We start from the raw sequence: 128,162 nt of genomic DNA, 5'->3' as shown, positions 1-128,162 counted from the left end.
ATAGGGACTGAGACTCTATAATGGAAAAAAAATATTGATTATTGATTGAATTTAAATTATTCCCGTTATTGAACCACATTAATTACAATTAATCACATTATATCAATATTTGTTAGGAGAATGCCCAAAAAGAAGATGAGTCAAGCACATTATTGTGGAAGACGAGTAAAGATGAGTAAATTAATGATTAGACATTAACTAGTGGCTCAATATATAGTTTTATTTACGCATAAGTTGAGAGCAGTCCATATTTCAATCAAGGTGTCAATCAGTCTGAGGTAGATTTAGGATCTATTCGCACATAACATATTATCTCTGTGCTATTTCTTACGTTTTCGTCTGTGTATACACGCAGATTTTGTATACATGCAGTTTTGGTCGTTGTATTGCATTTTATATTTTTCAGCATTTCATGCCGTGTTTTTAAGTTGCAGTGTCAAGTTCAATTTTAAAAAGCATGTCTCAAGGCCCCTGTGTTTAGTGCCATTCCGTTCTGCTCCAGCTATTTTTTTTAACACAAAAATGTGAGCAGCTTCTCTGTTTCTGTGCCGTCTGCTCTCATTAAGAGTAGTTTTGCGAGACAAGCAAAAATATAGTGATAAAAATATAGTGATATTATAACACAGCTTGAATTGCTACGATGGTAGGAAAATTTCATAAGGAATTTATGAATGGGGAAATTATAATTGTGTTAATTTGATTATAATAAATTATAATTAATTGTTTTATAATATATTGCTTTTTGAATCTTTTTATACTTTTATCTTTTTATGCTAATCATGCTAAACCTGTTAAATTAACAGACCTGTAGAAAGAATCTGTGAATTGTTTATAATTTTTTAATGCATTGAGAAATGTTGCAATTGTATATATATATATATATATATATATATATATATATATATATATATATATATATATATATATATATATATATATATATATATATATAATGATTAATTGTGTTAATAAAAAAAACTTTTAATACTTTTTAAACAAATTTGTGCTTTAAATAAAAACAAATAAAAAAGGTTTACTATACTAAGTAAGCTGTTCCTTTAAAAGGCCTTTCTTTGACACACACATAATTACATTATCACTGTGACGTTCTATCCCTGGCACACTGAAAGTTCTGGAATCTAACGGACACTCAACTCAAGTTTGGCAAGAGCTGAGGGGTTTTATATAGACTCACATTAATCTTGTGGCCTCCTGAAAAAAAGACTTTATTAGCCCACATAACCAGAAAAAGATAATTACCTTTGTTACTCCTCTTCTGTTTAATTCTCGGGTGTGTGTGTGTGTGTGTGTGTGCGTGTGTGTGCGCGTGTGTGCGCGCAATATGTATAGGAGGGGTACTATAATCTATGAATTATTAATACGTTATTATCTCTTAATTAAGACATCATTTTTGTGACATTTTAATATTGCAGATGCCTATGAAGTGTTGTTTCTTTTTTAAGCCAGTGGGGTGTCACATCAGCAAAAACATAATATAGTCACAATATGCATGAGAAGCAGTTCATCTGCAAGCTGCATGTGAGGAATACAAAGAAGTATATATGTATATGTATGTGTATGTGTATATATATATATATATATATATGTGTGTGTGTGTGTGTGTGTGTGTGTGTGTGTGTGTGTGTGTGTGTGTGTGTGTGTGTGTGTGTGTGTGTGTGTGTATTAAGCTTGGTGTTCAAATGAAATGCAAAGTAGAGAGTGGTAAGGCTCAGCCAATCAATGCAGATTACAGCAGTGAAGGGATGGACTCAAATGATGACATGTATTCTACTTTGGGAGCCACGTGTGAACACGTAACACACATCAAAGTGACTTTGATCACTGCAAACACAAACACTGTTGCAGGTAAATAGGCCAGAGAAAGAGAATAGCTGTTTAGAAGGAAATACTAAGGCTGCTGCTTGCTGCATATTGTGCAGTATATAATGTAAACTGACTGGGTTTTTTTTTTTAAGTGTGTGTGAAACTGTATGCAATATTCAGTGATAAACGTTTCAAATGGCTGTATGCAATTTGCTACTTTATGATACATATAGTTCACCCAAAATTTGCTAAATATTTACTCACCCTCAGGCCATCCAAGATGTAGATGAGTTTGTTTCTTCATCAGAACAGATTTTCTTAAATTTACCATTACATCACTTGCTCACCAATGGATCCTCTGAAAAACATTTTGAAGTGAATGCCATGATGAATTTGTTCATTACAACCATGCAGCTTCCAAAAGATGTTAATTGATGGACTGACTGGAATTGTATGGATTACTTGTGGATTATTATGATGTTTTTATCAATTGTTTTGTTGCAGAGAATCTACTGGTGAGCAAGTGCTGCGATGTTAAAATTTCTCCAAATCTGTTCTGACGAAAAAACACATACAACTTGGATGGGCCTGAATGTGACTGCATTTTTGCAGTCACAAATTTCCTTTAACTATTCCTTTAATTTAGCTAGTGCCGTCTATTTATCTCAGAAATAAATTGGGTTATTTTGTATTTTTAATCCAGGTTTGAGTAAAAATATCACATAATTGTAGCATAGAAGAGTGCCTGAGAGCAAAGATGGCAGGTTGCAGGTTGTGTGTTTCAGGGTCTGAATACAACAGCTGAGCATCTGCTATTGAGATGAATGGTAAAGCTAACATTCTCTCCAGGTATTTAGACCTCCTTGGGTGTAACTTATGTGCTGATCATCAGGTTTGAAATCACATTTAAATGTCAAATTTCGTTACAGTGTTCACTGTATCTTATCCCCATGGACAAACATAATCACAACTGCATTTAAATGATTGGCAGCTGTCAAACATTATCATGTCAGAACATGCACATCACTGGTTTTTTGCCCTTTCAAAAGATACTAATATGTTCCATTTAGGTATTAATATGTACATTTAAGACTTTTAAAAAGGTACCACCCCAGTGACAGCTTTTCTACCTTTTTTCTGAGAGTGTACTTTAGTGCTGAAATCTGTCACTATACTGTACCTTCATTAGACCTTTAATCACTTTATGCTTATGATATGAAAAAGATATGGCACAGCATTTGAAAGGGTAACAAACAATACACAATTCTTCCTCTGTCTTGAGATTCGGCACAGGGTTTGCATCGTTAACAAAAACAAAATATGAAAATTGTCAAGTTTATTGCATATTGGAACAAAATTACAAAGACACTCAACATAATTACTAAAACTTTAAGTTAAAGTTAAAAAACAGAGAAAAAAACTAAAATCTAATTGAAAATATTAATGAAAAGTATATTATATATATTGAGAGCCGTGGAAATCGGTGAACATATAATAATAAAATAATCACAAAATAGCATGAGAGCCTCTCGCAGACGACTGGTGTGCACAAACAGAAACAAAATAAAGCCCAGTCCTGGTCCACTCTTGTCCTTCACTGTCATTACGCCTTTTATCCTTCCGGAGCTCGAAACTGGTGAGTGGTGCAGGTGTCGCTCATTTCCCGCCTCACTCATCACACTTCATTTAAAATGTTTTATTTTTATACTAATGTCTATCCAGCATGTGTATCTTTTAACCCAGCTTATTATGCAGGAGGAAATATAAGTAATCAGTTGATTTCCCTGAATGTTTAGAAACCAGACATTATTTATGGAATTCCAATTGGTGGTACTAGTTGCACAAAAATTTTACTATTCAGCTTTAATATTTGTTTTTTTGTTTGTTTGTTTTCCTGGATTTTTGTCATATCTTACATTTGTCATATATTTTTTTATTCTTTCACCAAAAATAAATAAATAAATAAACAATTAAATCTTCCACTAAAAACATTGAGGGCATTGCAGACATGTTTTCATTTACGCTATTTGAACATGTTTGATATTGTGGCTGTCTTTACCTCCTCACTTCCTGCATTAATTCAACTACAAACCTGATAAAATGACAAAAGACCTTTTAAGAGTCCTGAAAAAATCACCTACTGTATGAAAAATGAATACTGTCTGTTGGGGGAATGCTAAAAATAGCTGCTAAAACCTCTTGTGACATTTTCCTTTCCGTTCTAATTTCCGTTAAATTATATTAGACCCAGACACTAGACAGATGGAAACACAGAGAGGCAGACAGATAAATGGATTGACAGACTAGAGACACTCAACAGTTGTTTATTCTAGAGTATGCTACAGTTTATGCTTAAAACATCATTCAGAGAGACATTTAATCTCATGTTTTTCAAACATCCACTAAAATGATTTTGAGACCAGCTGGTTAAAAGTAATTGTAAAACTCCTTCAGAAAAAAAAAGATAATATCTATCATTAACTGTTTGCAGATTAAAATATTTTTAAGCAGTATGTAAAATACAGTTTAAAATAGTTTTTTCAGGCTAATGTATAGGATTTTGTAACTACACAGTAAAAAACGTTGGGTTGTTTTTTTAACCGAACCATTGAGTTACACATATTGGGTCATTGTATTGGGTTATCTTAAAATTTGTTGGGTCATAGTTATAACCCAACTGTTGGGTTAAATATGTTTCCCGCTTCACTTCAAATTTTAACGGTCCATTCAGTGGCAGCCTGCCTGATTATGAAGGGTAAGTAACTGTTAATATAATCGTATGATGTATATAACTGTTATAACATTAAGTAATGTGTCTGATACGTTAATAATCATTTTTTTATACGTTAAAAAAGTTTGTATTCCTTTTAGTCTGTTTGTTTCCCCCAGAGAATCAGATCAATTGTAAATGAATGCTATTCCTGTTTGTTCGCGAGCATTAATACATTAAAAGATTAGCTGCAAAACTTTTTAGACAAGTATTACTTAAAGTTAATAAAAATGTCTAGTGACATGTGAAAGTTTGACGAAATCATTAGTATTAAGCTAGAAAAGCCGCACGGACCATCTATTGGAATACCCTATAATTACAGCAATTTCTCTTATGAAGCTAGATTGATTGACATGTTTTTTAAATGAATTAAAATTATGAAAAAAGACCAATGAGGTGAAATAAGTCTATTGCCGTATTCCGTCCAACAAAGCTTCCTTTCATTTACAGTGTACTTTTGTTCCTCCCTACAAGTCCAAATCAGTTAAAGTGTAAAGGGTGGTAAAATTTACTCACATTAGCTGCAAATATTGACACAAATTTTCTGGAGGGAGTGAAAACTGGTTTAGTCTGTCTCTTAGTACGAATGATAGTAGATCCCCACAAAGACTGTCAAAATGTAAACTGTAAGCTTAGTTTTTTTCTTTTACTTGTGCTTTCTCTGTACTTTTGTCATTTACCACACAAATGGAAAAATGGTGTGCACATCATACACGGAAATGAAGCGGTCCTTCATTGACATTCAACCTGTAAGTATAAGCAAAACTTAAAATTACAGTGCCCTGTGTAGTCAAGTCACCTTTATTTATTTGGTATAAGACACACGTTGTACAATACAAATCGTTCCAAGAAGATATTTTGAAAAAAAAATAAAATATGACAGAATTTAAATTTTTGGTTGAATTATGACCTTAACCAATTTAAATTCGCTATAGCTTTTAACTAATTTAAATTCACTCATTTCTAAAGTAAGTGTATCAATGAAATATCATCACAATGCTGTTACGGATCACTCGGGAGACTGAGGAGTAACAGACAGAATGGTTTATTGAACAGACACAAGCAGAGGAGCAGGTAGTGTAGGGTGGAGTGAGGGATGGATCCGTGCAGGCTGGGTGAAGACGTCAGAGGAGGAAGGTGAACCACACACACGCACACTGGGGATCTGGATCTTCGGAGAATCGCTGGAGAGAGGTAAGTAGAAGAAGAGTTAGTCCTTAGAGTTAGCATACAGGTAAGACCTTGTCGCGAACGAGACCAGACATCGATTGAGTCCGTGTGTGTGGTTTTTATGGTGCTGAGGTGATTGGGTGGTGATGAGGATCAGGTGGATGTGCTTAGTATTCCGGTGAGGGCGTGCATAGTGATTGCGTGGAGGTGGAACCTGGCGTGTTTGTAACAAATGCATGTTAAATTAATTTTTTTTTAAATTCTTTTAAGGTTGGTACTAATTAGTGCTGTACTTGAATCACGAGACAAGCCAGAATCCACATGTCCTGGTGCTTGGTGACAAGGAAAACTCCTCCCAAGTTTTTATTATTTTAAACGAGGAGGCGATGGAACAGAAGACGATACTACAAGCAGTCGATCTGTGTTTCAAACTTTTCTTTGTATATGACATCTACTACCTAAAGCCCTCTGCTCCCATTTGAGAGTTTTTGGAACACACAGTCTTTAATAGTTTCTTCTGCACACTGTCTCCTCCTTAAAAACTTTGTATTTAGTAATTAGTAAAAAACTTTTTTATTTTATTGATCATCAGTAGGTCCAGCAGTATATTTTTTATTATAATTACTTGATTTTATGATTATTTTTTGTTTTATTATTATATGTTATGTTCATTTATTTGAAAGTCATAATATTTGCCAAGTATGGTAACCCATACTCAGAATCAGTGCTCTGCATTTGACCCATCCAAGTGCACACACACATCAGTGAGAAGTGAACACACCGTGAACACACACAGCAGTGAGCAGCTATAGATCCAGTGCCCGGGGAGCAACTGGGGGTTCAGTGCCTTGCTCAAGGGCACTTCAGCCAAAGGTATTGAGGGTGGAAGAGAACGCTGTTCATTCACTCCCACATTTGTACATCTTGAAAATGTCATTTGTATTTTTACACATTCTTGTACATTTAAATAAAATATTTTAAAATATATATTTGTAAATGTGTTATTTGCATATTAAAATTAAATCTGTAATTTACAATAAAGTAGTTTCAAAATATGGTTGTATAAAGTATTTTTTAATAAAAATACTGATGTTAATTAATATAAATAATTAACTCAACTGTTGGGTAACTTTTAACCCAACAGGATTTTAACCCAATAGGTTGGGTTGAAATAATCCACAGATGGGAAGGTGCTATACCAACCCATAGTTGGGTTACAGGTTGGGTTATTTTTAACCCAACATTTTTTAGTGTGTAGGGTTTTTAGAATAATCCGAATAAATTGTTTAACCAAACTAGATTTAAAACTCATTCCATAAATGTTGCAATATCTCAGGCCATTCAAAGTAAATTATCTTCTTAAGATTGTTTGGGGTATTGCAGCATTCAGAATGAGCTAATTCGTATTTGAAGTTTTGCTAGTTTTGCAAAGATTTTACCCAGTTTTTGGATACTTTCAGCAAATTAATCAGTTATTAAATGAATATTATTTGAATATTTTTGGGGAGAATTTATTGAAACCTTTTCCTTTTTTTTTATTTGTGGTTGACCAGACTCACAGTGAGTTTCCAGTCTGTGGTTTTTTAGTGCACTGTGTGAAGTGAGATTACTGTAAATGTACAGTTCAGATTCAGCCTTACAAGAGATTGAGCTGTATGACATCAGCAGAGTGGGCAGCAGATACTGGAAGTTATAAAAACACGTGGACAGTAACTGCAGGAGAGAACACTCTCCCTTGGGCAGGAGGAATATAAAGAGAAAAAATGTGTGTGGTTTTATATGGATGAGAGAGGGAGAGAGAGGTAAAGAAACAGGCAAAACCAGAAAAAGAGTGTGTGTTTGTGTGTGTTTGTGTTATGAGTGGGCTTTTCTTTTGCTGTGAACCTCCTCATTGTTATGCAACTCACAGAGCAAGAGACTCACCCTGGACAGGACAGCAAAGTGTTTTGGAAAAGACTCTCTCTCTCTCTCTCTCTCTCTCTCTCCCTCAGACACACACACACACACACACACACACACACACCAGTGCACACAACTGGGTCTCAAGGCTTTCTCTTTTCAGAACTCACATATAAAATGCACACACACTATGAAATTAAGGGAATATTACACCTAAAAAATATTTTGTTATAATTTACTCACCTTCATATTGTTCCAAACCTGACATTCATTCTTCTTGTAACATACAAATAGTTGTTGCATAATGTCCTGGTTGCTATTTAACATGCAGTGAATGTTTATTCTTACTTTTTAAGATGCAGTTTTTAGCCCGTTGTAAAGATTTATTGTTATTGTCTCATTTTCTCCTCAAAATTTTCTCTCTTTTTTTGACAGATCATGCCATATATGTTTATTGTTAATGTGATTATATATATATATATAATGTGTGTGTGTGTGTGTGTGTACATATAATTGTTTTCATTATTGTTCTTTTCATTGCTTGAACAGGCTTCCCTAAAAAAGCAAAAAGCACTGTATGTGTATTATATATGACTTCTGGCTATATTACGTTTTCTGAAGTCATGTAACTTTGTGCAGAACAGACTGAAATTGAATTTGCTCTTCACTGAACAGCTTTCCTTCTGCAGTACTTGTCAAATCTCATTTGTATTCATGTGCATTCAGATATGACCAGTGGCTATGTTTACATGTACACCAATAGTCTGATTATTTTTTTTTACATCTCAACATCTTCAGTGCCATTTACATTTTGGATTACTTGAGACATTATTCACTTATTCGCCAACCGAAAACTCAAAATGTTCATTCAAAATGTTCAAAAAGAGTAGGTCTGTTTGTTTCAGCTGTTTATTATTTGCCTGCTTTAAATCCAAAATGCTTGGTATTTGGAAAGAATCATTTTAATTTTAAATTTTTATTTTTTTTGCCTTACACATACCCTGTTTTCATTTTGGTGTCCCTGAGCATCAGTAAAATGAGTCAATGTCACATAATGCTGTAAAAGTAAACTTTTTATTGTTGCCCCCATAAGAGTGGCTTCTCATGGCTGTCAATGAAATTCACGGTGCTTTAGGCAACATTTTTATTAGTGGGCCCCTTTTTCTTGGGCCAGATGAGTAAGCTATACCATAAAGGAACCAAGTGGGGCCCCCTGATCACATGACCCAGGACAACATTCTCAGTTGCTGTCGGCCATGGGTCTTTTTCTATTCTGATATGATTTCAGACCTGTTCATGAGTGTAACACGGCAACACTAGTACATGCACACTTTGGTCAGAGTGGAATAAATGCAATTAAAGCATAAACATGCTTGTGTACTGCACATTTTACTGTGATTAGGGTTACTCTAATTATAAGCATAATCACATTAGCATAATTAGAGTATTCTGTTCCCATGAGGTCCAACTTAACCACAGTATTACTTTAAAGGAATACTAAATGAAAATGTGCTAAAAATTTACTCACCCTCAGGCCATCCAAGATGTAGACAAGTTTGTTTCTTCATCAGAACAGATTTGGATAAATTTAGTATTATATCGCTTGCTTGCCAATGCATCCTCTGCAGTGAATGGGTACCATCAGAATGATAGTCCAAACAGCTGATAAAAACACACAATAATCCACACGACTAGTCCATCAGTTAAAATATTGAATGAATAGTGACAAGCTGCATGTTTGTAATGAATTCATCATAAACTTACAACTGTCTGGCCAAATTATGAGTCGGTAATTCATAATAATGCTCCCTCCAGTAAAAAAGTCCATCCCTTGTTGTGCTTTCACATCAAAATCCATCAACATATCTGCTTGTAAACAGTGCTGTTTATGAGATATGTATATTTCTCTCCTGATTCAGACAAGATGATTGGGGAAAGCAGTATAGATATAGAGGACTGGCGTTTTAGCCAGAAGCAATGGTTTGAAGTAAAAAATATCTGGATGGATTTCTTTATTACAAACACAAAGCACTCCACTTTCACTCCACAAGATGTTAATCGATGAATTGGAGTCATGTTGACTACTTTGATTACTCGGATGGCTTGAGGATCCGTACATTTTCAACAACTTTTCACATTTGGGTTTAACTATTCTTTTAATGACATTATAAAGAGTAAGATTTTCAGTTAATTACAGCATAAACCTCCATCACACATAACTATAATACGACTTCAGGAGCTTTTTGTCCTTTTTGGCTCCTGAAATCTATTGGTCACATAAGGCCACATACTTTAACTGTGGGGAAAAGGCAATAAACATTCTGCCTTTTGCAGAAGAAAGTCATTAAGTTAGAGAACGACGTGATGGTGAGTAAATTATGACAAAATGTTTATTTTGGGAGATGAGCTGTTCCTTTAAATGAAGATGTTCCTAAATACATGCAGCCCACCAGTCGTTGCGCAGGCAGGCTTGGTTTTTTGGGGCGGTCTTTAGGACCATGGAGAGTTCTCCCACAGCAGCGAGTGCACACAGTCCGTCTTGAAGAGGAAACCCCCACAGGAGCTCTTGCTGCCGGATACCTGAGACATCTCAAATCATCCTTCTGACCGACGAGCGCACGGCGCGCAACTGAATGCGCAGGATCGACCGACTGTCCGCTGGACGAGGGCGCGCGGTCAAGCCATGGGTCCTTCTTCAGCACCTTTGAGTTCTTAATGCATTATGACGTTCTAAAGTCATAGAGATCCCTGGAAATCCTTTGAATTCTCCTTAAGGCAGCGTCTGTATTGGAATAAACTATCAGCTGGTGAATTTCTCTGCTCGGATGGATGATTTGGTCAGATTCCTCATTCATCGTGATGCGCGTTCCTTCCGTTTCAAAGTGTCTTATTGACTGACCGCGGATACATTTTTGGACGTGGGCTGAAGGTAAGCTCGCGCTCTGTTTTAGTTACCCATGCAAAGTTTGAAGTGTGTGTTTTTGGAGAGGTTTCATGGTGATGCGGGGGTGGCGAGTTCATTTGCCTCGGCTCGTGAAGATGCCTATGTTGAATATCGAAATCATGTAAATGTGGAGTTTGATGCTTAAATAATGACAACTCATTTTCATCAAGGCTAAATTGTAGAGTGAGACCTGTCAACAATATGTCCTGATCATATTTCACCTAAGTTAAATAAAATAAATAGGAAATTATGTTTTGTGATAGAAGATATATAATTTGGATCTGACTGTATTGTGACATTATTTTCATGACTATTTCACGACTATTTAGCATTAACCCCCATCCCCATCGTGTATGGCTGTAATTACATTAAAGTAAAGTGTGTTTTATACTGCTTATTTTTCCAAATCAGTGTGTCTGGACAGGATGTTTTTTTATTACGCTACTGAATTACATTAATGCGACTCTAAGAATCTTCACTGACATTAATGAAAATTATAAACTAATTAGTAATACATTCGAATTGAGGGGCTGACATATGCCTCACTGACATAAATGTAAGGTCAATAATGACACAAGAAACGTCTTAATGGTTCTACAAGTACGCAAATATATGTATATGTTTATTTATTTATTTTTATTTTTCCTTTTTGTATTTTATGGCAAAATATAACCTTTTTAAAATTTGTTCTTCGGATTTACCCACACCCAAGGCAGCATTATAGGTGGGAATCAGTCAAGATCTCAATGAGAGTCGCGGACTTTTCATACGCGCAAAAATAAGACATGGTTTTAATCGTGATGTTTTCATTACTGATAAAACGAAGGTTTAACGTTTTATTCCAGTTGTGCAGTCTGTTGGCAAACGACTGTTATGCATAATCTCGTTTTGGTTTTGTTTGACTCTAAACAAATTTAGGAAACGCGACGTGATGTGGGGCAGCGTCTGAGATGGCTTGTTTAAAGACGGTGTTTGCGGGAGTATTGCACCCTCCTGCGATGGTACGGACGGAAGACAGGCGCGCGCACACACACACACACACAAACACACGAACACACACACAAACACACGAACACACTCTCTCTCACACACTGCAGTGGCGTCTGATCACAGTCTGCAAGAGAGTGAGCGAGGGAAAGAGTGCGCATGAGAACCTGTGCTTACACTAGCTGGTACACATTAAACCTCTCGTGGGCTTTTCACACTTGAAATTGTAAACCCAGGGTCATTTTTATTCCTAGGTTAACAACAGAATCCATACTGGGTTATCTGGTCTACTGTTTCGCACTGCTCCTTCACCGTTCTGGGTTAGTAATTAATCCTGGGTAGTCAGGTTACAAAATTTCACTCTTCACATTTGTGAACAACAGGTTATCGTTTTCTTTGCATATTTATGTGTAACATTGATTGGACAAATACAGCGTACCCTGTATTAATAAATGCTTGTCCATCTGTGTAAATGTGGCCAATTAGATTCGCTCTGGTCTTGCGCCTACAAACACAGGCCTATAGCAAAAGCAATATTTAAATACTTTCTTATTATCACTGGTTAATGGATTTGTGTCACTTTTCCCCCTTTTTCCCTCACCGTGGAGACTAAATTCTTAACGAGGTATGCATTGTTTTTTTATAATTGGTTCTTTGGTGCTAAACAACTTATTGTAATATTTCAGCACCACATTGTTTCTCGGTTTATACCATTGTATAAAGTGTTAGCACGGCAAAAGTCTAAAGAAGGACTTCATAACCCAGGGTTAAAAGCCTTACGAACCCTCTTTTGAAATTTCTTTGAAAGTTGCTTAACCCAGGGTTAAAAGTGGCCTTAACCCAGTTAAGTTTAGTGTGAAAATCCTTTTGACTGGCCTAGTGTTGCTGTTACTATTCAAGATTCATGTGAGAACACACCCAAGGCATGAGGATTATACTTGTTATGGATGCAGATTCATAAAATCACATTGCCCTCTTTTACCTCATGCCACCTGCAAAAATTCTCAACCTAACGTATAGACATCCTCCATTTGATGCATTATAAATAAGCCAATCTCCTAATGCTAATGATTACTTTAGCCTATTCTTCAAATGTGTGCCTAAAATACACCGATTAAATGTTGGCGAAAATTATCTTTGACAGCGCCATTGACTCCTCTTAAAGAACTGTCACTCTGGTTAGAATGTGGTATGGGGCACAGCCTGGGTTTGTTTGCCCGGTTGTCATTGTGTGTGCGGTTATAAAGAATGCATCGAGTCCCATGGTGGGGCTCCTATTGCCTAGGGTGAGTTTATAGATGAACCCACACACACTTCCCTACTTAAGTTTCCAAAGAGATCTGGCTATAGCGCATGCCATTACCGGCGGCGTTTGGATGGCCTATTAATAAAAAAGGCATGTTCTGTCATGGGTATATACTGAATGGCCAGGGGCATTGGTTAACCAGTTGTCAATAAAATCTGTGAAGTAGAATCTGCAAAGAACTAATATGCGTTAAAATGCACTTTGATGTGATATGGCCATTTGACTGTGAGTGGTGCTGAAAGAACAGCTCCCTTTTTCAGTGAACTACAACACATCTGTCAGAACCTGCTCTGCCTTGATATATCAGCAGGTCGACTCACGTATCACTAAGATGACAAAACCACTATGACTGATGCCCCTGCTCTGTGGGAAGCTAAAAGTCATATCTATGGCATTCTGATAAAAGAATGCATGTGTAATTTAAAGTCTGTATCACAAAATCCACACTCAAATTGAACTCCATATTGCAGTTGAGTTCTGAGTCTTTTTTGCTTTTGAATTTGAGTGGAATTGGTGCTGTTGGCTGTTGTAGAGCCATTCGTTGCTGTTAAAAGGCACAAAATCTTGGATGGGGTTAACTGTGGCAGTTCATAGGTGTCCTGAGTGTTTACATGTATGAAATATAGTTGTATTGTTTTCCCAGCGAATAAAACATACTCATGAGACCCCTCCCAGTTTCTTAGGGACCACTTTACTGGGTACAATATCAATAAGAAGCTTGTCGCTATTTGTGTGTATGTGTGTGTTTGTGTGCATAATAAGGAGAGTATGCTTTGGGAAAGCCCTCATTATAAAACAGTTTGAGCTCTCAGGCCATTAAAGTCAAGTACAGCGAGTCAGGAAGCAAGTACAGGATACTCCGGTGGATTGTTAGATGATCAGTAATGGCTACTATTGGAATCCACTGGGCTGAGGGCACTTGTCAGCTCTCGTTCTGGTGATGGTTGTGACCTGTAGATCATGCTGATTGATTGGGTCTCAAAAGAATAGTAATCGATTAGTAATAAGAAAAGAGAAAGCATCTATTTAGGTTGGTGAAGTTGGTCTTTTGGGAAAGTCCACTGTGGTTTCCTGACCTTGATGGTGTGCTTTATTTGGAGTGCACCTTTGGAGGTGAGGCGTCATGCATCAGAGATCTTGCTTCCCATATTTTCCTAACTCATGTAGGGAGTTTAAATTTGAAGGACATACAAACGACACATACACGCAAATAAATAAATGCAATGAGTTCATTTATTTGTATGTTTGTGTGTAAAGAAAATGCAAGTCAAGTCCCATTGGGGAATGCACATAAACTAATTTCTGCTGGTTTTCCTGTTGCTGATGAAGTCTGACATGTAATCTTTCCTTGTTTTTTTTTCCTCTAGCTCTCTCCCTCTCTATTACTGTCACTTTCTCTCACCCTTAAAACTGTCAAGCTGTTAGAATCCTCACTGATTCTCACCGAATAGTACTGAAACCTGCAGTGTGTGAATCCATATGAGTGTGTGTTTGTGTAGACCCAATTTCATATGTAAGGATGGTATAGCACTTCCTACACTGACTTTACTCATAAAATACCTCTGAATGTTACTGAAACATCAGTGCTTGTTTATTTATTTATTATTGATTTCTGAGAGATGGTGAAAATCGACACTTGATCTCTGTTTATACCCTCAAAATTTAATTTCATTTTATTCATGTGGCTTACAGTCGCCACAGTTTGAGAGAAGCCTCATTTTGATTCTCTCTCAACATATAACCTTGAAGTATAAGCTCATGACAAATTCAATGGATTCTTTGGTGGACAACCTTTGATGGAATTGGGAATCTGCCTCAATCTTCAGTCCTCTCCTTGTAAATGAGATGATGCAGTCATTTACATTGGCGAAACTGCATCAGAAACCTAGACATCAGTTAAAGAAGTAGTTCCATAATGACAATCAAAGTAATTCTGAAAGCATTGGTCAGGATGAAGATTTGGAATGAGCTAGAAAACTAATTTCCCAGAGGAAAACACAGGGAAAAAGACAGATTTAAACACACTGTACAGTGGGGTATAGCATTTTGAGGGGGAAATTTAATTGGAAAATCAATGACAAGCAGAATGTCTTAGTATTTGGTTTGTTATCCTTTAATGAAAGCAGCACTTGAGCTGACATGAAATCCACAAGAAAAACCTGATAATCAGCATGATTTGAGAATGTTCTGAAGAACATCTTATGCTTCAATGAACAATTTTACCTTTGTACAAAGGAATTCACATGATCAGTTTGACAAATTTGCTGAGTAGTGACCTGGACCTCTTGAATATTTATTATTCATTTTTTGTTTCAAAAAGATTTCCAGTGTGGTCTCAAACCCTGCAGTATATATTCATATTTAATTAATCAGTTATACTCTTTAAATAATGATAGGCTGTAATTGCAGTGATTTTTGAACTTTTGAATGAAGCAATTGTTTGAAGTCTCATGTAACAGCACATACTGTAAAACTCAACCACAGTATTCATTAAAATTAGCCAAAATATATTTCACGAGTTCGCCTGCCCATCCAGTCCTGGTGGTTAATGGTAAGCGAATTTGAGCTCCAAGTTCAATCCCCCTCATTGTGGTACTACATAGACGGAGAATAACAGAAACAGAGGAGGAGATGGGGTGGTGGCAGGGATGCAAGAAGAATTGATGCTGGGACGACGCAATGAGTGCTGCTTATATAGGCTCATAATGATGATTGACAGGACTGAATGATTAGGCTCCTCCCAAACATTTGGAACTTCATTACGAACATGTCACACCTTTTACCTGTTGAGATTCTAGTATGTCCTTTTGCAACTGAAATCATTGCAATAGTTTCAAGTCAAAACATGGGCATAGGGTATGATTTGTAGCGGTGGTTTGATAAGTTAAAAATGTAATATACTGTTATTGTTATTTTTGGAATTGGATTGGTTGAGACACTAGAGTATCATTTGCTGAGTAATGACGTTGATAATGCTCTGTACTGCTAGACATTATTGTACTTTTTTGCCTTTGTGAGGTTTTTATGTTAATGATACCCATGTTTGCAAAAGTTATTGTGTCTCCTTCTCTCTCTTCAATTTCATTGTATTCACATGAGATAAATTAAAATAGGCTTTATGAGCATCACTATATTATAAAATGTTACTGCTCAGAAGCAGGTTTTTTTATAGAAACTTAATGTTTTCAGATTTCTTATTTAACATTAAACTTCATCTCAGATTTATCTCCTAAAATTCATGGAAATAAGAACCAGGCAAGGAAGACAATTGTTCACATACAATAATAGTTGAAATATAGTGTTAATATGAATGACATGGCTCAGATAATTTGGAAAGAGTTAGATGAGAAAGTTTGAGTCCATATTGAAATCTCTGTCGTCTCATTGCAGTAACTTAGCAAATCGTACTATTTGTGAAGCCGTTTAGTGCCTCTTCTGAAACTCAAGAGGGAATACTTGTGAGATTACTGGGGTCTTTTTCAGCAGAAAAGCCTGAGAATCAGGAGACTGAAACGGTTCAGCCAGCAAAAGTATTCTCAATTGTATATTAACTCAAACAGTAAACTAGAATATATTGATTGAAACTGATAATTAACATACAAATTGCTATGGCAACTGTGCTTGAAAGAAAATTTCAGTTACAAAACCTCATGTCATGTTTTTGTGATACAACTTGTCTCAGCCCTTTTTTATATGTGCACCAGTTATTAGAAATAGTCCAAGGAATTCAAATAAAAAACAAATGTTTTTTTATCTATGAGACATAAGTCATAATTATTGCAAATTTGTCAAAAGAAGACTGACATAATTGAATACACAAAAAAAATGTTTAGGTCACAAAAGCATCTGTTTCTGGATAAATTCAGCCATCATTCATTTATTATTGATAATTATAATTTAATTTAAAAGCTTAATAGCACAGCCTACTCTACAAGAATGGTATCATTCTTTTATATCATTCTAACAAGTTAAATAATTCTAAACAAGGCTTTGGATAACTGAAGTGAATATATGAATATAAAAATACAACTCAGAAATTAAAAACATTATTTTACTAATCCCTGGCATGTAGATATATTTTTTCTAGTATCATTGATGCAGTGAACTAATATTTTTTTGTATATCGTCCCCTTGGAATTATAAGGTTCTATCTGACATTTTTGTCAAAATTGAGTTATTCCCATATTGTTTTTCTATGACAACTTATTTACATTATGCATTAGATTTCTCTTATGTTGTATACATTATGGGATTTTTATTAAAAAAACAATAAGGTTCTATCTACACAGTCGAATGGAATGCAAAAACTTTGAAGCTCAATATCTCAAAACTACTCGGAATTCAGATAGAGACTTATAATTCCAAGGGGACGATATATCTGTAATTTTTTCATGCATTGGAGGATAGTTTGGTTCTTGCATAAATAGCTAATTTGACTAATTTATCCATTCATAATGTGCCAGTGGCAGGTTTCTCACTCATGGAAAACCAGAGAATTAGAAATTGGTGGTTTCCAAGCCCGTGAAAGTTCTGGAAGTCAGTTAAATCTCAAAAATCATTGAGAGTTCTATAGTGAGCATAAAAATAACTCTATAAATGTCATTATATTCTTCTGTAGCCAATGTGAGAGTAATGGCCTTCAAATCTCACAGCTCTTTTACGAGAATACGCAGAATCAGCAATGTTTTTCAAGCTTCAAAAACAACTGCAGTAGTCAGTAAGAGTAGAAACCCTGCAGATATATAAACCTTTCATCATTGTAAAGTCATGTCAGATGTAATTTAAATGGAAAACCTTAAGTTTCCTGCACATAGCTCTTTTCTTCTCCTCTATTGCTATCCATAATCTTAGCTAGCCCGTTGACCACCTATTACCTTGTCTTTTTTTGACTCCTGACTGAGAGTGAGCATGTCTGGTGAGGGGATTAGTGGTGCTGTGTCTGGAGGTGGTGTTGGAGAGCAGTAATACTCAATAATTAATCACCATCAGCAGCGCAGAGTATGGAAGAGTACTCAGGGGTCTCTTGTTAGCTGGGGCCGATCAGTGAAGTGTGAACAGTCTGCAGGCCTCTTAAAACACATACATGTATACAAACCTGATCAATATTCTGAATTTCATTTCATGTTAAGGACACAGAAAGACTGATACATGTTTTCTGACTTTTTCATGGCTGTGATGTATTGTGAGGGTAGAGCACCTGTATTCAAGGTTACATGTGCACTAACAAGATCATGTCATAAAAAATCATTCAGGAGTCCATATTTGAGTTTATATTTATTGTTTCTCATTTCCTGTTTTCGAATTCAGTCACACACATGCTAAACACACACACTTTATGCCCCCGAGCATGTTCGACTTCTGCTCTGATATTTAGCTGGCACAAGTAATCTGGAACTGCCACAATAAATAACGAGTCCACAAAGACCAGCGTGGTCTTTGTCTTTTTCCCCCTTTTTCTTTTACAAACACTAGCCCACACCTACAATAACATGAATACACACATGCGTACACGTCTATTTGGCTCTCTTGTGAACCGTCATATATGTACTGTCTGAATATAGATGCAGCTCAGGTTGTCCTTGAGTCATTCGTTCTGCTGTCTCGTAAGTGTGTGTGGGGGGGGGGGGGGGGGGGGGGTTAACGTTGTGTGTATCTCTGTTCATAACGCAGCACTCTTCCTCCAGGGGCACTGTTATATTTACCGCATGGTAAATGTGTTGCCTGTCAGGCCTGGAGATGTGGAGAGTTTAAATTGGATTAAATCATAAAATCACCACATCAATCATTCACAGCAGGGCCCCCCACCACACGGCTCTCCTTGTGCATGTATGTGAGAGACCGAACATGTGTTTGAGGATATTAGCTCCAATGAGAAGACCTTCTGTGTACGCCTCTAACTGGACAGTGATTGAATTGGCAATTGTGAGTGGAAAAAAAAGCAGAGCTCAAACAGACAGATTTGTTCTTAAAAATGTTCTGTCTGGCAGATGATTAGGTGACTGTATGATTTAAAAGGTGACTGAATGATTGAGGATGATTAGTGCTATTTGCTAAGTCAACCATCTCTAGCATCACTTTTAAAAAAAGCGTTAACCCTAAGGCTTAAATATAGTACATAACTCATCCCACACTGTTTGTTTTGTACCACACTGAATCATGCAGCTTGTTGAGGAGAGGTGTTGTTACTTTCTAAGCAACTGAACTTGAGAATATATATATATATATATAAAGTACATAATGTATAATTATAATTTTTCTTATTTGCTTATTTACTTTTGGTGCTAAAATGGGTGGGAAAGTCCACTAATTACCAGATAATTACTAGTAACATCAGTCTACACAAATTACACTCAGAGAACCATAGCAACCACACCGCAACACCCTGGCAACCACCCACAACAGTCTAGTGTCATTTGAGCAAGTTTTGCATTGGAAAGCACTACTTACCTTTTCTTCAGAAAATGAAAGACTACATATTTTTGGACTGATGTTTAGCATTGTCATAATGAACAAAATCTCATGGCAGTTCATAACTATTTTACATTTTGAATTGTTATGGTCTTGTTCTTATGTTTTTGTACAATCTAAACAACAACGCACACCCTCACCGGAGTTCTAAATCACATCCACCTGATCCTCATCACCAGCCTATCACCGCAGCACCATAAAAGGCACACACGCACTCAAACATTGTCCGGTCACGTTCTCGACAAGATCATTCCTGTATGCTTACTATAAGGACTAACTCCTCTTCTACTCTCTCCGGCGATTCCCTCCGAAGACCCAGTTCCCCAAGTGTGCGTGTGTGTGGCTCACCGTCCCTCCAAGAAGTCTTCACCCTACCTTCACGGATCCATCCTCATTGTCACTCATCACTACCTGCTCCTCTGCTTGTGTCTGTGAACAATAAACATCTTCATTCTGTTACTCCTCAGCTTCCCGAGTGATCCGTAACATGACCGGACGAGCACCGCCAGACACAAGCATGAGCCTCACGGACCCCTTTCAATATCTGGTTGATGCACTCCGACGAACATTCATGGCTACACCAGCGACCACTTCCGCCGACCCTGTCATCACTTCCTCACCTGCCGTTCACGCCAGTCCCATGGCCATGCTGGCGCCCTACTCTGGTTCGGCAGGAGGAATGCAGCGGATTCCTCCTTCAATGTTCGCTGGTCCTGGAGATGCAACCGCACTTGTACCCCACTGACCGTTCAAAGGTAGCCTTTATTATTTCCCAGCTGCAAGGTAAAGCACTACTGTGGGCAGATTCTCTCTGGACTCAAAATAACCCAGTTATCCAGTCTTATTCTAGCTTCATCGACCATTTCCGTGAAGTTTTCGGCAGACCAGCTTGGGACTCTTCTATTGGTGAGAAGCTGTATAATCTAAAACAAGGAAAACTGTCTATCAATGAAAATGCCCTTCAGTTTAGGACTCTGGCGGCCTCAGGTGGATGGAACGAACAGGCTCTACTGACGACCTACCGTCAAGGATTGGAACCCCGAGTGCGGTTGCATCTCGCTGCATACGAGGATACCATCGGACTCGAGCGATTCATCCAGCTATCCATCCGCTTCGCCACTCGTATGCAGTCGTGCTTAGGAGAGCACCAGGGCCAGTCGCATTCCTCCACACCACTCTGCCGACCAGAAAACGTCAGCCCCCCAGAACCAGCCAGCGAGCCTATAATCCTCGACTCCTACCGCCTCACTATGGCGGAGCGTCAGAGACGGTAGGGAGTTATTATAGGGTGCCCATGGCTGGAGCAGCACAACCCCGTGATTTCCTGGAAGACGGGCGAGATCCTGAAGTGGGGCAAAGCCTGTTTCCAATCAATTATCTCCGTTTGTCCAGTTCCAGTCACACCGTCCCCTGAACCTCTCCCAGTCTACTCCACGTCTATTGAGAGCCCAGTTGAAAATCAGTCCATCACCATTCCTCAATGCTACGCCCCCTTCAGCGACGTCTTCTGCCCTAAACAGGCCTCCAAGCTGCCTCCACACCGGCCGTGGGACTGTGCCATCGATCTGCTGCCGGGTGAACCAGTGCCAAAGGGAAGGATATATCCCCTATCCATTCCCGAGGAGAAGGCCATGGAGGAATACATCAAGGAGGCGCTTGCCCAAGGGTATATTCGTCCATCTACCACCCCTGCTGCTTCGAGCTTTTTCTTCGTAGAGAAGAAGGATGGAGGCTTGAGGCCATGTATTGATTACCGAGCACTCAATAACATCACTGTAAAATTCGGTACCCACTTCCCCTCGTCCCAGCTGCCCTGGAACATCTCCGTGGTGCCACTGTGTTCACCAAGTTGGACCTCCGCAGCGCATACAACCTCATCCGGATACGTGAGGGGGACGAGTGGAAGACCGCCTTCATTACCCCTACTGGTCACTACGAATATTGCGTCATGCCATATGGGCTTGTTAACGCTCCCTCTGTATTCCAGGATTTCATCCATGAGGTGCTCCGGGATTTCCTCCACAAGTCCGTCTTGGTATATATCGATGATATCCTCATCTATTCCCGGAGCCTGGCAGAACATCAACGCCACATTGCGGAGGTCCTGCAACGCCTGAGGGACTACCAGCTCTACCTCAAAGCCGAAAAATATTCCTTCCATCAGCCCTCAGTGCAGTTCCTTGGCTATACCATCAATCGCAGTGGCATCCGGATTGACGAGGGGACGGTGAGCGCAGTCAAGGATTGGCCCACTCCAACCACCATCAAAGAATTGCAGCGGTTCCTTGGCTTCGCCAATTTCTATAGACGGTTTATACGCAACTTCAGTACCATCACCAGTCCTCTTACCAATCTCCTCCGCTAGAAACCTAAGTCTCTCTCCTGGACTCCAACCGCCACAGAAGCCTTCCAAACCCTTAAACAGGCCTTTACGACCGCCCCACTCCTGGTCCATCCTGATCCCGATCGGCCGTTCGTGGTGGAAGTGGACGCCTCAACCACCGGAGTGAGAGCGGTCCTTTCCCAGCAGCAGGGGAATCCCAGCCGCCTCCATCCATGCGCCTTCTTCTCCTGGAAACTCAACCCGGCGTAGGTAAACTACGACATCGGAAATCAGGAATTGCTAGCCATCAAACTAGCTCTGGAGGAATGGAGGCATTGGCTAGAGGGAGCCAAACACCCATTTCAAGTCCTCACTGACCATAAGAACCTAGAATACCTTCGAAAGTGAAAGTGAAAGTGACGTGACATTCAGCCAAGTATGGTGACCCATACTCAGAATTCGTGCTCTGCATTTAACCCATCCGAAGTGCACACACACAGAGCAGTGAACACACACACACTGTGAACACACACCCGGAGCAGTGGGCAGCCATTTATGCTGCGGCGCCCGGGGAGCAGTTGGGGGTTCGGTGCCTTGCTCAAGGGCACCTAAGTCGTGGTATTGAAGGTGGAGAGAGAACTGTACATGCACTCCCCCCACCCACAATTCCTGCCGGCCCGAGACTCGAACTCACAACCCTTCGATTGGGAGTCCAACTCTCTAACCATAAGGCTGAGTAGCCAAGAGACTCAATCCCAGACAGGCCCGCTGGGCATTATTCTTCACCCGCTTCCAATTCACCATCTCGTACCGCCCAGGGGTGAAAAACGTAAAGGTCGATGCCCTATCCAGATGCTACGCTCTCGAAGAGAAATCTGAAACTCCAGAAACCATCCTCCCAGAAAATATCATTGTCTCTCCGATTACTTGGTCTTCTGACACTCTTGCTCCAGCCGAGCCTCCTACCAACACCCCGCCGGGTTGCCCACCGGGACACCTATACATCCCCAGGACACGGCGCACCCCACTCATCCACTCCACTCATACGTCACTTGGCACTGGTCACCCGGGGGTCAATGAAACCCTCTCGCTGCTAAGGGAACGCTTCTGGTGGCCCAACATGGCCTCGGATGTCAGGAGGTATGTGAGTGGATGTACCAGCTGCGCCATGTCCAAAAGTCCTCGCCATCTACCATCTGGTAAGCTCCATCCTCTGCCCATTCCTAATCGCCCGTGGTCACACCTAGGGGTGGACTTCATTACTGACCTCCCGCCTTCAGATAACAATACTTGTATTTTGGTTATAGTGGATAGATTTTCTAAATCCTGTCGTCTTCTTCCTCTAAAGGGCCTACCTACAGCCATAGAAACGGCTGAATTACTGTTCAACCATGTCTTCGGGTACTTCGGCATCCCAGAAGATAGCGTATCGGACCGAGGCCCCCAGTTCATCTCCCGGGTGTGGAAAGCCTTCCATTCCCTCCTAGGTGTTACCATCAGCCTGTCCTACGGGCAGACGGAGAGGAAGGTCCAGGAGATCGGATGCTTCCTCCATACCTTCTGTCACGGCCACCAGAACTCCTGGAACCAATTCCTGGGGTGGGCCGAGTACGCACAGAATTCCCTCTGCCAACCCACCACCGGACTCACTCCCTTCCAGTGCGTACTCGGCTACCAACCACCTCTATTCCCCTGGTCAGGTGAACCCTCGGATGTCCCCGCCATCGACTACTGGTTCTGGGAGAGCGAGAGGGTCTGGGACGCGGTACATCACCAACTTCAGCGGGCACTTCGAAGACGCAGGACAACAACCGACCTTCGCCGATCCAAGGCTCCTAACTACCAACCCGGTCAGAAGGTCTGGCTGTCCACCCGGGACATCCGCCTGCGTCTACCCTGCCGCAAGCTCAGTCCCAGATTCATTGGCCCATTCACCATCACCCAGCAGATCAATCTGCTCACTTACAAACCCCAGCTTCCCCCTGAGTATCGGATTCATCCCACATTCCATGTGTCACTCCTTAAACCTCACCATCCTTCTGTCTCTCCCTCCACAGTACCTGGCGAAGCCGAAGCCCCCCCTCCGCTCCATCTAGGAGGAGAGGAGGGGGGGCTTCGGCTTCGCCACACTCCTAACTACCAACCCGGTCAGAAGGTCTGGCTGTCCACCCGGGACATCCGCCTGCGTCTACCCTGCCGCAAGCTCAGTCCCAGATTCATTGGCCCATTCACCATCACCCAGCAGATCAATCCGGTCACTTACAAACTCCAGCTTCCCCCTAAGTACCGGATTCATCCCACATTTCATGTGTCACTCCTTAAACCTCACCATCCTTCTGTCTCTCCCTCCACAGAACCTGGCGAAGCCGAAGCCCCCACCCCCTCTCCTCCTAGATGACGGCGCGGCCTACACAGTCAAGGACATCCTGGACTCCCGGCGGCGTGGTGGGCAGCTGGAATACCTAGTGGACTGGGAAGGTTACGGTCCAGAGGAACGTTCCTGGGTCCCACGCAACGACATCCTGCATCCCACCTTACTCGATACCTTCCACTCCAATCATCCCAACCGACCAGCTCCCAGGGGAAGAGGATGCCCACCACGTCGTCGGGGTCCCTGGCCCTCAGGAGCAGGCCGTGGGGAGGGGGGTACTGTTACAAACACGCCAGGTTCCACCTCCACACAATCACAACGCACACCCTCACCGGAGTTCTAAATCACATCCACCTGATCCTCATCACCAGCCTATCACCGCAGCACCATAAAAGCCACGCACACGCACTCAAACATTGTCCGGTCACATTCGCGACAAGATCATTCCTGTATGCTTACTATAAGGACTAACTCCTCTTCTACTCTCTCCGGCGATTCCCCAAGTGTGGGTGTGTGTGGCTCACCGTCCCTCCAAGAATTCTTCACCCTACCTTCACGGATCCATCCTCATTGTCACTCATCACTACCTGCTCCTCTGCTTGTGTCTGTGTACAATAAACATCTTCATTCTGTTACTCCTCAGCTTCCCGAGTGATCCGTAACAATTGGTAACGACAGAACTTGTGACCATATTTGTCTTTGAGAAACGCACCCTAGCCAATCCATTAAAGAGATCCAATTTGATAGAATGATTAATTCACAATTTAGACATTGCTGCTTCCTGAATGAAAACATCATGTCAAGATCTTCAGTGAGTAATTTCCTGGGTCTGTTCCAGAAAAGTCCTATAAAATGTACCTTTTGTGTTTCACAGAGGAAAGAAAGTAATTCAGCTCAAATGTTGAAAGAATTTTCATTTTGGGTGAACTATTCCTTTAATTAAAGCCTCAATATGTGATCTCATATGCATTAACTGGTGGCTGTGAATGTGAAATATTTGTATTTTACCTTTTCTAATTTTTTTTTCTCTGTCTCTCTCTCTCCTCTCTCAGAACCCTGAGATTATGTGTGGGAGAGGGATGATAAGCCCTTTAAAGAGATCATAAGAGCACTCGCTCTCTTTCACCCCTTTGCCTTTTTAATGCACACACACATGGACACACAAACACTCCCACACACACACAAAATAAAGTCTATTAACCTCTCAAATGCTACTGTTCCTGATGGGATTTAGGCCTTCCAGTCTCTGAATTTGACATGCAATTCATCATCAATAGAATTTTATTGTAAGATAATTACGGATGAAGAGGAAGGGTTTGCACACACTTATTAAGTTTACATTAATTATTTGAAAAAAAAACATGGGAAGTAGGGAATATAGGTATTATTTGATTAGAAATAAGAAGTCTTGGAGGGAATTCCAAGAATAATGTATAGCTGCAGGGAGTAATTTAGACGTCTGCGTTAAAGTGACAGAAGCAGTGAGTGCATCATTAGGGAGTCACTTATTTATATTAAGTCATTGATTTATATTAATTTCAAGAAGCTAAATGTTTGTTAAAAATGGTGGAAACTGTTACAGCAATTAAAATATACCATTTGCCTTAATGCATTATTTACCTGAAATCTTGATGTTGCTTGTTAATCATCTATGTCTAAAAGCAAAATAATGTTTTTTAAAACGAAGCATGAACACATGTTAGACTGCACCCCATCAAACCTAGAAAAAAACACAGTAAACCACCCCTTTTGAATGTTTCAGTCAAATTTGGGTTTAATAGACTATAGACGCCTGCACATAGCATTCAGATGTCTAGTTGGCCTATGACTCTTATCATTTGTTCTTACACTTTAAAGATAGATGAATACACTAAATCGTTACTGCATATCTTTTTTTTTTTACCTCTTTGTTAATGAGTTTGTAAATTATTTCTCTTAAAATATTACACACCCAGAGTTCTTTTAATAATCGTGCATGTCCTACATTACTCAAACATTTGAGCTTTAGAAACACCCTTGAAAGAAGAAAGAACAGAGAAATAAGTGTGTGCATACTCTGTTATGGAAATGATTTGGATTCTCGCTGAAAACAGGCTTCTATAACCTCTGAGATTGGAGAATTGTGTGGACGTTGTGCACAGACAGCAAACAAAGATTCAAATAGATTTCAAATATGAACACAGAACTCAGGTGATTGAGTGGCTTCGTGGGAAGGCATAGAAATCAGATCAAATATGAAAAAGTCATACTTTAATATGATTTGACCAAGAAAGAAATGCTTAAAGATTGTATCTCTCTTAGCGTTGCATCACACATATACATATGTATGGAGGACGTAAAAAACTGAAATGTCTGAATTGCAGAGAAATTAAATTTTGCAGACACATTTTTGCTAGAATTTTGTATATAGAGGGAGTATACTGATTTTATTATCATTATTATTATTTAGTCTCCCTCAGAGTTCCAGTATAATTGTAATTTTATGTATTTTTTTAAATGTTACATAAGTGTTTGTTTACCACAAAGTAGGCTATATTTTGTTCATCCCATTAAAAATAACTTTCAAACTGGATTATTTTAGAGCTTTAAAGTGCTGGAAATAGTTGTGTGAAATGCTTGAAAGTCATTTAAAAGTGCTTGAATTTCTCTCTCAAAAGGTTGTACAAACCCTGAAATGAATGATATAATGCATTCGACTATTTCTACCACAAAACCATGGTTACAGTTAGTGTTACCACTTCTGGTTTCCTGACGTATGTTAGTGCTGTTTATAACGGAGATTTCTGTGCAGAATCTTAATGATTCTCTTTAGATCTCACAGCAACCTTATAATTGTGCAGCGAATCCAAATACTTCTCACTGGATCTTGCAGCACTGTTGCATCTGTGCAGTAACAGTGTCGCAAAATCAACTTTGGCTCCAAGCTATTCTGAGCTCGGAGAAGTTTTTTGTGTCGCGTTGCGAGCTGATAACCGTTCCGCGCCGTGCAGCAGAAACGTAGCGTGGTTTATTTTCACTTTTGTTTCATTTGCCATTTTAATTTTCTCAAATGCAACAGAAATGGCAGAGCTCATGAGTTGGGCAATGCGGTGGTCACAACAGTGCGACCGCTTATAAAAATTTGTCGCAGTCTGGAGCCCTGTAAAACAAAGTTAGCAATTTTAGCAATGTAACAACACTAGTCAGTATGAAGAACTACAGTAGATTTTTATGTTTCTGCTCCTTAAATGTTTGTACTAGCACTACTTTAAAGAAGAAAATCGAATTTGTATAATTTTCACAACTAATTTCACAGTGAGGAAAAATAGTCATTAATTAGTTGTGTCATTTGTCAATATAAACAGCTCGATTTGTTTGTTTAGTAAATACATTATGTGGGGTGGAGGTTGTTAAGGTATTCTGAGTGATTTTAGTGTTAATACTAATATTAATCAATTCAATCATATTATTAAAGTTTGCTGTGTAGCAGCTAAAGTATTCAGAGTGTTGCTGTGTTGCGTCTGCAGCAGTGCAGCGATCGTTTACGTACCGAGTAGCGGACTGCAAACACGTCCTGTGTGAAAGCACAATGAGTATGAGTCCGTGCTGCTTCTGCACCACATACGTAACGCACACGGACTGCATATGCACTGCAGACGGAGTATGTGTGAAACAGTTCTTGTCGAGGTTTCCATTGGGAAGCTTCTTTAAAAAAAAATTCCCTGAAGCAATCCCGGCGGCATCTTAGCTGCATCCATGTTAGCACGTCATGTTTGATGTGGTAATTTCACAGTAGGCATACACAGGTTTAAAGACTCTTTCTCGCCCCCTACAGATTCGGCTAGGCATACATCCGCACTAAAATATCAAGGTGAAAGTCATCATAGCTCGCGTAGTATAGACCCAGCTCCCAACCCAACTTTGAGAATAGATTAACAGCGATATTTTTTTTGTCGCCCGATAAGAGTCTCACGTTAACACAGCACGTAAACGGCGATAACGGACCACCACTAATATATACATATCTATGGTTTCAGCCACTTATGTTTACATATGTTAGTTAGCATGCTAGCAGCTTTCTACACTCACCCAGTACGTTCAAAACTGAGGCAATTTCACCCCAGCGCTTCTGTTGTCCTTACACCTGAATGTTCTTCATTTTACAGAAAGTTGTGTTATTGCAAAACTTTCACAAGCAGTTTCCTACAGTCTTCACTATACAACAGACCTGTACAGCAGCTTGTTTTGCGTTCACACATTGGCTATTCTTAAAGTAAAGTGCCGTGATCATTATTTCTAATCCTAAATATCAAAAATGTTTGATATGATCAGGGCGGCCCCAGTTTGTGTGCGAGCAGATCGGGAGGTGCAAGATTCGATCTGGAAATGTCTCACATTACCTGATAATCTGTGCGAACATTGGAACCGACCGAGGTCCTCAGCAAGATTTTTGTTTTTCGGGAGGGGAAAATCTGGGTTAAATTGCCCTAAAACTCCTGTAGTCTGAGCCTGACTTAAGGGACGCTGTTAGGTACAAGATGAAGCTGAATATGTTACTACTTATACCTGGTGAGATTGCAGAAAATAAACACAAAGCAACAAATGTTTAAATTTATTGGTAACAAATAACCATTCTTCCACCAAGTATTGTTTAGTAGAATGCACACAGACACAGCGGCACATTAATACAGATGTAATCACAGGTGTTTATGTGTGTTTATAGAGTATTTTACAACATCTCCAATGCAGCTCAGCCAATCATACTTCATCAAGGATCGGAACTATCCATTTAATTTTAAAAACTATCATGATAACCGGATGCTAAGGTATAGTGTTTTTGCTTGTGGCTCTGCTGTTCTGGGTGGGTGCTAAGCATTGTTTGCTTGTCCAAGAAAAAATAGCCCTGCAATTTTCTATAGTATTGTTTAATGTCTATGGGTTTTTTCACCGGTTTTATCTCCCAAAAATTGTCCAGACATTTAAAAAAAATTATAATAAATCAGAATGGTAATGTAAAAATAATGAATTTTTCAAATAGATTTCTCAAACATGCAATCCTATTGTTCCAAAAAAATAGTCCTGCCCCAAATTCACACCACTAGTCAGAAGTTAATGTCACCGTGTTTACCTGCTTCAGGAAGTCTACCGGGTTTTAACATTGACAAAATTACACACTTCACCTTTAAATCTTATGCTTGGCAGAAAAACAAATGCTGGACATAGGTAGCTTGTGGTTGTATGTTGCCTGTATGACGCAAGTTTTTTTTTCTGTGTCTCTGTCAGGCTGGAGAGGAAGATGACAGCTCTCAACCCAGTGCTGTTCCTGCTCTGCGGTGTCTCCATGTCTATGACTCTGAAGGTGGTGTCAAAGAGAGGCTCAGGTATTTCTCTCTCTCTTTTTCTCTCTTTCTCTCTCTCTCCCTCTGTCTCTCTCTTTCTAAGTGCATGCTGGGAGTGAGTGGGTGGAGTTGGCGTGTGTGTGTTGGAGTGAGTTTCACGGTGCGAGTAAGTTTTCTATATTTTTTCCTATATTTTGTGGCTTTGTTGTTAAGTAAAAAAAGTCTGATTAATTTCCGGGAACCGGTTCTTTTCGGACAGATCGGCTCATTAAACTGGTTCAAAAAGCTGATTCATCGGTTCCTGATGTCATCAAGCAATTATGTCTCTACGCATTTCTTTTCTGACAACTCACATTCAAATAAGTAATTTGTGTCAACACATATGAAACATAAAAAATAAAGTTATTTGTGTGAAAGCATATTGCTGAATATTACCATTTATAAAAGGTTAGTTCCATTCCTCAATTCTGATTGGTCAACAGCTGTGGTTTATTCAGGATACAGCATGGTTCTGTTTATCGCTTAGCAATACCCTTAGCAACATAAGCAATAAATGTTATAGCATCAAAAATTATTCTTTTAATATTTATTTTAGCAGAATTAACTAGTGACCCCAGCTGGTGTTATGTCGCATCTTTCATCTTTAATTTTGAAACCCAACCCTTCCCCCTTCTAATAAACACTTCTTATGGGGAGATGTGTTGTTGATGTGTGTGTGCGCATCTGTGTGGAAGCCTACAGTTTCCGAACTGAGGAGGGAATCATTACTATATTTATTAGTTTTCTGTTTCAGGTATGATTCTGTATGTCCATCATTTCATACTATAATGACGCTTGCAAACTCGCGTTGTGCCGGGAATCAGTCTGTTTTAAAACTAAAAGATGGAAAACAGATGTTTTCTCATTCTGAGAGATAAGCAGATGTATTTGTTTGAGAAAATATGATATATATATATGGTGTTACATTACATTACATTACCATTTATTCACTTAGCTGACGCTTTTATCCAAAGCGACTTACAATTGCCACATATGTCAGAGGGCGCACACCGCTGGAGCAACTAGGGGTTAAGTGTCTTGCTCAGGGACACATTGGTGTCTCACAGTGGATTCGAACCCGGGTCTCTCACACCGAAGACATGTGTCTTATCCACTGCGCTAGCACCACCCCAAAAAAATAAATGTTAAAAAAAATAAATGACACAGCATATGATGAGAGCTCCTATTCTCTGTTTTTATTTGAGCTCCATTAGATGAGGCATGTTTGGAACATTCTCTTGCCGTTTGCTGTTGCTGCCAGGAACTGTTTTTGAAAAAAAGTAACATTTCAATACATAAATTTTTGGTTTTGATATTTTATATTGTGTGCTAACCATTTTATAAAAGTGTAAAAAGCTGTATTGTGAATAAATCACGGTTAAAGGGGTTGCAGACACTCCGCTTCATGTCATACCTAACAACTCCCTTTAGCCGTGATTTATTCATGATACAGCCAGGGCAGCGTTATCCTAATGGCCAACATGGGCTGCAGCCCAGGGCCCCGAACACTAGGGGGCCCCCGAGAAAATTCTCTTTTGCATCTTAAATAGGGTTGCCTGCCAAATGTTCCATATAATATGGAATCGTCCCATATTAAAGGCATCAGAGAAGCGTTCCGTATGAAAGCTATACAGAACGCAGTTCATGCCATATTTGCTGGCATACCAACTAGACCATTCAAATAACAAATTAATTATTATTTTTACAAATCATTGTTTGAATTGTGAACCTAGCCGCTACAGGAGGCTAAGACCATTCAGAATCCTCTGCCGCCTGGTCGCTCCTGTTTCACAGCGAGTGGGATTTCTGCAAATCAAATGAATGCAGAGATGTGATGTGATGTGATTGATTGTAAGCACAACATCCAGCAGGGCTCGCAAAATGTCTAAATCCCTGGTAGCATTTCGGGCAGGTACTCTTGAGATTTTGGTAGCCCAAAAATTAATTTTACTAGCCTAAATAATAAAGACCTTTTTTATTTATATAGAAAATCAGATAGAAGTGTAAATGTGAATCAAAAATATGTTTACTACACAAATATTTACAAATATGAAGCAAGGAACTGTATTTAACTATTTATAGGGTGTCTGCACAATAAGTAAAGTAAAATGAACACTGTATGAGTGGTGTTGGACAATGTCTATGGTAACATACAGTAGTGAGACATAAAATTACATGATTTACAGTTCAGATACAGGATTTCACAAAAACAAAAATCTTATACATCAGCATTTCAGCATTTAGACCATTTTTATGAAAAGGGATAAATCAAGCATATAAATTATGTCAATTTAAAACATATAAATATTACTGTCTTAATTATTTAGATTTTTAGAAGGCACATTAACTTCTTTCTCATTTACAACTCTGTGTGTTTGCTGCATAAAAACATGAGTTGATATTTGCATTGATCTGACAATAAACAGCAAGAAAGGCTTGTTGGAAATGCAAATTCACTTTAGGAGCGCTAAAATATTGCCATTTCCCCGGTAACGGCTGTACATAAAGCAGCTCCACGCTCATAGGTGAAATGAAATAAAAATGCCAATGACACGTTTCTGAGGAGAGACGGTTCCCTTCAGATACATTCATTTAAAGACATCCGTGCCGTGTTTTGAATTGAAACGTGCCACACTCATATTTATTCAATGACATCATTGTCATTTGAAGTTTAATCCAGCCATATCGCGACTCTTGTCTTTCCACTGTACTGTAAGACCTCTTGAAATTATAATTAAGACATTTCTTATACTATTTAACATATTTAAATATTTTCATGGCCTTAAGTTTGATACTACTCACTTTAGGAGTTTTAAGGACCCGCGGAAATCTGCATTAGCCCGTTGGGCAGAGTAGAAAACATATAATCTACCTGAGGGAAGACGTCTTTCACTATTGTAAGTTAAGTGAATGTTGTTAAATAGAGAAACAAAATTATAATTTTTAAAAAATGTCACTTCTAGTGTATTAGCTATTAAACTTGGACCTCATTATTGAAAGCCAAATTCAAGCACCAAAAGCAGCCCGCACTCTATATGTTCTCTTTCATTAAAAAAAAAAACACACCTTTTCATGCATTTATTTATTTATTTAATTTTATTTAATAGGGACATGTGTGAACAATAAACCTGTACCACACTACAACATTTATAGCCAAGGCTAATTTGCAATGTCCGTCCCTAGAAGGGCTTTTCACATACATACAAAAAGTACAAAAAAAAATTCATTTACATTTACAATAACATTGCTTAATTCTGACATTACATAAAGAATGTGCAGTTGAGCGCAGACTAAAAATGATTGCACACTTGATCTCGTTTTAAAATACACTTTAGTTCACTTTTAAAAGCCCCCAGATCTAAGTCCTGTTTCAGCTCGGTAGACAAGGAGTTCCAGAGTTTAGCACCCTGGACAGTAAAGGCCGACTGACCGAAGGTCTTTTTTCTAACAGGCACCTTCACATTTCCATCAGCAGCTCCTCGTGTGATGGAGCCCACTGATCGAAGTGGGACAATGAGTCGTCTAAGAACATCAGGGGCTTGATTGTGCAGACATTTATACATTAATTTCAAGTTACAAAATTTAATAAAATTTTCAAAATTTAAAAAGTTTAACCTCTGCAATACTCCACAATGGTGTGTTCTGACAGATGTTTTATCTAATATTTTTAGTGCTCTGTTATAAATCAGTCTTAAAGGCCTGATTGTTGTAGCTGTTGCCTGTGACCAGGAGGTTATACAATAACTAAGGTGGGAGAAAATCATTGCATGCATAAATGTATTTGCCGCATGAAATGGTAAACGTCCCGTATGATTCTAAAACTGTGCAAGTTTGCCCTGGCTGTTCTGGTGATCTTTTTAACATGACTTCCAAATGATAAATGGGAGTCCAGGATTAGACCCAAATATTTTACTTCTTTAACCTGGGCAATATTTTGACCATTAATTGTCAGATGCAGTTCTTCCAAGGGGTGTAATCTGGAAGCAAAACAAACTGACACAGTCTTACTCAGATTTAGGGTTAGTCCTGAGTTTTGAAACCATACTGACATAGAGTTGATGTGTTGCTGCAACTGCGCAGTAATGGCCTCAACACTTTTGCCACTCACATAAACGACTGTATCGTCTGCATACATTTGGAAACCTGCACCCGGACAGATGTTTGGTAAATCATTTATGTACAATGTGAAAAGCAGAGGCCCAAGAATTGATCCCTGGGGGACACCTGTTTTCAGTGTTGTGAAGGATGACTTTTCATTGTTAATTATTACACATTGTTGTCTATGTTTCAAATATGTCTTGAACCACTGTAAAGTTGTTTTGTCAAAGTTCAACTGGGATAATTTCTGTAAAAGTACATTATGATTAAGTGCGTCGAAGGCTTTTTTTATATCCATGAAAACTGCTCCAACTACAACCCGAATTCCGGAAAAGTTGGGACGTTTTTAAATTTTAATAAAATGAAAACTAAAGGAATTTCAAATCACATGAGCCAATATTTTATTCACAATAGAACATAGATAACGTAGCAAATGTTTAAACTGAGAAATTTTACACTTTTATCCACTTAATTAGCTCATTTAAAATTTAATGCCTGCTACAGGTCTCAAAAAAGTTGGCACGGGGGCAACAAATGGCTAAAAAAGCAAGCAGTTTTGAAAAGATTCAGCTGGGAGAACATCTAGTGATTAATTAAGTTAATTGATATCAGGTCTGTAACATGATTAGCTATAAAAGCTTTGTCTTAGAGAAGCAGAGTCTCTCAGAAGTAAAGATGGGCAGAGGCTCTCCAATCTGTGAAAGACTGCGTAAAAAAATTGTGGAAAACTTTAAAAACAATGTTCCTCAACGTCAAATTGCAAAGGCTTTGCAAATCTCATCATCTACAGTGCATAAAATCATCAAAAGATTCAGAGAAACTGGAGAAATCTCTGTGCGTAAGGGACAAGGCCGGAGACCTTTATTGGATGCCCGTGGTCTTCGGGCTCTCAGACGACACTGCATCACTCATCGGCATGATTGTGTCAATGACATTACTAAATGGGCCCAGGAATACTTTCAGAAACCACTGTCGGTAAACACAATCCGCCGTGCCATCAGCAAATGCCAACTAAAGCTCTATCATGCAAAAAGGAAGCCATATGTGAACATGGTCCAGAAGTGCCGTCGTGTCCTGTGGGCAAGGCTCATTTAACATGGACTATTTCAAAGTGGAATAGTGTTTTATGGTCAGACGAGTCCAAATTTGACATTCTTGTTGGAAATCACAGACGCCGTGTCCTCCGGGCTAAAGAGGAGGGAGACCTTCCAGCATGTTATCAGCGTTCAGTTCAAAAGCCAGCATATCTGATGGTATGGGGGTGCATAAGTGCATACGGTATGGGCAGCTTGCATGTTTTGGAAGGCTCTGTGAATGCTGAAAGGTATATAAAGGTTTTAGAGCAACATATGCTTCCCTCCAAACAATGTCTATTTCAGGGAAGGCCTTGTTTATTTCAGCAGGACAATGCAAAACCACATACTGCAGCTATAACAACAGCATGGCTTCGTCGTAGAAGAGTCCGGGTGCTAACCTGGCCTGCCTGCAGTCCAGATCTTTCACCTATAGAGAACATTTGGCGCATCATTAAACGAAAAATACGTCAAAGACGACCACGAACTCTTCAGCAGCTGGAAATCTATATAAGGCAAGAATGGGACCAAATTCCAACAGCAAAACTCCAGCAACTCATAGCCTCAATGCCCTGACGTCTTCAAACTGTTTTGAAAAGAAAAGGAGATGCTACACCATGGTAAACATGCCCCGTCCCAACTATTTTGAGACCTGTAGCAGAAATCAAAATTGAAATGAGCTCATTTTGTGCATAAAATTGTAAACTTTCTCAGTTTAAACATTTGCTATGTTATCTATGTTCTATTGTGAATAAAATATTGGCTCATGTGATTTGAAAGTCTTTTAGTTTTCATTTTATTAAAATTTAAAAAACGTCCCAACTTTTCCGGAATTCGGGTTGTATTTGGCCTTTGTCAATTGCTAGTTTAAGTTGTTCAATAAAATAGCAATTGGCCGTTTGCGTCGAGAATTGGGGCCGGAATCCAAATTGTAGAGGATGCAGTATGTTATTGTACTGTATGAAAGACATAAGCTGATTGGCTACAATTTTTTCCAGTACCTTAGAAAAAATTGGTAAAATGCTAATTGGTCTATAATTACATGCTAGATCTATAGATTTATATATAGGTATAACCCTGGATTGTTTCCAATCATTTGGAAATTCTCCATTTTTAAAAGAGAGATTTACCAATTGAGTTAAAGGTTTTACCAGTATTTCTTTATTTCTTTTTAGAAAGGAAGTGTCAATGTTGAAAAGATCTTTGGCATGACTATTTTTTACTTTTTCAATGACAGCTAGCACCTCTTGCTCAGTTGTTTTTTCAAGGAAAAATGCGTCAATTAAATTATTTGGTTGGTGATGCTCCACCCTGTTGTTCAAATCATAGCAATCCGACACTTCCTGAACCGACGAAATAAAATAATAATTAAGTTCCTGGGCGATACGCTTACTATCATTTACAAACTCATCCCCGATTTTAAGTTCACACAGGTGGGGTTGCTTTCCTTTAGGTTTCAAAATGTTGTTAATTGTTTTCCACATTACGGATGGATTTCCTCTTGCCTCGGTAATTGCTGTGATATAGAAGTTGCTTTTAGCAAGTCTCATATCCTTTATCACGCGATTGTTCTTAGGCTTTTATATAAAACCATATCAGTATTAAGCTTGCTTTTAATTGCTTGTTTTAGAATTTGGTCTCGCTGCTTCATAAGTTTTTTAATAGAGTCATTTATCCAGGTTAGGGATCTCTGTTTACCACTTTTCCTCTTTTTTAGATATTTAGACACAATTCCATCTATTTTATTCATGACTTGCCTACAACTACTGTTCACCTCATCCCACGCCATATTAGTCCAATTAATTTCTTTGAACTCATTGTCCAATTTGGGAACATCATTTTTAGGAATTATTAGTGAGTTGTAGTTAGGCTTTTTGAGTTTTACAAAGCGTTTATTAGATAATTTTCTCACCATCAGGGTCATATTATGATCTGACATTCCAGTCAAAAAGTTATAAGATTTCAGAATTCGTTCTTCTTTGTTTGTAAAAATTAAATCGATTTGCGTCTTACTGGATTTTGTAATTCTTGTAGCCCCTTTCACATGCTGCGTAAAATCAAATTTGGTCATTAACATTTTTAATTTTCTCTTTTTACTTTTGTTAAACCAGTCAATGTTAAAATCGCCCATGACAATAATTTCGGATTTATGTGATATTACTTTCAACAGTTTCTCTAATTCATTACAAAATTGCTCATCATTAGTGGATGGCGGGTTATACATCAGCAGAATAAGAAAATGCATTCTGGGAGAGAGAGAAACGTCAACACATAGGTATTCTATTTGGACATCACAGTCAATTGTTACTTCTATACATTTCAAAGAGTTGCGCACATAGATTAGCACATAGGCTACATGGTTGCAATTAAATTTCAGTTAAAATTTGTGCTTTTATTTAAAAATGCTTTATTGACTGACATTTCATAGACGGTCAGTTGTGCTTTCAAATGTTATGCTATATTGTCTGATGTAATTTCAAAGTATATCCGCCTCCTAAATTATTACACCTACAGTATGTGCAGTCACAATTCCATGACATTTTTGTATGAAGAATGAGGACTTGAAATTCTAATTGAAGAAGAGCAGGAAGAAGCCCTTTTAGTGGCGAGTGATATTTAATACATTTTATTTGCTGGGCTCTTTCTGATTTGTAAGATTATTACTCGATAATACTACTGTTTAATTTATGTAAATTATCTATATGGGATTATGACGTGCACATTGTTTATTTTTATTTCACAAGCATTTATTTCAGAATGTGTGTATCTTTATATGCTGTTTATTCATTGAATATAACATGCTAGGCTATACAAGGGGGTTTTGGGGGGGCCCCACAGCTGCGTTAGCCCAGGGCCCCGCAAAGGCTTAATGCGGCACTGGATACAGCACAGCCTCTTGTACTGTATTGCTTACATAATTCACTTAAGTTAATGGTGTTTGTGGTCAAAGTTTAATTCACAGATCCTTTATGTCAGATACGACTGAGTGACCAATATTGACTAACCTACAACTTGGATAAGATTCCCAACAGTTTCACATCTACAGCACACATTAAAGATATTGATGCACAGATGTGGATATGTTCTACATGTCTACAGTATGAAGAATGAATAAACCAGTCTTATAAACTCCTTGATTTCGCTTAAGCAACTTTAAATATAAAATGCATGCACAATAAACTATCGTAAAATTTATTTACATCACTTGACAGAAAGGTTTTTGCAGATTTTTATAAAATGTTAATTAATAACAGTCATAAAAAGAACGTATTTCCAGTACGTGCCTCAGGCTTGCACAGTATCGTCAACTCACTCATCAGAATCTTCGGTAATCCTCTGCAAACTTCACCATGGCTCAGATGGTTCTTGTTGAGTCCTCTGTAACTCTTGGCAAACTTCAACAGGTGGTAGAACCAGCCAATCTTTTTGAATTGGACTTGCTACTTTGGCTGTGTGTCTTGCATCATCAACCTAGAACTAAAATTAGACTCTTAGGGTACCGGCTCGACCGGTTACTTCCTGAGAACTCAAAAGCACGATTTGTTCAAGAAATGAACATCACTAGTTGTGGTTGCTTGTGAGGAGCATTGTCAGTCAGTGTGCACTGATCACTATGGCAGCATCTCAGCATGCAAATTTGGAAGGTTTAACGTTTTTGCAGGTTGTACTAAAGGCATGACTGGAGTAAGAGAATCATTCACAGCAATCCCACATGCCATGCTGGCAGAGCGTTGTTCAGTTGAGGACTGTGTCCTCAATGTTGCTGCTGTCATGGGTCATGATTGCATTCTATCTGCGGCTAGAATGAATAGCGCAATAGTGATGTTTCTGAACAATGTTGATAAATTAAACAAAGTCATAGAGACTAGGATTGCTGTGAATGATACTCTTACTCCAGTCATGCTTTTAGTACAACCTGCAAAAAGAGTAGCATTGTCAAGTGTACCACCTTTTATTAAGGATGAGGTGATTAAGAGAGAAATGTCGAGAGTTTGTGTAAAAAAGTAAGAAAATTTAACTCGGGTGTAAATTGCCCAAAATTGAAACATTTTGTATAATTTAAGAGGCAGGTGCATATATTTCAAAATAATCAAAATGAAGAGCTAAACTTATCCATGAAGTTTAGGATTGAGGATTTTGATTATGTAATTTTTGCTACCTCAGAGTCAATGAAATGTTTCAGTTGTGGAGAGGAGGGTCACCTGATGCGTGTGTGCCCTGAGAAGAGTGCAGATCAGAATCGCAATGCAGGCGAAGTGCTTAGCAATAGAGATCAAGCACAAACGAGTGACAAAGTATTTTGTGTTGATAAAGATGGACCTGTTGATTGTGGAAGTAATAAAAATGAGAGTGTGGCCACAAATGAAAGGATGCATGAAGTGGGTGTTTCTGAGGTTAGTGAGCAGGCCATATTGGAAGATGCTTTGGATGTTGACATGTCAGAAGATTGAAGTTTATTTAAAATATCTATATTGATAAGGAAAACTAAAGGCAAAGAAAAAGGAAGAAGGGCTAGCAGAAAAGATTCTGGAATAGTTGCTGGTGATGCAATGGAGTTGGTCTCGGAGTTAAGTAATGTTGAGGAGTCGGCTGTGAACATTGATTGTGAGTTGTCAGACTCCATGAGCTCAGCTTCACAGAAGCGATCTGTCCGCAGTGCTTACATATTGGACAAAATTAAAAAGTTTCTTCAAACAATGAAAGGCATGAAGGGTGTGATTTTAGAGGATTACTTCCCAGATCATGAGTTGTTTATAAATTCAACCAGGGCTTTAATGAGAGGAGCTGCAGCCTTCACTGGACAAGACGTTTTTAGGCTGAAGAAAATTGTCCAAAAGTGACAGCTAAATTTACTGAACGATGAATTTGAATCAGTTTAGCTTCTTTTCTCTTTTTTTGAAGTGTTTGTTTTTAGTGTGCTTTATTTACCCTTTTATGAGTAGGATAAAGTTGGGCACACTTCATTTAAATGGTGCACGGGACAGACAGAAAAGATCAATGCTTTATGATTTGACTAAACAAAAAGAAAGTGTTATGTAATGCTGGTACAGCAAAATCATGCTGATGATTTCAATGAGAATGACTGGTTAATGGAATAGGATGGGTTAGCTGTTTTAAGCCACAAAAATCACTGCAGTGCTCCTGTTCTTGGTCCTGAAAGAGTTTTTTGTTGTTGTTGTTGTTGTTGTTTTGGATAAACTAAGCTATATTCTATCAAATTGTAAAGAGGAGGAATTCATGTTCATTGGAGGGGATTTTAATTGTACAGCAAATGAGACAATGGATAGGAACCACAAAGAGCCACATCTAGCTTCTCAATATGCTTTAAGAAAACTCATAGCAGAACATGATTTGTGTGATATATGGAGGACTTCATATAAAGAACAAAGGCACACGTGGGCTCAAAAAAGAGAGAACTTTATTTCCATGGCTTGATTTGGATTGGTTTTATTGTTTTAAATGCCATTTTAATGTTGTAAAAAAATAATAATAATTGCATGGTTGTTTTTTTTGATCACATTCTAGTAATCTGTAGTGTTTTTATTGCTAACATAATGTCTAAGAGTGCTTACTGGCATTATAATACTTTGTTGCTACAATATAATTTTTCTAAGGATGTTTTTCTTTACTTTTTTCTTTTTTTTTTTGGAAGCAGTGTAGTTCTAGGGGAAAAAAAGATTTTAGTTCCTTACAGCAATGGTGGGATCATGGGAAAAAAAGAGATACAGCAACTGTGCTGTCAGTACACTCTTAACGTATCCAAGGACATCTCCTAGTCAATGAGAACCCTAGAGAAACTCTATAATTTGGTAGAGTCCACAGGAAATACACTCGATGCCATAAAAGAACCTTTTTGTCTAAATGGTTCCATAAAGAACCTTTAACATCTGAAGAACCTTTCTGGTTCACAAAAGGTTCTTTGTTGAGAAAGAAGGATCTTCAGATTATAAAAAGGTAAGAAAGAGATGGCTTGACTAAATGGTTCTTTGTGGAACCAAAAATGGTTATTCTATGGCATCGCTGTGAAGAACCTTTTGGAGCACCTTTATTTTTAAGAGAAAAGGGGACATATTGAGCTCCTCAAAGTTAAAAGAAGGGATCTGGATAACCTGTTATAGGCATCAGAGCACAGGGAGCTTTGATCCGCTCATGATTTTAGAGTGCAGTAGAGATGAATGGCCCAACTAAATTCTTCTTCGGTTTGGAAAAAAAGAATGGTCAAACCAGACTTATACATTCTTTATAGTAATGGGATGGAACAGAAATTGTGGAGCCTAAAGAAATTAGAAAAAGAGCTGTACTCTTTTATTCTGAGTTTTACAAGAATGAAAATACAGATGCAGATGAGCTGGCCAGCTCTTTTTATGTGGGTCAGATGAGACCAACACCTGGCTCGACAAACCGTTTTTAGCATCAGACCTGCATGTTGCTCTGCGTAATCAGTGGTTTACCAATTGATTTTTATAAAACATTTTAGTCTGTGCTGGGAGAAGATCTGCTGTCTGTGCTCAACGATAGTCTGCCCAGAGGGCTGTTACCTTTGAGCTGCAGGAGAGCAGTCATTACCCTGTTACCCAAAAAAGGTGACTTAAAAGAAATAAATAACTGGTGCCCTATCTCACTCTTGTGCTCAGATTTAAATCTCATCTCTAAAGCTTTGGCCATTAGGTTGAGGGAGGTGGTTGGGCAGGTTATTCATCGAGATCAAACTTACTGTGTGTCTAACAGGTACATTTTTTATAACATTTATCAAATTCGAGATCTCTAGGCTATTGGATATAGATACTGGTCTCATTTCTTTGGACCAGGAAAAGGCATTTGACCGGATTAAGCACAGCTAAGGAAGAGTTTGGTCTCAGCTCTGGTTTTATTGCCATGATTATGGTTTTGTACCAAGATGTTGAGAGCGTACTGAAAATAAATGCTGGTCTGACTGCTCCTTTCAAAATCTTTAGAGGTATTAGACAAGGTTGTGCTCTTTCTGGAATGTTGTATGCTCTTGTCATTGAACCTTTATTGGTTAAGATCAGAGAAAGCAATGAAGGTTGGACAATACCAAAATGATTTAATGTTAAGTAAAAATTGGGAAGGTTTTTCTAGAAAAAGTAAAAGGGTGGCTACAAAAATGGAAATGGCTTTTGCCAAAAATGTCTTTTATTATAATAATTCAGTTTTGTGGTATTGTTTGGCCTGTGTTGATCCTCCAAATGGACTTTTGAGTAAAATTCTATTCATTCTAGTTGACTTCTTTTGGAGTAATTTTCATTAGATTCCTCAGAGCGAATCTCAAAGGACTTTCTGGACCATTTCTGGACCTGAGGGGGCTAGAAGAGTTAAGTTTGCAAGATGTTCAAAGTAAACTTTTATTTAAATATATTGTAAAAGTTTTAATTAAAGCCACTCTAAAATAATTTAGTGATAAAGTGTGGAGAGAGAAATTAATCTTGTTTGGAGAGTTTTATGACCGGTAATTAAAAAATGCACAGGTGATATACAGTGAGAGTTTTACATGGCACAATTACTGTAAATGCTTTTGTGAGTGTTATAAATCCCTACATAACAAGTGATTGTCCATTTTGTAAAATGAGGGAAATAATTTTTTAATGTTTTTTTAGAATGTTCAAGGTTGTATGATTTGTTTTCTTGATGTTCTTTTCATGAAGTTTGGGGAGTTATTTTCTTATCACTTATTTTTTTTCTTGGCCCTAAGTATAGTGTGGCGCAAAGAATAAAACGTCAGTTGTTTAATATTTTTATTGGTCGAGCTAAACTTTCTTTTTATATAAGCAGGAAAAGCAAAATAGAAGGTAAAGAAGGACAACATGTGGTAATTGTTTTTAAAAATCTTGTAAAATCAAGGGTTTTAAGTTCTATATAATGATGAATTATTTAGAAAGTTTTTTTGTATAAATGGTGTTGTAAAGAAGCTATTACTACAGTTGTAGAAGAAATGTTGATCTTTACTACTATATTACAATCAGTGTTGTGTGTAACGCGTTACTGTAATTACTTATCCACTGAAAAAGTGGGATTACTGCTAATTTTTAGGTAATTTACAGTTAGTTATAAAGTACTTGCATTACATACAGTAAATAATTTCAACAGCTCAAATTCAATCAATATTGAATTTGAAATCTAAATTTACCGTCTAAAGATAAAATTTAAAACAGCGTCTTTAACCTCCTGCGTGCCAGTGCACTTTCAGTTTTTCCTTATTCACAGAGAAACCTTAAATACTCTGATACAGATAAGACTTAATCAATCTAATCTAAAAAGGGACTACGTTTATTTGTGTACACTGACAATAACAACAAAACATTGTGCTTTTGAAAAAGAAATAAAACAATCAGGGTGCACTTTCTGCCATCTAGGTCTCCGTGAACAACTTTCTACACGTCACAAACTCAGCGAATATTTGACACAGAGACATGAGAAATATGTCTATAGAAATCTTGTGTCTAATTTTAAAAGAACGAATTCAAATTGAAAATGAATATTATCTGATTATGTAATCCGTATGAAACTAAAGCGAGGTCATAGGCGGAGGGTGAACCAACTCCAGGGTAAGGCTAAAAGCAGCCAAATGTATTAAACATCATAAAACCGTCTTTTTAGGCAACAGCCAGACACGGGTGTCATGTAGGCTAATAAAATATGTTTAATGGGACTGAATTTGTATTGAATGTGATTACAACTTAATAAAAACATTAGAAAATGTATAATTAGGCTCTATAACGTATCCTTTCTACGGTTATTCAAACAGCGAATAAATTATAGCTAACGTTATAAAGAAATGAACTGACATTATCACTAACTTCAGAGGCATCATGTCCATTCAAAGTGAGGCACATGCCCCCTCAGATTTCTGAGCCAAGTGGATATTTAAATGGAGCTTCCAAAAGACAAAAATAGCATAATAATATTTTTTATATTTGATACAATCACACACAGTGCGGCACAGCATCAGCTGCTAAATTCAAATCTGTGTTTGCACTTTGGCTGGCGCTGAGCCAGAGACAGACTAGTTTGTACAGGGCTACTGCATTATAACAAATCACACTCGATTCTGTTGATCTTATGAATGCAATGGCCATTTATGTAATTTATTCTTACCAACATTAGTTAAAGTGTTATTTTTATGTATTGGAATTGTATTGTTTAACTTTTTTTTGTTATTCAGATATGTTGTTATTCAGAGTATTTCTATTTGTTAACCAAAGAAGGCTACATTTTTTATAAAAATGTTTAAGTATTGTTAAACATTGTTAAGTAATGTTTAAGTTAAGTTTTAAGTTTTAAAGCTAAAAGGCTAAACTATTCTATGTTTGACTCAAATTGAAAGAATAAAGAGTTTAATATCTATTTAGGTTTATAGGGATTTTAAGATGTAGCCTAATTAGCGATTTGAATAATTAAGTTACTTATTGAGTAACTAAGTTACTTTTCAGACAGAGTAATTAGTAAAGTCATTTAAATACAATATTGACGATGTAATTAGTAATAGTAATTAATTACTTTTTGAAAGTAACTTACCCAACACTGTTTACAATAAGCATTGGTCTTTTGCAAACCCTTTTTTGAGTTTTGGAAAAATTGTTTTGTTGTTTTAATGACTGTAATCACTGAATAAAGTATGTTGAAAACTCTCTCTCTCTCTCTTATCTCTCTATCTCTCTCCCATTACTTACAGAGGGCTTGCTCTTCACAGTAAAGTGTAACATCAAATATTATTTCACGGCGTAATGAAAACCGCTATGCTAAAATGCTCTTGCACTCCATGTGACTGTACATATTTAGACATAATTTAATGCAGCATGGATTGTGAAGGTCATTCTAGTGTCCTGAGTGTGTTCATTCTAGTGACAGTGAGCGTGTATGTGTGCTTTCCTTTACGCAGAAGTACAGTAGGCATGTACATAATCACCAAACTGCACACACACATGGGAACACGTGTAAATACACACATACATTTTGCAACAGAGAACAGGTTGAGAAGAGAGCAGTGCCAGCCCATCTGTCAGAGGTGATACTGGAATGTGTGTGTGTGTGTGTGTGTGGGGGGGGGGGGTGTTTAAGGGAGCAATAAAATGTGTGTGTGTGTGTGTGTGTGTGTGTGTGTGTGTGTGTGTGTGTGTGTGTGTGTGAGAGAGAGAGAGAGAGAGAGAGAGAGAGAGAGAGAGAGAGAGATAGAGAATTGTATGACAGGGAAAAAGAGCACAAAATGTGAGCCAATACCACCATGCACTCTAGATAATTAGATGCAGGGAGGTGTTATGAGTTTAGCTGCAGTTTTATTTCCTGATACCCCAGTTTTTTACTGTAGCATAATGACAAAAAAAAGAGTTACTCAATTATTGAAACATAAGGCGTTCACTGAAAATTATCTCAAAATATGAACCCTATCTTAGCGTTGACTTAATGAGCAGTTGTACAGTCTGATGGAAACTGTCAGGAGCTTTTTGAGGAAAACTTCAGTATCTTGCCTTAAAGTCAGCATGAAATGACATTTGCAACCCATTATACTTTCGTAAGTAGCCATATGTTATGTTATGTACCAGACTATAGCCAGACTTGCATGGGTGTTTGCTAAAACAGCTATTTGATTTTTGGTTATCCACTTCAATTCAACATCAAGCAACAAGGAAAGTCAATTCAGAGGTGAAATTATGACAAAAGATGATGATATTTTTTCGATTGACATACTGATGAAACTTGAACAGGCACCCTGTATTTAAAGCTGGCATGAAATGGAAATACATCCTATATTTTCTAAATGCATGTTAATGATCTTATTGTGAACAGTTAATCCATGCTTCTTTTTTTTTTTTTTTTTTTTTTGACCATCGTAATTTTGTAATAAAAATGTCGTAATTTGATCTTTTAGATTAGAATCAACTTTATTGTCATTGCACATGTAAGGTCCAAGGCAACGAAATACAGTTAGCATCCAACCAAAAGTGCAATAATCAGTAAGTACAGGATATACAGTGGCTACAATATGTTACAAATGTACAATAAATATACAGATAAGGTGTATGTCCATGTACTATGGACATAATTTACAGGTTTTTAATTACTATCAGCATGATATACAGACAGGTGCACTATGAACTAGTGATGCGCGGGTCATCTCATAACCCGCAGGCCCCGAGGGTAACCCGTGGGTCGAATCGGGGTGGGTAAAGAAATTGGCCCTTTATTTGCGGGGCGAGTTAAGGCTGGTTAATATTAAGAATCATATGCTTTTTTGTTTGTTTAGATAAATTGTTCAGAAAGGTTTGACCAAACTGTTAAACTACGTTATTTAAAAATCATCCAAACACCTGATTCATTTCTAATACTATTAAATTGTAAAGTAATTAAAGCTCCATCTTTGAAATCTGATTGGTTGATAACTTTTGACAACATTTAATTCAGGTGCGAAAATAATTCATATCTACAGCGCATGAGCCCAGAGAGATTTGAGCGTGCACAGGACATTGTTAGAGCGAGAGGAGAGACATGTTTTAAGTGCGCGCACTGTTTTCGGATGGGAGCAGCGTATATCTGAGCGTGCATATCCGGCTTTGTACAAGTTCAAGAAAACCCACACGCAAGCGGAGAGATTTGCACTCGCACATTGTATTAATGTGCTTCCGTGCTACAATAATGCACTCTCGACATTTGTCAGTAAAATAAATAACGCCATATATTTTCGTATTTTATAAGGTTCTTTGATAAGACTAAAATGAAGATCTATGCAGCAACGTAACTTGCATGATGTCCTCACGGGTCGGGGTGGGTAAAGAAATGTTACTTTATTTGCGAGGCGAGCTGGGGCGGGCCAAATCATTTCAGAAAAGCGGGACCCGTGGGTTGGAAAAAAATCAGACCCGCGCATTACTACTATGAACATACTATTAACATGGATTATGTAATAAGTGTACGTACACTATAAGCAGAAACTATAAACATGTGAACATTATTTACATTATTTTTTATTATATAAAAAAAAGTACATAGAAAAATATTCCAGTGTGCAAATGGATCATTTAGTATTCTGGATGAACAGACAGTAGTGCAAGTAATAACACATGTACAACCCGAATTCCGGAAAAGTTGGGACGTTTTTTAAATTTTAATAAAATGAAAACTAAAAGACTTTCAAATCACATGAGCCAATATTTTATTCACAATAGAACATAGATAACATAGCAAATGTTTAAACTGAGAAAGTTTACAATTTTATGCACAAAATGAGCTCATTTCAATTTTGATTTCTGCTACAGGTCTCAAAATAGTTGGGACGGGGCATGTTTACCATGGTGTAGCATCTCCTTTTCTTTTCAAAACAGTTTGAAGACGTCAGGGCATTGAGGCTATGAGTTGCTGGAGTTTTGCTGTTGGAATTTGGTCCCATTCTTGCCTTATATAGATTTCCAGCTGCTGAAGAGTTCGTGGTCGTCTTTGACGTATTTTTCGTTTAATGATGCGCCAAATGTTCTCTATAGGTGAAAGATCTGGACTGCAGGCAGGCCAGGTTAGCACCCGGACTCTTCTACGACGAAGCCATGCTGTTGTTATAGCTGCAGTATGTGGTTTTGCATTGTCCTGCTGAAATAAACAAGGCCTTCCCTGAAATAGACATTGTTTGGAGGGAAGCATATGTTGCTCTAAAACCTTTATATACCTTTCAGCATTCACAGAGCCTTCCAAAACATGCAAGCTGCCCATACCGTATGCACTTATGCACCCCCATACCATCAGATATGCTGGCTTTTGAACTGAACGCTGATAACATGCTGGAAGGTCTCCCTCCTCTTTAGCCCGGAGGACACGGCGTCTGTGATTTCCAACAAGAATGTCAAATTTGGACTCGTCTGACCATAAAACACTATTCCACTTTGAAATAGTCCATGTTAAATGAGCCTTGCCCACAGGACACGACGGCACTTCTGGACCATGTTCACATATGGCTTCCTTTTTGCATGATAGAGCTTTAGTTGGCATTTGCTGATGGCACGGCGGATTGTGTTTACCGACAGTGGTTTCTGAAAGTATTCCTGGGCCCATTTAGTAATGTCATTGACACAATCATGCCGATGAGTGATGCAGTGTCGTCTGAGAGCCCGAAGACCACGGGCATCCAATAAAGGTCTCCGGCCTTGTCCCTTACGCACAGAGATTTCTCCAGTTTCTCTGAATCTTTTGATGATTTTATGCACTGTAGATGATGAGATTTGCAAAGCCTTTGCAATTTGACGTTGAGGAACATTGTTTTTAAAGTTTTCCACAATTTTTTTACGCAGTCTTTCACAGATTGGAGAGCCTCTGCCCATCTTTACTTCTGAGAGACTCTGCTTCTCTAAGACAAAGCTTTTATAGCTAATCATGTTACAGACCTGATATCAATTAACTTAATTAATCACTAGATGTTCTCCCAGCTGAATCTTTTCAAAACTGCTTGCTTTTTTAGCCATTTGTTGCCCCCGTGCCAACTTTTTTGAGACCTGTAGCAGGCATTAAATTTTAAATGAGCTAATTAAGTGGATAAAAGTGTAATATTTCTCAGTTTAAACATTTGCTACGTTATCTATGTTCTATTGTGAATAAAATATTGGCTCATGTGATTTGAAATTCCTTTAGTTTTCATTTTATTAAAATTTAAAAAACGTCCCAACTTTTCCGGAATTCGGGTTGTATTTGTTTCTGGTATGTTGTACTTTCTCCAGTCATTTAGTCCACTTAAACCTCTATCCATTTTTGCAATGAGCTGCAAGCTCACATTCCATAGTGTCAACTACCAATGCATAGAACCAAATCCCCATCCAGATTTTTTTAGCACTAATTTATGTTGCACTATTTGTCCTAGAATTGGCTCATACTGGCATAGATGTACTGTACCAACATGCAAGTTTTAGGTATTGATTCCATTGTTGAAATGTGCTAATCACAACCAGCCATGATTGATATATTGCATAAACAAAGTTTATCAGATAACAAAATGGTTACAAAGATAATGAGTGGTTTTTAGTTGGTTGTGTGCTCTGACCACCAGATGTAGAATAAAACAGTTTTTATCAGGCGAATGATAACTCACGTTAGTTTCCATGATTTTAAATTAGTTTCTAAATAAGTACTATTCATTTCTGCAGGGGTAAAACTTTTCTAATGAGCACAAGATTACTGAGTGCAAATAGAGTCAATTTTGAATTCATGTTGATTTTAAAAAGCATGTTTCAGAGCACAGTCACGTTATGAGAGCGCACTTCAATGCAGCCTTGAAAAGACACTCAAAATCCACACATTTGAGATCACTTAAAGCACAGCCTTACAGAGACTTTTGACCATGGGGGTGTTGAAGGTACAGTACTTTAAAGGTTTTTTGAAGGCACTCTAAAACTAAAGTTATGCAGGACTGCCACCTGTGTGATGGAAGCATACCAGATGTAATGTCTACTATAAAGATGTACTCAAATTTGTACATGCCGTCTTTCCTCTTATAGTAATGTCTGAGGATACCATCTGTGGCTTGCTGTGGACTTCCACAAACAATATTTTTACTGCAGTCCTCCATCTGTAAAAAAGAAAAAAAAAAGAAAAACAAAGCAAGAAAGAAAGAAAGACAAAAGGAACAACACAACTCATGTAATACAAAATTCATTGAGCAGCTTTAGTAAAAAACACGAGCTTCAAATTTTCCAAATTCTTATGTGCAATTGACAAGGTGTTCTCCAAGACTGAAAGTACATTCGTGGCCAAAAGTTTTGAGAATTACATAAATATTGGAAATTGGAAAAGTTGCTGCTTAAGTTTTTATAATAGCAATTTGCATATACTCCAGAATGTTATGAAGAGTGATCAGATGAATTGCATAGTCCTTCTTTGCCATGAAAATTAACTTAATCCCAAAAAAACCTTTCCACTGCATTTCATTGCTGTCATTACAGGACCTGCTGAGATCATTTCAGTAATCGTCTTGTTAACTCAGGTGAGAATGTTGATGAGCACAAGGCTGGAGATCATTATGTTAGGCTGATTGGGTTAGAATGGCAGACTTGACATGTTAAAAGGAGGGTGATGCTTGAAATCATTGTTCTTCCATTGTTAACCATGGTGACCTGCAAACAAACAAGTGCAGCCATCATTGCGTTGCATAAAAATGGCTTCACAGGCAAGGATATTGTGGCTACTAAGATTGCACCTAAATCAACAATTTATAGGATCATCAAGAACTTCAAGGAAAGAGGTTCAATTCTTGTAAAGAAGGCTTCAGGGCGTCCAAGAAAGTCCAGCAAGCGCCAGGATTGTCTCCTAAAGAGGATTCAGCTGTGGGATCGGAGTGCCACCAGTGCAGAGCTTGCTCAGGAATAGCAGCAGGCAGGTGTGAGCGCATCTGCACACACAATGAGGCGAAGACTTTTGGAAGATGGCCTGGTGTCAAGAAGGGCAGCAAAGAAGCCACTTCTCTCCAAAAAAAACATCAGGGACAGATTGATCTTCTGCAGAAAGTATAGTGAATGGACTGCTGAGAACTGGGGCTAAGTCATATTCTCAGATGAAGCCCCTTTCCGATTGTTTGGGTCATCTGGAAAAAGGCTTGTCCGGAGAAGAAAAGTTGAGCGCTACCATTAGTCCTGTGTCATGCCAACAGTAAAGCATCCTGACACCATTCATGTGTGGGGTTGCTTCTCATCCAAGGGAGTGGGCTCACTCACAATTCTGCCCAAAAACACAGCCATGAATAAAGAATGGTACCAAAACACCCTCCAACAGCAACTTCTTCCAACAATCCAACAACAGTTTGGTGAAGAACAATGCATTTTCCAGCATGATGGAGCACCGTGCCATAAGGCAAAAGTGATAACTATGTGGCTCGGGGACCAGAATGTTGAAATTTTGGGTCCATGGCCTGGAAACTCCCCAGATCGTAATCCCATTGAGAACTTGTGGTCAATCCTCAAGAGGCGGGTGGACAAACAAAAACCCACTAATTCTGACAAACTCCAAGAAGTGATTATGAAAGAATGGGTTGCTATCAGTTAGGATTTGGCCCAGAAGTTGATTAAGAGCATGCCCAGTCGAATTGCAGAGGTCCTGAAAAAGAAGGGCCAACACTGCAAACACTGACTCTTTGCATAAATGTAATTGTCGATAAAAGCCTTTGAAACGTATGAAGTGCTTGTAATTATATTTCAGTACATCACAGAAACAACTGAAACAAAGATCTAAAAGCAGTTTAGCAGCAAACTTTTTGAAAACTAATATTTATGTAATTCTCAAAACTTTTGGCCACAACTGTAGTAACAAGTAATATTAAAGTAATATGAAATGGGAAAGTGTGTTGAAAACCAACAAGAGAGTTTTATTGGACTACTGGTGTGTTCTGCACTATTCAGCTCAGTGACGCTTCTGACTGTATTGCAGAAGAATCAAAGCTTCAAAGAAACTATTAAATGTCAGACCCATCAACATCACTCTCCATGCTCAAGATGAAATAATAACTCTTTCCCTTTCCATCTGATCATCTCAGCAGAGGCCCAAGGCATGGCCCAAACATCAGTATGTGTACATAAATGTGTGCATATTCATGACTGAGTGACGCAGACACAAATCTCATCAGCACAGCATGCATTCCTCTTGATGTGTTGTAAAGGACTTCACAGCTGTAATTGAACAGGGCCATTCTCTGATTGGTTATAAAATATCAAGCTATAATTGTCTTCTGCATTATGGATTATGAAGATGTTGAAATTTGAATGCAGATCCATGAAAAGAGATTTGAGAAACAAGGGCTAAAATGTCAGAAGAAATTAAATGTTTCTGTTCTAAAGAAATTATTTAAGTTGATTTTAAGCTGGTTCGTTGATGCAATCTACAAGATTTTTGCCGATAATATTCATATTAGGCTTGTAAAAAGAACATTTGGTGATTTCAACTAAGGGCAAGACCTTATAAAACAAAATTTACCTTGCAAATGGACTCTAATCAAGGTACAGTAGATACCATGTTTAATTTGATGTGAATGAAACCAAGGCTGTGAGCAGTGGAAGTGCAGTATTTTTAATGGTTTATATATGGTCTTAAAGGGTTAGTTCACCCAAAAAGGAAAATTATGTCATTTATAATCAGAGGTGGGTAGAGTACCCAAAAACTGTACTCAAGTAAAAGTAAAAGCACTTCTAGAAATATTTACTCAAGTAAAAGTAAAAGTACTAGTCTTGAATAGTTACTTGAGTAAGAGTAAAAGAGTATCGGATAAAAAATCTACTCAAGTAGTTAGTCACTAGTTACTTTGGGTCATATATACTGAGCCTATTTTTATTTAGATATATAGATAAAATGTATGTAATGTTTGTGTGCGTGTATAAATGTATATATTTCATCAGCCTTTACTCCAATTTATGTAATTTATTATAAAACCCTGTCTGTTTACTTAAGTAACAGATATAGGTGTCATGCCATAACATATTTTTAATACGACTGACTTTATAGTCAATGTGAATTTAACATTGAAAGTTAATTTGATATAAATATTGTTACTAATCTTTCATTGTTCAGAAAGAGAGCAAATAACATTTACATTATTAAAGATCATTTTCACTGACAGTCTAGATTTCAATCACTCTCAGAAACTCCCATTAAAATCACTGAAACTGTTAACACTGTGAAATCAATATCTTAATTAAAGATTCGTACACACATCTGCACTTTGTTGTTTCTGACGAGAGAATTCGCCAGAAAGAGGTATTCAGTCAGTGAGCGAGAGAAGGAAGCACCGGCATTTTAGCGATGACTCATCTGAACGCCTCTGATTGGCCAATGCTTTAATAAGCTCAAAAGAATCATGTGTGATTGGTTATAATGCGCAGCGCTGTATAAACGCATCTATCTCTGGCTAAGCGCCAGCAAGCGATCACAGATCTGAATTTAGCAGCTGATGACGTACTAGCACCGGTGTGATTGTATTAAAATTAATAAAATCTTAATCTGCTATTTTTTGTCTTTTGGAAGCTGCATTCAACTTGACTCCCCTCTGTTATAAGCCACACATGTACAACAAACTAATGTCACAGTGGTATCGTGTACTGTAATCGAATGTAGCCCAAGTTATTACCTGTTAAACAGTAGACAGCACACGCGGTGTTCATCTAATAAGGATCTCCATCGCTAGCAAATAATAGCCTTTGCAGATTTGCTTTCAATTCAGTGCAGTTCCAGCCACGTTTTCAACGCTGCTGATGTTAAACGTTGCAACTCTGAGTGAACCGCTTCAGTCGCTCAGCGCGTGCGGCAGGGAACTGAACGACTCATTCAAACTGATTCATGAACCAATTCACTCGTTTGCCAATTGGTTTGATCAAGCCTTTGAACAGAATTGACTCAAAAGAATGAATCATTCGCGAATGGGCATCGCTCATTGGCCAGAGAAAAGTGGACGGCGCGTTTAGAATAAACTGAAGCATTTATAACATTTATTGCATTAAGATAAAGTAACGAGAGGAGCGTCGCCCACAGTAACGAAGTAAAAGTACAGATTTTTCCCCAAAAATTTACTCAAGTAAGAGTATAAAGTACCCATCTTTAAATATACTCCGAAAAGTATTAGTTACCCCAAAAAATTACTCAAGTAAATGTAACGAAGTAAATGTAACTCGTTACTACCCACCTCTGTTTATAATTCACCTTCATGTTGTTCCAAACCCGTAAGACCCCCGTTTATCTTTTGAACACAGTTTAAGATATTTTAGATTTAGTCTAAGAGCTTTCTGTCCCTCCATTGAAAGTGTGTGAACCGTCTACTGTCCATGTCCAGAAAGGTAAGAAAAACATAATCAAAGTAGTCCATGTGACATCAGAGGGTCAGTTATAATTTGTTGAAGCATCGAAAATACATTTTGATCCAAAAATAACAAAAACGACGACTTTATTCAGCATTGTCTTCTCTTCCGGGTCTGTTGTGAGCGCGTTCACTGCAGTTTAGTGATATCCAGTTTGGGAATGAATCATTCGATTTAACCGGATCTTCTTGAACCAGTTCACCAAATCGAACTGAATCATTTGAAATGGTTCGCGTCTCCAATAAGCATTAATCCGCAAATGACTTAAGCTGTTAACTTTTTTAATGTGGCTGACACTCCCTCTGAGTTCAAACAAACCAAAATCCCGGAGTAATTCATTTACTCAAATAGTACACTGACTGAACTGCTGTGAAGAGAGAGATGAACACCGAGCTGAGCCAGATAATGAACGAAAGATTGACTGATTCTCAAACTAACCCTTTAATACGGAGCCCCGCACATGACATGTAGGAAAAAATATTAGGCTAAATCGTGTGCACGATTTACTAATTCGTTCTCTCAATTTACTATTTCTTTCACTCGAGTTATAAATTGTGCGCACAATTTCCTAATTCGTTCACTCGATTTGCTAAATCGTGCGCATGATTTAGCAAATCGAGGGAACACAATAGTAATCGTGTGCACGTTTTAGTACATTAAGGGAACGAATTAGTAAATCGTACACACAATTTATTTCATTTTTCTTGCATGTCATGTGCGGGGCTCCGTACTTTAAATTATGTAAAAAAAAAAAAAAAAACTCAACCCATATTTCTTTGTCTAACCGCAATTGTACTGTAAACTGCTAGCCTATATAGCATAAATATGGCATCTGTCATGACTGTGTCTTTGCCATGAAATGCAGTATATTAAATGGTTCATTCAAATCCTCTTGGTTTGTTTTTATGAGTTGGGAAGTCAGATGCATTCAAATCCCTGTTTGGCTGGAGAAAGATGCCGATGTACTTTTATTCAGTTCAAGTTTTTATTCAATTTGTGAAGCTCCTGTAAAAAATTATTGTTGTTGTATATGTGATGCGATCTAGGAAAACTACTTACCTTTTTTAGGTTTTGATGCCATATGAAAGCCCTTTCCAAAACTGTTTTAATTTTGCATATATACGGGGCCCAGGAGAAGACATGGTCGGTTCACTTAGTTTTGTCGTGGCCACAAAATAATAATTCATGGGAACATGATAATATGTTAAAAATAATATGGCCTTGAGATGTTATTTTGAGGAAACGACATGTTTTTCATGTGGCCACAAGTTTAATGCGTAAACAAACAAAATATCTGACAATTAGGCCAATAAAGTTTTGACATAATGTGACTATAAATGAGCGCTGTGTTTTCATTTACAAATGAATCTAATAATAATTTCGTAATTCAAAATAAAATATTAATGAATACATCTTTTATAATCCCGGGTTGCTATGGTCACACAGGTTTGTTTACGCATTAATATCATGGCCACAAGAAAAACATGATGTTCCCTCAACATAACATCTCGAGGCCACGACATAAGGAAGTCATTACCTCGTCTAAATGATCTCGAGACCACGACATAATATGACGTTACCACGAGTTAATATGACGTTCCCAGGAATTAATATTTTGTGGCCACGACATATTATCACATTCCCATGAGTTATTATGTCGTGGCCACGACAAAACTAAGTGAACCGACCATGTCCTCTCCCAGGCATCATACATATAACACACTGCCATTGGACTTCTCCTCTTTAGTAACATCATCATCCGATTCTTCATCTCTGGATGTGAAACAGTCCATTATAACATCTTTCTGCTTGCTGCAATAAATCATTATTTTTCTGCACTAAACAAGTGAATTTTCCAAAATATTTTCAGAGATAATAGACAAGATGTTATAGAATAATAATTGCATGAAATCTAATTTTGGAAAAGATTTACATACAACCTATTTTTGGAGTGTCCTGAAAATGTCCCAGCGCAACATCTGACAGGTTTTCCCAGATCGCATCACATAAATTATATTTCCAACATGACTTATATGCAACCGAAAGCAAATTTTCATAACTTTGATGTCTTTTATTTATGTTGCACAGGTTGTCATCTTTTTATACTGACAGCTAATGGTAGGGCTGCACGATTAATTGTATTTTAATCTCGATAACGATATCCACCTTTCTAGAATAATTAAAAATAATCATCACGATATTGGCCGGTTTGTTATCTTTCCTGAAACGTGTTTTTAATTTGGCATTTGCATTATCTTGCATTGCCCCAAAACAGAGCTTTTCTCCTTTAAGGATACACTTTCTGCCCGGTGTTTTATTTAATTTGTGCAATCTGGCAACCCTGTTTAGCGATCTCTCCACAGCAATATTCTGCTTACATAAAAGTGTCATATAGACTATGTGTGTTTTTCCACAAGCCATTTTTACTGTTTGTGTTAACAAATGTGCCATGATCAAACTTTTACTGAGTTTCAATAATGGGTCTATTGTGTTCGAGAAATAAATGGGCTTTTCCTACCTGTGACAATACAATGGGGAAAAATGTACATAAATTGGAATTGCTGGAATTTATATTAAGAGCTTCTAAAGTTTTTACCTGTTTTCGTGTTGAAAATGGCATGGCAATGTTAGTTTTCAGTGTGTAGTAACTATCCTTGAGCAAATTTACTGTGCGATCTGAGTGTCTTTTTCCATTTGCAAACAAATTGTCACTTAAAAATTGTAATGTGAATACAGATGACAAAACACTAACAAAACCTCTGGTTTTAGAGGGGTTTTGACCACTTCCTTAGCTGGTCAGGCTGGGAGACCAGCTGGAACTACCATCTAAAACCAGCTTGACCAAGCTGGGAGACCAGCTTAAAACAGCTAAGTTTAGGCTGAATTTAGCAGTTGTTGTTTTTTTTAAGCAGGATAGAATAATCGTTATTAGTAATCTTGATTATAATTTTAATCAAAATAATCATGATTATCAGTTTAACCATTATCATGCAGCCCTACCTAGTGGTGTGGACGGAGCATCAGGCAAAATGTAAATGTTGTTAGTTATTGATGTGAGCATATAAATGCATTCAGAATTAGCTTTGATTAATTTATTCAGCAATCAAAAATGTTGAGTATTATAGAGAAAACCTAGACTAAGTTAGTAGCATTCTGCTGGTCATGTGATCTCATTATGACAGCCACCATGAGGCAACCTGTGTCATATAAAATAAAACTGCTTTTATTCAACTACTAATATGACTAGATATGCAAGAAGTATATGTCAAAAGTACTATTTCTTTACATATAAAACATTTTAATGAGGGAAACTTTAAGGGTTAAGGGGTGATACAGCATGTGGGAGCAAGAAATGTTTGTATCTAAATATCTAATGATGGAAATATATGTGTTTATACAGTAAATGTGAAAGTGTGATGGTATAAATTAAAGAAAGTCCAATTAAAACAAAAAATAAAATTCTGACACACACAAACACACGCACGCTCAAAGTGTCAGTTCATCCTGTCTCATTAAGCACACTATAGTTCCTCTTGCTCACTCGCAATCTATGTCTGTTTTTTAAATGCTAATGATGGATTAGCCCGTGCGCTGGCCTCAGGATTTTATCTCTTTATTCCCATGTTTGTTTCAGTTCTCTCTCTCTGGTCTTTTTCTTTTCTCTCGCTGTCATGTAACTGTGACCGCGGACCCTCTCTATTTACGAGAGCCAATGAAAAGCCTCCAACGACAGAAAAGACTTCAATCCCTCTTTTCTCCATCTTAGTCAACTAAAGGAATTTTCCCATTATTCCCTTGTGAGCTGTGAGAAAATTGTTCTCATTGGTTAACAGGCCACCTGCTTGCCCAGAGAACCTGCTTGACCTCCGTCGCCATGGCGTGCCAGAGGCGGAGGTGAGTGGATAAGAGGTATGGGAAAAGATCAGGGATGAACAGTCGTACTATTGTCCAACAGAGACCTGCTTGAGGTTAGCGGAAACTCGGAAAGGTCTGTGTGAGGTCTAGGAAAGGTCAAAACAAGGAGTGGGTAGGAAGACACTCAGGCGGCACAACGTGTCGTCATGGAAATGTCCTCAATTTGCCTGATGCATTCTAACTAAGACAAATTAGTGGCGGACAAAGTGATTTTTGCGATCGCTGATCCGAGAGACTCCATGGGAACAGTAAATAAGAGCCGCAGTGGTTTGTTTTGGAGATTAAAATCACTTATTTTACCCCAAAAACATCAGCTTAGAAATAACAACAAAGAATGGAGAAGCAAAGGAGCCCCCATTCCACCTCTTCCTCTCGATCTCTCTCTTTCTATCTCTACAGAGAGCTGTAGGAAATGGAAATGCACACTTTATGGGTCTGGGTGATTGGATTTGCATGGCATCAAGCCAGCACAAACACACACATGCAAATACACATACACACACATACACTAAGACACAAAGTGTCTGAGAGAGCAGTGGTAACTCAAAGTCAACATGACAGTTTTACAGAGGTGCAGTTGCTCTCAGTGTCTAAAGCAAACAGCCATTTACTGTTGCACTAAACAGACTAACATTTGCCTCAATATCAGAGAGAGAAATTACCGGTGCAAATTCAAGCAGGGAATGGAAAATTAGACACCAACATTTGAGTTCCCTCTTAAAAGAATGGCCGTTGATGCGCGTGTGAGTCAAAGGAGCCAATCGAGATTGTCAAAATGAATTTTAAATTCCTCCAAGCATGATTATATACCATTTCTCTCAATTGCAAGGAACTGTTTCATCTTTGAAACTCTCATTCTCTCATTTAATGGGAAATAGGACTTGCAGTGTGCTCAATCCTCTTGGTTTTTCTGTCCAAACTCTTGTATTTATTTCTGAATGCAGTGAATTGATCATAATTACGGCTGAAAAGCCATTTTTACTCTCTTGTGTTCAGAAGTGCTCACTTTACGTTTTACTGCAACACTTCAAATTGGCTTTAGACACATTTTAGGTTTCTTTTCATTGTGTGTAAAAGCCTCTGGAAACCTGCTCGAGTCTGTCTAGCCCACCTGTGGCAGGATGACAACATTTGGCGTGCTTCTGCTTTATTGCGTTTGATCAGAGGACTTTACCAAGTCTTATTAAGATGTTCCAGTTTAAGTAAGTGCAAGGTATACTCTATATCCTTAAATGGCTCTTTGTTAAGCAGAACATTTGAATTAAATGAGATACAACGGTTAATTTAATATTACTGTAATTGACTCCAGTGGTTGGGCACTCCACGGTAATATCACAGAGGACTGCCTTTTGGTTGAAAGAGGGCAATAGAGACGGGAGGAAAGAGTAAGAGTGACAAAGACAGAGAGTGAATGTTAGGAGACCTCGAGGGATGAGGTGACCTACAATTAGTGACAGTAACATGATAACTCAAGGCCAACAGCAGTCCATTATCATATTTCATAATTGATTACTGAATATCTTCGGAGGACGAATATTTATTCAGACCTAGTTAGGGCCAATTTTAGGGCGAATTAATGAGGAAACGAGGCTTAAGATGAGACCTGTGCTTTCTTTTTCTTCCCTTTTCCATTAGATGATGAAATATGCAATTATGTAAAATCAAGGTTGATGACTGCAGAGGAAAACAAGTTCCATAACAAATATTCATCCCATGTGACCATGACAGAGATCTGTTCAGTCCAGTCAGTGTTCTTATTCTTTACTGGTTAAAAAAAGAAAGAAAAAAAAACATCTTTCTCTCTCTTTTTGTTGCCCTATGATTCTGGAATTTCAGATAATTCATGTAAATTCGATTCTATTAAAGGAATAGTTCTCACAATAGATACAATTATTTGTTAATATGGTTCCTAACCTGTTAAAAAAACAAAACAATCAATCATGTTCGTCACAACATGATGGTGTATAAATGATGACAGAACTCCTGCCAGTTCTCTCAGGGGGGGCAAATGTTTGGTCAATTAATGAGGATAGTTCACCAATTCAATTGATAAATTAACAGCTAGTTAAAGATGCAAAGGGAACTTAACTACTATAGTATTAATTCAAAATAAACTGACATTAGGAATCAATCTCTTGCTCTCATTATGTTTTTATATGCATGTTAACAGCAGCAGCAAATGAAGACTGACGCCAGGACGTGGTTTTCCAAAAAAACATTTTACTTCGATTTCAGTTTAATAAGAAATAATTGAAGTCACATAAATCACTGTTTACACAACTCACTTATATTACTGCTCATTTATATCACATTCTACTTACATTACACTGCTTACTTAAATTACTCACTTATATTATACTTCTCCCTACTATCCATATGCATCTTTGCTCTTTCGTGTTTTTTCACCTTCTCCGAGAGATGATGGATTTCGGTGACACCTGTAGTTGTCCATGCGATGTCTGTCATGCTCTCGCGGTGTAACAAAATGCAGCAGTAAATTAGCAGAATAAAGCTTCAGCTATACTTCGCAGCCTATTAGCCTTTTCTCCGCTCATACCACTTCCTCGAAAATACTTGTTTATACAACTTCCCGCCCTTTGTAGATACTTGTTTGATGTTTAAATTTGGTCTTGGTTGTCCTAATTCTTTAATTGCCAATTTATCCTTATTGCTACAATGAATGAATGGTATTTCTTTCAGTGACACGATAGAATTAATCTACGCTAAGGTAACGTTCGCCATGATGTCGATCAAGTTCAGCTGACAACTGAATTTGCATAGCTGTCCCCGTCTCTCTGTTTTTTTGTTTTTTGTTTTTTCACATTTGATAAAGATATTGAAGTAGTTTTTAATTTTTTCCTTGTTGTTAAAATTAAAAATAGTTTTTAAATATTATTGGATGTCACTGTTCCCACCAGTCATTGCACAAGTTAAGGTTATGCACAATGAAGAAAGGCAAGGAAGAAATGTCAGGGCAAGCCCTCCCGGAACTCATTGAGATTGCATTGCAGTGGCTGCAGTTCGAAAAAAAAAGATCTTTGAATGGAAGTCTATGAGAGCACTCTGGGCGATTCTCAGTTTGACAGAAATCGCCCAAAAAGGGGCGGTACTACACAGAACGCGACTCGACGCTGATTTGACTATTTAGAGGCAGCAAAAACAGTCTAGAATAGTGAAAGCTAGGGTAACACTGTGGTTGAATGTAAAATAAAATAAAAAAAACCCTCCCTTTCCTTTGGTGGTGCATAGCCCAATTGCCCTAATGGAGAAACCGCCACTGCATTTAAGAATACATTTTGTTCATTTTTTTCTACATGTAGCCATTTTATTCCAGGGCGAAATGCCAATCTGATTTCCTAATCATGACCTCACTGCTTGAAAATGTGTGTGTAGTTATGGAAACGCTAGTGAAGCATTTTAACAAGGTTCTTATCTAAGCAACAGAAACCCACTTAAACTAATTCTCCACCTCCATTCACCCAACCACACACAAACACACACACACACAGAGCTCCCTTGAAGATGAGTGATTCCCTCAAACTATAAGAAACAAGTACACAGAGAGAAGATTGCATGATTATCAAGTAAGATTATCTCTCTTTTTATCTACACCTTTATTTTGTTATGCATTTCATTCACTTGCTAAGCAACAATTGAAAAAAATAATAATAGCAATAAGAGCAATAAACCTTGATTTTTCCATCCATGTTGTGAGCATTTGCCAGGGCTACACTATTGCTTAGGTGTTTTAAGTGTTCTTTTGCCTATTGTGATGCAGTTGCTGGGGGGTTCCTAGTGGTTACTATGGTGTTGTTTGGGGGTACCGGGTAAGTAATAAAAATGTCTTTATAATATTCTGGTCTCTAGATATGACTCAGCGCCCTCCTTCCTTGTAATTCTGGGATTTTTTTTCCACATTTATTTGTAATTATAAAATGTCACTTATATACGTTATATATATACGTTAAATATGTTATATACATAATAACACACCTCTACTTAATAATCTGCACAATTTAAATTCAATACTTTGTTTAAAAAAGGTAAATCATTTAGATCAGAGACAGCGTTAAAAAAAACTAGTCAGCATTTTCAGCAATGGCAACATCAACATGTTTTTTTTTGTTTGTTTGTTTTTCTACACATTCACATTGTCGTCCTCTTATCCCTTTAATCTTTCCTCACAGGTAAATGCAGTCATGTATTGTTGTGACTAGTCATTTGGTTCTATATGCGCTTTCAATTGTGTGTGTGTGTGTGTGTGTGTGTGTGTGTGTGTGTGTGTGTGTGCATTATATTTCCCATGAGCAATGTAGAGAGGAGAGAAGGAGAAGGAGTTGTTTGATCTTTAACAGGATTATTCATCCTCTTTCCCTTTTATTTATTTAATATCCTTCCTTTATGTGCAGAGCATCTGGGCAGTATTTAAAACATTAAACCACACACATCTCACTAGAGGCCCGTGCTTTGTTTGTGTGTTGTCCATTTGCGGTGTGTGTGGAGGCGGAATTCCTTGACCTGACAGTCCTGTAGCATGATCGATACTGCGCTGAATTACACACGAGTCTGCAAGCCACACAAATTCCAAATCCTCCTCTTCCTGTAAAATCTCTCGCTTGCCTTCGGACACATGATTTAATTTATTGAAATGTCAGCATTTGGATAAGCAGTTGGATAACACAGAATTTAATTTATTCTAAAACCAAAAAAATAAATAATAATAATAATAATAAATGTGTGCAGTAATGCAGTTAAAATGCATTTCTATGAAAAACTAACCATATAGATAATATGTATTAATACAATTATAATAGGAATCAATATTGAATATACAATATGAATATATATGCTCATAATTAAAAAAATATTTTAAAATATTTTAAAATGAATCATAAAATGTATATTAGAATCATATAATTAATTAATTGTACTTAAATTAATTAATAATTGTGTGTATATGTAATGCAGATTGATTCTTGAGATTGACTCATATCTGAATTAAAAGTGTCCATTTCATTTTTCTTTTTCTTTTTTCTGAGCCATCATTTTTGTTGTTTTCGCTTTAAAATTCTTTGAATCAGTCTTTTTGCCCTGTTTTAGCGGATGAATTTCCAGTTAATTGCTGCTGATGTAAGAGCTTTGGGTGGATTTTTCTATACATATATGCAAACAGTCTCTTTCTTGTATCGTTGGATGTATCCTAACGTGTTTAGTGTTTAATTATTCTACTGTTCTTTAATGCTTTTTTGCGTTTTTTCTGGTGAAATGCCTTGAATATTAGACCTCCATTGTTAGCTTGTTGTTTGCACATGCCGTAATGCCTTGTGTGTGAAAACCTCTACATTTGCCAATGTGTATGTTTTCATCAGTCTTCTGCAAAGCGAGGTGATTGTTGTTGATGTGTATGCATTGAGAGGTTATGCATAGAGAGGTTATTGTTGGTGTGTGTGTTGAGGCGTTGGATCATGGTGGATTAGCAGTAATCTTGGCCAGTGACACTCCCCAGTGGTCGGATCACTAAGCACACAGCCTCTCAGTCTTTCTTCTGAACACATCTCACACAGAAAAAAGCCAAACTACCTTTTTCCAGCAACTACAAGCTTAAACACATTGAGGTTTGGGTGATTGACTCCCATTTGCGTTCACACAGACATGGACTTGTTTAAGACAGTTGGCATCTTAAACAGTCAAGTGATCATTAGTATCTTACTTAGGGGACACACACAAACAAATAAAAACCTCTTTCAGTGAGAGAACACTAATCTCTTTGTATTCAGTTTCATTTTAATAAACCATGCATTTTAATGTGAAAATTCCTCATCACAAATGGCTCATTTTTACTAATGACCCTTCAGGGGAGCAAAATCTCAACTGGACTAAAAATCTAATATCTGTCTCAAGGCCAGAGCTGTGATTCAACCTCCCTAAAATGTTTTCACGGTTTCAAAGCAGCGCTTTACTTTTACTGCCATTAAAGACTGCATGAAATGGTTTAGGAAACACTATTTTCTTTCTTGTTTGACATATTTCCTATTGAAACGGGTAGCCGGGGCAGAACAAATCGAAAGGCTTATGCTTTTTCAAATAACCAACTGCTTTTAAGTAGTACATAACAGCCTGGCAAAACCAGGATTTACTATTAGTCATAGCTAGTTTGTGGCAGGTGGTATTAAAGAGAAACTCCCCCGCAAACAATATCATTTGGTTATTAATATTATGATGAAAATATATTGTTAATCTATCTAAAATGTAGTAGTAGTAGTAATTAAGTCTCTTATACTCATCAAGGCTGTATTTATTTGATCCAAAATATACAGTAAAAACTAAAAAATTAATCAAATGTAATTTATTCCTTTGATGGCAAAGCTGAATTTACAGCAGTCAGTACTCTAGTCTCACATGATCCTTCAGGAATTTGTATCATTTTATATCTAATAAAAGATAATCAAACCTAGATAATTATATTTAAATGTTAGCCTATGTATGTATTAAGTCTGCACTATGAATCGGATTAATTTATCATGTGCATCTCGTCAGTAAACCCAGTTCTGTGACTAGTAGTAAATCTCCAGCACATACTTTCAGATGGAGCAACATTTACTACACAGAGCCATAGTTCACTGACAAGTTACGCAATATAGCATTCATTATTCATGATGTATCGCATCCGCTAATGAAAGCTGTTTGTTTAGCTTGTCACCAAAGCACGTGATGGAGATTTGCTGCTAATCACAGAACCGGCTTTAATGATGAGATGCACATGATGTATGTATGTATAACAGATGTACAGCATGTATCCCACGAAAATTTAATTTTCAGGTTTTTGTTTACAATGTCATCAAGAAAACAAAACAGATGTAAAAACTGTGTCAAATATGAAGGGAAAAATAGGCCCCATTCAGCTGCAATGTGAACACAGCCCTGTCACACGGAGCTTCGGAGAGATGAAAGTGCACAGCTACAGAGACCTGAGATATGATTGTGTGCATGTGCGTGGAGGGATTCAGATGTAATTTGCATGAAATGCATCCAAAATCTTAATGATTTGCAAGCTGGTTGTTTTATCTTACACAATGGGAAGGAAGGGGAGTTCAGAGAGAGAAAGAGGGGCAGTGTTCAATCAACTTCTTGTTCGTTTTCTCAACCTCCTGTTTTTCTGACTATTTTAGTGCAGTAGGTTGTGCAGGATTGAGAACATGTGAATGTTTTATAGGCTTACATAAGGGACCTCACCCCAGAGACAACCGACCTCGTTATCGTTCATTTAGCAGTGAAAAACAAGATAGATAGATGGGGTGGGGGTAGATGAGAGGATGAAAAGAGAATGGGGAATGCAGAGGGAGAGGGGAGAGAAAAGCCTGTACATGCAAAAGAATCGAGCATGATGGGATGTATTTGTGAAGTGAATGTAGGAGAAAGAGACATTGAGGGAAAGAAGCAGGATTCAGGTGTGCAAGTGATCCAAGAGAGAGAAAGGGTAGAAGTTTGATTCCATTTTGTTTCTTTTATATGTTATCCCGAGTGCCTCAGGGAAGCTTGGCTTGTTAGCATCGCTTGGGCAAATGTTTCGTCCCAATTCGCCTACTTAAACTATGCCCTAAAAGTAAATATTCTTTTTTTGTGAAGAAAAAGTACGTACTTTTGAGCATATAGCAGAATAGTAGACAAGCTTTGGGACATACTACTTCGTCATAACTGCATCTTTAACACACCGCTCTGTTGCTCAGTTACATGCATCCTGTAACACTTTAAAATGCTGTGTCAATCAGCTTGTCAAATTTAACATTATCCATATTTCATTTAATTACATTTTCTACTGTATTGGAGAGAAATGAAGAGGCACATTGATCTGCCAGTTGCAACTCTATCATGCCGAGAACTAGGGGTGTGCGATATGACAATTTTTGATCGTGGATGATAAAAAATGTCTCCACCATCTACTTGAAGAAATATCGTAGTATCATGCTACAGCACACATTTTATCAGCTGCAGTTCTGCCGCCTCCATCATATACTGTACAACACCACATGAATTCAGACCAGTGTTAACTCAGCGGTAAAGTTCCTCTCTCAATATTTGCACGTGCTTTTAAATGTTTCATAACCCTTTCACACGTGAGTTTAAAATATTCTAGCTGACACCCTGAATTTTTTTAGATGACCGTTATTTTAGAATGTATCGCCTTATTGTTTCCATGGCGACGCGCCATGCTTGTCATGTGACACAACACAGCCAAATTTGATCTGTATGACACATGGATCGCTTTTATTTAGTTTTTCCTGTTTTATTCAAAATCTTCCCAAACATGCTCACTATATTATAAAATATCTGATATTCTGATTCTGAAATATGTGCAAGTTAGGGGTGTAACGGTACGTGTATTCGTACCGGACCGTTTCGGTACAGGGCTTTCGGTACGGTGCACGTGTGTACCGAATGACCGAATGCAATATTTTGTGTGTGGAACAAAGGTACATTTTCGTGTTTCCAAACGAATATATTAAGTGGCTGAAGTCTCCACGTTCAGCGCAAATCCCGCCCTGCAGCTGATTCTAAGGCCGGTGACACACTGGCTGCGTGGTGTGAGCGTGGCGTTTCTGCTGTGTGTCAGTTGCGTGACGGCTGCTTCGCGTTTTCTGTGTCTTTACACACCAGAATCGTGCCTGACGCTGCACCGCTCTTACTGTAGGTGACATAGAGGGAGGCCGCAGAGGCGCCGACAGACCAGGATCTTGTCTTCACGACAACAATATCTATACTTCATGTTGAGCATAAATATAAAGCCTACTGATAAAGGACACCGTCAACAGTATTGACGGCAAAATAGACTATGTTTGACAGTTGCAATATGCCAGTGTGTCACCGGCCTAAGGTTTTCAAAAGGCATCACGCGAGTGTGAACATAACTACAACTAGGAAAAAAACGATTGTGATTCAAATGCAGCTTCCGTCGGCATTTAAACAGACCTTTGCTCTTAATTCCGATCGGTCCAATGCAATAACGAAATCTGAGCAGGTCTAAAAACTGAAACTGTTGATGCTGCACTTTACACTTTGGAAATGTTATATATATTTTTTTAAATATGAGCAGGCCTACAAGCTGGGATTGGTAATGCTGCACTGTAATCATAGTTATTTATTTATATTTTTCATTATATTTTATTATATGATATTGGTTTGAGACAGAGTATTTTATTTAGTGGAGAACTTTGCAGCAGTATTTTATTTCTTATTCTTTTTTTATTTTATATATATTTTATTAAAAAGTATTTAAAAAAAGTGTAAATAAATTGTAAAAAAATTTTTATAGTAATAAACAACCTGCAGTTTAATGTTTGCATTTCTTTCCCTTACTGTACCGAAAATGAACCGAACCGTGACTTTAAAACCAAGGTACGTACCAAACCGTGATTTTTGCGTACCGTTACACCCCTAGTGCAAGTGAATATATTTGGTAGCTTGAACACTTTTATATCGACCGTGTTATGTAATCTATACCAGGTGATGGGCGCAGCCATGTTAGTTTGCTTTGAATCCAAGCTGTAGGATTTACAACACGCAAATTCATCCTCTCCTCCCGAAACACGTTAAATTAGGAATCCAGTGAACAGGGAGAAGAGCAGAGTAAACTTTAGTTACCTACACAATCTGTATATGATATCAATAAAAACATGTCGTCAGATTATATTTGTAAGGATCATTATTTCTGTTTCCACAGACATCAGCGTATATTTTACAAACTTTAAATGTATGTTTTTGCTAATATTCATGCGTATTTAAATGTCTGAAACTTTAAATAAGCATTAAATGGTTGAAAAAACGGAATATGTGTGATAATATGACAAGCACTCAGCGCGTCCGATCTGGCTCTGTGCCAGTCAAAGCGAGAAAAAGAATTTAAATTCAGCAGTTGATGACGTGACGCACTAAAAGTTCGCTGATCGTACGCTTCAGGGGCCAGCCAAGACTGATCACACCGGTGTGATCGTACGCTTCAGAGGCCAGCCAAGACTGATCACACCGGTGTGATCGTACGCTTCAGGGGCCAGCCAAGACTGATCACACCGGTGTGATCGTACGCTTCAGGGGCCAGCCAAGACTGATCACACCGGTGTGATCGTAGGCTTCAGGGGCCAGCCAAAACTGATCACACCGGTGTGATCATACGTGTTAAAGGGTTAAACATGCAGCCTACTGTCATTGCTGTCAAGGGATAGATCACCCTAAAATGTAATTTCTGTCATTATTTACTCACTGTCACGTTATCCCAAACCTGTATTAATTTCTTTCTTATGCTGAAAACAAAAGAAGATATTTTGAAGAATTTGGGCAAAGTTGCTGGTCCACATTGAATTTGATAGTAGCAAAAAATACTCTGGAAGTCACTGTGGATCAGCCACTGTTTGGTTTTCCTTGTTCTTCAGAATAGCATTTATGTTCAGAATTAGAAAGAAACTCATTCAGAGTAAATGGTGGTATAAAAATAAAGCACTATCACAGAATTGACAGACAGCTGACATAATTTTTATTTTTGGGTGTACAATTTAACGTTAATAAAACAACAAAGCACAAAAACAAAAATCACTCACTGCTCTTGACTGAAGAAATTTAATACAGTTGCTTTAGGAATCAGTTCATATAGTATTTTATTTTTATATTTGTTCATTCAATTTCTTGAATGCTCCTGCTAATTACACCTATTGTACCTGAAAATAAATCACTGTTTGAAAGGCTTTGTCTTTATAATAGGGAAATTAGTTTGGCTATAATGCTCAGACAACTTGCAAAATAATAAAACCAACATGACAAAAAATGTGATAAATACTTGATATTTCTCGTGATATGATATTTTTTCCATATCGGCCACCCCTACCGAGAACTCTGATCATATTTTTGCATAATGATGCATTTAAAAGTTAATGACCAAACATAACATTATAAAGTTCACAGTGTTGCTGCACATGAAATAAAACACGGATAACATTAAATAAATATTTTTCAACTGGTTAGATATTGATTATTTACTACTCAATCCCCTTTCTCTACCTGACCGTCGATCTCACATATCCACTATGCCTGTAGTTTTTTAACACTTTTCATGCATGTTTGTAGTTCTAATCGAATCCTCGCCCACAGCGCAATGTTTTGTGGGCAGTATTAGCCATTAGATTATGCACGGATCTGCACTATCTACCGGAAGCAGTAAACCATCAGGGTACTTTTGGAATACTCATTTCAACATACTACAATTTGGGACATACTAATTCTAATTTTGAATACTATTTAGGAAGAATAGTAGACGAATTGGGATGCAGCAAAAGAAATGTAAGGTTCTTAGCTGGAGGTGTAGATGAAACATCTCTCTTTCTCCTTCCTTCTGTTGCTTTCCCCCTTTTGCTTATATAAAAAGGTCAGAGTTTCCTATAGCGTTGGGAAGCCATTTAAAGCACACCTGGCATTAGAGTGGAAGCTTGTCTCTACATTCCTCAGCCCTCATACATTATGGAAATCATTAATGTCCAAACAACAAAAGCTAACTGTGTGTTTGCATGTGTGCATTTGAAAGCCACAGGCCTGTAGTGTATAGGCATGTACCGATAGTTTATTGGGTCAATGCATTCAGGTTTAATATGTCTATATAATTGCCTCATCTCTCTTTGACTGTGTTATTAGCGTGGTGTTACTTACAGCTCCTTTTAGATTTGACACTCATGTTCTGTTTGGAGTCCCAGAGACCTTAATACCATAAAAAATATACTATAATAATATTTTAATAGCTTAAAAAATACACTTTAATTCAACATGAAATGAAGATGGAGCCTGTTTACTTTTTGAATCTAAGTTCTGGGTCTTATTGTGAACAATTGGGGGCAGTTGTGGCCTAATGGTTAGAGTGTTGGACTTGCAATCCAAGGGTTGCAAGTTCGAGTCTCGGGCTGGCAGGAATTGTTCTCTCCACCCTCAATACCATGACTGAGGTGCCCTTGAGCAAGGCACCGAACCCCTAACTGCTCCCCGGGCGCCGCAGCATAAATGGCTGCCCACTGCTCCGGGTATGTGTTCACAGTGTGTGTGTGTGTGTGTGTGTGTGTGTGCACTTTGGATGGGTTAAAAGCAGAGCACAAATTCCAAGTATGGATCACCATACTTGGCTGTATGTCACGTCACTCACTCAATTCATCAGTGCATGGTATTTCAGAGAAAAAATCTGCTTTTTGTTCTTTGTAATTTTTCATAATTTATCTTCTCGTATCACTTATGCTGCATGTTTTATTGAGTATTGTTAACCAATACCCAAATACTTATTTTAGCAATATTCTGTCTGGTCCCATTCTGGTATGCAATGCTTTTCATGGCCTGCTAAATAACTAAATGAAATAAAAAAGGCTGAAGCCAGCAGCCATTACTCAAGTCACATATCCCTTCAGAAATTATTATAATATGCTGATTTGGTGCTCAAGGAACATTTCTTATTATTATAAATGTTAAAACGGTTGTGCTGCTTCATATTTTTGTGGAAACATGATAAAACAAATTTTTGATTCTTTAATGAATAGAAAGTTCAAAAGATAAGCATTTATTTTAAATAGAAAAAAGCTTTTGTAACATTATAAATGTCACATTTGATCAGTTCTAGCATTCCTACTTTTGTAATGCTTGGATATGCATGATTAGATGATGAGATTGATAGGTTTACACACTGTACCAATACTGTGTATTGTTAAGTGCATAAACAGTATAAAGGTTATGTATATAGGAATATATATATATATATATATATATATATATATATATATAATAGGAATAAATTAAGAATTACATATAAAGGAATCAAAACATTTTTGTATGATTAGATGCAAACTGTTCTAATACAATTGCAGTTGTTTCTGCAGGAAACGTATTAACCATAAACCTAAATAATGTTACTAAAATAGATACTAAAATAGACACTTTTCTTAACTGCATGTCTGCATTGTAGCAAAACAGAGAGATAAAGCTTCAGTAATATGTTTCTGTTGAGATTTAATGTCACGCTGCCTGGTCTCTGTTTCCCTGGGTGTCCACTAGTGGGCTCACTTCCCCTTAGGCACCTCACCGTAGGCACTACAATTCCCACTAGCCTTGTCCCTTCATCACAGTAATTGCACTCCTGTTAATTGCACCAGGTGCCTTCACTCATTAGTCATTAGCCTCCCTATATTTACCAGTCTTTTCCTGTTGTCTGCATGGAGTCCTTTCCTTCCGTTTCCTGCCGTATCCAGTCTTCTCGTCTCCCGAGTTCCTCACATTCCGAGTTCCTGTTCCTCTTTCCGTTCCTGTTCCCTATCTGTACCTTCCTTGTTTGTTTATTTGGATTGTTTTTGGTTTTGACCCCAGCTTGTTTGGACTACGATTTGGATTACCCCAATAAAGAAAAACATACCTGCAATTGGATCTCTCTCTCCCTGTGTTTCACTGGGTCACGATCGTCACAGAAGGACTCCATCCAGAAAACAGGATCCAGCGGTATGTTCTTTGATTTTTCCTCCCTAGCCACCGAGCGGGATAGAAGGAGTGGTTTTGAGGGAACCCGCCTGTTCGTTTTTTGTGGGACCAGGGGAGGTCGCAGAGGAGTTAGTGGTCGAGAAGAAGTCCGGCATCGCTCTCCACCATGGCCCCACTTCGACCCGGGGCTCGTGTGGGACAGATCGGAGCCGCCGTCTCACCATGGCGGACGGAGAGCGGAGAGGAAACGCACGTCTGCCGTGCCAGCGCCACTGCACAAGATGGCCGCCAGCCCAGCGCCGCTGCCCAGGATGGCCGCCAGCCCAGCGCCACTGCCCAAGATGGCCGCAAGCCCAGCGCCACCGCACAAGATGGCCGCCAGCCCAGCACCACGATGCAAGATGGCCGTCAGCCCAGCACCTCAGCACAAGGTAGTCGCCAGCCCAGCGCCACGATGCAAGATGGCCACCAGCCCAGCGCCACGACGCAAGATGGCCACCAGCCCGGCGCAACAGCACAAGATGGCCGCCAGCTCAGCACCATTGCCCAAGATGGCCGCCGGCCCAGCGCCACAGCACAAGATGGCCGCCGGCCCAGCGCCCCTGCCCAAGATGACCGCCGGCCCAGCGCCACTGCCCAAGATGGCCGCCGGTCCAGAGTCATGGCACAAGATGGCTGCTTGTCCAGCGCCTCTGCACAGGATGACAGTCACGGTTGACCCTCCTGAGTCAAATCAGGTTCCCGATGACCTTCCAGAGTTGAGTCAGGTTCCCGTTGACCTTCCTGAGTCGAGTCAGGTTCCCGTTGACCCTCCAGAGTCGAGTCAGGTTGCCGTTGACCCTCCAGAGTCGAGTCAGGTTCCCGTTGACCCTCCAGAGTCAAGTCAGGTTCCTGTTGACCCTCCAGAGTCAGGGCTAGTCACCGTTGATCCTCCAGAGTCAGGGCTAGTCACCGTTGACCCTCCAGAGTCAGGGCTAGTCACCGTTGACCCTCCAGAGTCAGGGCTAGTCACCGGTGACCTTCCAGAGTCAGGGCTAGTCACCGTTGACCCTCCGGAGTCAGGGCTAGTCACCGTTGACCCTCCAGAGTCAGGGCTAGTCACCGGTGACCTTCCAGAGTCAGGGCTAGTCACCGGTGACCTTCCAGAGTCAGGGCTAGTCACCGTTGATCCTCCAGAGTCAGGGCTAGTCACCGTTGACCCTCCAGAGTCAGGGCTAGTCACCGTTGACCCTCCAGAGTCAGGGCTAGTCACCGTTGACCCTACAGAGTCAGGGCTAGTCACCGGTGACCTTCCAGAGTCAGGGCTAGTCACTGTTGACCTTCCAGAGTCAGGGCTAATCAACGTTGACCTTCCAGAGTCAGGGCTAGTCACCGTTGACCTTCCAGAGTCAGGGCTAGTCACCGTTGACCTTCTAGAGTCAGGGCTAGTCACCGTTGACACTCCGGAGTCAAGTCAAGTCACCAATGATCTTCATGGGCAAAGTCCAGTCACCAGAATTCTTCATGAACAAAGTCAAGTCACCAGTGATCTTCATGGGCAAGGTCAAGTCACCAGTGTTCTTCATGGGCAAGGTCAAGTCACCGACTATCTTCATGGGCAAAGGCAAGTCACCATTGATCTTCATGAACAAATGCAAGTCACCAATGATCTTCATTAACAAATGCAAGTCACCAATTTTCTTCATGAACAAATGCAAGTCACCAATGATCTTAATGAGCAGAGTCAGGCCACCAATAATCTTCATGAGTAGAGTCAAGTCAGCCTTGATCTTCTGGAATCCAGTCTTAACACCATAGGGTTACCAGAGTCTCTCCACGTCTCTGTGGAACTAACAGAGCCTTTCCACGCCTCTGCGGAACTACCAGAGCCTCTCCACGTCTCTGCTGAACTACTAGAGCCTCTCCTCGTCTCGACTGAACTACCAGAGTCTTTCTTCGCCTCTGTGGAACTTCCAGAGCCTCGTTACGTCTCAGCCGAACTCTCTGAGCGCCCGACTGATCCTGTCGTGGCCACGGAGGCTACCCTTAACTTGTTCATGTTCTCTGTTTCAGACTTGCCTAACCAGACTTGCTCTCCTGTTAATTCGATCCCACTGTGTTGGTCTTCTGCGCCGCCCTGGTGGGCTTCTGTCCCGACTGCACGGATGCGGTGGTCTTCTGCTCCGCCCTGGGGGGCTTCTGTCTCGACCACACGGATGTGGTGGTCCTTTCCTTCTGTTTCCTGCCGTACCCAGTCTTCTCGTCTCCCGAGTTCCTCACATTCCGAGTTCCTGTTCCCCTTTCCATTCCTGTTCCCTACCTGTACCTTCCTTGTTTGTTTATTTGGATTGTTTCTGGTTTTGACCCCGGCTTGTTTGGACTACGATTTGGATTACCCCAATAAAGAAAAACATACCTGCAAATGGATCTCTCTCTCCCTGTGTTTCACTGGGTCACAATCGTCACATTTAATTAAGATCTGATGAACTGATTTAATCAAATTCAAATAAAAAATAAGATGTTTATATCAAAATAGATTTTCTTATTTTAAGTGAACATCATTCAAGTCTCTGTGACCACAAACATAAAAAACTAAAGTTGATCTCAATAGGACATGAAAATAAATTGAAACAGCTGGACATCAGCACCAGGGACAGTGGCAGAACTGGAGAACAGGGACTAATGGAGAGCAGGGAATGATGACACCTGAAGAGGTTAACAGGGTTTAGTAGAGTCATTTCACACTGTACAGTTACAGCATACTGATGCAAGACAGTTGTAAGACAAAACAGAAAGAAAACGATGAGAGATGTAAAAAAAGGAGAGTGGAGTGGGAGAGAAGGGTGATGTAATTGTCATATTAAATGTAATTGATTTGGCAGAATGCACATGTCATCAAATAATTTTTATTCAATATCATATTCATTTAAAAGATTCAGCAAACTGCCATCTATTGCCTCAGAATTTTCACAAGTGACGAGCGTCTGGATTCAGCATGAAGGAAAACGTCTTGAGTGGTGCATATTGTACATGAGCAGTATGTCACAAAGCATTTCCGCACAGTTTATGTTGTTTATTTTCATACCATTTAGCATCGACAGAAAGCGCAATAATGAGTGGATGTTCTGTCCTCCACACTGGGGAGAAAATGTTCTGTAATGGGTTTCACTTAATTTGAACACAATTCGTTATTACAAAAAAAAAGTTATTACAGAGACGGATTTAGCCATTTGTGAATTTGGTCAAGGGCAATGCAGTCAACCAGGAACACAGAGGACTGTGCTCAATGACAAGAGCTTTTCTTTTCTGGAATAGAATCATAATTTAGGGGATGTTAGATTGTATAATAAGCCTTTGTGTTTTTAATGCTCTCACAAGAAGTAAAATGAGTGTTTTGTGAAGAGCCTGTGATATAAGATTTTCATGAAAACTGTCAAATAATACCCTGGTAATTTTTTTAATCAATGTCAAAAGTAAAAAAAATAAATAAAATAAAAATAGTTTTTTAAAAACATAATGACTAAAAACATAATAGACTATTAAGACTTTTAGCATTGTGCTCCAACTATAACTTTAATGCTAAATAATTTGAATTATGGAGTCATTTATGCATCACACTTTCTAAGTAAATCCAAGTTTATACAATTTTATGTAAAGCTAAAAAGCAAACCTTTATTAATGTATATAAATATATATGAGTTCACTCAACATTCTTTACTTAAAAGTATAAGGCAAATTAATTGCAACTTGTGTTAATTTAACATTCTTTTTATCATGAGCTATTGAATTAAACTGGTCTGTCTGCTCTTCAATAAAGTCTTAAAATAAACACAAAACATACAATGAGCTCAAAATAAAGCATTTTACTTTGGAGAGAGGCTGCCTTTTAACAAAAGGATTTCAGACAATTATACAAAAATAAAGCATTTTGTTTCTTGACAGCGATTGCGTACTACTCTGAAACAAACAAACAAAAACAACTATTTTATGAATATAGTGCTGCTGAAAAAATGTGACAAAAAGAAGTTCTTGTCTCTAAAAGTTTATCCATGATTCCAGTTCCTTAAGGTTACTGTGACTATCCTTAAAGATAAAATTTGAAAACAATTAATTATCAAATGTGAAATTAACACAAATTGTTACAGCCAATGTTTTTGTACTAACAAGATCTAGATTGTTGCACCATAACTGGTCACAATGGAAATATGAGTTGAGGGAAAAACAAAAGTATTAAACAACATTAAATAACTGATTAGGTTAGCTTTTTATATTTTATTGTATATTATTTTGAAACTAGGTGTAAACTTAATGCATACGCATTAGTGCAAACTCAATCCCTTTAACCTAATGCGATGCATACGTGCAAAGGCGATTATGCATGTTCATATAAAAAAATGAAGCATAAATACTCTGACCACTATACATATAAACACTCAACCATATGTTCAGTGGAAGCACATTAATTTATGAGATATAATCACGTGCAAACCTGTTCCCTCGATTCATGTGAAAAAAACTTACAAACTCTATGTATATTTGCAATAGATTAATAAGTAACATGTTTGTAACGATGTGTATTCTAATACAATAAACATTTCTGATTAAATCTGACTAGTTGAGTAACAACAATAAAAGTTATTTTTAAGGATCTGGTTTGGTAGAAAAGGCTTTGTCAGACAAGGTATGACAAAGGTCCAATACAGTTGAGTGATTCCCCTGTATGTTTTACTGCTGAACTATGAATTAATCTCAAAATCAATATACTGTTTGAAATATTTAATACTGGTGCACTCGATATATAAAACGTGTATTGCTTCTAAATTGCTATAGTAATTGTCACAGTTTGATCTTTTTATTTTTGGCTTTGTACTTAGAAAGAAAATCAGTGCATCAACCATCACTGTTCAAGGCCACCAGTACCTCAGATTTTGTTGGGGGCTAATTCAAATTATGTAAAATATGTGGCCTATTTACGTTTATATATATATATATATATATATATATATATATATATATATATATATATAGGATATAAAGGCTACAGTAGATTATTTGACTGTCCTATCAGATTCCAATAGCTCTATATTCTTCAGCTCCAGAGTTTCAAAAAGCAATTAACTGCTTTTATTACAAGCTCTTGCCATCTCCTGTGTACACATACACATGTGCACAGCAATCCCCCAGCACACACACGTACTTGCATATGCAAACATTATAAAACACAGCACTTAATTACAACAATGAAACAAAATTAGTTAGTGTATAATTAGTTGCACGGGTTAACTTCACTATAGCAACTAAGCTTTAAAATGAACTCTGACTCATATTGACTTAACATCTCAATTACGAGATTTTTTCTGAGGGAAAAAATAACTAAATATGCATTTCAATAGCTCAAAATTCGTCTTTGTGTTTGTATCTGAAGCTTTATCTGCAAAAATTGATGGGTTTTTTTCTTTTTTTTCTTTTTTTTTTTTACCTACAGTGTTTGATGTGTGTTTATGGATTCAACAATTTCCCTCAATGAAAATAATGCAACTAAATTAGATATTGCACCTGAAAAAGTCAATTCTGTAATTATTTGCTTATTTTAAATGTTTAATGTTTTGTAGTTTGACCAAATAGTCAATGAATAAAGAAAATTTCTAAAGGTGTGGGGACTAATATTTCTGTCCTCCTGTGTCTCTGCAGTGGACGGCTGCACTGATTGGTCCGTGGACTATCTGAAGTACCAGGTGTTACATGGAGAGCCCGTGAGGATAAAGTGTGCTCTTTTTTACGGTTATATCAGAGCCAACTACACCCAGACACAGAGTATTGGACTAAGTCTGATGTGGTACCGGAGTTCTGGGTTGGGACATGGTGACTTTGAGGAACCCATCTCCTTTGATGGGGTACGCATGAGCAAAGAGGAAGACGCCATCTGGTTTCGGCCTGCCGAGCTGCAGGACGCCGGTCTGTACTCCTGCGTTCTGAGGTGAGAGAGAAAGACGCATCCACATGTGTATGTGTGAACACTCATACACTTAGAAATGCTAATCCACAAAGAGACACACACACACACACTGTCTTTCGGACATTAGCTGGATTGGGGAACATGCTTAACTTTTTCCTTTGATGTATTTTCATTGTCTTTCAAAGCCTTCAAGAAAAGCGCCATGCTGAGAAAATTAGTGTGTGTGTGTGTGTGTGTGTGTATTATTGTCTGCATGTGTTGTGTATGAGATAGTTTCCAAAGCTGTGTTGTGTGTGTCTATATCCAAAGCTTCTCATGGACAGTAAAACTGGAAGTGAAATAAGTGAGCGACAGCAGAGGACAGTGAGACGTTCTGTCATCCATCACTCAAACACTACCACTCCAGCACTCTCCCATAAAGCCGCAGGCCACTGTCACACATATTAAACAGTCAGGCAACTCTCCAGGGTCCTCATTTGCTCAGGTTCCGACTTACTTGAGGTCAAAGCAGATAATCTACTCATCATATTCACTTTTGCATCATAGAATGTCACACTTATTGTGTGTGTGTGTGTGTGTGTGTGTGTGTGTGTGTGTGTGTGTGTGTGTGTGTGTGTGTGTGTGTGTGTGTGTGTGTGTGTTGAAAACAGACAAACAGAAACAGCAAAAGAGTTAATTTTAAATACTGTGCTGCCGTAATTTCTAACATTCATGTACTGTAGGAAAAATATAATATTTCAGAGTACAGTAATTCTTTTTTCATGTGTTGTACTCATGAGAGACCTTTTAGAGAATATTTGAAGGAATTATACACATGCTTCCAATGTGAAAGTGGTTTTAAAAGGAACCTTATTTCTAAGGCAACATCAAATGTATCAAATGCAAAAAAAAACAACATTCCCATCAGAATGCATCTGTGTAAATAATCATCCAAGATGGCCAACAAGTTGTGAGACATTTTAAAGGGATAATTCTTCTAAACTTCTGTGTTTTTTTCTTCTGCAGAACACAAAATAAATTGTGAAGAATATTGGAAGAATATTGTGAAGAATATTCCCTTTAAATACATTTATTTCAATCAATACTTAATGGAATTGGTAAAAAAAGAAAAAAGAAAAATAATGTCATTAGTATTTTTATGCTCTTTATAAAGGCCCGTTCACACCAATAACAGTAACTATATTATTATATACTGTATATTAGTACCCACACCAACAGACAATCAAGTTATGTTTATAAGCATGCACTGCAGTTACGTTGTCTGTCAGTTAAGTTGAATGGATTCTATACATGGTCTATGGTATACATGGTCAGTGGTGTTTTTTTTGTGTGTGTGTCAAACATTCACGTTCATGTAGCTGTTTTTGGCCCAGAGACATCATATTAGATTTTAGATTTTTTTTTTTTACTTTTGTAAACATCACAAAGTAAAAGCGTCATCTGCGTCAGAATGTTATGATTGGCCCAGAGTAGACGTCTTACATCAGCACGTTCTAAACTCATACATGCTTATACCGGTAATATCGTTCTGCATTCACACAGAAAACATTACTGTTAATTGGCTGGTATTGTTACAACTTCTCATACCGGTAAACTGCCAGAAGGAATTTACCAGTATTTAGGTCCTGTTCACACATTATTTCCTTAATGTAATTTACCAGTAATTTACCAGGAAAGACTGTATGTGTGAAAGGGCCTTACATTCACCATTATACTTATTGGTGTGTGTCGGTTCTTGGTATGAACATCCCTAAAGAGTTTTGCATTCTTAGCTTGTATTAATAATGTTGACCTGATTTAGCTCGCAATTTTGACTTTTTCAAGTCAGTGTAATATAATGAAGTTCTGATGATTTATATGTTACTTGCAAAAGCAATATGGTTTAGTCAGTATGCTTAACTCATTTTGAATAGCTGGCAAATGAGTTAACAACCATTTTTGTCAATATATTGTTGAGATTACAACATTTACCAGCAGTGGATTAAAGTCTAAAATAACTGGCCAAACACAGATCCCCTGGAACCAATTAATGTTAAACTGCTAGTTGTAAAATCAGTCACTTATAAGATTCCAGTTCCAGTTAGGATGCTTCCTAAGAAGGAAGCTGTCTATGTAGGCAGCTTACTAGATTTAAAACAGGGCTAAATAGCATGTTTTTTTATTAAGAACACAGTTAGCAACAGGAAATTGGAGTTGTTGTTGTTCTGTTTCCTCTGAGACTGGCTTTGACCTGATTAAACCATAAACAATAGTTTTCAGCAGCACATCGACGGAAGAGAGACGATATTTTTGTTTTCTTTTTAGGTTTATAGGGTGATAAATAAAAGACTGTACTGAAATATGCGGGTGTCTGAAAACAGTGTAAAAATAGACTTTGCTATACATTTAATAGGGCAGAGAGAAAGACAGCATATAGTTTATTTATTTATTTATTTATTATTTTTTTGTTTATGCATTTTACAAGAGACAAGGGCATTGCAGGTTGCCACCCCAAGCACTCTGTAACCACGGTAACCCGGTAGGAGGTGTGAGGTCATTACACTGAAAAGGTCAAATTTGAACAAATCTTATCAGCAGCTATTAAACTCAAAGCCCTTGGATAAAACACTAATGCACTTTAAATGGAGATACTCATCAATGAGAAATTATGTTCTTAAGTAAATAAATAAATGCTCATAATAATATGAAAACACAGTTTTCAGAACTCAGAATTGCAATAACATTTTATTCGGTACTTTCACATCTTTCATAGTCTTATAGGCACAACAGAAAAAAATATATATATATTTCACATTTAATTAAGGGTCATAGAGAGTGAAGGATACTAAATTTGACATGTTTTTTTTTCTGCTGAAAAACATTAACTTACATTATAAGTGGACCTCAGGGAAAATGGAAAGTGATAAAAAATTCATCAAATGACCCTTTAAAGCCTTTGAGAGAGCATTTTGTTCTATTAATTTGCTATTCCTATTCGATCAGTAAAACACTAATTATTTGTAGCCCTACATGAAAATTGCAGACAAATTCTGTTCCATCATGGTCAGATTACATCTATCATGGTTGAATTACAAATAAAATCATGTTTTATTCTCGTATAATTTGTTTAGTGTATAGGCTCTGTGAGATAATAGCAAATTCACGATCAGTGATGTCTCTCATGAGTATGTGTTAATCTGATTATGGATAGTTTATATACTCTGTGTGTGTTACAGGAATTCCACATTTTGTATGAAGGTGTCTATGACTCTGCTGGTTGCTGATAATGACACAGCAGGATGTTATAACTCAAAACTGCGCTACACTGAAAAAGGAGAACTGGGCAAGAGTAAAGACATCTCCTGCCCTGACATCCAGGATTACGTTCAGCCTGGAGAAAAACCACAGATAACGTGGTACAAGGTACAGTGGGAAATACTGTGAGGTGATTTTACTAAGCAGTTGCACTGTTCAGCGCACAAACCAGTGTCTTATTCACAAACCACCTGCGATCCAGTATCACAGCACTTGCCCCCTGAGAATTTAAATGAGGTCATTGTCGTACTTTTCGCATCCCTTTTATGTAAATTAGGGTTCTTACACTTTATGCCAGTAAGTCAGTGCTATTTGCCTGGGGCAATTAACATTGTGCTTTTAATGCGCATACAAACCGTGAACAGAAAATTATTTAAAATAGACAGTTTATGTACATTTTCAATTGATCATGGCAGCTGTCATTTATCAAATAATGATTAAAAAGTGTTCTAAAATACAGTTGAGAGCACTTTCCGCATTTTAAAAAGCCCATTCAGGTGTCTAGATCAGGAACTCCAGCCTGCAAATTGTGTTTAGTGTGTTTAGTGTGTTTAGTGATTTTTTTAGACCATATTTGTGCCATTGCTCAATTTGCATGCTGTCACCAAATGCAATCTATTCTTACTGAATTCCCCTTTGAGTATTATCCTGATGACAGTATATACAAATGTATAGGGTGCAGTTTCATCTCTTCGTTTCTATATAGTTCTTCTCTCTTTCTCTTTGCCTGCGGGTGTGCAGGAGTGTACCGTGCAGCAGTGGAGGAGCAGTGTGCTGCAGACCGCAGACATGCTCTCCATACAGGAAGTGAGGGAGGATGACATCGGCAACTACACCTGTGAGCTGGTTTTTGGAGGCTTCCTGGTGCGGAGGACGACCTATCTGAGCGTGACAGGTAGTACCATGTGACATCTCTTCAGTGTGTGTCTGTGTGTGAAAGCACTTACTCTGATAGTCTCGCTTAGAGGGGTTGGTTGTTTTTTGAAGTGTGTGAGGTATTATTCATTCTGCTTCTTATTTGATTTTAGTTGCATTTACTGTGCCATGCTTTTGTTAACAGTCACTTTACTGCGTGTCATTAATGCACAAGTTTTTCAGTGAATAGCAACTTTTCAGTCTGTTTCTCATAATAAGCCGTCTCATAATAATAACGTATCCTTTTAAATTTACAGAAAAAAGGCAGCTGGGGTGGCCAGAAGTTCACCATAAAATATGCAGTGACTTTTTACAATTTACTGTATAACTGTATATTTCATATCCTTGTTATATATTGTTATATAATGTTGATATCAAAATCAGCTCTTTACCACAAATCATAATAACAATATATCATAACTATAATCCATAACTGTATGCATGATACATTAAAAAAAATATCACATGATGAATCAGATTCATTGTAAGTGGCCTGTCCATAAAATATGGGCAATACTTCTACATAAGTGATGCAGCAAGTCATAAAAGACAAAACACAACAGGATAACAAAAATACTACGGTAATGCAATGAACAGTCACTAAATAACAAAATGTAACACAAAACACCCTAATGTACATTACTAATAACAAAAAGAGAAGAAGCTAAATTATTTATAGAAAATATAATCAAGATTTCAGGCATGTCTTATTTTTCATAATAGATATGGTAATTCATAGTTTTTACTTTACTGTACTGGTATTTATTGTATTTTGCAGTAAAATTGCATATAATATTATGCTAAAACCATTTACAAATTTTCACTGTATGTGGTAAGGCAGGGGTTCTCAAACCTGCCCCCAGCACTGCACGTTTTGTATGTCTCCCTAAATCAGTTCTTGCAGTCTCCACTAATGAGCTGATGAGTTGAGTTAGGTGTGATAATTCAGGGATACATACAAAATAGGGGGTACTCCAGGACAGGTTTGAGAACCACTGTGGTAAGGTAACCTATGTCAGCAAACACACAGGGAGACAGAGGTAAGTGCACAACAACAGGTTTATTAATGGCAGGCTGGCAGAAGAAAGCAGAGCAAGAGGTCCAGGTGAGTTTATTGGGAATATCAAGGGTACTGCTTCTTATCTGAGTGATACAGAGTCCTTGATCCTTTCCAGGGGATCCTGGGTGAACGGAGGAATTATAATAAATAGTGCATTACTTTTCTGCTTTTTTTGCTGTAGGAGAGAGAGTGATCTGTGATCATGGTAAAGGGGTGTTGAGCTCCCTCCAGCCAGTGTCACCACTCTTTCAAAGCCAGCTTAATGGCGAGCAGTTAACGGTTTCCAATATCATAATTTTGCTCCACCGGGGAAAGCTTCCTTGAGTAGTAGGCACAAGGGTGGAGTCAGGGACGCTCTCCATGGAACTCTGTGAGTGAGTAAATGAGTGAGGATGGGAGCAGTGCAGAAGGCTTCCTGGAGCTTCTTAAAGGTGGCCTGAGCTTCGGGGTTCCAGGATAAAGAATTGGGTGATCTACGGAGCATGGAAGTGAGAGAATTCGCATTTCTCTAGCTTCAAGTAGAGGTAGTGCTTTCTGAGCTCCTAAAGGACCTGCGTGAAGTGAAGCTGATGTTCGGCCAGGTTCTGGGAGTATATCAGGATATTGTTGATGTAAACGATGACAAATCGGTGGATAAACTCCTGGAACACCTTGTTCATGAATCCCTGAAAGATGGACAGCGAGTTAGCCAGGCCACAAGGCATAACCCGTTATTCGTAGAGGCCTGAGTTGGTTATGAATGCCGTCTTCCAATCGTCACCTTCCCAGATTCAAACGAGGTTATAAGCACTTCGCAGGTCCAGCTTCGAGAAGATGCAGGCTCCACGGAGTTCCTCAAGGGCGGCTGGGACCAAGGGAAGTGGATAGGAAAGATTGATGGTGTTCTCATTCAGGGTTCGTTAGTTGATACAGGGCTGCAGGCCTCCATCCTTCTTCTCCACGAAAAAGAATCGTGAGGCAGCTGGAACTGAAGTACATGAACTACATGAACTACATGATATCACTGGGTCCCATCATAGAGGCACATAGCTTCTCCTACCATTGCTATGCTGATGACATACAGATCTATCTTTCATTTCAACCAGATGATCCAATAGTAGCTGCACCAATCTCAGGCTGCCTGACGGACATTTCAGCATGGATCATCACCTATAGCTCAACTTGGTAAAGACTGAGCTTCTTGTCTTCCCTGCCACTCCAACTCTACAGCATGATTTCGCCATCCAGCTAGGTTCTTCTCCAATTACCCCATCAACTTCTGTCAGAAATCTTGGTGTAACCTTTGATGATCAGCTGACCTTCAAAGACCACATTGCAAAGACTGCTCGATCTTGCAGGTTTGCATTGCACAACATCAGAAAGATTAGGCCCTTTCTAACTGAGCATGCTGCACAACTTCTTGTCCAGGACCTTTTAATTTTTAGGCTTGACTACTGCAATGCTCTTCTGGCTGGACTTCCATCAAGCACAATCAAACCTCTACAATTGATTCAGAATGCAGTGCCACGACTGGTCTTCAACGAGCCCAAAAGATCAAATGTTACACCTCTCTTTATCTCCTTGTACTGGCTTCTGGTTACGGCTCGAATCAAGTTCAAGACATTGATGCTTGCATGTAGAACAGCCACAGTCTCAGCAACCACCTACTTCCACTCACTACTAAGAATCTGCATCCCCTCCAGAAGTCTGACATCCACTAGTGAGCAACACCTTCTTGGTACCATCACAGAGAGGCTTAAAATCACTTTCCAGAACATTCTTGTTTACCATCTTGATGAGTGGTGACAGGTGGAGGTGATTAGAAATCAGAGGATTGGGATCTGGTGAGCATGGTTAACGGTGACTGCGGTGATTGTGACTCCCTGGCTGCATCTAAAAACTTAGGCAGGTGACTTGCTGCCTCGCTGCCGTGTCAGGCAATGACTTTGCAGGAAGCATTTTTGCATGAAGGCATCTCATGAAACTGATTTTAGACAGGCTTCTGAGGCAGAGTAATGGTTTAATGTTCTTGTGAAGTGAAGTGACATTCAGCCAAGTATGGTGACCCATACTCAGAATTTGTGCTCTGCATTTAACCCATCCGAAATGCACACACACAGAGCAGTGAACACACACACACACTGTGAGCACACACCCGGAGCAGTGGGCAGCCATTTATGCTGCGGCGCCCGGGGAGCAGTTGGGGGTTCGATGCCTTGCTCAAGGGCACTTAAGTCGTGGTATTGAAGGTGGAGAGAGAACTGTACATGCACTCCCCCCACCCACAATTCCTGCCGGCCCGGGACTCGAACTCACAACCTTTCGATTGGGAGTCTGACTCTCTAACCATTAGGCCACGACTCCCCTACAGCAAAATATAGAGCGCTTTGGAGATAACTAAGTGGATATTTAATTACTGCAATGTTAATTTCTCACTAGAAATGACATAAAAAGTGGAAAACGTTGATCAACAGCATATATTTACATACAAACTGACCACCGACTGCAACTTTCAGACGCCGTCTTTATTTTTTGGCTTAACTGTCATGGAATGGAATGCACAGGATTGAGGGATATCAAAGGCAGCGAAGAATACATCTATACTGCCTTCAAAAATCAGCCAGATGAAGGCATCTCAGGAGACAGGAACTGAAGCTAACATTGAACTGGATGTGCCTTGATGCCTTCCTACCTTGAACTGCGTCCTCCGAAGGCAGTAATTTTTTAGTTTTTGGATGCAGCCCCTGAAAACCCACGATTAACCAGTTAATATTTTTTACAGTATCTATACAGAATTTTTCTGTAAAAATTACAAATATTTTACAGTGTAAATGTAAAATAGGCAAAGACTTTTGCCCAGTCTGGCACCATGCACATTTTCTTCAGAAAAGTTGCATTTAGTGCCAGAGAAATTACACATTGCAGATTTAAAACTGTATATTTTAATGTTAAATGTGACCCTGGACCTGGTCTTAAGTCGCTGGGGTATATTTGTAGCAATAGCCAAAAATACATTGCACAAATATAATACAAATACATTGTATGTGTCAAATTATTGATTTTTTTATGCTAAAAATCATTAGGATTTTAAATAAAGATCATGTTCAATGAAGATATTTAGTAAATTTTCTACTGTAAACATTATAAAACTTTTTATTAGTAATATGCATAAGAACTTTATTTGGACAACTTTAAAGTCGATTTTCTCAATATTTATAATCTTTAATATATATATTTTTACACCCTCAGATTCCAGATTTACAAATAGTTGGATCTCTGCCAAATATTGTCCTATCCTAACAAACCATACATCAATGGAAAGCTTATTCAGCTTTCATATGATGTTTAAATCTCAATTTCAAAAAATTTAACCTTATGACTGGTTTTGTGGTCCAGGGTCACAAATGTGGTGATGAAGTGGTTCATGTTAACACAGCCATTTTTTTATATGATTTATAAGCATTTGGCCTTTAGGATAGCCGAGAGAGACAATTGGGGGTATGAGACTGAATTATGACACAAGGCCAGACCTGTGTTCCCGTGAGCACAACTGCTCATATATGTCGTGAGCATGTGCACTACCAACTACACACATTTGACCTCTATTACTGCTCTGCACACACAATAACAAAGATTGAGAGAAAGATAGAGTATGACATTTATACAGACACAACACTAAGCCGGCAGTGGAAAGGTCAATTTCATCTTTATATTTACGTTTAAACATCTTTGTCTACGATTAAACAGATTCTTTTTGGCCCCTTGCAAATTCATTCCTTTCTGCCACTGTAGCAGGTCAATAAAATGGCACATACAGGTGAAAAGAGGTCAGACATTATTCTCTCTCCCTTTGTAAGCCCTCATTCGGTTGAAACCTATTAAAACACTTGCCGGCTCTCTTCCCGTACTCATTTAAACCCTATTTTAGGACGGCATTAGACTCTCAGGGACGATTTCCTGGATGGTACTTATAGTCCAGGATAGCAAATGATTCTCAGCGGAAAAACCACCATTAATAGTCAAATTTAGTCCATATCTCAATTTAACCCTCGTCACGGAGGTACAGTTTTGATGTTAGGAGTCGCTTAGCAGTTACAGCAGAATCATAACACTATAGCTCAGTTTGTTTTGAGCTGGTTACAGCAGTACATCTCTTTAATTGCTACAGAAACTTGCCTCAGTGGTACATGTCTGCAGCGGGTTATCTGGTGGAGCTGCCTGTGTGCCTGTGGGAGGAAGTTAGCGGAAGAACATGGAATCATTTTCTTGATTTTGAGTGCTTACAGACAGTCTATTACTGCAGACATGGTTTTCGACAACAAAGATTGGAGTGGTGGATTTTTTGTGCCTTTTTGTACTCGTGCATGTCTGAAAATTTGAAGCGTGAAACTGACCTACAAAAATACACAGCCGATGATGTGAATCGTTGCTATTGTTCATCCTCTCTCGAGGCATAGGGCCAAAAATGTGTGTTTAAACAGTTAATCATGTGCATTGCACACATCCGCACACACAAACAGTGAAGAAATGATTTCCTGGGTGAGCGTGTTTGCGTGTAGTTGGGTGTAAACTCTAAATATCAGTCACATAAGTTGATTATTATAATAATTGGACAAATTTAGTCATTTAGACACTTTTATCAAAAGTGGCTTTCAAATGAGGACATTGTCCTGCACATTGACCTGGCCAGTCTGCTGCCCTCTCTCTAACCCAGTAATTCATCATGCTATGCCTGTATTTGAAGAAAAACACATATAGTATTATAAAGGCACATTAAAAAAAAGTAGCTGAATGTTTTTTTTGTTGTTGTTTGTTTGTTTGTTTGTTTTTTTAGATAAATGGCAACAGAGAACATTATATCATTAGAAATGGTTGAGGAGTAATGAATATAGAATCAGATGTGTTTTTTTTAAAGAACAATTAATGGGACAAATAATATTTTTTATATCACTTTATTATATTCATTATATAAGGCTATCCAAATAATATGGGGGAAAATGTCTCTGAAATCAGTGATTTGTAAAGGAACATTTATTCATTTTACTGTTTACATATGTGTAACACTACACTTTTGTATAATATAATTTAATTTAATATAATGTTTTTATTTTACATATTACATAAATTAATAATATTATTTATCATCAGGGGTACACATAACTGGTCCGCATGTTTGCATGTGCGACCAAAATAAAAAAATGCACTGTAGAAATAAGTTCTGACCGACATGTTTGTCAGCTGTTAATGCACAATTACTATTTTAGATCGACAAACTGTACTGTATAAGATTTCTATTCAAATTTGAACAAATTTTCATAAAAAAGCACAAATCTAGCCTACTCACAGCCGTTTTCAAAGCACAATGTAAAACATTTAATTTACTGAAGGGCTTCAGTGGACGCTAAACCCGGAAGCGCAAAATATTTTTACGTTTACTATAAAATAACCGTATTTATATGTAATACTCCCATTTTATTTTTAAATATAATAGTATTATCACACTTTATTTTGTTTATTATTAAATTATTAACTAAATAAAGTGCAATAATATTATCACTATTATTCATTTATTTTTATAGTTATATCTAATCGTTCACAAACCAAATCTCTAGGTTGTCTTATGAGAACCAGGCTGAAAAACTTATGTGCAAAAAACGTATATACTGTTTGGCATATAAGAGTTTCAGCTAAAGAAGAATTTAGAGTTTCTGGCACTTTCTGACACATTTTCTATAGCCCTTCAGTTTATTAAAACTACCACATAATTGAATTATTCATTATTCTGGTTATTCATTATTATTTTATTTTACTTCAGGCCTTTACTTTGAGCTTGCCTTGGTAACCACAGGCTTTGTAAAATGCTCTTTTATTCGCTCATGTTTCAGTAAAATAGAAATCCTTGAAACAACAGTAATTTTCCCATATAAAAAATGCAACCACAATTTTTTTATATTTTGATTTGTTCTAGACAGCAATTCGATTTAAATAGTTAGAAATTTGAGACTTAAATTATTTAATTAAGTTAACCTGCATCTGAGAAAAAAAGACCCCTATAATCTCCCATTTATCACTTTTTTCTGCTAAGGAATTTTAGAAGAGGCGTCCAGCTTCCGCATGCAGAGCTGTGTGTTAGTGCGATCTAGTTGAAGTAACAGTTTCCAAAAGTAGCTTGCATTTCCTATTGCTATTTTAGTACAGACAATGTGGTTTCCATGGACACTTGCGTGGTGTCCATGCCAACGGCAGGTTTGGAGCAGTGTGTGTAAGCGTGTGTGCCCGGGAGGGACTTGCAGTGGAGTGATTCAGGGACAGTGCCAACCTTTCTTTACCTCTCCCACCTGTACCAACCTGTACCCTTCCCACTGAATCTCCATGGAAACGGTCAGATGAGAGCAGTCACCCAGATTCGATCCAGTCACCCATAGACAATAGAAGGGTCTGTGGTAACAGCGGTCCACTAGGGAAGCATAGCTGAGTGGCAGGGTAGGTATTAAGTGGTTACAAGATGATACATTTTGTTTGTTTATCCATTGATTCTCCATGTTGATTGGAGCCCCTGTTGTCTTAAAATCCCCTATAGTGCACTGGGGCTGCCATAGCACATCCTTTACAAATGCTCCCAAAACCTTGCATCTGTCAAGTCTAATCAGGACAAGATAAGTGTGTGTGTGTTTTGTGTGTGTGAGTGTCGGTGTGTGTGTGTGTGCACATGTGTCTGTAATCAGTAGAGTTATGTAATCATATTTAATTAAGGATTAATTACAGATGCCGTTAAGTGAGAGTGTAACAACTTAACTCTCTCTTAATCACCCAAACCACGCCCCCCCCCCCAAACACACACATACACATGTTTATTTTCTGTCATGTTGGAGATATTCTGTTGACATAGGACATAGCTATCATGTGACCAGAATCCAGTTTATTTTCTTATACAAATATAAACATAATTATATATATATTTTTACATTTAAAGGTGGCATGACCATGGATTGAAATTTACTATTTGTGGACTAATTATTTTATGACATATTTTGATAAATATTTTTAATACGTAGAATTAATAATAATGGATTTTAAACCAATTTCTATAATAATAATAATAATAATATATAATATAAAATGTAATATTTTTCATTTAGATTCAGGGCACCAATTTATGCTTTCATTATTTTGCCATTGTATGTTAAATGCATTTAATTAATAATTATTTAGGACCCTGGAGTTTATAATATATTAATAATATTAAAATGGATTACTAAATTGAATATTTTTCATTTAGGTGGAAGGGACCTTGGAATGAAATGCATAAATTGTGTATTAATTGTTTTATGGTGTATTTTGATAAACATTTATAATACATTCCGTTAATTATACTGAATCAGTTGTTATAATAATATTAATATATATTATGAGATGTTATTTTTTTTAATTTAGGTATAGGGAACTGATTTGTGTTTTCATTATTGTGACACATGTAGATGTAAAATACGAATTAATTTGACAGAATTCTACATTAATTGGTATTATATTAATAATATTAAAATATATAAAAACATTTGTTATTCGGGTGGAAGGGACCATGGATTGCAATAGACAATTTGTGCATTAATTATTTTATTACATATTTTGATGTAAAATACATAGAATTATTTCACAAATGGATTTCACATCAATTGTTACTATATTAGTTATATATACTAGAAAATTTAATATATCTCATTTAGGTTTAGGCGACCTATTAAATATTAAATAACTTGAATGCCTGAGTAAAATTAGTTTTTTTTTTTGTTTGTTTTTTCCATATTGTGAAAATATATTTAAATAATTATACCAGATGCTTCATCAATCCTGTCTCAATTGTTTTGGGCCCCTCTGGACTTTTAGTTCCAAAGAATCATTTCCACCTTTCACCCCATTAGCTCCGGCCCTGCACACACACAGCAGTAAAACACATTCCACCTTTTATACATTCCACTCCAGTAGTTCCTCCCCTCAGAGCTTCCTTTTATCTCACAGTTTATTTCTCAAGGACATCTGAACAGGAATAATGCACAGCATGAAAATCTCTGTCATCACTGAAAACAGAATCAGATATTCTGAATGCTCTACAAAAGTGAATCGTATCCAGCGCAGTGTGCTGCAGTGATCGCAATAAATATATTCTTATGTTCTCCCAAGCATCAAATCTGCACTAGTTTCGTCAGTGAACCATGCTCTCTGGCTAATGCTATAGGACACTTTTGCAGATTAAAGATCACACAGGGTTTATCTTGCAGTTTAAGCTGCTGCTAAGTAAGGCCGCGAGGTGTACATTACATCTGTGTATAAGGTTCTCAGGCCATTTAAGGTGCATGATTTTGATTAGACGTTCCCTTGTTTTGGGTTTATCTGTAATGGAAAAATAGTGTTACAGTAGTCAGAGAGCCATGTGAATTATTTACCCTACACTGCATACTGGTAACAAAGAGTTATGCAATATGAACTACGATAGAGAGAGAGCTGCACCTCCGTGTCTGCGATCATCCTGACATCATGCTAAAGAATAAGAATGCGCATTTGATCAGATGCAACTACACTCACAATTTAAGAGATACATTATTCGAATGCTTGGCGAAAGAGATGTGTTTTTAATCTAGATTTAAACAGAGAGAGTGTGTCTGAACCCCGAACACTATCAGGAAAGCTATTCCAGAGTTTGGGAGCCAAATGTGAAAAAGCTCTACCTCCTTTATTAAAGTTATATTTAAAACTATTTGGACACTTAATACACCTTAAATAATAATACACACAAAACAATTTATGAATGTAATTGAATGAACAATTGCAACATATTTTTTTATTTATTACTTTTAACGAACTGATTCCAAGATCATTTTAGTGGAAGCAGAGTCAGTTCCCCTCAATTTCACTCCAGGTGCTGTGTTCAGTTCAACTCAGAAAATCCTGCCTGGAAAAGTGCAAAAGAACACCACTCCAATTCAGACTTCCAACTTGTGTTGGAAATGTGTACAGTTATTTAATGCATACTATACAATGTTAAGCATGCCCAGGAATTTTTTTCGGGCCATATACATTTCTGAAACCTGTGTTTGAATGTGTGTTTACGTGTGTTTGTGGCCATGTGTATATGTATGTGTGTGTGTGTGTGTGTGTGTGTGTGTTAGAGAAAAAGAGTTGTGAACCTCAGAGGGAGCCTGTGCTATCACACCTCTCCTACTCGCAGTCTGTCAATATATCAGTCTTAAACTCCGTGAACTCATCTCACACACAGAAACTACTCTACGCATGTGTGTGAGTGTGTGTCAGATAACACACACAGAGCACAGAGGAATTTAAAAGCGGACTGATTCTTGTAGTTTTTTTCTGGGTTGTAGCTTCCTCCCTGCTGAGTGTAACCAGTCTCCCCACTGCGCTGGCCTGAGTGTTTTTATTTCTCTCCTCTTCTGTATCACGCCATCCTTCCATCACACTCATCCCTTGCTTCTGAGCCAACCCACATTAACACTCTATCTCTCTCTTTTCATCTCCCTCTGTATTCCTATCTCTCAGGGACAAATTCACAAAACAGCATGCCATTTTTGCATCCAGTATTTTAAGGCAAAAAAAACAACTTCTAACGAATCGTTTTGATTCTTTTTAGCGCAAACACCTCAATTATATCTAAATTCAGCACAGTTTTTGTGGATGCTAGTGAACTGGGTGCTAAAACAATGCAGACAGTGTTCGCAAATAAATGGTGCTGACAGTGGGTGCAATTCAATCTTAGTGAATTCTCTTCTCTCTCTCTCTTTCTCTTTTTACTTTAAGACATAGAGATGGTACCATCTTCATATTGAGGGTGTTTGTCATGGTGGTGGGTTCGAGTCGTGGTGAAACTACATTGCTTATATTAGCTGTATAGTTGTTCTACCAGACAGCAAGCAATTTGTATGGTGACTCTCCTCTCTCTCTCTCTCTCTCTCTCTCTCTCTCTCTCTCTCTCTCTCTCTCTCTCTCTCTTTCTCGGTTTTCTCTCATCCTCTCAATCTCCACACGTCCTCAAGCTGCGTTTAAAGCATGTTATGATAGTTACAGTCTTGACAGGCTCATTAAAGACCCTCATATTCTTAAAAATATATATTTTAAAGGAATAGGTCACCCTAAATTTTCTAATTATTTTTTATAATTTGCTCACCCACATGTTGTTTCAAACCTGTATGACGTTCCTTCATCCATGGAACACAAAGGATTATTCTGAAGGATGTGCTGGCTGCATTTCCTATGCAATTACTGTGAATGGAGACTGAAGGTTGCAAGAAAAAAAAAAGTAGAGTAAAGGTGCACTGTATTACAGCTGTTGTGAAGTCATTGATGGTTTTGTGAAGAAGAATCAGGCCACAGTTAATCTTGTTATTCACTTCTTGTTTACCACATGGAAGTAGGGTATTTTTCTAACATTTACATAGACTAGTCAGTGAATTTATTGCCTCAAGAATCCAGAATGATGCTTCCCACATACATTTTTTTTATTTAAATTAGTTTTGTAAATGCTTTTTTGACCACTGACATGTGCTTAACAGTAACTGTTGTGCCTCGCTATGTGCATGCATTTTAAAAATAGACTTTTATTTCTTAAATCAATTTAATTGTCAACTAGCGGGTCAAATGTTTGCCTTATGTAAATAAGAAGTTGTGTTCATGTAGATTTTCCTATATTTAATAGGATATTTGTGGAATCACAAAACTCACTATTCCATCATCATTAAATCATATTCTTAATGTATTTTATTACCAAGGAGAAACAATAGGGTGAAGTCATGGCTTAGTGGTTTGAGAGTTTGACTCACAACCCAAGGGTTGTGGGTTCAAGTCTCGGGATGGCAATACCATGACTTCGGTGCCCTTGAGCAAGGCACTGAACCCCCGACTGCTCCCCGGGCGCCGCAACATAAATGGCTGCCCACTGCTCCAGGTGTGTGTTCACACTGTGTGTGTGTGTGTGTGTGTGTGTGTGTGTGTGTGTGTGTGTGTGTGTGTGTGTGTGTGTGTGTGTGTGTGTGTGTGTGTGTGTGTGTGTGTGTGTGTGTGTGTGTGTGTGTGTGTGTGTGTGCACTTTGGATGGGTTAAATGCAGAGCATGAATTCTGAGTAAGGGTCACCATACTTGGCTGTATGTAACGTCACTTAGGGTTCAAATAGGGCCAGTTTGTGGACGGGATCAGCTAATTCATTACAAAAGATCCAACTCAACTTAAATTTCAGTCTTAAACAAAACTATTTCCTAGACAAAGCTATAAAAAAAAATAGAACGTGCTTTGGTGAAGCTTGATAGCTTCAGTTAAAAAAATAAAAAAAATAGTGTTTTGTGTTTAGAACAACATGATAATGGGTAAATAATACACTTTTCACTGAACTATCATATTTTCCAAAAAATAGGTAGCACACATAGAAGGTATAAAAACATGGACGTAGTGTCCGTGACTTCACCCATTGACTCTTGAAGTGTGTTTTTGAAGCTTAAAGTTTGCAGAGCGGGCCATCGCCATCTTGGCAGCGTGTCACCGCGCGACTCTCCCGGACAATTGAAAATGGGCAAAAAGGCGGGAGCTAGTTGCTGAAGCCACGCCCACCTTGCGCAGAGTCAGCAGCGTTTTTTTGCATGTTTTGCATGCTTGATGTTAATTGCTTTATATAAGTCACTGTAGAATATAAACTGCAGCACGTTTCAGATGATAAGAAAACTTATAAAAACTTATAGGGTATTCCTTTACAATAAGTGTAAAAATTGTTTATATCCTTTTCCAAAAACAAGGACTACCACATGACTAATGTTATTTATCATTGAATTTCCATCATACAGCTACATTGTGATATCTACCATTACTGTGATATTGGTTTTCTTACATGGTAACTTAAGATTTTAGACATACTTTCCACTTGCAGTGAACTAATATGTACATTCCCTTTACAACATTAACAGGGAAATGTGCAGCATAGGTCAGCAGTGAGATGTGTATATTCCGGAAGCGTAATTCATTAATTTGCTGTTTGCTATCCGTCAGTCACCCGGAATAATCCGTCGGGAGGGGCCAGTGCGCTTTCCTCAGCCGAGTGAAAATTGGATTTTGGATGAGCGATCGCGCGGCTTAAACTTCCACCAGCTCGCAGTCTATTAAGTACATCCCCATGTCACGCACACACTCACTCACACACACACACACTTGCAACCCAGAACAAATCTAGAACCGCGACAAACACACACAAATATATACCCTCAAGTTTTAAGAGTTACATGAAGCTGAATGCAAACTCACACGTATGCAGACACAGTGACACGGTGTGAGTAGTATTACCTACGGCAGTCCTGTGCTTGAGAAAAGCCAACTGAACAAACACAGTCAGCATAATCAACAGAGAGATAGAGACACATGCACACCTCTGACTCGAAGGAAATGAGCTGGAATTTGGGGCATCATGCCCACATGGGGAGAGGAAGATCTGGAGAGAGAGGGATGTTGGCAGGATTGATGGATGGGGGACAAAAGTCAAGAAGAACAGAAACCAGAGCACTGGGGAGACCAAGACAATTCTTGCTGAGATGTTGATGGCGAGATGCTGAAGTTTACTCATCCAATCACGAATGTGTGGGCAGAGAGGGAGACAGTGTGTGCTTCATCAGAGGTGCTTGATGTCACTTAGTAAAAATAACACTCTGTGTGTGTGTTCCAGCTCCTCTGACTGAAGAGCCCCCCAGGATTCTGTATCCCTCTGAAAACAAGCTTCTCACCATGGACGTGCAGCTCGGTAAGAACAGCCTCAGCTTGTGTATGTTCACAATGCCATGTACTATTTTTGAAAGAAGGTAATATGTAATATGCTGTGCACAGTATGAACATTTTCTAAGTGCATGGATTACCCGGATGACTTGCTATTTGGTAAAATGTTCAGTACAGAGCCAGAGTATAGTGCATGCAATATTGTATCCCATGATGCTCTACCCTCGACTTGACCTTCTATTTCCAGAGTGACAAAAGACCTGGAGGCGATATCAGTCAGGGTTTTTCACGATTTGTCTGATTGACTAATTTTTTGAAGGGTCTGCCCAAATGTTTGCACAAACCTAGACTAAGAATGGAAATAGAAAGATTGCTCACTGAATTAAATGTTCAAACAGATGCACCATTCGAGCTAAATTGTTTCTGAATGAAATCCTGTATATTCAAGGCCATCTTGAGGGGGCACCCTTTTTTCGGGGGGGGGTTGGGGGGCACTAGTGTTGAATGGTGCTTCTGCCAGGTGCTATAAGCTATATCAATGTATGTTACCATTAAAAGTTTGGGGTCAGAGAATGTTTTTTTTTTTTTTGTTTTTTTTTGTAGGCAAGGCAAGTCTCTTATGCTAGCCAAGGCATATAATTAATTATAATGTGCAATAATGATCATAAAATACAATAAAAACAAGGAAAATATGGTGAAATAATTGCAATGTAAAATATGTATTTTCTATTTTAATATATTTTTTACAAGTAATTAATTCCTGTGAGGACAATATATATATATATGGTATTTTGCTATTCTTTTTATGAAAGAATTCTGAAAAAAAACAAGTTATACAGTATATAAACATGTTATATATAAATCTTCTGTAACAATGTAAAAGTCTTCGCTGTCACTTTAATGCAACTTTAGCAATTTAATGCAGCATTGATAAAGTATTTGTTTCTTTGACAAAAATTTTTTTTACTCACCCTACATTTTTTAATAGCACCATGTATGATATATTTAAATGTTAGTGCTATTTGATGCAATTAAAGTTGGCATCAATAATGATGAATTTATGTAGAAAAGTGTTATAACCGGGCATATATCCAGTTGTTTGGTGCAGTGGAATGTAGTTTTGGCATTTTAAAGAGCCAATTGCTCTAATCACAGCTAAAAATCCCCAACACTGCTGCACCCTCCACAACATAGCACTTAAATGTTGTTACTGAATCAACAATAGCAGGAAGAGCAGGCAAAAAATAGGCACAGTTCACTTTTAATCCATGAAGTTTCCTCTTATTATAGTGAAACTCTGTGTGCTGTCTTTTTGAAATACTGTAATAGGCAGAATGCAGTATACTGCAGAGTAAGCAGCATGGTAGTATTCTATTCTGAATACAGCCAGTGTGGTTTATGTATTTGAATTATGTTTGTGCAAGTAAAAGGGAGTCATTGTAATGGATTTACTCACAAAAACACAAGCAAAACAGTTTCAAAAATGTGTGAACTGTTTTTTTATTGAAAAGACGTCAAACTGTTACTAAAAGAGACTCATCGAGAATGTTTAAACTCATGCCATGCAGTTATGCGCTAACTCAGCAGCAGCAGCATTTGTGTATGTGTGTGTGTTAACGCCTGAGAAAGGAGTTCCCCTGCTAGACAGATAGCTGCTATAGTCAGCATTGTTATGCTATGTTGTTTACTCTCTGAATGGAAGTCGTTCTCATAAATGCAAATCCTCTATGCTAATTATCTGCTGTTGTCTCCCCACAATATCCACTCCATATGGTGCCGAAACATTAAGTGGCCCTTCTTTTGGATTTGTGCATGTGTTGATCCGAGCTTCTTGTGCATGTTAACACACGCATACCATCCACTTTAATATATGTAACAGACAGAGATGTGCTTATTCGTGCATGTGCGCTGGTCTGTTAGCATGTGCATTGAACTGAACTATGTGTGTGTGTGTGTATGTGGTGGATGGAGCTGCGTCTGTTTGTTTGGCGGAGACTCTGGATCCAGGCATGTTGGAAACAGGAGCAGATTGGAGCATATTGTGGTGGCTCTGACTATGTTCTGCCTTCAGAATGAGCAGAGGGAGAGCAGGACACCACTCATCGACTGGAGACACACTGACCACATGATGAGTAATTTATAGGTTTAGACAGTGTGTGCGTTGTGGGCTGCGCTTAGCTGAATTAATATAATACAACCCAGCTCAGTCGAACTTTGTTGTGTTGTGAATATCGTTGAAACTGTTCAGTTTCATCTCTCTTTCTCAATTCAGTTTCAGTTCAACTGAAAATCTAAATTTTCGTATTTTTAAATCCTTTGCAGAATCATGAGAATCTAAATATTTTAATTTAAATGAAGTTACAATTGTAGTAAAGAAGTAATATTAAATCCCTTCTCAGTAAATTTGTATGGCGTCTTAGACATATAATGACACCTGGTGGCAAGGAGAAGCATAATCCCGGCATTCAGTTTTCAGTCAACTGTTCTAATTCTATTGTTCTTGTTCTATGAGTGAAAGTATATGATAATTGGGATAAAACAAATATTTTCCTGCTGATCATGTGATCTCAACATAATAAGTGCCTTAAATCAACTTGCTCCAAGAAAAATAAATATTTTTAGGCCACCGCTATCAAATGCGTTAGATGAAACATATATTTCAAATATTTCAAAGATATTTATTTATTTGTTTGTTTGTGAAACTTCTACTTTTGTCGAAAAAAAAATACTGATTTCACTTACAACAAATTAAAAATATGAATTCAATATAATTAATGAAGTATAAAAATTCAATACAGAGTAAATAAAGGATCAGTACATTTGACAGAACTCATTCCGCTATAACATTAAAAATGATAAATTAAATACAATTAAAATAAAAATGGAATAAATAGAATGAATAATAAAATAATCATTTTAATTTTAGCTATACTGGATCAAATGTGTGGTATACAGGTGTGGGTTGCAGATGACATAATTAAAGATACTGATTGGAAATTAGAGCGACTCTGAAGGAAAGAAGAGCATTAAAGAACATGAAAGGAGGTTCTGAGAGATGGAGACAGAATTCTGAGCTGGTGGAAGAATATTTAATGCTTTTAGAACGTTTCAGGAGGGAATCGCTCCTCGCTGAGCACTTCCTACAGAAATCTTATTGGACATGCACAGACACACACACACACACACACACATGCAAACTTAAACACATGGAGATTTATAAGTATATAGCAGGTAAGAGGATATTGCTGGTCTAATATTAGTTATTTCCAGCATTTGTTGATGCTACTGTGTAGTACTGTGATATGTATGATGTATATGCTCATTACTTTTTTATAAACATGCTTATTATGTGAGATGAGCTATCGAAATAATTTTTCATGCTCCCTGCCATACATGCGGAACAGATGATGATGTGAGAGGATGGGATGATGGGATGATGAGTGATGGATAGAGAGAGACAGACAGAGTGTGCTGTGTGTGTGAACCCTTCATATCCTAACATATCCTAAATGACAACAGGGGCACTCTCTCACTCCTATGTGTGCACACACACACACACACATGAACACAACTCAAGTATCACAGACAAACAAAGAAAGTGGGAAAAAATGAGACAGAAAGAAACTGGGCTGACACACATTCAACATAGAAAGAGGGGAAGAAAAGGTTATATTTCTTCCTGTGTCTTTATGCAGTCCCCAGCCAAGATGAACAGAGAGAAAGGAACAATGCAGGAAATACTTCACTATCTATCTGTATTATATATATTGAATTGGACTGATGAGAGTTCATTTTAACCTTCATGTTCTGTATGGGCTCTTAGAACCCCCAAGGGCTCGAAAATATACCAATAAACATTGAAATATCTGGTTGAAACTACATTACTTGTTCTAATCTTTTGAGATCTGATTAGAAACAACATTTCCGTTTGATAACATGCATCATCCTTTGATGAAAAATTGCTTCATTACTTTTGTTTGTAGTCTCAGAGAACCCAGATACAAAGCGTTCATAAATCCAATGAAATTTAACATGCACATTTTTTGGTGTACAGTTCTGTCAGTTGTTTATTTTTATTTCTTGAAATTTCTTGTATTTTTCAGAAATGTTTTTTGGAGGGGTCCAATCGACACTGAACAGGTCACGTTTATTTATATACTGTAGCACTTTATACAATACTGATTGTGAACAGAAGTGAAGGTACTGAAATGGATCCTAGTTTTATTATTATAAATGTCCTTTATTTTTAATTTATGTGAGTCATTGGGGCTTCTGAGTCATAAAAACAAGTAAAGTCGATCTCAAATGAACATGCGGGTTAACTAAATATAAACTTAATTGAAATGTATTCACTGTGTGACTTTGCTTTGCTTCCTCACAGATGGCACAAAACGCACACACAGAAACACACACGTATGTTAACGCAGAAATGGGGAGGATATGTGCAGAGGTATTCATAGAACACTTCTTAATATTAATCACCCTTGCCCAAAATAATACAGTTGTTGCTAAGCAACCATTGGGAGATAAGGGCATTTCTCTAAATAAACATCTCAATTTATTATTGGGTAAGATTGGACACTGATATCCTTAAAGGAACAGTACTAAAGATTTCTGCAAAAGCTGTGTTTCTGCTTTTAGGATGTTGGACTAAATAGCCTGGAACCAGATATTTGTGGTTTACAAGCCCATTTCAGCTATCTGGCCACAGCTGTGGATTTAATTATGAATTAAATTATTATTATTTTTATGCCATTTCTTGTTAATTCACATCTAATCTTTGTTTAATAAACATTGGTATGTAATGTGCAGTAGACAAATGAGGGATCGTAACAGCCAGTGAACAGCAACATAGTTATCCGCTTCATATTTTATAGCACATACATTTTCAGCTTTATTTGAGAAAGAGAGAGAGTGTAAAAGAGGAATGACTAGACGGAGAGGTCGCTTTATCTCTATTCTGAAGTGTTCACTCTAATCCAGAGTCCTTTGTCCCACATTTTGGGCCACAGTTTCTAATCATGCATATGACCTTGTTAGAGCTGCCACGACCTTTCATGTGCTGGTAATTTTTGGCATGCTCTTTAAAAGGAAAGTTCACCCAAAATTCTGTTATCATTTACTAAACCCAACCTGTCCTCCAACCAATACGCTCGTATAGGTCGTTTGTCCAAATCCCTGAAATATGACACATCAGAGCGTATACTACAATTGCACCCCTATCGGCAAAAGGTTGTTTTCATAATAATGTTTTGTACTCTTTTATTTGCACTCTGATTTGCGTTTCGTGTAGCTCAGTTGGTAGATTATTGGGTTATACCTTGATATGTAATTATGCTATCATGGGTTCGATCCCAGGGAACGGACGTGCACGAAAATGTATATGCTCAATAAATCATAATTTAGCATGATTTCTGTGAGGGTTAGGTTTAGGGGTGGGGTTAGGTGTGGTTATTCTAACGAATAAGCCACCTAGTAAAATATGTAGGAAATACTGTGAGATCGGTGTAAAAAGCCCACGCATTTCATTTAAATAAACATGCTTTTTGATTGGTAATGACGTTATACGTCATTTCATGACGACAGACACAACGCTATACTGTCATTATTTTTAGGCCCGCTAGAGGGCTCTTAACTTTAAAACGTAAATATAGGTCATCATTGTGCTTGCACAAACGACCTATATGGATGGTTTTTTGTTGGAGGACAGGCTCCCTAAACCACATGTTGTTCCCAACCCGTATGATTAGAGAGATTTAGCAGAATGACTGAGCTACATTTTTCTAACCAGTTAAAGCATATTGGGACCAGGGACAGGTGTGGTTACAACCCAGAAGCATTGGATCCTGCATATTTCACCTTGTTTATTGAGTAATTTCATTTTCATTTTGAGTAATAATCAGATTTCTTCAGACTAACAAAATAAATGCTGGTTTGTTGCATATGTCATCCAGACAATATCTTTCTGTCTAAGTTGGCTATTCTTGGCCAGAATAACAGAATAATGGACACCGAATTTATTCTTTATAAGCCTTTTATGTAGATGTGGAAATAAATGGCATATGTAATCAGTTACCTGTTCTTGCATAGAGACACAACTAATATAGTGGAATTTCACTCTCTACTTGAAACTGTCTTTGTACCGCTCTTTGATGCTTAACCTTTGACTGTGTATCCCACAAATGCATCTCTCTAAAGTGTTCGATCTTTGTCCTTTCTGTCCTTCACTTTAGTAAGACGAAATCCTTTCATCTGACATTGCACAACACCCGTCCTTCCTTCTGCTGCGGTTTAGTTTCAGGCATAGCTTAAACCATACATAAACCACATGTCAGTCTGTTAACGGACTCATACTCACCTGCATTCAGAAAAGAGGAGTATTAAACACACACACTCACATGTGTCAAACACAGAGCATTTCACCGTCAATCATCTACAAACTGTTGGGAATTACATATACTTGAACAATCTGCCATTTTTATGTCTTTTCCTAGCCTGAGCTCAAAAGATAATCAGATCAAATCAGATTTGCAGCCCAAAAACACCTCATTTGTGTCCATCCTAGCAGTTTGTCAGATATCCAGCATGTATTATCTTTCCTTTGGAGATTTGAACTCACAGTCCTCGTTGATGACTTTTAGAAGCTGAAGGAAACTGAAGAGAGTGTGAGTCCTATTAAATTCAAACATGAAAAAAAAGATACCTTTAAAGGAACAGTCAACTATTCACCCTCACCCTCATGTCATTTCAAACCTGTATATCTTTTTAACACATGGATCCTAATATATACCACTTTTATGTATTAAAAAGATTTATTAAAATGATTTCTGAAGGATCATGTGTTACTGAAGACTGGAGTAATAACTGCTAAGAATTCAGCTTTGTCTTTAGAGGAAAAATTACATTATAGAATATATTAAAAAAGAAGAGAGTTATTTTAAAATGTAATATTATTTCAAAATATTACTGTTTTACTGTATTTTTTATCAAATAAATGAATTCTTGGTGAGACTTCTTTCAAAAACATGAAAAAATATTACCCAAACTTTTGAACTGTGTATATATGTATAATATATACATTTTCTATTTTGCTTGCCATACAATACAGAATACAAAAATACATTTGCTAAGCAGCCAGACAGGAAAACTGCACTGGTTCTCCCATTCGACTGAACTGAACTGACTATACTATTGACTCTTCAGTCCATCCTAATGTAATGAGGTGCTGATATATATATTTATTTTGGAGATAGAAACAGATCCACTGGAGAAATGCCGCCTTTGTGAGGGGCAGGGGACACATTTGTGTCAGTATGTGTATGTGTGCTTTTGTATTTAGAGACCGTTGTAATACATCTAGAATCAGGGGCGCCGGACTGGGGGTAAAACCAGTACTGATTACCAGGGCCCCAAAGGAAGAGAGGGTCCTTGAAAAGTCTGGAATATATATTTTCAGGGGGGGGCATTCAGACTGCCTATGCATAGGGCCCGGGATCTTGTGCAGCGCCCCTGTCTAGAATAGTTCGCTGTGAAATCATACTGTATGTGTGTGTGAGTCTGTTTTATAATAGAAAACTTTCTCTTTGTTCACGAATCTCCCTTTACAATTCAAATGTGCTCAGCGCTCTAAAAAATGGATTAAACTGTACTAATTGTCTTTTCTCTCTCATTTGCACACTCTTTCAGTGTCAGACACACACGCTGTAACATCGGTGAGAGAGGTGCTGAGGCAGGGTCTCTATTATGACATCAGAAAGAAAAGGTGAGGGGAGGACAGGGAGTATGAAAGGATCTGCGGAGGAGAACCTGTTCACAAAGCCCTATTCTATATAGATAATTAAAGTCTTACACTTCCCCATTGGGTTTCACTGCATGAAGAACAAATCAGGTAAAGAATTGGAGGAGGGGAGAAAAAGACGGATACAAAGAAATATGTACATTCGGTCCGCTAAAGCAGTGGCACTGGGAGATTCTTTCTTTAAATGAAGTGAATTCTGAGTGAAGGTCATTATGTCAACGTAAAGGTCTCTATTTGTTCATTCATGGCTGTGTGATGTCTTCAGACCTGCATGTTTGTGTGTGTGTGTGTGTGTGTGTGTGTGTGTGTGTGTGTGTGTGTGTGTGTGTGTGTGTGTGTGTGTGTGTGTGTGTGTGTTTACAGGAATGCTTGGTCAGTGTTTCGGCTCTGTTGGTAAATGAAGCGAATCACCACAAGCAAACAGCTCAGTACACTTGCTTTTCATTCAAACGCATCGAAAAACACACTCAGAACAGCAAAATGGCCCTGGATAGAGCTTAGAGCTCTCTCTGGTGGCAGACCTTATTAAACATCTGCTTTTTTCTAGTTGTTTCCTAAATGATGTATTGAAATTGCTAATTTAATCCATATCTGTAGTGTGTTATCCTCTGATTAGGAGGAAGACGAGATTGTGATGAAAACAGAGAAAACAACTAGATTTGCATTGTCAGTGCTTTCAAGGCAGCAAAATTTATAGTGTTTGAGTTTTAAGCTTGAATTGGTTTTGTGATAAGGAATCCTGCAAACAGGAGAAAGACAGGAGAATTGCATTTTAAATACATTCTATGAATTTAAGTCAATAAAATATTGTTAATATTATTTCTTAGATTTCTTGAAAAGTAAACAGTACAGTGGTGTAGTGTAGTTTTTTGTAGTGAGTATACTGTGATTTTTTTCTCTCTCCTAGCCTCATACTCACCCGTCCCAGGGCAGCACCATATAAGCACCACCACACTCACGAAACAGTGCTCTATGCTTACTTTTATTTTTAGGAGCAATTGTGCTGCTTATTAAAAATGTAAAAAAAATTAGGAGCACCTTTATGAATAAAAGAACAAATATTTGCTTTCCCATTTACAAAGTAATATTGGACTACTTAAAGTGATTTACAGAGGGGTTTTTTTTCCAACTTTATTCAAAGTATGTTATCTTTTGTCAAATTCAAAAGTGTATTTTTATAAGTTTTAAAACAATGGAATAAGAATAATAAGTTAAAGATCAAATAAAATTAGTATTAACAAAATTAATTTGCTCTACAGAGGTGCCACAGAAGAACACAAAAGTGGCTTGTAGGTATTTACAGACATTTAATGAGTCTCAGAGGTTGCATGAGTGCAATTAACTTAATACATTCATGTTGAGAATAATCTTGAAATATAAAATGTTGAGTATAGAAATATTCAGTGATTTAAATTACTGAAATGATACTTTAAAAATGAAACTAAAACTAGGTGGCGGCAAGTTACTGATTTTATCACTGAATCGTTCACTCAATTGATTCGTTCGAACGGCTGATTCATTAAGGAACAATGAACGTGACTCTTTATAAATATATAATTGAATTGACTCGTTAAAATGATTCATTTATAAATGTAGTCAATGTATGCTTCAGACACTGGTCATGACGAGGTGTTCCCCATAGTGCCCCCTAGAGGACACAGTGTTTCGTTCCCTACTCAGGGAACCATGGTAACATTCATAACCTGAGACGTTCCCTTTCAAGGGAACTTCGAACTGTGTCCTCTAGGGGGCACTATGGGAAACAGTATACCCACGCCGCCATGCTGAGGGGAGTGCAGGCCAGAATCATGGCCAACACTAAGTACCAACTCTACCATTTCCATGGGAGTTGCCCCTGGGACGTTTAACCGGCTGTCTGTGACAGTACCCTTACAGTCAAAGGCCTAAGCTACATACCCAACTTAATTGTTAGGGCCTCTGCCCGGGGTAGAGCTGAAGGCTTGGAATCAGGAAAGATTCCTTTAAATGGATACAACTAAGAACCTAGCATTTTATACTAAGTCTTGCCTGTCACACAGGGGCTACCGCTTGCTTTCGCATAAGCTAGATAGGTATCCGAGGATACATAGGTGGAGTGGCGCCAAAGATGAACGGGGCTTTTACCAACTCAAGAAAGGGCACGAAGAAACCGTGCAAAGCCCTCACCATATAGGATTTTAGAAAGAATGCAGAATACTAGTGTGCAAACTTAACACAGTGTGGATTTCAGAAAGTTTGCAAAGACTTCACGTGCACACTTACCATAGCATGGATTTTCAAATACTGTTCTAAGGAGGGGCTCTCGTGGCACTCTGATAGAGCAGCTCATAGATGGAAAGGTGAATCTCAAAACAGTATGTCTGATAGTCATCAACTCGATCTGTGGAAATAATGCTGGAGTACTCTGGGGAAAAAACTGAGAACTCAGTCTCATATGAGAGGAGAACTCCGAATTCAGAGTAGCGCGCTCATAAGCGAATCCTTCATGGAAAAGGGGAGCGCTGCTAAATTACCACGAGAATCGCCCAAATAGTCCCTCATGTTGAGGGAAGCGATGCTTGAAGTGTATAAACAAATACACACTGGCTGAATGGAGCCCAAGGAACCTATGTCTAATCATCACAAGAAAGGGAACGAGGCGGAGTGCATAACCCTTAACGTACAGGATATCAGAAAGTGCGCAGAGTCTTGCGTGCACACTTACCACTTACGTGGATTTTAGAAAGTGCGCAAAGGGTTACGTGCACACTAACCACCATGTGGTTTTCAGAAAGTACACAGAGCTTAGCGTGTGTACCTAAAGGTTCCTAAGCATCACAGAAGTGCTGAACTGCACGGGAGAGGCAAGCTCAAATTTTACAAACCTCTGGTGAGGGGAGCATCACCTGAGGCAGCATATACAAGAAGACTTCTTTAACTGCCACCTCCACTTCCCGCTAGATGCAACAGCACAACTAAGCGGCCAGGAGACCCCTCTGGGTGACCTGGCCGGACATCCATGAAATTCCCTGCAGTGCAGGGAAGGAGGCTCCTGCAGAAACCTGTGATCTCAACCGCCAAATACCGTAACATGAAGCCGGATGGCTGGTGCTGACGAGTGTTTAATAAACACTGTAACTGAGCACTGCAAAGGAAACTCACAGAGTTTATTAGTAGACACATAAACACCAGCAATTTAATACACATAAGTATTTACAGAAAGGGTTACATACTCACCCACCCTCCTGCGCTGGAGCTCCACTCAAGGGGAGCCTCCTTTTAGTCGGCACCATCAGTAGGGTGGTTGCTATGAACATAGAACCAGCCAAAAACATTATAGATCCAGCATAGGAGACTGTTATGCGAGAGGTTTCCACCTAACCTCGATCAGGTGGAGAGCTGGTGGTTACAGGGGAATTAGGAAGGGGAGGATAAAAGCAGATGTTAAAAATCCCTAAAGGCAATGAGTAGATACCTCGGCATCGCTCTGATTCAGACGAGAACGCTGCCTTGTCTGGATCATATCCCTTAGGTTCTGCTTACCCACGATTCCTTTTACCCCTGCCTGCAGGTGGGGGAGGAGCGTAAGTAGCGACACTAGCCTTCTGTGCCTGTCTTTGATCCTCAGATCGAGACAGACCAGGACCACTATGTTGATTGGGCTCAGACCTGGACCTTCATGGAACGAAGGATCTGAAAGCAGCCGAGCATGCCTTCTCGATCACTGTCTCAATGGAAATACCGAAAGGTTCAGAAGGCGAAACCTGAGCATCGAGAAGAAAGCCTTTTTTTCTTCCCGATGTCTGCCAGGTTCATCCACAGATGTCTCTCCACCACCACCATGGCTGCCATAATCATGCCCATGGCAGAGGTGGCTTGCTTGGTAGCATGGAGAGAGATCTGTGGTGTGGCGCAGCTCGGCTACCTGATCAGGAAAAAGGCCCTCGCCTCTATCCAGGTCTCTTAGCAGATCATTGTGATATGCTTGAAGCACCATCATTGTGTGTAATAAAGCCACAGCCTGACCTGCTGCTGCGTATGCCTTTCCATTTAAGCGAGATGTATTTCTTGAAGGGGCTTAGATTGCATGGAGGGAGATTAAGAGAGGATATCTCCCCCGCAGAAAGATAGCTCTTTCTACAGGGGGCATCCTCTCATAGCCGTTTTCGCACAACTCTTATGCCGAAACCGATGCATTCGAGAAGAAAACTGCCTCTTTCATTTCTTTTCGATCTCTGTATGGAGCTCAGGTAGAAATGGAAGGCTCACCTGAGCTGGAAGGCTATGGTCAGAAAGATAATGCTCATCAAGGCGGCCCCACGGCATCACCTTGTTAGCGCACATTCATGGCATGTCCAACTTTGCTGTAGCACGATCCATAACCTCCAACAGCTCTACATATATCTCAAATATCTCCTCCTGGGTAAAAACCCAGCAGAGCACTAACCTCAGCACCAGAAATCATGTTACATGTCCCTCCAGAGACAGTAATATACTGGATCACTGTTACACAACAATAAAGGATGCATATCACTCTGTTCCATGAGCAGCTTTGGTGCTGTCTGGTCACTGCCTGGTTCATCTTATACCAACCTACAGGCAAAAACTTAAATATGTTAAACCTGTAGTAAAGACTGTAAAGAGATGGACCAACAAAACCGAGAGGGCTTTAAAAGCCTGTTTCGACCTCACTGATTGGAGTGTTTTTGAAGCTGCTACCACCGATCTGGATGAACTCACAGAGACTGTAACATCCTATATTAGTTTTTTTGTGAAGATATATGCATTCCTACCAGGCCTTATTTATCATTCAACAATGATGAGCCATGGTTTACAGCAAAACTCAGACTCATCTGCGTCAGGCCAAAGAAGATGCCTACAGAAATGGGGATAGTGTCTTGTGCAATCAGGCAAGGAACACACTGAATAAAGTGATTAAAGTGACTAAAAGGACCTACTGTACGCTAAAAAGTTGGAAGATCAGTTCACTTCCAACTTCAGTGTGGAAAGGTCTGAGAGTCATCACTACAAGACACCACCCCCCTGCACTGAGGTGAATCAATAACTTGCTAGCGACCAGAATAAGTTTTATTGTAAATTTGAAACCCCCAACACCCGCTTGCACTATTAAAAGCTAAATAAAGAAAAAAAGGCACCAGTCCCAGATGGTGTTACACCAGTCTGTCTAAAAACCTGTGCTGACCAGCTGGCCTCATCTTTTCACAGATCTTCAACAGATCTCTGGAGTTGTGTGAAGTCCTTTCCTGCTTCAAACGCTCCACCATCATCCCTGTTCCAAAGAAGTCCAAGATAACAGTACTTTTATTAATGACTACAGACCTGTGGCTCTTACGTCTGTCATCATGAAGTCATTTGAAAAACTGGTTCTGGCTTATCTGAAGGACATCACTGGACCCTTACTGGACCCTCTGCAGTTTGATTACTGAGCAAACAGGTCAGTGGATGATGCACATCTGGACAAAACAGGGACTTATGTGAGCATCCTGTTTGTGGACATTAGTTCAGCTTTCAACACCATCATCCTGACAGCTCTCCAAACCAAACTGACCCAGTTCTCTGTTCATAGCTTTATCTGTCAGTGGATCACCAGCTTTCTGACAGATAGGCAGCATCTAGTAAGACTGGGGAAATTCATGTCAAACAGCCACTCCACCAACACTGGTGCCCCTCAGGGATGTGTTCTCTCCTTACTGCTCATCTCCATGTACACCAACAACTGCACATCTGAAGACCCCTCTGTCAAGCCCCTTGAATTTTGCAGACGACAGTACAGTCATTCGTCTCATACAAAACAATGACAAGTCTGTTTACAGATAAGAGGTTGCTGACTGTCTGGTGCAGTCTTAACAGCCTGGAGCTTAATATGCTCAAAACAGTGGAGATGATAGTGGACTTCAGGAGAAACCCCTCTGCACTCCCCCCATTCACCATCATAGACATAACTGTGGCAGCAGTGGAGTCATTTAGATTCTTGGGAAGCACCATCTCTCAGGACCTGAAGTAAGACAATCACATTGACTCCACTGTTAAAAAGGCCCAACAAAGGTTTATACTTCCTTCGCCAGCTGAAGAAGTTTAACCTGCAACTGTTCTACTCAGCCGTCATTGAGTCTGTCCTGTGCTCTTCAATAACTGTCTGGTTTGGTTCAGTTACAAAATCAGACATGAGAAGACTACAGAGAACGGTTCAGACTGCTGAAAGGATTATTGGTGCTCCCCTGCCCACCCTTCAAGAACTGTATACATCCAGATTAAAGAAAAGGGCTCAGAAAATCACTCTGGATCCCTCAAATCCAAGTTATCCCCTTTTTGAATTTTTGCCATCTGGCCGGCACTTCAGAGCTGCAAATACCAGGACAGCAAGGCACAAGAACAGTCTCTTCCCCCAATCTTCCTCATGAACAGATAAATGTTCCCCAATTATGCAATAAAAATGTGCAATATCCTTATATTTATTTGTTACCACCTCCATCCCGGTACATCCCTGCATCTCACTCTATTCTATTCCACTATCATCTATAGCACTGTTCATACAGTTTATTTATTTTTCAGTTATTTTTCAATATTTGTCTTTATATTTTACTTATTATTATTTATTAAAAAAACATTTTGTCTGTGCTGTTTTACAGACTCGTGGTCTCAGTATCTCTTTAATCAGATGCTCCACATGTACTTCACATCCTGGTGAGAAAGAGATGCTATTTCTGGTTTGTTTGGGGGCCCAGAGCAAGATCTTCCCTGGTGCTGGGCCTTATTCGTTGGGAGTCTAAAGACATGCCTAATTAACATCAAATAACTGACAAACATCACAACATTAAGGCAGAAATACCACCTCAACCGCAACTAAAGAAAGAAAAGAAGCAGCACTTCAAAAACCACTGAGGATAAACATGTTCATACACTAAAATAAACACACTGTTGTTTGGGATTGTAGTTCTCAGTTTTGCTTTTTCACAAAAAATTGATTGAGATCAAATAATAATCACCCAATCCCTTAAAATTCTGATTTAACAGCTCACATGCAAGATTGTCTTGCATTTCAAATTTTTTTCTCAGAACTGCAATAACCTTTTTTATTTGTTATTCCGTGGCAAGAACAGACTTCCATACTTGGTGGATAGAGAGAGAGAGCAGGAACCTACTGTTACATATTGTATTTAAGTGAGTGTAGCATTTTATTACTGGCTTATAATAATATAGTTGAGTGCATATTTTGTTCCCTTTTTTTCCACAAAAATCTGTGTTCGATCAAATAATAATGGGCATGCTCTTAGGGTTCTTCCCCCTGTTGAAGACCCTTGCTTTTAGCAGAATAGCTGTAACTGATTTTAATGCTTTAAGGGAGTTTCGGAGAAATCTTAAAGAAATACAATTCAAAGAACTGGGAACAAACTACATTTTATTTTCTCTCAGGAGGAAATAGTCTTCAACTATACTGTATTGTCAAGAAAACGCTCCCTTATTATGATTCTGCTATTCAGGCACACTGGCGAGTCTCATTAACCTACAAGACACCACTGTAAGCTTGTCAGCTGCCATTGATTACAGCGAAACCCCCCAGTGGCCAGTGCTGGGAAAGTATCTCTGGCTTCATGAACACTATTCTTACAGAGGGCAACAAATCCTGGGCAGAGGAACTATTGAATCAAAACAGAAGGAAGTTTTGTATCAATGTGTAATCACAAACCCCCTTTCCCTTATAGGAAGCATGCTGAACCTGACATGCAGAGCCTTCTTCGGGTACAGTGGGGACATCAATCCGCTTGTTTACTGGATGAAAGGAGAGAAGTTCATTGAAGACATGGATCAGAGTCGCATTCGAGAGAGTGAAATCAAGTAAGAAGGAATACAAGAGTAAGGTGGAGGCGAGAGTAAACATGTTGTGTAACAGAAACTCAAAACAACACCCCCCCCCCCAACCCCAAAAAAAACAACTTTAAAAAACAGCCTGTGTTCTGAATTAAGGATATCATGCTGAAAAACATATGCAAACATTATAATTGCATGCAAATTACACATCAGTTTTATAATAATAGCTTAGACCAGGGGTTTTCAAACTGTGGGTCGCGACCCACTCGTGGGTCACGGAATGGAACAAGGTGGGTCGCACAAAGTCACTTGGCTGCAGCTAATTTTGCGTTTCAATGACACACAGACACTAACACAGTTCAGTCTAGGGCTGCACGAATGTGACGAGTGGGGCGGGGCCTAGTGCCATGGGAACAGAGCTAGGCCGGTGGAGTGATTGGGAAATGAGCAACACTCACCGGTCTCAAGAACCACGGAGGAGATCGGAAAGATACAAAAGAGGAGCGATGACAGTGAAGGACGAGAGAGGACCAGGCCTGGGTTTTATTTTGTGTTTGTTTTTTATTTGTGCACGGCAGTCATCCGAGAGGGGCTGTCGCGCTGTTTTGTGTTTATTTGGTTATTAAAACTTTGTTTGATTGTCCGCCGGTTCCCACCTCTTTCCACGAAGGAGTCATCGAGGCGGTGGGCTGGAGTGAGTTCGCCCCCCCCCCCCCCCCCCCGGCAACTCACTCCAGCCCACCACATCGAGCACCCTCGGCGGCAGACTCCTTCGCCCTGCTCGATGGCACTGCGGATTCACCCCAGCGGCGAAGGATCTTCGGCAGCGCGCCCCTCCTTCCTCCCTGGCTTCGGCACCAGTGTAAAACATTAAAATCTTCACAATCACAGGAAGAAGGAGGCGGGAACTGGGAACCCACTCATCACAACGATATAGCCCACCAACATTAATAATGAACTGCAATATCCTTAGTGTGATTTTCAAATTGCAATTAAGTCCGTGTGCGTTGCGTGTTTTGAAGGTCTCAGAGCAATGTCATTAAAAGGTTCAATCGGTCTTTTTTTACCTATTTCACAATTATTTTAATCTCCAAACTGTTTTAGATAGTTCTGCTTTGCTTCTTATGCTTTTCTAAAAAAGTGTTGGATTGTGCTCCGTTCTCGCCGACACACACGGAAGGATCATGAATGCAACAAAACACAGCAGCGCAGATCACACTTCACTGGAGTGAGCCTGCTTCACGTTTTTATGGACACTACATATTTTAACGCCAGTAAACAAAAATTAAAACTTGTAAATTTGTAGTGAAATTTTCAGTTGTACTCTAAAATAAAATGGTTATTTTTCTTAAATACTTAATTTCTGTCATAAAAATTTTAAGTAAGATTAGGTTTAAAGTAATTTCACTCGTTGTTTTTTTTTTTTTTTTAATATTTTGGTGGGTCGTGAAATATATTACACTTGTCTAGGTGGGTCGTGGAATGGAAAAGTTTGGGAACCACTGGCTTAGACCATCATGGATGGACGGATGGATTTATTTATGAGTTGAATGTAAACACCATAGTAAATGAATAGTTCAGTATTATGATAATATATCAAAGTTCGATGGTATTACTATCACTGTACCACCAAAGTGTTTTTGTAATGGTGTACAAGAAACAGTTGCTTTTAAAAACTAGCTTCCACTGTGTAATCACTTATTCAATACAATAGATTTGTGCATGATAAAAGCACACTTTAAATGTTCACTGAGATGTTGACAGTACATTTTCAATTACTGATATCACAAGCTGGTATATGAGCCTATTTATATCTAGCAGGGGTGGTCGCTGTGATGACACACTATTATTAATTCCCCTGTCTGAAGGAGAGCTGTATCTGAGCAGGCGCTGAATACATCCTAATAACACAGCAAAATGTAGCAAATATATTTGCATTTACATGGAGTTAAGGAGCAGCATTGTCAGCATCTTTTAAATGTAATTTCAGTTTCAAATGATTCAGCCAGGACAAACAAGAGAGTGAATGTGTTGTTATAATTAAATAAGAGACCCATTTGTTGAATGCCGACCAAACCCGAAACCCTTCCTCCTAAAATTTTTAACCTCTACAAGCTGCTCAGTCTAAAATTCATCCCCGAAATCCTCTAACAAAAGGGGCTAATTAAAAAACTTTTATTCCACAGCCTTCGGTGAACAATGGCTCATTGTTTTGTTCTCTCCACCAGGACTATTAGAGAACACCTGGGTGAACAGGAAGTGTCCATTACTCTGACCATAGATTCACTGGAGGAGGTAGATCTGGGTAATTATTCCTGTTATGCGGAAAATGGCAATGGGAGAAGACAAGCCAATGTACAGCTTGGGAAACGAGGTAACACATTCAGCCGTAACATACATGAACTCAACCAACCGAGTCATACCAGCTGCTTCTCATTTAAAGGAACAGTTCACACAAAACTAAAAATTCTGTCATTTGTTTGTATGAATTTCTTTCATAAAAACCAAGATGTTTTGAAGAATGTTAAGGCTGCTCTTTTTCATGAAAGTGGAAAGTAACCAGGTGCTGTCAAATAAAAATATCACCATAAAAAAAATGAAAGTGCAATCAAATGAGTTTATATATCATAGTAGTTTATAAGACATACAGTGTCTTTGTATGAAGAACAGATGGAAATATAAGTCATTCACTGACAGTCTTTCTTTCCAGTGTACACTACTGCTCAAAAGTTTGGGGTCGGTACAAATTTTTTTTTCTTAAGACCCATATGCTCAGAAAGGTATATATTTGATTAAAAATACAGTAATATTGTGAAATATTATTACAATGTGAAATAATTGTTTTATATTTTAATATATTTTAGAATGTAATTTATTAATGACAAAGCTGAATTTTCACCAGTCATTACTCCAGTCTTCATGTCACATGATCCTTCAGAAATCCTTCTAATATGCTGATTTGCTGCTCAAGAAACTTTTCTTATTAGTATTAATGCTAAAAATAATTTGTAATGCTTAATATTTTGAAAGGCCCTAATCACCTACTGTATATACTTTTGCTGTTTGAAAAAGAGCAGCTCAGGTGTTCTTTAAAGGTGCTCCTTTTTTGCCCCCCCCCAAAAAAAAGTTCATAAAGGTTTGGAATAACATGACGGGGGAGTAAATGATGACAGAATTTTCATATTTTGGGTAAACTTTCGCTTTAATGTGCTTTGGAGATTCTTAACATAAACAACACAGAATGTTCCTATGTCTCTTGCTTTCTTTCTCTCCTTTCGGGAAATGCATCGGTATCTAAAATTCACTCTCTTTTAGAGAGAGCTGCTTTGAAGGCATCCTATCTTCTCTTTTAATGGCAGTTCAGAGGAGGAGACAGCTTCAGCAGTTCAGACACATTCTCTCCCTCTCAGCCCAACTCAAACCTCATTCAACTGTTCTCACACACACACACAAGTGAATAAACACCCTCTCTCTATCTCTCTCTCTCTCTCTCTCTCTCTCTCTCTTTCAACTCGTCTTAGCCATACACACATATTTCTGCAGATAATCTCAAAGCCACACACTCACAAACACACACACAAACCAAATCTCTCTCCTTCAGCCCATTGCTGAGCACACAAACACACATGCTTTCTCAATCTTTCAGCTTCTCTAAAGCATCTGATATTATCTTGCATGTTTTCCTCCATTAGCTGTAGCGCAGAGGAGCTTTGAACAATATGAGCATCATTAGCACTTAATCATTCTGAAGACATTTTGCATTTCTCACCCCTTGTGTATGTCCTTAGCACAGCATGAATTTCCATGCTGGTCCAGACTGGTTTGGTGCTGATATGGCTGGTAGATTTGCTAGTGAAACTAATTGACAAAGGAAGTCTTGCCGGTTTAGCTAGATGCCAGCAAGCCTAGCATCCCATGCTAGAGATAGGGGACCATGTAACTAAATTTTTTGAGTCTTAAATTAAAATCTTATAAGAATTCAATTTTCCAGCTAAAATTGCCATGGTTCCAAACTAATGAAATGTGACCCTGGACCACAAAACCAGTCATAAGGTTACATTTTTTGAAACTGAGATTTATACATAATATGAAAGCTTAACATTGATTGAACATTTCATTGATGTATGGTTTATTATGATCAGACAATATTTGTCACGGAGTCACAGCCTACACCCTCTCCACATGCCACGCCTACTCGTTCACAATCACCAGAATTCTGAACACCTGTCCATCATCACCAGGCACTCATATAAGGACCATCACTTCTCCTCACTCCTCGTGTGATCTACCATTGACCCACATGTACTTACCTGAACCCTCACTATCATTGTTGCTCCCCTGGATACCCGTGTTCCTTCATCGTCAGTTCCTCTGTGCCGCCTTCCAATTCTGTCATCTACTTCCATCACAACCAGAGCTAAGTTCCAACCTTCTTCGTGTCAAGACTATTCCTGTTACTTCACCTGTGTCTGAAACCTCTGTCACAATAAATACTGCTACACGTTCACCTACCTCTGTGTTCCCGTCTTGTGTCTGACAGAAGATCAGACCATATGCAGAGCTCTCCGGACACAGGTGGGGACCGCACCGCGGATCCATTTGCTGCACTGGTTCACGCTGTACGGTCCTCACTACCACAACCCACGAAGAACCTAACCCATGATTCTCCCGAGATCATCACGGCCATACAGCAAGCACTCCAGCAGCCAACTGCAACAACGACTACTTCGTCAGCTGTCTCTGCCAGTCCCGTAGCCCGACCAGCGACATACAGTGGCGCGGCGGAGGATTGCAGCGGGTTTTTGCTTCAGTGCTCGCTCTACATCGAGGCCAACACTCACCTGTTCCAGAATGAACTCGGTCGCGTTGCATTCGTCATCCCACTTCTCTCTGGACGAGCACTACAATGGGCTCAACCCCTCTGGGAAACAAATGCTCTGGTAACAACTTCACTCTCCACCTTCTTTGCTCACATGAAAGATGTTTTTGGTCATCATACCGCTGAACTGTCCGTCCATGATCCGTTATATCATATTCATCAAGGAGAGGAGTCCATCAGCATGTATGGTCTCCGATTTCGCACTCTGGCTTCAACGAGTGGTTGGAACGAAACTGCTTTGATAACTGCTTTTCGTCATGGTCTGCGAAGGGAGGTTCAGCAGCTAATAGTCGTCTACGACGATACCATGGGACTTGAGAATCTTATTCAGAAGACTATCAGAGTGTCACAACGTTTATACGCCTCCCACATGAATACTCCCGCTGTCAATCCTCTGCCTGCTTCAACATCTGTCGCCACCCCAGCACCTGAACCAATGCAGGTTGATTCAAACCATCTGACCAACGCGTAGCGTCTTCGACGGATGAATAATCGCCTGTGTCTTTATTGTGGGGGAGACGGACATGTGAGTTCCAACTGCCCGGTCCGACCTCCACACCCAGCGGTGAGTACCCTCCGATTTCCACCTCAAACCTCTCAACTCATTAAGACTCTGGTCCATGTCGGTAATTCTCATTCCTGTGTTTCAGCGCAAGCCCTCATCGACTCTGGGTCGGCTGGGAACTTTATTAGCACCCAAATCCTCCAAGAATTAAATGTTCGTCAGAAGAAATGCCCAGTCGACCTGAGAATACTCACCATCCAAGGAAAGCCGCTGGGTAGAGGTCGTGTCCGCCATTACTCCCCCACACTATTCCTCCATGTTGGCAGCCTGCATATGGAGGAAATCACGATCATGGTGCTGGAGGAGTCAACCGCGGACATCATCCTAATGTGATAGTGGAACTAATGTGATAGTGGAAATCCCACCAGCGTACCGGGCGTTCCAGGATGTATTCAGCAAGCGGCTGGCTACACGTCTACCACCTCATCGGCCATGGGACTGTGCCATCGACCTCCTGCCTGGAGCGACCCTCCCAAAGGGTCGGATCTACCCTCTGTCCATCCCGGAACAGAAGGCCATGGAGGAGTATGTTCAGGAGGCCCTGCGTCAGGGATTCATTCGTCCATCTACGTCCCCTGCTGCTTCTAGTTACTACTTTGTGGCCAAAAATGATGGAGGCTTGAGGCCGTGCATAGACTACCATCACCTGAACTCCCAAACAGTGAAATTCAGTTATCCCCTTCCTCTGGTCCCAGCAGCTCTGGAACAGCTACGAGGTGCCCGTATCTTCTCTAAGCTCGATCTCCGAAGCGCCTACAATCTCATCCACATTAAAAGAGGCGATGAATGGAAGACTGCCTTCATAACCCCGTCAGGACACTACGAATATCGGGTTATGCCGTATGGCCTGTTCAACTCTCCATCCGTCTTCCAGAACTATATGAATGAGATCTTCCATGAGTACCTGAATCGCTTTGTCATCATCTATATAGACGATATCCTGATATACTCCAGTAACATGAAAGAACATGAGAAGCATGTACTCCAAATCCTTCAAAAACTACGAGAACATCAACTGTTTCTACAATTAGAGAAGTGTAAGTTCCATACCTCCACCGTCCAATTCTTAGGCTATATCATCAACCAACATGGTATCAAGATGGACCAGAGGAAAGTGGAAACCATCCAGCAGTGGCCATTACCCAACACCGTGAAAGAACTTCAACGCTTCTTGGGATTTGCCAATTTCTACCGACGCTTCATTCACCATTACAGTATGCTTAGTGCTCCTCTCACTTCTATCTAAAGAACCGGCCCAAGTCACTCTCATGGACAACACCTGCCCGAGAAGCCTTCTCCCTACTGCAACAGGCCTTCCTATCGGCTCCGGTCCTGGTTCACCCCAATCCAGATCTACCCTTCATAGTGGAGGTTGACGCCTCAGCAACCGGGATCGGAGCGGTCCTCTCTCAGTGGCAGGTTGACCCCCCACGGCTCCATCCATGTGCCTTCTATTCAAAAAAGTTATCCCCGGCGGAGCAGAATTACAACGTGGGAAAACGGGGATCCTAGCCATAAAATCAGCTCTCGAGGAATGGAGACACTGGCTGGAGGGAGCCAAGCAACCTTTCCAAGTCATTACAGATCATCGCAATCTTGAGTATCTCAGAAAAGCCAAACACTTGAATCATCGCCAGGCCCAATGGGCTCTCTTCTTCACCCGATTTAATTTCCAGGTCACCTATAGATCAGGTGACAAGAACGGTAGAGCGGATGCCCTTTCTCGCCTTTACCAAGCCGATCCTGAACCATCCGTTCCTGAACCCATTCTCCCTCCAGCCATGCTTGTTAACCCGATTCAGTGGACCATCAACCAACAGATTACTAATGAGAATCTACAAAACCCAGCTCCGCCGGGAGGTCCAGGGGGGCGTTTCTACATTCCCCCAACCCATCGCCAGCCCCTCTTGGACTTAACTCATACATCCCCGGGCTCTGGACACCCAGGCAGGAGAAGGACCCTCTTGTTTCTGAAACAACGCTACTGGTGGCCCTCCATGGCTCGGGACGTCTCTCGATATGTGCAAGGGTGCTCAGTCTGTGCCGTTGCTGACACCCCTAGGAAGCTACCAGAAGGGAAAACTCGTGCCTCTGCCCATCCCCGAGCGACCCTGGACGCACATTGGAGTAGACTTTATGACTGATCTTCATCCATCCCAAGGTTACACTAGCGTCCTGGTCGTGGTTGATCGATTCTCTAAATCTTGCAAACTCATTCCCCTCAAGGGTCTACCTACTGCTCTACAGATGGCAGAAGCACTTTTCCATCAAGTTTTCCGCCACTTCGGACTCCCAGAGGACATTGTCTCGGATAGAGGTCCCAAATTCATCTCACACGTCTGGAACGCTTTCAAACTACCACTGGGCTCACCCCGTTTCAATGTGTCCTGGGCTATCAGCCACCTCGCTTCCACTGGTCAGGTGAGCCCTCCGAGGTTCCAGCTGTCAACCACTGGTTCCAGCAAAGCGAGAGGGTCTGGAAATCGGCTCACGTGCATCTCCAACAGGCAGTCCGGAGACACAAGGAACAAGCCGACGCCCGAAGGGGTCCCACTCCGCAATACCAACCTGGCCAGAAGGTTTGGTTATCCACTCGGGAAATCCATCTCCGGCTGCCTTGCCGTAAGCTGAGTCCCCGGTATATTGGTCCATTTACCATCGAGAGGCAGCTGAACGAAGTAACCTACAGATTCAACCTCCCTGCTCACTATCTCACCTTTCATTCCATGTCTCATTACTGAAAACTCACATTGACCCTTTGTCTCCTCCCTCCGCAGAGTCTGGTGATGATGTGGTACCTCCTCCTCCTGCCATCGATGAGACTCAAAACATCTACCGGGTGCGGGCCATCCTCGACTCCAGACGACGGGGTCCACAGCTGGAATACCTCGTGGACTGGGAAGATGATGCTGGGTGAACCGCAACGACATCCTGGACCCTACCCTACTTACCCAATTCCATCAGGAACACCCAGATCGTCCAGCTCCTCGGGGTCGTGGCAGACCCCGTCATCAACATCCCGTCCGGGCATCGGGAGCCGCCCGTGGAGGAGGGGTTACTGTCACAGAGTCACAGCCTACACCCTCTCCACATGCCACGCCTACTCGTTCACAATCACCAGAATTCTGAACACCTGTCCATCATCACCAGGCTCTCATATTAGGACCATCACTTCCCCTCACTCATCATCTGATCTAGCATTGACCCACATGTACTTACCTGAACCCTCACTATCATTGTTGCTCCCCTGGATATCCATTGTTCCTTCATCGTCAGTTCTTCTGTGCCACTTTCCGATTCTGTCATCTACTTCCATCACAACCAGAGCTAAGTTCCAACCTTCTTCGTGTCAAGACTATTCCTGTTACTTCACCTGTGTCTGAAACCTCTGTCACAATAAATACTGCTACAAGTTCACCTACCTCTGTGTTCCCGTCTTGTGTCTGACAATATTTGGCCGAGATACAACTACATGAAAATTTGGAATCAGAGAAAATCGAAATATTGAGAAAATCATCTTTAAAGTTGTCCAAATAAAGTTCTTGGCAAAGTATATTAGTAATCAAAAAATAAGTTTTGATATATTTATGGTAGGAAATTTACAAAATATCTTCATGGAACAGGATCTTTACTTAATATCCAAATGATTTTTGGCATAAAAGAAAAATGGATAATTTTGACCCATGCAATGTATTTTTGAGTGACATGATATACAGCCAAGTATGGTGACCCTTACTCAGAATTCATGCTCTGCATTCACCCCATCCATAGTGCACACACACAGCAGTGAACACACACACACACCATGAACACACCTGGAGCAGTGGGCAGCCATTTATGCTGCGGCACCCGTGGAGCAGCTGGGGGTTCGGTGCCTTGCTCATGGGCACCTCAGTCATGGTATTGCCAGCCCAAGACTCGAACCCACAATCTTGGGGTTAGGAGTCAAACTCTCTAACCACTAGCCCATGACTTTTGGCTATTGCTAAATATACCCCAGCGACTTAAGACTGGTTTTGTGGTCCAGGGTCACAAATAGTATTCTGGCCTTACAGGTGCTGGAAGTAAAAGTTCCATCGGTTTTCTCCATGAGGGAATGAATTTTGAACTTATAAACCTTTAAAGACAGACCTACTATAGGCTTCAAGCTTGTTGATTAATAGTATAACTCAACTTTTTTTTATAATCATGTTAAATAGTGTCATTCCTAGTACATAAACCATGATTCTGAAGTGAAATCTCCACCGATAAGAGAAACAAGCAAAATGTGCCAAAGGAACTCCCATTCCCATGAAGCACTGTAAATGATGTATAGAGTCAAAAGTACTACTACTATATTTCTCTTTTTTATTTGATTTGATGACATTCACAATCCTTCATGGGATTATAGTTTTTCCCTCACAAGAGTACACGTTATTCTGGGAATATTATATTTGTAATATGTTTTCTTTCTCTTTTCATTTTGTCTCATGTGGTTTATCTCTCTCAGTGGAGCTGATGTACACTGTGGAGTTGGCTGGTGGACTGGGTGCAATTCTTCTGCTATTGGCTTTGTTATTATCTGTGTATAAGTGCTACAGGATCGAGCTGCTTCTCTGCTACAGGCATCACTTTGGAGGGGAGGATACAGACGGAGGTAAAGGCCACACGCACACCTCCTACAGGAGCTACTGAGCACAACACTGCAGCAGTTACTTTTATGTTTCTAATTGTTACATTATATGTAATTATTAGAGTTACAACTCTTTTATTTCATAGTATAAAAGATAATTTTATTTCATATTTATTTCAAGTAATATTGTAAAATTATTTCTTACTTTCATTCATTCTTTCTTCTATCATGTGTACTTGTTCTTTTTCATGTTGATTTTTGTTGTTTTTCATTCATATACTATTTTGTTTATTTGTTGCTTTGTTTTTTTTCTTCTGTTTTTCTTTTTGTTTTTGATGATTTGTTTTTTCTTTGTTATTTTTCGTTTTTTTGTTATTTTCTTCTCATTTGTTTGTTTATTATTTACTCCATTAATTTCTTAATCTTTGTTTGTTTCATTGTTGTTCCTTTTGTTCTTTTACATTAATTAATTTGTTTTTTATTTTTTTCATTCATTTATTTGTTTATTCATTTGTCCATTCTTCCATTTTTCTTTGGCATTCCATTTCATCTGTTCCTTGATTCGCCTGTTCTTTCTTTCTTTCATTTCTCCTTAGAAAATAAAGAGTACGATGCGTACCTGTCCTACAGTAAGGTTGAGCTGGATCAGTGGGGTCAGGAATTACAGGAAGAGGAGCGCTTTGCTCTGGAGATTCTCCCTGATGTCCTGGAGAAACATTATGGATACAAACTCTTCATCCCTGACCGAGATCTCATTCCTACCAGCAGTACGTGCAGAATGAGTGTTTTGTGTGAATGTATGTCTTTGTTAGTGTGTTTGTAAATGTTGTCTTAAATGTTTAAAACATTTTCATTAACACATCACGTTCACAGAAATGCCGTGAATAGTCAGAGAAACTATTTTTTGTGGAGTTTTAGGAGTGTTTTCAGAAACCCACAACAATCACAAAAGAAAGTTGCACAGACAGAGGTTTGACAAGCAGGACTAATTGCACAGAACTAATGAAAACTCCTCGATCATTCATAATGAAGTATGACATTTTCAGCTCATAAACATGATAGCAGCACTGGATTTATCTTGCTTCCTAATACTTAGTAATTTAATCATTTGTAATTAAATCTAATTAAACTCCCTCATCAGCATTAATATGACCAGAAAGCCTTATGTTGACTAGAAAACAGCTTGGTGAAAAAAAGAAAACAACTATTTAGTTATTTTACAAACTTTCTGTAGAACAGAACAATAATTTTATCAATAATATTCCAAAATGTTGGCAAGTTTGTGCCTTTGTGACACGGTGCGTTTGTTTGCATCATATGTCAGGTGTTTTTGCCCTGTTCGTGTGCTGTGTCTGAAAGCTGAATGTTTATGTCCAGGTATGAGCAGTCAACATTACCAGGATTACACACATCTTCTTAGAGGTACAGCTTTGTTTGAATGCAAAAACACGCGCGCACACATGTACTGTGTGCACAATACACATACATTGTGCATGCAGATTGTTCTTCATGAATGACTGTGGTTGTTCTGTCTTAAATGTGTGTTTGTCTTCAGCTGTGCATTATTTTCAGTCCTCATGCGACTTGTTATTTTGGGATTACAGTTTCTTTCTTTGTCTGTGGTGTTTATTTCCTGTAGCGTACATAGAGGATGTGTCCCGCTGCGTAGACATGAGTAAACGCCTGATCATCGTGCTGACTCCGAGCTACGTGCTTCGTCGCGGGTGGAGTATATTTGAGCTGGAATCCCGTCTGCGCAACTCTCTGGTTTCAGGGGACATTAAAGTGATCTTAATCGAGTGTGCCGATCTGCGAGGAGTCATTAACTACCAGGACGTGGAGGAGTTAAAACAATCCATTAAATGCCTGAGCGTGGTGCACTGGAACGGCCCGCAGAGCAACAAGCCTGGTTCGCGCTTTTGGAAGCAGCTCCGCTACACCATGCCATACCGCTGCCCCCAACAAACCCTCACCAATCACGCGCTGGATGCCAGCGAACCTGGCCCCTTCGCCGACCTGCAGACCGTCTCAGCCATCTCCATGGCCACAGCCACATCCGCCGCCTTGGCGCCGGCTCACCCCGAGCTGCGCCCGTCTCTGCGGAGCTCATACCGCTCGCACTCGCTGGCAAGGCAGAAACACTCACACTACCGCAGCTATGACTATGAGCTGCCCTTCACAGCTGGAGGCACGCTGCCACCACAGCACACCTATTGCAACCTGCCCCTCACCCTCCTGAATGGCCAGCGGCCTGTCAACAACAAGAACCTGCGCCAACACAGCCTGGACGAGCACCACGGCAACAACGCCATGCTCCCGCTGCTGCCCAGAGAGACAAGCATCTCCAGCGTCATCTGGTAAACACAGAGAATCCGATAACGCAGTTTCCCAGCTTGGGCCGCCTGGCACACGGTGGACTAAACTGGTATACAGCACAGGACACAATGGGATTAGTGGTTTCCTGTGATCAGAATGATTGTTCTGTCCACGCCAAGTGGGTCTGAGGATGTGAGTCTTTTGAGCATTGATCCGGCGGTGAAGGACGAAATAGTGGTGCACCTGTAGGCGTGAACTGAGCATAGAAAGTCACACCACATGGAGGTATACAGGGTCTCGTGTAGATGTTAGCATTATATTTGTAGCACCGCTGTCTTCCTGTCTCCATGTTCGGTTTGATCACCCCATCTATTTTTACTTGTTAACGCTTGATGCTTTTGTTTTGTCCCTTCCTCTTTTTTTAGGTTTGAAATGGACATTTGATTAAGATGTTTTGTTTTTTCAGCCTTCTTTGGAAATGGACTGAAATCGTTTTGCTTGGAAGCTATTGTGTTTTGTTTCTTCCCTCTTTCTGTTGTCCGATGTAAGGTATGTATTTATGGTTTTAATTGCAGAATTATCAAGAAGGAAATATATTACAAATTATGCAAAATATATACGAAAGCCTAAAGGGGTCGACAGAGGTCATCAGAGAGCAGTGCTGTCTTCTTTTACAAGAGGAACAGCACCATTTCTCAAATATTAAGGGGATTTTAAATGATGAGAAATCTATTTTTATATATCTGAAGAATGCTGATTCTCTAACACCACAGGGTCAATGGGACAATGGGACTGAAGACTCTCTTCTTTGTGAACTTGGGGTATTTTATACAGTTTGCTACATTGTTCTCATCTGTGGAGAAAAGGAAATGTTTTATGTTAACTTCTGAAACAATAATCAACTGCTTTTTTGTTTGTATTTTTTTTAATGCTCATACTCTAAGACATTTGATCCACAGACAGACCTTTTCATCTTCTTTTACATTTCTAATCTGTTTAGCTCACAGTCTGATGTCTTAACCCACTGGTTACATGCGTGTCTTTTTCTCCTCTAGCTGCTGTGTGACTCAGATACATGCTGGCATGTTTCACAGAGGAACACAGGCCTGTATACTCGCATTCTAGTATAGAGTGTCAAACATATCATATGATTTAATAAATGCCCACAGTCAACATGTATTTGTTGTATCTCATCTAGAGGTTTTCCTGATCTAGGGGTTTTCACTTATGGCAGCATGTACTGACTCTAAGGGGGAAAAACACAAAGCTAGAATCAGAACCAAGAGCTTTGACACTAAAAAAGAGGTCTAACTGTATAAAAAAAGGAAACAAAAAAAATCAGAAACTATTCCTGTAATTCCTTTACTCTTATTTTACTTTGTTCCTTTTTTTCAATTTCAATTGCAAAAAAAAGTTGTTTATAAAAAATAATTAGAATTATGTATGAACTTTTACCTCTTGAGTATGCATAGAGACTAGTTGTGTATCCTGATTTGAATATTTACTGTATTATGAACAACAGCTATCACAGAGAGATGTGTGATCTCTCTAGAGGCACAATCATTTTTCTTTTTATATTGTTTCTCACTGTGTACAGTAAAGTCACAAACCACTATAAGCTGGTCGGTGAAATTTTGTGTGTGTGTGTTTGTGGTTGGAGAGGTGTGTCAGGCCTGATGTGAATTTTCTCACCGTGGATTGTCTGTATAAGACACTTATATTTGATTGACAAACAGAAAGTTTTAGGTTCTAGTTGAGCTGCTTAAATTGAATATTTCAATTATGCTTTTCAACAAAATGCTAAATACTGGATTCTATGCTGAATAAGCAAAAATCGTATCATATCATATGCATATGAATGCACCTCTTTAAATAAAAGAGAAAAACAACCTGTTATATATGAACTTATTTTTGTATTACAACAGACTGTGACATCTAAAAAGATTTTATTTTATGCTTTATAATCCTTTGGATTTATTATAGAATGGAAATGAGTCTGACAGTTACAATGAATAAATACATTTTTACCATAAACAGACTATAAGTAATTATTGAACATAAGTAGACATATTATTATAAGTAAAAACAATACTTAAAATAGTAAAGTGACATCAAAGTAACATGAGGATAATTACTGCCAATGCAACACTTCACAGTAAGTTTTAATTCATTAACATTAGTTAATGTATTGGGTATCATGAACTACCAATGAACATTAATTTTACAGCATTTATTATCTAGGTAAAAGGAAAATGAAAATTTACTAAAATATTCTCACCTTCAGGCCATCCAAGATGGAGATGAGTTTGTTTCTTCATCAGAACAGATTTAGAGATTAACCTAAAGCTGCATTTATAAGAAACAAATTCATCAAGGTGCTTTAACTTCAGCCCATCACTTCCAGCCAAAACATGAGTCTATAATCAATAATAATTCTTCCTCTAGTGACAAAGTCCATCCCCTTTTGTCCTCTCACATCAAAATCCACCAATGTATTTGTTTAGAACTTTTTTCACTTGTAAACGGTGCTTGATCTGTGAATATTTCCTGATTCAGACGAGACAAGCTTTTCACTGGAGAAAGCAATATCATAGATAGAATTCTTGTATTTTTACTGGAAGTGGCGGTTTTAATTTAAAAACATCTTGATGGATTTTTTTTTCCTACGAACATGAAGCTTTTCACTTCTGTATACATTAACTGATGTGTCAATAGACTATTTCTTTAATGTTAATTTTATTAAAAAAAATATATATACTATTGTCGAGTGTTAATTCATATTGCTTCAGAATATATTCAATTATATTAATTTATATTACTTAATATATAAACTTGAAATAGTAAAAATGTATTAGTATATACAGAAATCAACAGTAGTTGTTACTTTAAGATATATAATGATTAGCTTTGATCCTTATTGGAAAGTTTTGTCAGGATTTATATACGTTTGTTGGTCACAGGAATTTTCTTACATAAACTGGGTTTTTCAGGAATTTATTTGTGTGTGTGTGTGTGTGTGTGTGTGTGTGCGTGCGCGCGCGCGCCTTGGCTTCCTGTGGATATAGTCAGTGTTGCTCTAGAAGTCACTGACTATTATATTGCAGAGATATTTAAAGCTGATGACCTGCTTCACATCCTGTGCTGCCAGCTCGAGCATAACTTTCTAATCATGGCTCCTTCGTCTTGCTGATATTAATGTGTAGGGAGCTGTTATCAAACCAGAAGACATGGCTGTCAACATTCTGGAAATAGACTATTTACATCCCTCTAGCAAGCCACCAAAGCTGTATCATCAGCGTACTTGAAAGGAGCAGGTCACTGTTGTTACACTGCACTTGACTACTTTATATTAACATGATATAACAGGGGAGATGCAGCAGCACACATCCCTGAGGAGCGCCAGTCAGATGAGGTGCTGTTCATATGGACTTGCTGAAGAAGCGCTTTTGATGCAAAGGACCAACTTGCTGTTCACATTTACATCATGTAGTAGGTACTTTGGGGCTGGACTGTATTAAATGCAGAAGAGTATGTTTTGTTCGAAAGCCTGATAAGCAAAATGCATGGTGTCCATAAATTCACCTTTTTCAGATTAAACACTTTTCCATATAATGTAGAGGCCCCATGCATTAAAGAAGAACTGATGTAAAATCAATGGGTCAAATGGCATTAAAAGATGTTGCACATGGAATTTTGGGTACACTACAGAGTTGTAAGATGTCCTTCCAGGCCAGGGTTAAATGTTTCGAAAACACAGATCCCTGCTGTGCATGCAGCACTCCTTTAAACCCTTCCCCTTCAGCACATCTTGATAAACTTCAAACCTAAGCTTTTAAAATTGCTCAGAACTCAGGCTAGGTCTGTCAAACCAATATTCAAAGCCTGTCTTGGTGGACATACCTTTTTCTAGTTTAATAGCTTGAATGCACATCAGAAATATCAGTACACAATAGAGGTAATTGCAGACACATTATTAACAACATTAACTACCAGTTTTTAAAGTTTGTTCCAAAAAGTTTATATATAAACTAGGCCGAATTTATAAAATAATAGGAATTTGTTTAGCAAAGAACTCATGTTATATGGTATTTTCCTAATAAAACAAATAATTGCATCGTCTCATTCTTACATTTCAGAATATCATTCTGAAAATAAAAAGTCCATCAAATACACAGATTTCTATCATAAAATATAGTTTTCTATCTCTAAATCCTTCAGTAAATACAATGAATAATAAACAATAAAACAAATGCAAAGTTGTTTCTTTTCCTTTCACCTTAATTTCCTATTTAGATTGATTTAGAATGTAGCTCTGACACACACAAAAAAAGTTTAAATAACTCAATAATAAAAAATAAAAAAAGTTTATTAATAGAACTTACTTTACTGCGCTAATCACAATGAACCAATCACTGTCCTGTGATTATCAAATAATTGATGAAAATTTTCAGGTACATTTTTGGAATGAATATACACGTTTGGAGAGTACAGTGATTTGGGCCTGCAGGGAAGTTGAGCCACCCCTTAAACCAAATCGTTGATAAGACCACACATATTTGAATATTTAAGCATTTTACTCACTCTGTGATGGAGAGGGGTCCATATGGAATACTTGGCATTCATTTAGGTTCAAAAACTTCTTATTTTTTTGCTGTTTAAAGTGATCTTTGTATGTTCAATGAAAAGTCCTGGGGTAAGTTGAGCCAGTGGCTCACCCCTTTTTATGATTATAAAGTATTATTTTACAGTAATTCTACATTATATTTCATTAATTTTACACCAAACATGATTTTGTTCTGTACATTTTAAAAAGGCCTTATTTATGAAAATTGGTCACTGAAGTTTATATGAAATTGTATTTCCCTGCCACATTTATAAGTGGGATGGTGAGTACTATTAGTCCATTTCTGTATAAGGTCAGTTGCAGTCTGGAATTCTTTCAATTTTAACTTTTTGTTCTGAATTTTTATAATATTAAAAATGCCCTATCTTTAAAAAAAGAGTGTGACTTTTAAGAAGTCATACATCCATCCAATCTATCCAAACCTATAGGCTATGTCCTTATTAGGGGAAAATGTTCGGTTTTACTTCAGCATAATCAGTGGCACAGTTTAACTCCATGTGGCTCAACTTACCCTCACTGGCTCAACTCACCTCGTACATATGAAATGTCTTTAGTCGAGATTTAAGATTTGAATGCGGCTTAGAGCGCCCCCTTGAGGACGACACATATGATCCATAAAATGTACAGTAGGCGGCGATAATACACCACTTATGTAACGAACCAAAGTGAATCAAGAGAGAAGTAGAGCAGACCCATTCAAATTTCTTTTACTGTCGATGGTTCAAATCATGGCACAAAAGTCTCAGCCAAGAGAGCAACAGATAACTCTCATTAAACAGCAGCAAATGTGTGTAGGCTGTTATAAGAGTTT

At 38.7% G+C, this 128,162-nt stretch overlaps 1 protein-coding gene across 1 annotated transcript; it reads left to right on the top strand.

Moving 5' to 3' along the window:
- The first annotated feature begins 10,134 nt into the window (after nucleotides 1-10,134).
- LOC132152998 (interleukin-1 receptor accessory protein-like 1-A) lies at nucleotides 10,135-124,623 on the top strand. Its single transcript, XM_059562066.1, has 11 exons — nucleotides 10,135-10,592; nucleotides 29,325-29,422; nucleotides 76,482-76,767; nucleotides 79,962-80,148; nucleotides 80,782-80,935; nucleotides 94,702-94,776; nucleotides 110,250-110,382; nucleotides 112,584-112,729; nucleotides 120,289-120,435; nucleotides 121,008-121,178; nucleotides 122,051-124,623. The coding sequence occupies exons 2-11, from the start codon at nucleotides 29,338-29,340 to the stop codon at nucleotides 122,770-122,772; spliced, it is 2,106 nt and encodes a 701-aa protein (XP_059418049.1). The 5' UTR covers nucleotides 10,135-10,592; nucleotides 29,325-29,337; the 3' UTR covers nucleotides 122,773-124,623.
- The last annotated feature ends 3,539 nt before the right edge of the window (nucleotides 124,624-128,162 follow it).

The sequence above is a fragment of the Carassius carassius genome, chromosome 11, assembly GCF_963082965.1.
Source record: "Carassius carassius chromosome 11, fCarCar2.1, whole genome shotgun sequence".
Taxonomy (NCBI): domain Eukaryota; kingdom Metazoa; phylum Chordata; class Actinopteri; order Cypriniformes; family Cyprinidae; genus Carassius; species Carassius carassius.
The sequence above is the reverse complement of the archived record's forward strand: the minus strand, read 5'-3'. Positions and strand labels throughout refer to the sequence as shown.

Coding starts and splice junctions, on each gene's coding strand:
- LOC132152998 (XM_059562066.1), top strand. CDS start 29,338: ATGACAGCTCTCAACCCAGTGCTGTTCCTGCTCTGCGGTGTCTCCATG. Junction 110,383..112,583: donor ATTCGAGAGAGTGAAATCAA/GTAAGAAGGAAT, acceptor TCTCTCCACCAG/GACTATTAGAGAACACCTGG. Junction 112,730..120,288: donor TGTACAGCTTGGGAAACGAG/GTAACACATTCA, acceptor TATCTCTCTCAG/TGGAGCTGATGTACACTGTG.